Source organism: Phycodurus eques, chromosome 9, assembly GCF_024500275.1.
Source record: "Phycodurus eques isolate BA_2022a chromosome 9, UOR_Pequ_1.1, whole genome shotgun sequence".
Lineage (NCBI taxonomy): Eukaryota > Metazoa > Chordata > Actinopteri > Syngnathiformes > Syngnathidae > Phycodurus > Phycodurus eques.
The window spans coordinates 29815753-29937052 of NC_084533.1; the positions used below are offsets into that span (position 1 = coordinate 29815753).

Sequence of the window (121300 nt, forward strand, 5' to 3'; positions counted from 1 at the left end):
ATACAGTGAGTGGTGTGAGTGTCTGCTACGTGAGTGATTAAGAGGCATGGTTGCTGCAGGTCAAACCCCCCCCCAAACCAGGCGGGGATCAAAAACCCCACAGCAGATCCCACAGCCCGCAGGGGACCTCCCGGCACCCCCACGGGAAGAGGAAGAGGCGACCGCAGTGGGACGCAAGGAACGGAGAGAGGAGGAGGAAGCAGGCCTGAGGAGCGACAGGGGGGCCCCGCTGCCCCCACCAGCAGCCAGAGCGGGGGATCCAGGCAGGCGCCAGCCGGCTCTGCCCCAGCACCCACGGAACATGGGCGAGTCACCATCGCACCACCAATGCTCCCCGGAAGGTCAGCCCAGTGGTGCCCCCCTCCCCCCCCCCCCCCCCACACACACACACAGATGCCGGAACCGCAAACACAGGGACAAGAGAAGAAGATCCCCATTCTATGCATGTGTCCTCTCACCATGCAAACCGATCTAAAAAGAAAAAAAAACATACCGGTAAATAAATAGAATAGTAATAAAACAACAACAACAACCTCGACAACAAAGAATACAGAAGTCAAAAGTTTACTTTCACACTTACAAAAATAGTCTTGTTATTGTCAGATGGCACCCTACCCAGGCAAAGGAATCAAGAGTCTAGATTTAGCATGTTGAGGAAAGGTGACCAGCTATCTACGTATATATGTCATTGATTTTTTCGTTCTGCTGAGATATTTTCTAACGCAATATATTCGATGATTTAGCCAGTGGTTGATGTTAATAGCTTGTTTGTTTTTTCAGTTTAATAGAATTGTTTTCTGGGATGAGAATCAGCACCTTCAAATCAGAGACCATGGTCCTCAGTCGGAAAAGGGTGGCACGCCCTCTCCAGGTCGGGGACGAGATCCTGCCCCAAGTGGAGGAGTTCAAGTATCTTGGGGTCTTGTTCACGAGTGAGGGAAGAATGGAACGGGAGATCGACAGACGGATCGGTGCAGCGTCTGCAGTGATGCGGACTTTGTATCGGTCCGTTGTGGTAAAGAAGGAGCTAAGCCGAAAGGCGAAGCTCCTTAATGTGGCTATTCTTCCCACTAGTGATATAGGCAAGTTATTCCAGCTGAGATTTTTTTTCCAGAAGTGGTCATCCTTGTCTGGTTCCTCTTTGTAATGTAAAACTAATCCTACTTGTGGTGACTGTCGCTTTCGGCGAATTGTATAATGTTGCTATCCAATGCATAAATAACAAATGGTGCGTCAACTGCAAACGAGCAAAAGTGAAATTACATCCATCCATCCATTTTCTACCGCTTATCCGAGGTCGGGTCACGGGGGCAGTAGCTTTAGCAGGGATGCCCAGACTTCCCTCTCCCCAGCCACTTCATCCAGCTCTTCCGGGGGGATCCCGAGGCGTTCCCAGACCAGCCGAATGACGTAGTCTCTCCGGCGTGTCCCGGGTCGTCCCCGGGGTCTCCTCCCGGTGGTACGTGCCCGGAACACCTCACCGGTGAGGCGTCCGGGAGGCATCCGAATCAGATGCCCCAGCCACCTCATCTGCCTCCTCTCGATGTGGAGGAGCAGCGACTCTACTCTGAGATCCTCCCGGATGACCGAGTTTCTCACCCTATCTCTAAGGGAGAGCCCGGACACCCTGCGGAGGAAACCCATTTCGGCCGCTCGTATCCGGAATCTCGTTCTTTCGGTCACGACCCACAGCTCGTGACCATAGGTAAGGGTAGGAACGTAGATCGACCGGTAAATCGAGAGCTTCGCCTTTCGGCTTAGCTCCTTCTTTACTACAACGGACCGATACAAAGTCAGCAACACTGCAGACGCTGCACCGATCCGCCTGTCGATCTCCCGTTCCATTCTTCCCTCACTAGTGAACAAGACCCCAAGATACTTGAACTCCTCCACTTGGGGCAGGATCTCATCCCCGACCCGGAGAGGGCACGCCACCCTTTTCTGACTGAGGACCACGGTCTCAGATTTGGAGGTGCCGATTCTCATCCCAGCCGCTTCACACTCGGCTGCGAACTGGTCCAGTGAGAGTTGTAGGTCACGGCTTGATGAAGCCAACAGAACTACATCATCTGCAAAAAGAAGAGATGCAATACTGAGGCCACCAAACCGGACCCCCTCTGCACCTCGGCTGCGCCGAGAAATTCTGTCCATAAAAGTCATGAACAGAATCGGTGACAAAGGGCAGCTTTGGCGGAGTCAAACCCTCACCGGAAACGAGTCCGACTTACTGCCGGCAAAGCGGACCAAACTCTGACTCCGGTCGTACAGGGACCGAACAGCCCGTATCAGGGGGTTCGGTACCCCATACTCCCGAAGCACACCCCACAGGACCCCCCCCAGGGACACAGTCGAACGCCCTCTCCAAGTCCAAAAAACACATGTAGACTGGTTGGGCGAACTCCCATGCACCCTCGAGGACCCTCCCAAGGGTGTAGAGCTGGTCCACTGTTCCACGACCAGGACGAAAACCACATTGCTCCTCGTGAATCTGAGATTCGACTTCCCGATGGACCCTCCTCTCCAGCACCCCTGAATAGACCTTACCAGGGAGGCTGAGGAGTGTGATCCCCTGTAGTTGGAACACACCCTCCGGTCCCCCTTCCTAAAAAGGGGGACCACCACCCCAGTCTGCCAATCCAGAGGCACTGTCCCCGATGTCCACGCAATGTTGCAGAGGCGTGTTAACCAGCACAGCCCTACAACATCCAGAGCCTTGAGGAACTCAGGGCGAATCTCATCTACCCCTGGGGCCTTGCCACCGAGGAGCTTTTTAACCACCTTGGTGACCTCAACCCCAGAGATAGGAGAGCCCGCCTCAGAGAACCCGGGCTTTGCTCCCTCATGGGAAGGCGTGTCGGTGGAATTGAGGAGGTCTTCGAAATATTTTTCCCACCGGCTTACAACGTCCCGAGTCGAGGTCAGCAGCGCCCCATCCCCACTGTACACAGTGTTGATGGTGCTTCCCTCTCCTGAGACACCGGATGGTGGACAGGAATTTCCTCGAAGCCATCCGGAAGGCTTTCTCCATGGCCTCACTGAACTCCTCCAATGCCCGAGTTTTTGTTTCAGCGACCACCAAAGCTGCATTCCGCTTGGCCAGCCGGTACCCATCATCTGCCTCAGGAGTCCCACAGGTCAAAAAGGCCCGATAGGACTCCTTCTTCAGCTTGACGGCATCCCTCACCGTTGGTGTCCACCAACGGGTTCGGGTATTGCCGCCACGACATGCACCGACCACCTTACGGCCACAGCTCCGGTCGGTCGCTGAAGCAATGGAGGCGCGGAACATGGTCCACTCGGACATCCTCCTCCAGAACATGAGCAAAGTTCTGTCGGAGGTGGGAGTTGAAACTCCTTCTGACAGGGGATTCCGCTAGACGTTCCCAGCAGACCCTCACAATACGTTTGGGCCTGCCACGTCGGAACGGCATCTTTCCCCACCATCGGAGCCAACTCACCACCAGGTGGTGATCAGTTGACAGCTCCGGCCCCTCTCTTCACCCGAGTGTCCAAGACATGTGGCCGTAAGTCCGATGACACGACCACAAAGTCGATCATCGAACTGCGACCTAGGGTGTCCTGGTGCCAAGTGCACGTGTGGACACCATTGTGCTTGAACATGGTGTTTGTTATGCCGTGATGAGCACAGAAGTCCAATAACTGAACACCGTTTGGGTTCTTATCGGGTGTGGGGGGGGGGGGGGGGGCGTTCCTCCCAATCACGCCCTTCCAGGTCTCACTGTCATTGCCGACGTGAGCATTGAAGTCCCCCAGCAGAACGATGCAGTCCCCAGCAGGAGCGCTCTCCAGCACCCCCTCCAAGGACTCCAAAAAGGGTGGGTACTCTGAACTGCTGTTTGGTGCATAGGCACAAACAACAGTCAGGACCCGTCCCCCCACCCGAAGGTGGAGGGAGGCTACCCTCTCGTCCACCGGGGTGAACTCCAACGTACAGGCGATAAGTATACCCACACCTGCTTGCCGCCTCTCACCGTGGGCAACTCCAGAGTGGAAGAGAGTCCAAACCCTCTTCGAGAGGACCGATACCAGAGCCCAAGCTGTGTGTGGAGGCGTGTGGTGAGCCCATGGGAAGGGGGACCCACGTTATCCTTTCGGGCTGTGCCTGGCCGGGCCTGCACCCATGGGGCCCGGCCACCAGGCGCTCGCCTACGAGCCCCACCTCCAGGGCTGGATCCAGAGGGGGGCCCCGGTGACTTGCCTCCGGGCAAGGGAAACCTGAGTCCATTTTTTGTCGTCATCATAAGGGCTCTTTGAGCCGTGCTTTGTCTGGTCCCTCATCTAGGACCTGTTTGCCATGGGCGACCCTGCCAGGGGCATAAAGCCCCAGACAACTTAGCTCCTAGGATCACTGGGACACACAAACTCCTCCACCGCGATAAGGTGACGGCTCAAGGAGAGGGTGAAATTACAGATGAAACAAAAAGCTTCGCTTGGCGTGTGCGATCCTGCTTCCATGTGTCTTACTGCTTCAATCTGAAAACGGACCAGTGTCATGTGACCAATGAAACGTCCTCACATGGAGGTTTAGAAATATCACAATTTAGTATCACGTGTTCTATACAGGTTATTAACAACACAAACATTTCCAAGTGAACTGTGTGTGAGACAGATTTCATTGTGTTTTTACATTTGCTTCCCATGTTGTAGAAACACAATATAAATTTAAATTCATCAAGTATTTAAAAAGGTTGACAAATAGGAATACAAATACATGACAACCAAATAAGAAACTGTTAGACAATGCAGACACGGGTTTGGGACCATTCCCCAAAATTCACGTGCTTGTAATTTGCGAGTGTTTGTGACGACTCGATTTTTGACTCGCTGAACCCGAGTCACGACTCGACTTGACTTACTTGAAATTTTGTTAGATTTTTGTTGCCACTGAAACTTCAGCACTTGCTTGAAATTTGAAGGGTCAAACTTCCTCGCGACTCCACTTCGACAAACTTGCGGACTGTAAACGAGCACCTTCCTATCGTCACGCAAGTGAGAAACAATACGTATAGATAAGAAAAAACTTTTCAAAACAAAACAAACAGGCATGCAGTGTTCAGGGTTTCCTTTCAGAGCACCTTATCAACAAAGTGCATGTACAAAAATGAATCTCTTGACACTGATTTTTTTTTTAGGGAAGTGCAGCATCAATAGTTTGTCTTCTTTTTAGGAAAGGAAGGCTGCACATCAAAGCAAAACAAAATTGAAAACAGTTCACTGAAAACAGCAAATACGGCGCTCAGTGAGCGACTGTCTTGTCATTCTTACACCATTTGTAACCTCCAAATGTCGTATGTCAGTACCATCCTAAACCAGAGACCACGGGAAGATTTCACCGCCTGTCCACGACCCATCCGAAATTCTTCCTTGACCTACCAGTTGACAACCACTCGCACATTTCCTCAATGCTCTGGCTGACGATTTTCTGTGGTGTCAACATTTACAACACCCAAAATGCACTGCGGCATCCAGGCTTAGCCAGCGTGTGTTTGTGTGTTTGTGTGTGTTATGGCTTGAGGGGGTCCAGGGCAGGGGGGGTCTCCGGGCTGTTTTTGAGAGCAATAACTTGAATTGGTGGCAACAAAAGAAGCGGTGAAAAGGAGACGACGAGCTGCGAGTCTTGACTTGACAAAGCTGCAAAAACTTTCTTTCAGCCTAATGAAGCTGTTGTCTGGGGGCAGCGATGGGGGCGGGGGAGAAACGGGGCGGGGGGCGCACGGTGAAGGGCCGATGGGCGGGTGGGTGTCCTCGGACGTGATTTGTCATACAATCAGAATCTTTAGCAGCCCGCGACACCTCCTCTCCATATGTCTGCTTAGTTTGCATCTGAAAGGGGGTGGGGGGGCACAGTGTGTGAGTGTGTGTGTGTGTGTGTGTTTGTGTGTGTGGGGGGGGGGCTCTTCTTTATAGCTGCACGGTTTTAACTCTAACAAAAAGGACTAAGACAACACACACACACAATAAAACTCATAACATCAATAAAAGATCAATAAAAGATTGACCCTCAAAGAACTTTTGATGCATGTGGATGTGTAAGTTGTTGTGTAACCATAGCAATACCATAGTTTCGTCGCAACATCGCAATACACCCAAACGAGCTCAAACATCATGCCCATAATGATGAAGATGATGAAGACAATGATGAAAATAATGATGACATAGATGAAGTTGATGTGATGATGATGATGTGATGATGACGTTAATGATGATGGTGATGATGATGATGAAGATGATGGTGATGATGATGATGGTGATAATGATGTGATGATGATGCAATGATGATGATGATGATGATGATGATGGTGATGATGATGATGAGGATGATGGTGATGATGATGATGAGGATGAGGATGATGGTGATGATGATGGTGATGGTGTTGATGATGATGATGGTGGTGGTGATGATGATGATGATGATGATGGTGATGGTGATGGTGAGGATGATGGTGATGATGATGATGATGATGGTGATGATGGTGATGGTGATGATGGTGATGATGATGGTGGTGATGATGATGATGGTGATGATGTTAATGATGATGTGATAGGATGGTGATGGTGTGGTGTGGATGATGTTGTTGGTGATGATGGTGATGATGATGATGATGATGGTGATGATGATGTTAATGATGATGGTGATGATGATGATGATGATGGTGATGATGATGTTAATGATGATAGGTGATGATGATGATACAGATGATGATGATGATGATGATGATGGTGATGGTGATGATGATAAAGATTACAAAGATGATGATGAGGATAAAAAGACATTGTTGATGAAGATGATGGTGATGTTATTTGTAGACATTCTAAGACATTCTCAACCAATTAGCTTTCTGCAGATTGTCAGCCTGCGTGCGTGTGTGTGTGTGTGTGTGTGTGTGTGTGTGTGTGATTCTTCAGTACATGCCTTAAAGAATACCGAGATTATGTCATTTAAGTACAAAATTTATATAATTGAAATCCATTACATTACTGGAAGAAAATGTGTAATTAAATTACAGTTGCTTTTTTAAATTTCCATGATTACAATTTGTTATAGTTGAAAAATACTTGTTTTCTTATTAGTCTCAAACATGACATATTTTTCCAAATATGGCCTTGAAGCGCCACCTTGTGGTGCAATCTATTAGTTGTCTGAAATTTTGAAACCGTTCGACTCAGCGTTACACTTTTAAACAATCTTTATTTCTATTTGATTGTGTCAATTGCACATTTGTCATGAGGTCAACATGGTATCATGTTTTGATGTGTGCTGCCTCTTTTGTAATTACATTTCATCTATCCATCCGTTTTCCGTAGCGGGGAACGGGTCGCGGGTGTGCTGGCGCCTATCTCAGTTGACTCTGGGCGAGAGGCGGTGTGCACCCTGAACTGGTCGCCGGCTCATACAGACAAACAACCTACAGACAATTTACAGTCTTCATCACCTGCCACCGTGGGGGACCTGGGTTCAAGACCCCGACCGGACCACATCCAAACGGCTGTGGTGTCCTCGAGCAAGACGCTGATGCCCGGGGGCTTCAGCCGCCCCCTGCTCCAGTGTGTTCCGCTAACATGTGTATGTGTTCACCGTGATGGGTAAAATGCAGAGAACCAATTTCGTGTGCATGCATGCATGTTCATGACAATAAAGGTGATTCGTCTTCTTCGTCTTCTTCTTCTTCTTCGAGGAAACATCCAAGGGTCATGTTGATGCATTCATTCAAAATTAAGAAAACTCATCAAATGAACTCAAATGTAATTAGTTGTATTACTTTGAGAAAGTAATTGAAATAGTTATCCTACTACATTTTCAATAGGGTAACTGAATTGGAACAAACTCCAATACCAATACTGGCTATAAATATAATACAAAAATATGTACACGTTGTTGGTGTAGCACTACTTTGAAGTCATAAATTAAGTTTCAAATCTATTTTATTGTGAAATGGCTCCATGTAAGCATACTATTATTTTGATACTCCAGAGCGGACGTTCCAAGTTTAGGATGTGGGCGGGACAGAACTGACGCACAGAAAAAAATTCAGCAAGGCGACAAGTGAAACAAGAAAGTCGGAGACGCGACAAGAAAAAGAAGAAGAAGAAGAAGTCTTCAAGAAAAAGTAGACGAGCACAAGGACATGACAGGAACTAAACGCCAAGAAGTCAACTTCCTTCTTTCCTTCCTTGTGAGTCTTGTGCAGCTGTCAATCAAACAGAATCCTTTACCCAGGTGTGTTTGGGCCACGCCCCCCGGTGAGTTCACAGCAGCTTTCTCTGAAACCTTAATGTCCACTCCAAGCGGACTACACCAGTAACCAATTGTACTACAGTACTCAACATGTGTACTACTGCATGTACTTGCGCACTACTAACAGACAGAGTCCTCACTGAGTGTATTTGAGTACTCACTAACCGTACTCGAGTAGTCAGTAAGTATTCTAGAGTGCTCATTATGTGTACTATCATCTTCATCATCATCGTCATCGTAAGTGTATTACAGTACTAAGTGTACTTGTATACTAACTAAGTGCACTTTAAGTAATAAGGTCATATTTTTTTATTGTAGCTTCATTTTCAGTTGAAAGTTTTTCTTTGTTTTGAGAGGGACTGATGTTCTTGTGAGGGACTTCCTGTGAAGAAGTTGCTCAAAGGGCTCTGATGTTGGTGCCCGAGTTCTTGTGAGAGACTTCCTGTGAAGAAGTTGCTCATCGGGCTCTGACGTTGCTGTCCGTGTTTTTTCGAAGTGCTTCCTGTCAAGAAGTTGCTCAGTGGGTTCTGATGTTGGCGTTCCACCTCAAACAAATTGTTTGTCTTCTTTTCAGGATGGATGCGAAGCACTTAACATGAAATGACATCACCGCCTCGTCTGGCTCACTTACTGACGAGCTCAAATAGCATCAACAGGCTGTGATGTCATCGTCGAACCACCACGACCAAGTCTGTCGGTCTGCGTCGCGACAGACTCCCCCAGAGACCTCCCACAGTACTCTAGAGACACAAAAGACCAATCATACTCCGGCAGAGGCACCCCAGACTCCACCAGACAGTCTCCATAGTCCTCCGTACATACAAGAGACCCACCAGAATCCTACAAAAACCCAGCACAGTTCTGCAGGGACCTATCAGAGTCCTTCAGATGACAACCAGAGTCCTGCAAAGACCAGAGAAATTCAGCATAGTACTGGAGAAAGAACTCCACCATCTTCTTAAACATCATCCAGATTATCAAACCGTAAACCAGAAAAGCAAAGGTTTCCCACCAAAACGAGGCCAAGAAAATGATTCACATCCGTGCTCACAATCTTTTTGTCCGGGAACTGGACTTGAAACTGACTCACCTTTTGTAGAACAGGTAATGAACCAGGACGAAGACCACCAACACCAGAAGGCTACAATGAGGCTAACTTCAACCACACCTCAGGCTCCTCGCCCTGCTCACCTAGACCCTCATCAGACACCTAATTCTGCTCACCTGGACCCCCACCAGGCTCCTCTGCCTGCTCACCTGGACTCCCATCAGACTCCTACCCCTGCTAACCTGCATCCCCAGCTTCCTGCTCACCTGGACTCCCATCATTCTCCACTCCATGCTCACCTAGACCCCTATCAGACTCCTACCTCTGCTCACCTGGTCCCCCATCAGGCCCCTAACTCTGCCCACCTGGAACCCCAGCTTCCTGCTCACTCGGACTTCCATCCAGCACCTACCCCTGCTAACCTGGATCCCCAGCTTCCTGCTCACCGGGACTCCCATCAGGTTCCACTCCCTGCTCACTTAGACCCCCATCAGACTACTCCCTCTGCTCAGGTGATGAACCAGGACAAAGACCACCAGAGTCACCAGAAGACTACAATGAGACTCACTTCAACCACACCTCAGGCTCCTTTCCCTGCTCACCTAGACCCTCATCAGACACCTAATTCTGCTCACCTGGACGGCTATCAGGCTCCTAACTCTGCCCACCTAGACCCCCAGCTTCCTGCTCACCTGGACTCTTATCAGGCACCTCTTCCTGCTCACCTAGAAAGCCATCAGACTCCTCTACCTCCTCACCTGGATGGGCATCAGACTCCTCCACCTGCTCACCTGCCTTCCCATCAGACCGCTACCCCTGCTCGCCTGGATCCCCAGCTTCCTGCTCACCTGGATCACCATCAAACTCCTATCGCTGCTCACCTGGATTGCCTTCAGACTGCTTCTGTTCACCTGGACCCACATCTTCATGTTCCTCTGAACACCCATCAGACTCCTCTTTCTGCTCACCTAGTCATCCATCAAGCTCCTCCCCCTGCTCACCTGGACCCCTATCAGACTCCTCCCCCTGCTCACCTGGATCCCCAGCTTCCTGCTCACCTGGACCCACATCAGACTCCTCCTTTTGTCCACCTGAACTCCCATCAGACGCTTCTTTTTGCTCAGCTGGACCCCCATCAGTCTCCTACACCTGCTCACCTGGACTTCCATCAAGCTCCGTCCACTGCTCATCTGGACCCCGTTCAGACTCATTCATCTGTTCACCTAGACACTCATCAGATTCCTCCGTCTACTTACATGGACCCCCATCAGACTCCTACCACTGCTCACCTGGATCACCAGCATCCTACTCACCGAAACTCCCATCAGGCTTCTCCTCCTCCTCACCTGGACCTCCATCAGACTCCTTCCCCTGATTACCTGGGCCCCCTTCGGTCGCCTCCGGCAGCTCATCTGGACCCCTGTCAGACAAGTGCACCTGTTCACCTTGACCGCGATCAGGCACCTCCACCTGCTCACCTGGACCCACATCAGACTCCTCTTTCTGTTCATTTGGAGGGCCAGGACACCTGCAACTTTCTGGGTAGTTCAGGTGAGCCCAAACTTTGCGGCTTTCTGGAGAAGCAGGGCGGCCCTCTACGGGCCTGGAAGCGGCGCTGGTTCACCTACGAGGAGAAGCAGAACCAGATGTACTACTACCGCACCCCACAGGATGTGACTCCGCTGGGCCGGGTGGACCTCACCTCCGCCACCTTCTCCTACCTACTCAAGGGCGAGATGGGCACCTTCCACATTGAGACCCCCGGGCGTATCTACACCCTAAAAGTAGGACTTAAACAACACAGACCTGACTCAGACCTGTTCCCCATTTTACTAGACCCATGTTCTGCTCTGCCCCCCAGGCGGTGACTCAGGACCTGATGCTTTATTGGTTGCAGCAGCTGCAGCTCAAACGCTGGCATCACCAACAGAACCAAAAGACGAGTGCCTTCCCCAACGCCGCTGACAACATTGCAGGTGCACCTGTATCATACTGCTTAACTTAGTCTTAATCTGTTTCCGCTAGTCTGATACTGGTTCACTGGGCTCAACTTTTTTTTTCTCTGAATCTTTTTTTCCTGGTTTGAATCCGTTTTGTTCTGGTCCAAAACAGGTTTTAACTGATCTGGTTAGCTTTTCACTGGTCTGAAACAGGTGTAACTAGCCTGAATCGGTTTCACCTGATCTGATATAGGTTTCACCAAACTGAATCGTTTTTTTCTGATCTGATACTGGTTTAACTCGTCTGAATCTGTTGGAACTGGTCTGACAAGTGGGAATATTGTTCAACTTGTCTGTCTGGTAGAGGTTTCATTGGTCAGAATCTGTTTTAACTGTTCTGAAACAGGCTTTAGTGGTTTGGAAGCGGCTTCCCAGAGCGCCACTTGTCAGTGATGTCATAGCAATGAGTTCTGGTCACGTGACCCCTCAAACCAACCTGCAGACTTCAACGTGTTCCCAAATGAAGTCACTCTGGCTCAGTCGTGTTTACACTAGCCTCGAGTCCTTACTCTCAAGTGTTTTTAGTATAGTGAGCAGCGAAGGTCAGCTGGTCTGGAGAAGGAATGTTGCGAAGCTGGGCAGGGTGGCAGGAAAGTAGGAAGTGACTTTCGCGAGCTTCCTGTTTTTGCTGCGCTCTTTCTGATGATGGGTTCTCTCTCAAGCCTTCAGTGACATCATCAGTAGAATCAAACACATCCTGACTGCAGATCCATCTTTGTTCATGTGTATGTTTGTGTGTAGGTGTATGCATGTGGGGTGTGCGTTTGTATTTATGCGTGACCATGTGTGGTGTGTATGTTTGTGTGTTTTGCCCTTGCAGCAGCTGACTTGTTCATCAGGAATTCTGGTCCCGTCGTAACTTGTTCAAGCGCAGAAAAGTTTCGACGTCCTGTCTGACAGCCGTCTGAGTTGGGGAAGCAGAGTGGCTGTCGTCCATTTCGGAATGTTCGGATTTTGTCTTTATGTTCTCTCCTTGCTTGCCTGGGTTTTCTTTGGGTACTCCGGCTTCATCCTACATTCCAGAAACATCTTAGTGTCATTGAAGATGGAGAAATTGCCCATTGGTGTAAATGTGAGTGGGAATGGGTTATATTCATATAATTTGGTCAACAACGGTAAAGGCTAAAAAAATAAATACATTTAAAAGTAGCTATTTTTGGTTTTCTCTGGGTAAATGTCTCCCACGCCAACACAGCCACACTTATATTCCTATTATCCAAAAAGTTATGAATGATTTCCAATTGTAGGCATTCATAGTGAAGGCAATCCTTCTTGACAGAGCAGATGGTGACGGCTCATTGAAACACGTTTTATATAACCGTGGAGACAAAAGTGCCTGACGGTAAAGACATAAACAGCGTCATCAAAATTGTGTGATTCTCTTCGAACTCTGCGGACAAAAGTGCATCAATGATCCCAACTACTCGTTAAAGCTATTACACGCTTGTCTTGCTATGCAAAGGTTGCGACACTTTCACAAATTCATACATACAGTATGCATTCATTTCTCAGAAATAACACCATTAGAACACTGAACGTTATTTTGCTGTCTGCTATTGTGCGAATGCAAAATGGCTGCCTCATCACAGATCCCTGTGGTGTATGGCAACAACGTACAGCAAGTGGGATTAACGTTAAAGACGGCTGGAGTGACATTTGTAAAAAAGGAGCACACACAAAAAAAGGAACTCTTGACAGTAAGATGCATTTGTGTTAGTTTTCATACAAAAGAGGATAAAAATCCCAAAATGTCATTGGCATCTTCACAAAGCATGTTGCAAATCATGAAACTTCATCTTGGACACCTAATGGTAAAGACATTTTGTCATTCAAAGTTTGAAAAATATGCCTCCAGAATGATTTTTTTTTTTTTTTTTTTTTTGATGGATAACAACTGGCAATAAATCAAATCCTCATCAGTCAAATGATTTGATTCCAGTGGGAAATTCAGTGGGCCATTTCTTTACCGTTATTGATAAAGTTGTACGAAAATGACCCAAATGCGCATTTGTCTGTACTGCCGTTGACTGCTGACCAGTCCGTTGTTGTCAAAATGTGACCCGACATGGGTGACCAGTCGAGGGTGTATCCCGCTTCTCGCCCGTCGTCAGCGGAGTCGGACTCCAGCTCACCGCGACCCGACCCGCATGAGGTCAAGTGCTCTAGAAAAAGAAATGGATGGATGGATGCTGAAGGGCATTACCAGCGCCCCCTGGTGCTGGCTAAACAAAATTGCAGGACTTTGGGAAGGAGAACTCTCGTCACGAGCGCGTTAGATGTCGTAAAGGTCTAAAAAGATATACGTTTGGATCATTGAAATAGCTGTCAAGGAACAAGCAAGGGCAGCATTTTAAAGTACATGAAAGTCCAAGTGAGCAATGGCGGCGTTTGTGCATCCTGTCGCTGCAGACAACTTCCTGCCGCTGTTGAAGAGTCCCGCGGGGCTGGTGGGGGAGGAGGCCGCCAACGAGGCGCCTCAAAGGACGTCGCTCGGCAACGTGTCCATCAAACATCCGTTCATCCAGATCCAGTGAGTCCCTTTTGGCTGCCAAATGTCCCAAAACTGAAGGACGGAGAAAAGGAAGCGTGTTTCCCAGCAGCTTTCTGCGTACCATGACAGGAACACAGTCCACAGTCTTCGTAAGAGGTCATCTCAGGAGTGGGCGCAAAGTGTCTTCCACGTGCAAGTTCCAGCCGGAGTCCAAGTGGACACCAATGCCGGCGGCCCCAGTAGGTACCAAGTTCACTGACACTGCGGTACCAATGCGTAGCATTTGACACACACGACAGTACTAGTGTGTACCAGTCCTCTGCCACTGCAGTAGCAACATCAACCATTAGAACAACACCGCATTTCCAAAGTGTACTACTAGATCCACACCGCAGTACCACTGCGTACCAGTCCCCGTTTTTGTGCTCAGCTCAAAGCTACTGTATGTCTAATATAAAAGTATTGCTTTGATGCCATCTTGTAGCTACAAACATGCCGGGCTGGCATTTGAACCGATTGTTTAGATTTTTTATAATCACTGTATGTTGACTGCTGACCAGTCAGTTGTTGTCAAAATGTGACCCGGCATGGGACACAGCTGCCCCCTGCTCCAGTGTGTTCCACTAACATGCGTATGTGTTCACTGTGATGGGTTAAATGCGGAGAACCAATTTCATGTGCATGCATGCATGCATGTTCATGACAATAAGAAGTGATTCTTCTTCTTGAAGTGAGCTGAGGAGCCTTATTTCGCCAGGCCATAGGCTTGTTAAATAGAACAAAGTGCTTGGCTGCCATCTTGTGGCATCTTTAGGCAATTACGAACTTACGTTGGGTTAGGTTCCTTTAAGTGTCCAATCCTGGGGTATTTTGTAAGTATGAGCGTTGAACGTGTTGGTGATGTGCTCTTGACTTCTGGATCTGGTTCTCGTCTTGTTTTTTTTTTTTTTCAAGCCTCCATGACGGCGCCTCCTGCTGGGCCGGTCGGACGAGCTGCGGTGGGCGGTGCGAGACGCGCTCCGCCGGACACTCAGCGGAGGAAGAAGAATTTGATCTCCTCGAGCGGGACGATGGCCGCGTCCTCGCAGTCTATGTCCCGCCTCCAGCGTGACAACGAGATGCTGATGGAGGAAGTTAAAGCTCAGAAGGTCAGGACACTCACATTGTGTTGGAATCGATCCATGACCACTATATTGTGCGCTGTGTGGCAATAGGTTTTGCATCTTGAAACGTAGCGAACAATGATGGTCACTAAAAATACAAATACAGTGGCGCCTCGATAAGACGGACCCCGATATAACGGATGGTAGATAAAACGGACCGTCGGGACTGAACAATGTGTCCAAAAATAGTTTCCATTTGTCACTTAAACTGCCGTCGACAAGGTCTTTTAGTTCCAGAATTAGCCACTGTGTTTACTGGCGCTGTGGCACAATGCAGGCAGAGAATGGGACTGACATATTTCCAGGTCACAGATATTACTAGATCCAATTCCAAAAGATGTGCCTACGTGGCGGCCATGTGATGATGGTGATATCTGTTGCCTATTCTACATAGAGAGAGAGTGGAGAGAGGGTGGTAATAGTCAATAATCCCCCCAGATTATTGATTGAGGAGTACAAAAAAACAAATCTCTGGAGTCTGGAACATGCTAGGTTTGGTACAGTAACAGTTTTTTTCTCAAGCCGTTTGCCTTTGGCAACAGATTTGGAGCTAGGAAGCACACTAATTCCTCACGGCTCATGAAAGCGACTCGCCTATGATGATTACTGTACGTCAACAAGGTCACCATGACCAAGCAGACGGGCGTGGTACGTTTGGATAAAATTTCAAACTTTACAAACATTTTCAAGCTTTTTTGTATTTATTTACAATAACAGTGCAGTATATGAAAATCCTGTCGCTGCGTTCTGAATCATTCACGCATTCCCTTCAGCCTAAATTGAGATTTTAGGTGGACAATTTAGGAACTATCTTGGTCCCCTATATCAAAATCCCTGTACAGTGAACCACCGCATATTCGCAATTCGGCATTCGTGAATGTATCTATTTGTGGATTTTTCTTGGAACCTATGATTCCTAAAACAGCCTTAGACTGGTCCAGTCCATCTGGTCCCTGTGTCATAAAGAAGACTTGAGCTGATGTCTGGATGACGCGTGTGCCCCCTGCAGGAGCTCGTGTGGCTGCTCCACAAAACCTTGGAGGTGGCCCAGCGGGAAAAGCAAACATGCGCTGACTTCGTGGCGCCAGAAGGCGAACGGCAACGATTGGAACTGCTGCGGTACCGCGAACGCCAAGGGGCCGACCTGCTCGGACAGTCGGAACGAGCGCAGGCGCGGGCGGAAGTGGCCGGGCGTGATTTGGACCAGAGGGACCTGCAGGTGGCGCAACTGCGTGAGCGGGTCAGGGAGCTGACAGAAAAAAACCACGCCGAGCGGGAGGTCAACTTCACACGCCAGGCCACACGGCAACTTCTCATTGTGTACACTCACACGGCCTTCTTAGAGTCCAACCTTCTGGCTCTAACTTCCTGTCTTAAACTTCTTGGGGCCATCCTTTTGTGTCCAACTTTGTGTGTCCAAGTGCCACTGTCCAACTTCCTGTATCTAACCTCCTGTGTTCAACTTCCTATTTCCAAGTGCTTGTGTCAAACTTCCTGTGCCCAACTGCCTGTGTTCTTCTCCCTGTATCCAACTTACTCTGTCCAACATTTTGTGTCAAACTTCCTCTGCCCAAATTCCTTAGTACAACTTCCTGTATCCACCTTCCGGCGTCCATATTCCTGTATCCGCCTTCCAGTGTCCTACTTCCTGTCTCCAACTTTGTCCAACGCCTTGTATCCAACTTCTTCTGCCCAAATTCCGTCATACAACTTCCTGTGTTCAATTTACTGTGTCCAACTTCCAGCATCCATATTCCTGTATTGAACGTCCAGTGTCCTACTCCCTGTGTCCGACTTCCCGTATCCAATTTCCAGTGTCCTGCTTCCCGTATCCAACTTGCGGAATCCTACTTCCAGTGTCATATTTCCCGTATCCAACTTTCAGTTCTTTTCCTGAACATTTTGAAGATTGGTTGGGAGGTTGTGACTGGTCCTTGTCTCCTTCCCGCTCAGGTGATCCTCAAGCTGTCTGATCACATCGCTGCATGCGTGTCCAGCCCGCCAAGTTCCGCCTCATCCATTCCAGACTCGCTCAGACAACTGCAGCAGCGTGTCGAGGACCTGAGGGTAAAGAAAAAGTCCTCTAGGGGGCGCCAATACATTGAGCCACTCGCAATTTGTTTGCGTCTCCTTCAGGATGACATCGAAGCTTACAAGACGCAGAACAAGTTTCTGAACTCTGAGATCTTCCAGCTGACTAAACTGTGGAGGAAGAGCTCGGAGCAGGAGCGCAGTCTGATGGTCAAGGTAGGTTGGCCCAAGAAGGCCAGTCCCGGAACCATCGGGCTCGCTTCTTGTGTGTATTTGCTGAACGTCCGTTTTTTTCCCCCCAGTGCGCTTACCTGGAGGCATGGCACTGCCAGGCCGAGAGTCGCTACCTCGGAGTCCTGCGGAAGCTGCAGGAGAACAGAAGTCTGGATCCAGACCAGCGGTGGACTATTCAAAAGATGGTAGAGGATGCTCTGCAGGGGCAGGCAAAGAACGTCAAAGCCACCACAAGCAGCCTTCACGACGAGTATGGCTTCAAGATCATTCCCGACTACGAGGTGGAAGATGTGAAGCTTCTGGCCAAGATCCAAGCGCTGGAGATCCGCTCGCACAACCTCCTCCAACAGGTCTGACCTGACGCCATCTACAACCCCAATTCCAATGAAGTTGGGACGTTGTGTTAAACATAAATAAAAACAGAATACAATAATTTGCAAATCCTGTTCAACCTATATTTAATTGAATACACTGCAAAGACAAGATAATTTCATGTTCAAACTGATTAACTTTGTTTTCAGCAAATATTCATTAACTTATAATTTCATTCCAAAAAAGCTGGGACAGGGTCATGTTTACCACTGTGTTACATCACCTTTTCTTTTAACAACATTCTATGAACGTTTGGGAACTGAGGACACTAATTGTTGAAGCTTTGCAGGTGGAATTCTTTCCCATTCTCGCTCGATGTACAGCTTCAGCCGTTCAACAGTCCCGGGTCTCTGTATTTTACGCTTCATAATGCGCCACACATGTTCAATGGGAGACAGGTCTGGACTGCAGGCAGGCCAGTCTAGTACCCACACTCTTTTACTACGCAGCCAGGCTGTTGTATCACATGCTGAATGTGGTTTGGCATCGTCTTGCTGAAATAAGCAGGGGCGTCCGTGAAAAAGACGTCGCTTGGATGGCAGCATATGTTTCTCCAAAACCTGTATGTACATTTCAGCATGAATGGTGCCTTCACAGATGTGCAAGTTACCCATGCCATTGGAACTAACACAGCCCCATACCATCACAGATGCTGGCTTTTGAACTTTGCGTCCATAACAGTCCGGATGGTTCTTTTCCTCTTTGGCCCGGAGGATACGACGTCCACAATTTCCCAAAACAATTTGAAATATGGACTCGTCGGACCGCAGAACACTTTTCCACTTTGCGTCGGTCCATCTTAGATGAGCTCGGGCCCAAAGAACCCGGCGGGGTTTCTGGGTGTTGTTGATAAATGGCTTTTTCTTCGCATAGTAGAGTTTCAAGTTGCACTTACGGATATAGCGCAAACTGACATTGGTTTTCTGAAGTGTCCTGAACCCATGCGCTGATATCCTTTACACATTGATGTCAGTTTTTGATGCAGTGCCGCGTGAGGGATCGAAGGTCACGGGCATTCAATGTTGGTTTTCGGCCTTGCCGCTTACATGCGGTTATTTCTCCAGATTCTCTGTACACCGTAGATGATGAAATCCCTAAATTCCTTGCGATTGTACGTTGAGGAACATTGTCCTTAAACTGTTGGACTATTTTCTCACACACTTGTTCACAAAGAGGTGCACCTCGCCCCAGCTTTGCGTGTGAATGACTGAGCAATTCAGGGAAGCAATCGTGGCACCCACCTGTTCCCAATGAGCCTGTTCCCCTGTGGGATGTTGCAAACAGGTGTTTGATGAACATTCCTCAACTTTCTCAGTCATTTTTGCCACCTGTCCCAGCATTTCTGGAACATGTTGCAGCCATAAAATTCTAAGTTCATGATTATTTGCTAAAAACAATCAAGTTGATCAGTTTGAACATGAAATATCTTGTCTTTGTAGTGTATTCAATTCAATATAGGTTGAACATGATTTGCAAATCATTGTATTGTTTTTATTTATGTTTAACACAACGTCCCAACTTCATTGGAATTGGGGTTGTACTTACTTGGTCTTTGTTGCAGGATGGTCGAGAGCGCCCCCTGTTGAGTCGCTGGGCTCAGTACCTCGCCGGCAGGTCAGATGACGACTTTTGCCATTCGCCGGAACTCAAAGGCCTGCTGCGGGCCGGCGTACCTCAAGAGTACCGGCAGAGCGTCTGGCGCTCCCTAGTCCAGGCAAAGACCAGGACCGCCAGAGCGCGCCACCCGCAGCGATACCAGCAGGTAGGTCCAGTGCATTACTGACCTGTCACTTTCAGGTCAGGTCTGATGGCAAGTCACTTGACAGACCTTTTATAGTCATGTTGGGTCAAATGCTGTGTGTCACACTCGGGTTGGGTCTAGTAGCGAGTCACCCGACTGGCATATCACAGTCACATCATGTCTGGTGGTGATTCACCGGACAGACCTGTCACAGTCCTGTCAGGTCCTGACGGACCTATCACAGTCATTTCGGATCTGGTGTCTTTAATGGTCACATCTGGTGTGGTGGCCAGTCACCTGACGGACCTTTCCTAGTATTCGGACCTGACAAGTCACAGGACATACAGTACCTCAAGAAACTACTCTTTAAGATACCTCAAGAGCGCAATAAAACAGAGCTCCGTAAGGGCGGAGATGTTCCGGGTGGATGACTGCTACAGCTCCCAGTCCCCTGAAGTGTGAAAGTCATTTGTGCATCAACCTGGATGCCACCCTCTCCTTCCAGTCACAAATTAAATCCGTCACCAAATCTGCCTTTCTCCATCTTAAAAACATCACCCAACACCGTCCCTCATCCATGCATTCATTATCCGCTGTCTGGATTATGGCAATGGAGTCCTTTACCTGGCCCTATTGCCTGGGTACCCCGAACAGGACTTCACAGACACCAGTACGTCCAGAACTCGGGTGCCAGGGTTCTCACCCACATCAAGCCTTGGCAGCACATCACCCCCACGCTCATCCGCCGTCACTGGCTTCCTGTGAAATCCCGGATCTCCAACAAATCCCTCCACTTCCTGGCCCCCCAGTAACCTATCAGACCCCCTCCACCAACATGCTCCATCTCGCAGCCTGCGAGCCTTCAGTATACCATTGCCAGCACTAGCCAATCCACCTTTGGGGACAGAACCTTAAATCCTTAAAACCCCCCACCCTCTGGTAGTCCCTTCCTCCTCCTTGGCAGCTGCTGAAAGTAACTGAAAAAGTTACTTGTAATCTAACTCATATTTGCCAAGTATGTCCAAAACACACAAGGAACTCTTGAAATCAAGTAATCAGTAAAGTAACTAAGTTACTTTTTCAAGGTAACTGGCAACACTGCCCACACCAATGGGCAATTTAGAGTCTTCAATTAACCTAGCATGCATGTTTTTGCGATGTGGGAGGAAACTGGAGTACCCGGAGAAAACCCACGCAGACATGTGGAGAAAATGCAAACTCCACACAGCCGAAGCCGGATTTGAACCCGCAACCTCACTGTGAGGCAGATGTGCTAAGTTTCCCAACGTGCCGCGATATGAATCTCATTCATTATCCATTGTGTGTACGGCTTTATCCTCACAGGGGTGTGCTGGAGCCTATCCCAGCTATTCATTTATTATGATTAGTATTATTATTAGTAGTAGTAGTAGTATAGGTCCATCATGTTGGGGCTGATGGCAAAAGACCTGACAGACCGATCTGACTCACCTCCCGCTCGTGTGTCTCCAGTTGTGTGACAAGAGTCGCACGTGTCCTCATCCCGCCTCCAGACAGATCCAATTGGACCTTCACCGAACTCTAACCAGCAACCGCAATTTCTCCTCGCCGTCCAGCCCCGCCCACCAGCAGCTGCAGCGCATTCTATTGGCCTTCTCCTGGCAGAACCCCTCCATTGGCTACTGCCAGGGACTCAACAGGTACACGCACTCCTTCCAAATACTACACGGTAAATACAGCGCGACCTTGACTTGGCAGTTGAACTCGTTCCGTGATAAAGCCAAACTACTCGTACGTTCTGTATATTTATATCGTATATCAATTTACCCAGAACTGAAATACCTTGAATCCTTTCCAGCTCCCCCCAAAACAAGACATATTGCTTGGTGTTTTTAATTCAGAAAAATAGCCCTGTATTGCATAAAAACATAAATCAAAAATGATGTAAAGAAACAAAGCGCGCATCCATTTCTGAGCAGCATACTCGTCAAATGCTGCTTCACCATGTTTGCTTCAAACTCTGGGCTCCACTATCTGACCATAGTCTGTATCTTTCAGAGCTCTACTGGCTTTATATTCCATTAGCATTTCTTTCATTTATTCTGGACCTAAACCATTTGCTCTACTAACCAGTAGATCTTTCAAGTCTATTCGTAAGTCAAGGTACCGCTGCGTTAGAAACTAGTAGAGCAAAGGTGAAAAGTGTGCGGTGCGACCTGTGTCCCAGGTTGGCGGCCATTGCTCTTGTGGTTCTCCAAAGTGAAGAGGACGCGTTTTGGTGCGTGGCGGCCGTGGTTGATGCCATCATGCCTCAGGACTACTACACCAAGAACCTGCTGGCTGCGCAGGTCCACAACCGGTTTTGGCTTTGTAGACCCACCACAAGGACTCAGTTGATTGATTGACATCCTGATTGACAGGCGGACCAGTACGTTCTGAAGGACTTTCTAATAGAGAAGCTTCCTCGGCTGGCGGCGCACTTTGACCTTTACGGAATCGACGTGTCTCTGGTTACCTTTAATTGGTTCCTGGTGGTTTTTGTGGAGAGTCTGCCCAGCGACATCTTGCTGCCTCTGTGGGACGCCTTTTTGTATGAGGGCACCAAGGTACACTCGCACACGCACGCTCATGCGCACACGCAAGCTGACGTGTCTTGTGCTTCAGGTGATGTTCAGGTACGCATTGGCTTTGTTCAAATACAAAGAAGATGACATCCTGAAGATCCGTGGCAGCGTTGACATCTACCAATACCTACGTTTCTTCACCAAGACCATCACCGACACCAGGTACCAGGACCAGCTGTACCGCAATCACACCTGATATCGACACAAACACACACGATATTAACATCTGATATGAACACAATCACACATTGGTTCTTCGTCTTGTTGGAGGTACTGAACCCTGCAAGTTTCATACACGCATTCACCAAAAATGGTCTTTTCTCATTCAAAACAGGCGCAATATACTGTATATTCTATTCGTGTGCAAATTGAACCACACTGCAAAAATGAGTTTTCCAAGAACAAAACCAACAAAAGATTAATTTCTCACAAAAAAACAAAAACATAACTACTTTTGCTGTTACCTTACAGGGATAGGGTTAGAAATACACGGCTTCACCTTAGCAAGTGCCACTCATTATTTTTGCAACAAAGGCTCGTCCTTTTCTTTGTTTTAATGTCGGTCATGCTTGAAAAGGATTGCTCGCAAAAATTTCAAGGGCGTTCTTAGCAATTCGAGGCTACGCTACCATTTGGTGACACCAAAAGCTTGAGAGCGTTCTTGTTGTTGTAAAGACACACGCACGCAACGCGTTTATGTGGTTTGACATCCGATGAGCCCCGGAGGCCGACTCACCAAACCCCTGGGGTTCGGTCGAACCCTGGTTCAGAAGCACAATCATACCTGATATTAATGGGATGAATGTGTAACACAAGCATAGTCGATATGAGCGCAGTCATGTCTGATATCACCACAATCGCTTGCGGTGAACACAAACACGTGGGATTTCCGTCGGTCTGACGGAATCGTGCTTGCGCGTGTGTCCGTGCAGGAAGTTGATGAGAATGGCCTTCGTCGACATGAACCCGTTTCCCGGCCGCCTCCTTAGAAACCGGCGAGCGCTTCATCTGGAGCGCCTGCTGGGGGAGCTGCGAGAACTGGAGGAGCAGCAGAAGGTGTTTGCAGCGCTCAGCGGCGACTGCTCGCAACGGCGCCCCGACAACCCGATGAACAACGAGGCCAGCGAAGACGAGGAGGAGACGAGCTGAATTCCGTCGCTGGAATCTCTGCCGGACGTCCGCCACTTTCCGCCGATTTCACCAAAAACATTTCGATTCAAGGATTCCTTTGTTTTTTTTTTTGTTTTTTTTTTTTTAAAAGTAAAAAGCGAATGGTATCAATCAAGGTTTGCAACTCAAAGACACAACAACTACGACATCTACCGTAACGTCAATTGTCACCACTGTATAAAACCGCCAAAGACAGGTAAACTGTTGCAAATCCCCAATGTGGGACTAATAAAGGTTATCTAATGTAATCTACATTGACTTCAGTTTAGCTCACCGATAGCTGGTCAAACTTGAACTAAACTTCATGTCGGTTCATCGTTTCATTTAGAAGACAAAGTCTAGTAGTACGGCTAACTAACGCAAGAACAAATGCTGAGTGCAAAGTGGCGAATGTGTAAATATGTTGTGACTGAGCAAAATTGGATAACTTCATTGGGAACTTGCTGAAGTCAAGTCAAGATTGGACTTGCTTGAAATTTGGCGAGGACTCGTATCCACTTGACTCACTTGTGACTTCCTCCCACGTCTGCAAGTTGAATTCCGTCGACAAGCCACTGGAATCTCTGCCCGACCTGCACTTTTGTCGATATTTTAAGCTGATTTTACGTGCTGCTGTGATGTCAAATGAGGAACGCTCAACCACGTTCCCCATGCGTTTCACGTGCTAAACTTAGCCGGCTAGCATCAATGTGGTGTCTTTCTGTCAACAAGGTGGAATATAAAAGAGCAAACTGATGATTAGAGGAAAACCAATTCATCGATTAATTGACAACTCATCGTTTATCAAATTAATGGGCAACTTTTGCAGAGATTGGGGGGGAGTCCACTCGAGTTGCCAGTTTTATTAATTGCGACTTGCTTGCCAAATACTTAGACTTGACTTGAGACTTGAAGTACGATTTGACAAGTCATCTCGTTTAGAGTTGGTAATCTGCATTTTTATTGAGACAGTTTTAGTTTTTTTTTTTATATTAAATTGTGCCAACCTGCGTTGTTGCGCACTTGCCAGTGTGACGTAGCCACCTGCATGAACAACGATGGAAGCTCGGAGCGCCAAAGAAAATACAATTTGGATTCCGGGAGTTTATGTTGTCGATGAAGTCTGCAAAAAGAGGATGGCAACCTGCATGGCTTGCAACTGGCGCATGAAAGACACGACGACGACGTCGAGCTTTACCCGTCACTCACAAACTCACAAAGACAGGTAAGCTAGCTGGACAGACGAAGTTTCATAAATACAAAAAAAATGATGTGATTGCGAGCGTTTTAGTCCAACTAAGTCACACGACGAGGGCCGCGACGGTTTATGATAAGTGACCGAACCTTTCGTTTCGCTTGACATCGGCACGCAAAAGTTTCTCGCTTTCTCATGCACCGAAGAGCAGAAAGTCGAGCCGAAGATAGAAAGCAGAAAAAGGGACGCGGTGTTGCTCGCGTTGTGGAGATGTCCAAAAAATTGGAGACGTTTGCGTTCTACTGGAGGGGATCACTTTGAATTAGGATCACGGTGATAAAAGTGTGTTCCACTATTAGTAAGTACAGTTGAAATTGTGAGTAGCATTTTCACACGACTAAAGTGTCGATTGAAGGCTTTGGCAGGTGGATTGTGGGAAATTTGGGGTCGACAGGGTTTGTTGGCCGTCACGGAATAGAGAAGCGTTGACCCCCTTTATCCTGCCACAGTTTCACCATTCAAATGTCTGCACTGTTTTTTCAATTTGAGACCACAGCAAATGAGACACAACCTTGAATCTAATGACAATGGTCAATTGTCCAGAGTCAGTGCTTCGAAATAAATGAACAAACCCGAATGGGTGATTTCATTCAAGTGGACACAGGAGGAATGCCGATTTTGTTTACATTACTTTTTTTTTTTTTTTTTTGAAGGATGGCAACATTTTGATGTCATGTACTATTCCCTTAATTCGGAATCTCTTTCGTTTTCCATTAGTCTCTTCGGTATACATCTGATTATATTTGACCAACAGAAAACAGTCTTGGTTTTTGCTGAATTGTGTTCTCTTAAGAACCATAGGAGTTACAAGGCTATCGCCGCATAGTTTGTTCAGAAATAAAATTGAGTTTGAAATCCAACTTTAAAACAATTCAGTGCAATTAATTCAATCAATGATAATCTCAGTTGCTGCTCATTTAACTTTTATAAGATGTGAATACTTTTTTTTAGTTATGATTTATGGGGGGAAACATTTTGTGAAAAAACATTGACTTACCACTCCAATGTATGTTGTGACTGGCGCAAGATTGCATGACTTAACTTGTGGACTTGCTTAAACCAAGTAATAACTTGACTTGCCTGAAATTTTAGTGGCAATTCGACTTGACTTGCTTGATTTTTTTGTTTTGTTTTTTTGTTTCGACTTGCTTGCAACTTGCACATATGTGACATTCCCACCTCTGCTGTTTTGATAATCAGTTGATTGTCGAGAGACCTTGTCCTTCTTTTCCTTTGGGCTTGTCCCGTTAGGGGTCGCCACAGCGCGTCATCCTTTTCCACGTCAGCCTATCTCCTGCATCCTCCTCTCTAACACCAACGGCCATCATGTCTTCCCTCACGACATCCATCAACCTTCTCTTTGGTCTTCCTCTTCGCTCTCTTGCCTGGCAGCTCCATCCTCATCATCCTCAGAATCAGAATCAGAATCATCTTTATTTGAAAAGTATGTCCAAAACACACAAGGAATTTGTCTCCGGTAGTTGGAGCCGCTCTAGTACAACAAACAGTCAATTTACAGAACACTTTGGGGACATAAAGACATTGACAAAAAACAATTGTGCAAAAAGATGCAGAGTCCTCTAGCACTTAGAGCAGTTCGAACGACTAATATTGCAATAGTCCGGTGCAATGACCATTGTGCAAAGGGCGCTGAGACTTCAAGGAGTGTATGCGGTTTAAAGTGACGAGTAGTGCGATCATCTGGGACAATGTCGGTTGTGCAAATGTTACAGATACTCCTCAATCAGTGTGCAAATGGAGCAGATGCTACTCTGGCATGAGTGGCCAGTATATGCAAATAGTGCAGCATGGCGAGACAACTACAGTGAGTGCACGAGTCATACATAATTGGCCCCACAGAAATGTGACAACGAACTCAAGTCAAAAAATTGCCAGCTTGTTGTAATGGAATTATAGGTCAGGTGTTTAAGAAGTTGATCGCAAGAGGGAAGAAGCTGTCGGAATGTCTACTAGTTCGAGTTTGCGTCGATCGGTAGCGCCTACCTGAGGGAAGGAGCCGGAAGAGCCGGTGACCGGGGTGCGGACGGTCCGAGAGGATTTTGCACGCCCTTGTCTTAGTTCTGGCAGCGTGCGAGTCCTCAATGGTGGGTAGGGGGGTACCGACAATCCTTTCAGCAGTTTTGATTGTCCGTTGCAGTCGGAGTTTGTCCTTTTTTGTAGCAGCACCAAACCAGACTGTGATGGAAGAACACAGGACCGATTCGATGACCGCTGTGTAGAACCGTCTCAGCAGCTCCGGTGGCAGGCCGTGCTTTCTCAGAAGCCGCAGGAAGTACATCCTCTGCTGGGCCTTTTTGAGGACGGAGTTGATGTTGTTCGCCCACTTCAGGTCCTGAGAGATTGTAATTCCCAGGAACTTGAAGGTCTCGACGGTTGACACAAGGCAGCTGGACAACGTGAGGGGCAGCTGTGGCGAAGGATGCCTCCTGAAGTCCACGATCATCTCTACCGTCTTGAGCGTGTTCAGCTCCAGGTTGTGTCGCCCGCACCACAGCTCCAGCCGCTCCGCTTCCTGTCGATATGCAGACTCGTCACCATCCTTGATGAGGCCGATGACAGTGGTGTCATCTGCAAACTTCAGGAGCTTGACAGTCGGGTTCGCTGAGGTGCAGGTCGTTCGTGTAGAGAGAGAAGAGCAGCAGAGAGAGGACACAACCTTGGGGCGCCCCAGTGCTGATGCTGCGTGTGGATGAGGTGGCCTCCCCCAGCCTGACCTGCTGTGTCCTGCCCGTCAGAAAGCTGTAAATCCACTGGCAGATGGCAGGTGAGACGCTGAGCTGGAGAAGCTTGGTTGAAAGGAGTTCAGGGATGATGGTGTTGAACGCTGAGCTGAAGTCCACGAACAGGATCCTCGCGTAGGTCCCTGCACTGTCGAGGTGTTCTAGGATGAAGTGCAGTCCCATGTTGACTGCATCATCCGCAGACCTGTTCGCTTGGTAGGCAAACTGCAGGGGGTCCAGCAGGGGACCTGTGACACTCTTGAGGTGGTCCAGCACGAGACGTTCAAAGGACTTCATGACCACAGATGTCAAAGCGACAGGCCTGTAGTCATTCAGACTAGAGATTGCAGGTTTCTTGGGGACTGGAATGATGGTGGAGCGTTTGAAGCAGGATGGAACTTTGCACATTTCCAAAGATCTGTTAAAGATCTGAGTGAAGACTGGAGCGAGCTGGTCCGCGCAGACTTTGAGGCAGGATGGGGACACATGGTCCGGTCCTGTTGCTTTGTTAATCTTCTGTTGTTTGAAGATGCGTCTCACATCCTGTTCATGGATGGTTAACGCAGAAGTCAGAGGTGTGGTTGTGGTCGCGGGTGCGGCCGGGTGGGTGTGTGGAGTGAAACTGTCCTTTTCAAATCTGCAATAGAAGGTATTCAAGTCGTCGGCTAGTGTGCTATTGTTCTCAGCTTGGGGGGATCGTCGCTTGTAATTAGTCAGCGATTGGAATGCACGCCAGACTGATTTCGAGTCGTTCGCGCTAAACTGTTTTTCCAACTTTGCTGCATAGATCCTCTTTGCAATGTTAATTTCTTTAGTAAACTGGTTTCTAGCTCGATTATACAGGGCCCTGTCCCCGCTCTGATATGCATCTTCCTTAGCTTGGCGAAGCTGCTTAAGTTTAGCAGTGAACCACGGCTTGTTGTTGTTGAATGTCCGAAATGATTTTGTTGGTACACAAACCTCTTCACAGAAACTGATATAGGATGTGACAGTGTCCGTATATTCATCCAGGCTGCCAGCTGAATTTTCAAAGACACTCCAGTCTGTGCAGTCTAAACAGCTTTGAAGTTCCATCTATGCTTCATTGGTCCACTTTTTGACTGTTTTCACTGTAGGCTTCGCACATTTAAGTTCTTGCTTGTACGTCGGTATTAAATGAATTAAGCAGTGATCAGACGAGCCCAGGGCTGCACGAGGTATAGCACGGTATGCGTTTTTTACCGTAGTGTAGCAGTGGTCTAAAGTATTATTTTCCCTGGTAGGACAGTCGATGTGCTGCTTGTATTTAGGGAGTTCGTGGTTGAGTTTAGCTTTGTTAAAGTCCCCGAGAATAATGAGGGGTGAGTCAGGGTGTTTTTTTTTCAATTTCGTTGACTTGTTCGGCGAGCGTTAGCAATGCGGCGCTCGTGTTAGCTTGCGGTGTAATATAGACTCCAGCCAGTATAAACGATGCAAACTCACGTGGCGAGTAAAATGGTTTACAGTTCAGAAACAGCGACTCCAAATGCGGGCTGCAGTGTGTGCTGAGCACCGTGACGTCCGTACACCATTTTTCGTTTATATGGAGGCATATCCCGCCGCCCTTCGTTTTTCCCGATGATTCCATGTCGCGGTCCGCTCGATGAATGTTGAAGCCGGGAAGCGTGACGGCGCCATCGGGTACGGCGTCGCAAAGCCAGGTCTCCGTGAAGCACATGGCCGCGGAACGTCCGACGTCTTTACTGGTCTTTAACAGAAGATGAAGCTCGTCCATTTTGTTGGGTAGGGAGCGTACATTCGCGAGGTGGATCGACGGGAACGCCAATCTGTGTCCTCTCTTGCGGAGTTTCACCTGAATGCCGGCTCGTTTTCCTCTGTGGCGCCGCTTCCGCATCCATGCGCCGAAAACCGCGGACGCCGCTCCGGTGAGTAACTCGGGGAAAAAACTGAGCGGATTTTCGAAAGTTGGTGACAGAAAGTCCGGAGTAGCCTCCTTGATGGTTAGCAGGTCTCCCCTTGTGTAAGTGAGTCGTGTAAGGTCTCCAAAGACGGACGAAAAACACAAAAACAAAGACAATACTAGAGAGCGCGTTACCGAGGCGGCCACACTGGTAGGCGCCATCTTGATCCTGCTACCAATATACTCACTCTCTCTCCTCTGGACGTGTCCAAACCATCCAAGTCTGCTCTCTGTAACTTTGCCTCTTAAACACCCCTCCACCCCTCACATTCATGCACATATATTCTGTCTTACTTGGGCTAATCTTCATTCCTCTCCTTTCCAGTGCACGCCTCCATCTTTCTAACTGTTCCGCCAGCTGCTCCCTGCTTTCACTGCAGATCACAATGTCATCTGCAAACATCACGGTCCACGGGGATTCCAGTCTAACCTCATCTGTCAGCCTATCCATCACCACTGCAAACAGGAAGGGGCTCAGGGCTGATCCCTGATGCAGTCCCACGTCCACCTTAAATTTGTCTGTCACACCTACAGCACACCTCACCGCTGTTCTGCTGCCCTCGTACATGTCCTGTATTCTTCTAACATACTTCTCTGCCACTCCAGAATTCCGCATGCAGTACCACAGTTCCACTCTGGGTACTCTCATAGGCTTTCTCTAGATCTACAAAGACAAAATGTAGCTCCTTCTGACCGTCTCTGTCAAGGCAAATAATGTGTGTGGTCCTCTTTCTAGGCATGAAACCATACTGTTGCTCGCAAATACTCACTTCTGTCCTGAGTCGAGCCTCCACTTCTCTTTCCCATAACTTCATTGTGTGGCTCAACTTTATTCCTCTATAGTTCCCACAGCTCTGCACATCAACCTTGTTCTTAAAAATGGGCACCAGCACACTTTCCCTCCATTCCTCAGGCATCTTCTCACCTGCTCGAATTCTGTTGAACCAGCTGGTCAGAAACTCCACAGCCACCTCTCCTAGATGCTTCCATACCTCCACAGGAATTTCATCAGGACCAACTGCCTTTCCATTTTGCATCCCCTTTAATGCCTTTCTAACTTACTAATAATTGCCAGTTCCTGGTCCACCACACTTGACTCTTCTACTCTCACTTCTCTCTCATTTTCCTCATTCATCAACTCCTCGAAGTATTCTTTCCATCTAGCTAGCACACTGCTGGCACCAGTCAACACATTTCCATCTCTATCCTGAATCACCCTAACCTGCTGCACATCCTTCCCATCTCTATCCCTCTGTCTGGCCAGCCTGTATAGATCCTTTTCTCCTTCCTTAGTGTCCAACCTGGCATACATGTCATCATATTCCTCTTGTTTGTTTGTTTGTTTGTTTTATTCAAAGCTCTTTGGGAAAAGTTGCTCAAATTATGAATGCCTGCCGATAATTATAAGTTATGTTTTTCTTGGGCTTTTATAGCGCTGTCTCTTGTTGTTGCTGGGAACGCTGGCATATAAAGGGGGTCCATAAAGTTTCTTCTTCTTCGTGAAGGTTTTTCTCCTGTGTTGTACTAGACTGTAGTATACGACTTTACTTCTCTACCAAATAAAAGTATTGAGTTTTTGATTAGCATTTCCACTACCGATCAGGGTTTGCTCTAGGATTTTTTGAAACTGTGGGGGAGGGCTTCAGTGTCGTGAAATTATTATTTTTTTCAAAATGTAAATTAAATAAATATCACTAGAATATGCACAAATCTGACTTCAATTTTACCTTATTGTTCACGTCTGTCCTTCTCGCTTCTCCAATGCTCGTCCACGTCGATGACTTCTTCTGCTTCTTGCTTTGACTTTATGCGCATCAGCTGGTCCAAATGTGCCACTTCGAGACCATTTCTGGATGCTGTTTTGATATGATTCATTCAAAATAAATCCTCTTTCTCAATCTGCACTGGAAGCTTGAAATGTAGCGCAATTATCCCCAAGATGTGAGATCTCCTTTAGCTCCTCACATCTAAGTGCTGCAGCAACCATATGTGAGAACGTGCTGATTGACCCCTGTTGAAGTTTTTGCTTCATTATGTACTTGAATCGAGCATATTGACTGTTAATGGCCGCCGTAGACTGCGGGTGGTGGAGAATGGCCACATACTTCTTTGCCAGTGTGGCAATGTCTGCTGATCCATAGTCAAAACTGATTTTTGAGCTCAATGCTTCAATGTCAAATGCAGACCACTCCTTGAATTCATCCTCTGGAAAACGAGCATCCATGTGATCACAGAGCTTAGTAATGAAAAGAGTCATCTCACCAGTATCCTTCTCCCACAAATATCGGGAACGCAACTTCTCAATCTTTGCTTTTGCAAAGCAGTGTCCTTCCATCACAGTCAGGTTGCGTCTTGGTAAAGTGAGGCCTCTAGAGTTGTGCCAGCTCACCCTAAACATCTCCCGGAGCAGTGACAGTAACCTTGAACTTTGAATCACTCAGCTTTTTGTAGCAGTACTTTGCCACTGGATCTCTGTTATCGGTGAATTCTTGAAGCACAGTGTAGTTCCTCAGAACAGCATTGACAGCTCGGTGCCGTGACAGCCATCGCACTTCGTTCAGAGGCCTGCATGACAGTGTATCTTCTTCACCAAGAATCTTTGCTAGGTCCTCCATTTTGCCCTTCTTCACAGTGGACCGAGAGAAAGTGGAATACACAGTTCTCAGAAGAGTTTCCACATCTCGCACCAACGATACATTTTTCCAGGCATCATCAATGCCCAAGTCCTCTCTATGAGCCACGCGATGTTGTTCAGTTAGGTGTGGCATTCGGCGCGTTAACAAAGCCGCAACTCCGTTGTGTTTTCCGGGCATGACTGAGGCACCGTCGGAGGGCAGCGTCACCGTTCTCTGCATGTCCCGTCCATGCTTGGAGTAAAACGGAGTTATTGCCTGCACAATATCGTGAGCAGTGCAAGCTGTCAGTTGGATGATGCCACCAAACACACTTTTATGGTTAACATCATTTTCTTCCCTGTATTTAATATATAGGACGAGCATTTTGTGTATTGATATATTGTCTGTGCTCTCATCTCCTATCAGGGCATGCCAGGGTGCATCTTTAACACTGCACTATTTCATTGATTGAGTTCACAAATTGAAAGGCGTAGTTTTTACTCCGCCAGCTTTCTGGTATACTTACATACTTGGCCATGGGATCGTTGACGGCATTGATGCATTCATTTTGATAGCAAGTAAAATATTGTCAATGAGAAGTTTAACTTGCTCGGGGTCCGATTTTGCTTTGTGTGACAGCTCGTTCTCTTTTGCGCTCTCCCGCAATAATGCAGCGATCCCCTGTCCCATCTTGAGCCTTCGTACAATTCCAACAGCTTGCAAATGAAAGGTTAGGGTTAGGTTGAGGTGGTCCAAGCTCCGTTCAGTCCACATCTTTCCCTCCGAACACTCACTTGCTACTTCGGCTTCGCTGCATGTTTTGCAGAGTACACCTTTCTCACTCGAAAAGGAAAAAACAAATCTCACCCAGTTTCATCGCTTGTTCTTCTATTTGCACGTACACCGACAGCCAGCCCATCTTAAAAGAACCGCATTTCTTTTTCACTTTGGCTTGATGAGCGGATGTGTCGCTGCCCGTTCGTTTCGCCACGACAAGAGGTTAGTGCGTCACGTCAAAACGTGCGTCACATGACGTCTTTGCCCCAGACGGCTCCGTTTATAAATACTTCGCCTTTTGTCGATATTGTAGTTAGTCGTTGTGTGCATTTTAGTTATGGATAGTTAAGAATATAGTGTTTCGTCTGTTTTATTAGTCCTTACTAAAACAAAGGCTGGAAATTGGTCAATACTTATGACACTATGACTGTGACTGAATCAAGTGTCTTGGTTATTGACTTGCCTCATGTTCCCAAGCACTGGAGTTTTCTAATGATATATATACCAGTTGCCTGAGCATAAATAGCATATTTTAATATCAAAAGCATATTAACCTTTGGTCCTCGTGAACAATAAACTAACTATTGGCAGATATTCAAAGTAACTGTAATCTGACTAATATAAAAAGTAACGCGTTAGATTACTTATGATGTCACCGGACCACATTATTCGAGTAACACTGTAACGCGTTACCGGCATCACTGCTGGTGAAACCCCTTATACAAAAAAAATAAATAAATAACATCATCAGGTAGGATGTTTGTTTTTATTTACGGACGCTTTGTCGTTCCACAGTCAGATCGCTTCTTTGATTGGCTGCGTTCCGTTTCACATCACAATTCGCTGAGTCATGACTCTGGAGTCGTCAGTTTTTTGGTCGTAAATATTGAACATATTTAATACTTTGTCGACCCTGAACCGCGTGGGCTCTATTATTGGGACAAATCCACTCTTTCTGCACCTCAGACCACAGGATCATCTTAGAAGACAAAACGTACGTACACAACATAATATACGTTTGTCGTCCTTGGTCGGGAAGCTGCAAAATCGGGACATAACAGCCCGATTGTCGTAATGTGTGTACTAGGCCGAGTGTGGGCCAGCATGGCGTCAAAGTTGATTATTTTAAGGATTGGGCATGACAAAGGGGATGCAAGGGCACTTTTGTTCCTGCTTCCAGCTTTCATTATTATCATTATTAAAGTCAGAGCATTAAAATTCATTGGTGGTGATTTTTATTGGACGATTTTTCTAAAAAAAAAACACAACAAAAAACAACATAAGAAAGCATAAATATATATATATTAAAAAAAAAAAAAAAACCTCCAGGAAGAGATGAAAAAGTTCTCAAGCGAGTCAGTTGATTTTCACGACAGCCATGATGAAGACAATGCGCTGAGCTCTGAGATCGTGATGTTTGGAATGTTTCAGCGGCACCAGACCGGAAGTGACCTGCCGCATCAGTTGTGATGTCACAATAATGCTGATCAGCAGTTGGCATTTGATCACGTGCCCTTCGGTGGCGTTTCTCCTCTGCTTGATGATTGGTTGTCAAAGTGTTCAATGATCCTGGCGTCCAATGGGGTGACACTCGCTACAGGAAGTAGACGCTGTAAAAGATTCCAGCTTTTACAGGTCACATGATTCAAAGACGTTCACGGGAGTTGAGCTTTTGGATAAGATGCGATGCTTCTTCCGACCACCAGGGAGCGTCGTCATCGTCAGCTGAGCAATGACTGCACATCCTGTTTGAGAGGTTAGCGCTTCCCATGTGGAAGATGTTTTTATTGCCATGGCCTCCATCGCTCGTCACGTTTGCGTCGAGAGCGTCCTGCTCTGCGGAGTTGGGATCCACCAATCACAGACGGAGCCTCCAATGAGATCATCGTCATCATCATCCGGGTGGTTAGAAAGCGTCTTGTCCAAACAAACAAAAAAGGTCTTTGAAGTGAACATGTGTCATGTTTAAAAAAATAAAAATCAAAAAATCAAACCAAGCCAAAAAGAGCAGTGCTTCCATATAAAGTGCTTGTTACATCGTCTTATTGTTATTAAAATATTGTTTTCCTGGAGTGAAAAGACAGTAAACAAGTTACACGTCGCTAAAAAATAAATGTTCTTTTCTTTTAACAAGTCCCACTGGCTCGTTTTCGTCAAGCTGAACTTGTCCCGGGAGCCTGAAACAGGAAATGACAATCACGTGGTTAGACAGGAACATTGGGTGAGTGGCTAATCAGACTGGCTAGCTAGCGATTACGTGGCGTACCGTCAAGTGTTATGAGGAGGAGGATGACGACGATGATGATGATGAAAATGAGGCGGTGGTGGAAAACCACATGGAAAAATATGGCCAGAACAAAGTGATGATGATGATGATTAGGGATTGGGCGAGTGCGGTATTGGGCCGATTTCAAGGTATAGGGTACCCACGAAGGCTGCCGATACCAGCCACTGATACTTAAGGCAAAACAATCTGACATGGAGTTAGGCCTCCTCGCCAGTAGTTGGCGTTAGACTGTGGCGGTTTGACACATTGGCCAATCATCATGTGCCTCAGAAAGAAGGAAAGGAGAGAATGAGAGAAAGAAAGAAAGCGAGAGAAAAAAGTGACAAACAGAGAGAAAGAGAGAGGTCTTTGTCCACAATTATCCGTCATTGTGTTCATTGAAATTGGACGTATCATAAATACCGGTGGTATCGGTAATCCACGAATAATGACGATGATGATCACGACGACGCAGACGATAAGGCAGTAAGCACGAAGCGGTTCGCATGTAGCTGTTAGCACGTGCGCTTTGCGCGTCCGTCCATGAGCGCAAGCGTGCCCGCCGCTCTGCTTAGTGAGCAGAGCCAGGTGGTGTGGAAGGGGCGGAGCTTGGGGTGGAGCCCAGCAGGCGTACAAACAGGAAGAGGGTGGAGGTTGGCAGGTAGACGCACAGGAAGAGGAAGATGTCGTGGCTGAGGCACAACAGGAAGTCTGCGTGCGGCGTGAGCGCGCAGTCCAGGAAGACTGCCACCAGGAGGTAGTACACCTGGAACTCCTCCAGCTCCTCCCACTCCACACACACGCTGACGCCGGCCCCACCTGCGCCACTCACCATGGGTTTCATCTCCGCCCCCTCCGACGGCGCTTCCTTGACGCGGGTCCGCCCCCGGCCGGCCACCCGCTCCGAACGCCGGCTGCGCTCGACCAGCTCCTGCACACACGAGCGCACGAGCGGGCAACGGTATGTTGAAAAGTGTGCAGTGGACCCGTTACGCGCAGGTCTCGGTTTTTGGTAACATTGATGATCAATACAATAGTTCTGATTCAGTCTCTCTGTGCCGCCCGGCAGTTAGAGACTCCTGCACTTGGGTGACTGAGGAAGCTTTTATTTATATGGCACTTTTTAAAACATGGTTACAAAGCGCTTCACAAACATATACAAAACTGAGACAGTTAAAATGCACAAATGTAGACCAAGTAGACAAGGATGCAAACATGAGACCAAGAGAAATCAACTAGAGTATAAAATAATTCAAACCCCAATTTCGATGAAGTTGGGACCTTGTGTAAAATGTAAATAAAACCAATACAATGATTTGCAAATCCTTTTCAACCTTTATTCAATTTAATTCACTACAAAGACGAGATATTGTTCAAACTCATGAACATTCTTGTTTTTTGCAAATATCATTTTTGACTTTGATCTCTGGAACACGTTGTTAAATCTGGGCCAGGGGCATGTTTCCCACTGTGTTAAATCACCTCTCTTTTTAACAACACTCAACAAACGTTTACGAAGTGAGGACTCAAATTGGTGAAGCTTTTGAGGTGGAATTATTTTCCATTCTCACTTGATGTACAGCCTGAGTTGCTCAACATTCTGGGGTCTCTGTTGTGGTATTTTGCGCTTCATAATGCGCCTGCACACATTTTCAATGGGAGACAGGTCTGGACTGCTGGCAGGCCAGTCTAGTTCCCGGACTCTTTTAGTAGCAAGCCGAGTTGTTGTAACACTGCAGAATGTGACTTGGCATTGTCTTGCTGAAATAAGCAGGGACGGTCCTGAAAAAGACTTTGCTTGGATGGCAGCATGTACCTTTTAGCATTATGCTTTATTCACAGATGTTCAAGTTACCCATGCCATGGGCACTAACACACCCCCAGAACATCACAGATGCTGGCTTTTCAACATAGCGCAGGTACAAATCCATATGGTCTTTTTCCTCTTTGGCCTGGAGGACAAAATGTCTATGATTTCTAAAAACAATTTGAAATGCGGACTGGTCAGACCACAGCATACTTTTCCACTTTGCGTCTGCAGTCCATCTCATATGAGCTTGGGCCCAGGGAAGCCGGCCGGCGGATCTCTGGGTGTTGTTGATATTTGGCTTTGGGTTTGCATGGCAGAGTTTGAACTTGCATTTGTAAATGTAGCAAACGACAGTGTTAACTGACAATGGTTTTCTGAAGTGTTCCTGAGCCCACGCGCAGGCAATATCCTTTACACAATGATGTCGGTTTTCACTGCAGTGCCGCCAGAGGGATCGAAGGTCACGGGCATTCAATGTTGGTTTTCGGCCTTTCCGGTTATGTGCAGAGATTTCTCAAAATTCTCAGAATCATTTGATGATGATATGAGCAGTAGATGACGAACTCCCTAAATTCCTTGCAAATGTACGTTGAGAGACATCCTTAAACTGTTGGTCTATTTACTTCCACAGTTTTTGACAAAGTGGTGAACACTGCCCCGTTCTTGCGTGTGAGCAACTGAGCCTTTCGAGGATGCTCCTTTTATACCCAAATCAGGATACTCACCTGTTTCCAATTAACCTGTTCATCTGTGGAATGTTCCAAACAGGTGTTTTTTTTTCTTAGCATTCCTCAACTTTTCCAGTCTTTTGTTGCCCCTGTTCCAGCTTTTTTGGAACATGTCAGGCGTCAAATTCAAAATGAGAGAATATGCCAAAAAATGCCAAATATGCCAAAAAACAAAGTTCATCAGTTTGAACACTAAATGACTTTGTAGTGTATTCAATTGAATGTAGGTTGAAAAGAATTTGCAAATCATTGTATTCTGTTTTTATTTACGTTTAACACAATGTCCCAAAGCGGCAAGGTGGCCGACTGGTTAGAGAATGGATGGATGGATGGATGGATGGACAATGTCCCAACTTCATTGGAATTGGGGTTTGTACAGACAATAAAAACGACATGGGAACATAAAGGAGGTCTATGTAAAGGCTTCGTGATGCAAAAGAGCTTTAATGCCTTGTTTGAAACCGTCCAACTAGGATTCGGCTGATCTAATACATTGTGGAAGTTGGTTCTGGAGAGTTGGGGCTAAGAATGCAAATGCAAGATCACTTTTGGATTTGCGGGTTGTGCAAGGGAAGTCGTGTGTGGTGGTATGAGGACGGAGCTCAGGGATGTAGCTAGAGACGAGCTCACGTAGAGCTTTAGAAGTCATCATGATAATCTTATACTTGATTCTGAATTTTATTGGAAGCCAGCGGAGGGATGCAAGCACAGGAGTAATGTGGGACCTCTGGCTGGTTCTTATTTAGAAGTCTAGCAGCTGTATTTCGGATGAACTGTTAGCGTTTGATAGAAGAATGACTGAGGCAGGTGTAGACGGAGTGACAGTAATTCAACCACGAAAAGACAAATGTGTGGATTAATTGTTCAAGAACCGAAGTAGGCAGAGTAGGTGTTATTCTAGCAATATTTCTCAACCGGACAAGTTTACTAACATGATGGTCAAATGTCCTGTACCCAAAGATGATATCCAGATCTTAGCAGCAGCTTTAACATTCTGTTGAAGGTGGGCCAATAAACTGAGTAGCAGCATTGACAACGATTTCTGTATTCCCACAATAGCAATAAGATCCTGGGGGACTCACCATGAGAGCTTTGTCCATGAAGAACTCCTTTCCCGGCGTGCCGTCGTTGTACTTGGTGTCTATGGCGAAGCAAAGGAAGAGCACGTCCACCACCATCTCGAAAACGGACAGGAAACAGTGTGCCACCAAGAAGGCGAACAGACAAACGATGACCAGCGGCAGCAGCCACTCGGCATAATCTCGCCGCGCGTTGAGCAGCAGAACGCCGGCGAAAGCCGTCGTGGTAACGATCAGAATCTGGCAGAGGAAGAGGCCCCGGCGTTAGCCGAATCACCCGATCTGTACGGGAGCGTGCCTCCGAGCGCTCACCTTCCCTAGGAAGAGCACGAAATCTCCGATGGCATTGACGGTAGCGACACGCAGGGCGTTCTCCACCAGCAGGACGAAGGCGTCTCGCGCGGACGTGCAGAAACCCGTGCTGTTGATGGCCGTGGCCGCGTAAGCGTTCTGGGCGGGCGGGTGTGATCCCAGAATCATAAGAACTTTGATTTATATGGGCGACCCGATGAAAGAAGAACAAAAAGTCACCTGGTTGAGATAATTGAGGCACTTCTCTAAACACCACAGACAGCAAATGCAAGACTTGAGCACGCAGCGAGCGCACGCGTTCTCCTGAAACGCAAACACACAAATGCACATTAGCTGAGCTTATGACGGCGCCGCTGCCGCCGCAACCGCCGCCGCCATTACCTTCCCTTTGAGCTGCTTGTGCACGTAGATGAGGAGGAGTCTGGGCATCTTGACCAGCGTGATGATGAAGGAGCCTTTGGCCACCGTGCCCACGTGATACCGCAGCAGCCGCAACGCAGCACGCACTATCGGCCAGGCCGGAAGTCGCTTCTTGTCCCTGCGAACACGCCACCCCGCCGTCACTTAGAATGAGAATCATAATACTTACATACTACCGGTTATGAGTTTTTCGAGATACAAGCTGAAGATCGGCCGTTTTGGGTTTTTTTTTTTTTCTTTGACCTGCGAGCTTCGGTTTGAGAGTAGCTCCACTCGCTTCACAAGCGCCAGTTTGCCAGACGGAATCAGTAAATATTGTTCCAAAAGAGGCCTTAAGCTGTTTATTGCCAATCTCAGCTGAATGTTACTCTAAAACTAAACATAAAACAAAGAGACTTTGTGTATTTAAAGTAGACTTTACGTCGATCTGATCGGTGTGATCGGTATCGGCCGATAATTAGCATTTTATGCTGATCGGCTGATCGGCTTTCATGTCATAATTCGCCGATCCGATCAATGACGTCATCGATCGGCTCCGCACAAGACATTTAACTCTGCGTCGCTGTTGCATATGAATCCAAAAGCTAGTTTATTTTTAGACTTGTCACGAGTCTTGTGGCGCAATACTGTAACTATCTGACGGCCAATCAAGTTTTTTTCAATCTTGTCGGTTAAAAACACATCATCGGTGTGGGACTATTTTACGGCATCTCAGACAAAGTTATTTGCAGTCTGTGCACAACTGAAGTACGTTGTGGGGAACGTCATCTAAATGCTTCAACACAAATTTGATCGGGCACCTGAAGAATGTACACAAAGAGGAGGAGCATGCTGCGTTCAAGCAACGCAGCGTAGAAAAAATAAATAAAAAGGAAAAGCCTAACGGATGCAAACTCTGGACAACCCCCGTCCATATAGCCGAGAGAGTGAGAAAGTTAGAGTAAGCATGTCATTAACAGTATTTGTTAAAGTAATTTTATTACAGTAAGTTAGCACCCATTATTTCTGTCATGTTGTAATGTTGATCTGACCTGCACTTATGTCAGTGAGCAATCCTTGAATGCCCCCTAGAGGTCATTGATGTTTTAAATTTGTCAAAAATGCTCGAGAATAATTTTGAGCTGGGATGGGCTCCCACACGCCCACAACCCTAGTGAGAATAAGGGGTACAAAAAAATGGATGGATACAGTACTCAGTATACAGTACACAAGTATATACAATAAATGTCATGTAAATGGAGACATTTACATAGTGGATCAGAATTTCCTCGAAGGCATCCGGAAATATTTTTCCATGGCCTCACCGAACTCCTCCCATGCCCGAGATTTGGCTTCAGCGACCACCAAAGCTGCATTCTGCTTGGCCAGCCGGTACCCATCAGCTGCCTCAGGAGTCCCACCGGCCAAAAAAGCCGATAGGACTCCTTCTTCAGCTTGACGCCATCCCTCACCGTTGGTGTCCACCAACAGGTTTCGGGGATTGCCGCCACGGCAGGCACCGACCACCTTACGGCCACACGGACTCGATGTCCCCCGCCTCCCCCGGAACGTGAGAAAGGTTCTGTCGGAGGTGGGTGTTGAAATTCTGCCAGACGTTCCCAGCAGACCGTCACAATAGGTTTGGGCCTGCCACATCGGACCAGCATCTTCCCCCACCATCGGAGCCAACTCACGAACAGGTGATCAGTTGACACCTCCGCCCCTCTCTTCACCCGAGTGTCCAAGACATGCGGCCGCAAGTCCAACGACACGACCGCAAAGTCGATCATCGAACTGCGACCTAGGGTGTCCTGGTGCCAAGTGCACGTGTGGACACCCTTATGCTTGAACATGGTGTTCGATATGGACAATCCATGATGAGCGCAGAAGTCCAATAACAGAACACCGCTCAGGTTCTGATCGGGGGGCCCGTTCCTCCCAATCACGCCCTTCCAGGTCTCACTGTCATTGCCCACGTGAGCATTGAAGTCCCCCAGCAGAACGATGGAGTCCCCAGCGGGAGCGCTCTCCAGCACCCCCTCCAAGGACTCCAAAAAGGGTGGGTACTCTGAACTGCTGTCAAACAACAGTCAGGACCCGTGCCCCCCACCCGAAGGCGGAGGGAGGCTACCCTCTCGTCCACCGGGGTGAACCCCAATGTACAGGCGCCGAGCCGGGGGCCAAAAAGTATACCCACACCTGCTCGGTGCCTCTCACCGTGGGCAACTCCAGAGTGGAAGAGAGTCCAACCCATCTCAAGAGGAGTGGTACCAGAGCCCAAACTCTGTGTGGAGGCAAGCCCGACTATATCTAGTCGGAACTTCTCGACCTCGCACACCAGCTCGGGCTCCTTCCCTGCCAGAGAGGTGACATTCCACGTCCCTAGAGCCAGCTTTTGTAGCCGGGGATCGGATCGCCAAGGTCCCCGCCTTCGGCCACCGCCCAGCTCACACTGCACCCGACCCCTATGGCCCCTCCCACTGGTGGTGAGGCCACGGGAAGGGGGACCCACGTTACCCTTTCGTGCTGTGCCCGGCCACCAGGCGCTCTCCTTCAAGCCCCACCCCCGGGCCTGGCTCCAGAGGGGGTGACCCGCATCAAGGCAAGGGAAAACCTCTTCCTGAATTTTTCATCTTCATAGAGGTTTTTGGAGCTCTGCTTTGTCTGGTCCCTCACCTAGGACCTGTTTGCCAAGAGTGACCCTGCCAGGGGCATAAAGCCCCAGACAACTTCGCTCCTAGAATCATTGGGACACACAAACCCCTCCACCACGATAAGGTGACGACTTCACCTTTACGAGCCCACTCACTCCCTCAGGTCGGCCGGCCAGCTGCTCCCGACTGTCCCCGAAGTCAGGCCGAAGCTCGGAGGGTAGCGAACCTTTGCTGTTGCCGCTCCAAAACTTTGGAACTGACTGCCTCAGCACATTCTACAGGCATCCTCCTTAGCCGTTTTTCAATCTCTTCTCCTTCGCCTTTGACAGCCAGTGAGAGGTTGACTCTATTTTTATCCGTACTGTTTTTAAGACTGACATTTATATTTTTGTATTACATTTCTTTGCCCATTTTTGTGTTTTATATGAACCTCCCTGTCTCCGTGTTATGTATTTGTTCCTTTGCACAGCACTTTGTGCACTGTGCATGCTGTTATAAAGTCCTCAACAAACTTGGACAGCATTGGATAATGTCACGTTACGTCACCCTATTGATCCGTGCGGCGTGTCTGCTGACCTGGTGAAGTAGTAGGTGACCACGGCGCCAGCCACCGTCATCTGCTGGCAGGCCAGGATGAACTCTGTAATCCACAGCAGGCCCACGGCGTGGAACCAGGTCAGGTACTCCAGGCGACCGGTCAGACGGAACTCGGTCAGTCCCGCCTCCTCGTTGTGCACCGCCTCCCCTGGGGCGGCAACGCAGCCACAAGCTAACTCGGCAGCTAACCTGCTCACAGCGGCGAGTGCGGCCAATCGACAGCCACTCGTCTGTCACTTGACACGACCCACTGGCACTTCCTCCATTAGCCAATTAAGTTGTAAATACGAGAAGTGTGACAATGAATCGACAACTAATCGATTATTAAATTAATCGACAACTATTTGAGAAACGTTGAGGCACGTTGTTGAACTTAAATTGATCCAAATCCTCAGAATTTCAGCCTGTCAGTTGTAAATATTGCGATTTCTGTAGTCATCCGTGAAAGCAGACCGATGACCTTTGTGTTGATTCAAAATAAGACAATTGCAAACATCTGCTTTTACTTTGGAAAATGATCAAATCTTTCCCTATTTTCTGACATGTTACTGACCAAACCAAATCCTAATCGATGTATGGAAAAATTCATAGTGAGTTGAATCTATGAGGAAAGCAATGGTTATTTGCAGCTGTAGAATGAATAACGTGTACTGTAATTGACATGTTGCTGAACCTAAAGCAGCCTCACAAGTGGACATCAAACTAGTATCTCTCAGTTCAAAAAGGTTGCCGAGTACAACGTCGTGTCACCTGATATTGCTTCATTGTTGTTGATTTGGTTTTGATTTTCAATATCCATTGGCAAAGCTACACGACCACGGAGCACAATGTGAAATCCTGGTGCTGGTTTTTCGTAGAAGTTAGGATGTTAGCATTTGAGTTATTTAAAACACTGGTTTTTGGCATCATTAGGTTTATGTGTTATGAGCTGTGTTTTGGTTGAGTTTTTCTTTGTTATGTCATGTTTTTCCCTTTGTCCCCTTTTCATGTCTTGTCTGCTCGTTAGGTTTTCATATTCACCTGTTCTCGTCAGCCCTGCTCCTTGTGTCAACCAATGAGCTCCCTCCAGCCACTCGCGTCTTGTCCAGGTATGCCTCGTCATCTGTTTGCTTGCATTTAGTTCCCTGTTTTCTGTCAGTCTGTGTCTGTAAATCACGTTTCCTTTGTCATGGTAGGTTTTCTGTTGTGGTAAGGTTATCCCTCGTGTTTTTCTTTTCTTTTTTTGTTACTTTGAACCTTGCTTTATAAAAGCAAAGTTCAAATGAAAGTCATAATTAATGAAGTAATGATTATTCCACGTGCCTTTTTGCCTTCTTGATAATAAATCCATTTTTTTGGGAGACAAGTGCAGACTCGTGCCTTGCCTCCCTGCTTCCCTGCGCTTGGGTCCTCTACCACGAAAACCCTCAAACTCATTGTCACACTACAAGGAGTTTTGTCGTTTCCAACAAAATATGTCGGGCCCCATCGGAAAAGTCGGCGGCAATAGCAAATCGGGCCAATAACGGGGCTAAAAAAAATTGCATGTCACAATGAATGAGCCGTTGAATCTATTGATCCGCCCTTGTGTTCTCTATATCTCAGGTTTAGGGCTGCAGCTGTCGAATATTTTTCATTGCGTATTCCATCGATGAATTGAATAATCAGATACTAATTTATTTTGCATTAAAGTTAATTGCAAAATATTGTTTTCTGATTACTGTGTAACTGATTGTTGTTTAGTTTCTATTGTTTAATGATGAAACGAAACCAAATAAACAACAATGAAGCAATATCAGCTAAAAGGGCGTGACTTTGGACAACCTTTTTCAAACAGCGACTTCCTGTCTGCCGATTCACATTCCTGCAGGATTCTTTTTCATAATGTTTAGGATTGTGATTACGATACATATTGAACATTTTTGTCGGGGGGGAGATGCGTACCGCTGGTTCCCAGGAAGAGCAGGACGAGGATCCAATAGATCCAGAAGAGGAGCAGCACGAGGAAGGTGATGAACGGCTGCAGCGTGAGCAGCGGCAAATGGATGAAAACCTTTCCGGCCACGTGAAATAGAGCGATGGCCAATGCCACGCGCTTCCTCATGAACAGCATCAGCAGCAGCAGGATCACCTGAGAGAGCACACGAACCCGCCCGTGAGGGAGTAAGCGCGAGGGCACCAAAAGCGAAAATCGAGCAACAAAATCTTGAAGTCAACGAAGCACATGCGATATAAACAGTCAACAGAGCTTGGAGGAGTATTAAAGAGGATAGAGTAGCATTCAAAAATAAAAGTTATTGTATTCAAGGAACAAATATAGATATCTATTTTTTTTTACTAAAGCAGTTGCACATTTTACAAGACCTACAGTAATTATTCCATCCATCCATTTTCTGAGCCGCATCTCCTCACACGGGTCGCGGGCGTGCTGCAGCCCATCCCGGCTATCATCGGGCAGGAGGCGGGGTACACCCTGAACCGGTCGCCAGCCAATCGCAGGGCACATATCAACAAACAACCATTCGCACTCGCACCTACGGGCAATTTAGAGCCTTCAATCAACCTACCCTGCATGTTTTTGGGATGTGCGAGGAAACCGGAGCGTCCGGAGAAAACCCACGCAGGCGCGGGAAGAACATGCAAACTCCACACAGGCGGGGCCGGGGGTAATTATTCCATTTGTTTTCCATTTCTTGTCACCTTGATTCAGATACGTCTGTTCAGTTACACCATTAAGTATTTCCTTGATATTTAATTGTTTATTTCATAAAATGTACTTTTATTTTGATCAATTAAAGGCCTTGTACACACGTAAGGATTTTTCAAATCTTAAAAGATTTTTTTTATTGTTACACAGCCCACACATGAAGATAAAAAAAATCTGTTTTGCTCGTATTATGTGTGGTGTGCTCTGATAAGCTCAACATAGAGAACCACACACACAAAGATTCTGTGCCACCACTGATCTTGAAATCTCGCGTGATCAAACATGATCTAACAGAAACGAAGATGAGCAGACACTTCAGCATACGCGCCCATGTTTCCCGAGTGTTGCCGAAGGGACCGACCGGCGCGGGAGTGTCGTAAATGGCGACGTCATCCGAACGGCCTCGCTATGGAAAATACAAACTACTTAAACTTGTACAAACTACGACATCGGGTAGGACCTGATCATCTAAGAAGACATACGGGTCGGGTGGCGGGGCTAAATCGGAACAAAAACAGCCCGATTGTCTTGATGTGTGGACCAGGTCTAAAAGAGCTTGTTTGTTGTTACACTTAATATGTTGTTATTGCACTATCAATTATTTTTGCACTTTGCTGTTAGGGTTAAGAGGTCTAACTCAAAAGCCTGTTTTTTTAAACCAAAAATAATAAATCAGACGACATATTTACAATGAATACATAGTATACTGGTTTATTTCTGTTACTTTGAGAAGGGTGAGATGATATTCAGTATTGCACTTAGTGCTCGATCATTTGGAGTGTCGTGTAAATCAAGCCGGATCCGCTCTCGAGATGGAAAACGCGCACGGGGAAAAACGTCGGGCAGGCAATAGGATCACGGAAACAACACAGCCCGCTCTGGGATCCGTTTTTAGGAATGATCAATATTTGTCAAGTCAAAATGAAGTTCAACAGATTCAACTCTCAAAGGACTACAAAAATGGCAGATGAACTACAATATCTCTAAAAGGCGGAACTCATTCCAATCAAGCAGCAGACGGTGACGGCAGGACGACGATTCCCTCATTGTGCGAATACCGAGACTCACGCAAAACAAAACCATCTCCAAACGCCGGAGACGGTAAGAGACGGTGACCAGAGACTCGAGCAGTCGAATTGTTGTTTGTGTGAGCGCGACCGTCGAGCGGGTTGCCTAGTGACGTGTAGGTTGTTAACCATTTAGTTCCCATGTGTGCTAGTTGTTTGTTAACATCACGATTTATTGAAATGTGGTGAAATTATTATTTGGAAAATATGTGATTAGATTGTACTTGTATGTTGAGCACATTTGTGGGGTTTTTGTCTTTTGAGAAACTATGAAATGAACATTTATTGTTTAATCACAGGGTAAATTAAGCAACGTAAACATAGCGTGGAACTTCTCATAACTCAATGCAAACATTTAGTATCTTAGAAATGTTTGCACTTCATAATTTGTGTATAACTTTCCTTTTAAAATCTTAACAATAAAGCTACTAAGATTAAAAAGTAATATTAAGTAGTTTATGGTAGAATACAGTTAAAAATTCATGACAATTTATGTTACAAGGGATTAAAAATAGACTCAAAAGAATAAATAATAAAAAGTGAGATTGATACTTCCTTGACAAACAGGTTGAAAGAATTGACAGCAGCGGGTCACCGGATTTGCACTTAATTTTCAATTCAACGGAACAGGTCAGGTGTTTGTTTGCCTTGTATTTTGTATATAGCCATTGGAAATATGAATGACTATATGCAGAATTCCAATATATTTTTTTCATGTTTTTGTTTTATTTGAAGGTTTTGTTGTTTTTGGCTAATGGCTTGTAGAGATGTCCTAAAACTGCACACAAATAAAAGCTGCCTGGTCTTTTGAGTGAAATCCAGTGAGAACCTCTGGTTGACAGGTCAGGTCTATCTCTTTCAAGTGGGGATATTGCATGGCAAAATGTGAGGAGTTGACAATATTATCGGCAGAGCTCGAGGGCCCCGTAATCTCATTTTGAAGGCGCGTGTTGTGTTCGTGCGTGTTGGTACCGTGAAGACTGAGGCGGCAACGGCGTAGACCAGCAGCGTCCGGTCGCCGTCCCGACTCGGCTCGTCCTCTTTGGCCGCCTCGGTGTCCGTGTGGTTTCTGTGGAGACGGTGGTCCACGTAGAACCACCACAGAATGCCGGTGCCCGCTGGGACACGACACCTGTCACAGCGATGCTCTTATTTTGAAAACAAAGCCAATGGGAATTGAGCTCACCTAGAGACCCGAGCACCGCCAACGAGGTGAGGATCCACACCAGGACCGCCGAGATGTAGCGAATGATCACCGTCAGCACCATTGACAGCACTGACACACACACACACACACACACACACAATTACGTCTGGACCAGCTTTATGGGATTTTCACGATTCTAGTCTTCACATATCTGACAGAGCACTTTCAGTCACACTGGAAGAGTCAGCGAGAAAGTCGCGTCATACTAGTCACACACACGCCATTTACTAGGGGTGGAATCACAGACAAAGGGCTCAGAGATCTGACAAGTAATTGTTAAATCAAGGACATACGAGTCATAGAGCCGACCAAAATCCCATATATCTGTCGACGAGTCAAAGACAGCCAAGTCAGTAATTATTGAGTCTCAAACACACACGAGTCAGTGAAAAAAGGATCACAGATCTGACTAGTCTGATTTAGACCAGTCACAGACAAACACGTGAAAGGCAATTGATCTGAGTCAAAGACAGACGAGCCAGCGATTGCTGAGTCACAGACAAATGGGTCAGAGAGAGATGAGTCAGTGATTGTCAAGTGATGGAGCGAGGAGTCAAAGATAGACGAGTTGGAGATCGTCGGGTCACAGACGAGATGGGAGGTGAGACAGCGGGCGTTTGTGGACTGACCGAGCGCGAGGAGACAAAGCCCTACGATGACTTCTTTACTGGCCGCCACGCCGGCAATGACTCGATGCAGGAAGGAGTCGTCGCTAACGAAGGTCACCACGGCTTCGGCGAACTTGGAGTAACACGAGATGTCCACCGGCGTGCAGCGATTGAAGAGCGGCAAAGGCTTGCTGGCGACGAACAAACCGGTCGAACGTTAGAGGATCTTCAACAGGCTTCGCTTACGATTGGGATTCTTCTTCTTCTTTATTATTATGATAGTTGTTGTTATTCTTACCTGGGCGGGACAGGAAGTTTGGGACACTTGGAGAACCTCTCGGGAAGGCTGGGGTACTTGTGACCCGCTAACTCGTACGAACACAACTCAGAACCTGAAACGCATGCGCACACGTTTCATCATCATCATCATGTTTGTTGATATGAAATATGAATGACATCCTGTCGAAGGCCACAATAATGCGCTTCCCGCCAGACCAATGTGACAAGTGTACTGTACCACGCAATCATGTATCTTTGTGTTGTGCGACTTCGTGTGATAGCTTAGCGATTAGCATGGTGGTGTTCCATCTGTCTCTTCTTACCTGCCGGTCCTTCGTCCTTACGATACTTGTCTAAAGGTTTAGCTGATTCCGCGTTATGGAGGGGATGATTAGTGACCTGTGCTGCGCCGACAACGAAACCGAGGCGCACATTCGCCTCCGCGGCTCGGCATCATATTTAGCCACGTTAGCTTAGCTGTAGCTCGTAGATAGCTGGGGAGCCGCTAGCATGATGATGGAAAATCCATGCGGTTCCCATAATTCATTGTGACATGCAAATTTTAATTATTACAGTAAAGAAGACATGAAGTCATCTTTTGTTGTTAATGTGTGTTTATGTTACTAGTAGTTTGTTGAATGGATGTGTAGTTTAAGATTTACACATTTATGGTTGATTTATGGCAATATGTCATTATCAAACCGTGAGTGTAGAGTTTGTGTAATAAAGTGACCTTCCAGTCGATTCTGCTCGATAGCAATATTCTCTGGGGCATTCCCTGTAAATAGATAACCATTTGAAACTCTGCACGCGCTCTGGCTCCACGGCTGTCAGTGATCAACGTATGACATGTTATTTCGGTGAAAAAAGTATTTTGGTCCTATACCAAAAATGCAATTTTGGTAAACATTTTGGCGGGGCTTGAGTTTGGGCACTTCACTATTAAAAATAGCTTTGTGTGTACCCCACTTGGGTGGTGCTCACTGTGTCTTGAAATGTCTTAAGTGTGTGTTTTTCGGTGTGTGTGTGTGTGTGTTCATGTGTGTTTGTTTGTCCACGTGTCCGCTGTTGTCACCATTGAGCGTGGCGAAGGTCTTGAGGTCATGGTAGGTGTGGAGGGTGTGCGGGGGGCACAGGGACACGCAGAGAGCCACCGACTTCATCTTCCTCTGAACGATGTCGATGTTGCAAGGATCCAAAAAGAAGACGAACCTGAGAGGGCACCGCAGACGCAATGTTTGTCATCTCAGCAGCGCAACCACCCCCACCCGGCGCCAAATACGGGCGTGATCAAACACTGACTTCCTGTCCGTGTGGTCCAGGCCACTGAGCCGGACCCCGTCCAGGTGTTGGTTCCGGCGTCCGCAGGTGTTGCCGTAGCTGTCGTAGCCCAAGACCAGGCGGGCCGCGCCCCCCGACACCACCGTGAACGCACAAACGCTGCCCTGAGGGACAACACAACATTAACCACAACAATCTGCACTTGGAATGTGGAGCTCTTCAAGGACTTCAGCGTTTCCCAACTTTGATTGTGTCAGGATGCATATTTTGCATTTTTATTTCTATATATCTCACACACACTGCGGGGCGGTGGCCGACACATCTGCCTCACAGTTCTGAGGACCGGGGTTCAAATCCCGATCCCGCCTGTGTGGAGTTAGCATGTTCTCACCGTGTCTGCGTGGGTTTTCTCCGGGCACTGTTTTCCTCCCACATCCCCAAAACATGCATGGTAGGTTGATTGAAGACTCTAAATTGCCCTTAGGTGTAAATGTGTGCGTGGATGGTTGTTTGTTTCTATGTGCCCTGCGAGTGGCTGGCGACCAGTTCAGGGTGTATCCCACCTCTCGCCCGAAGTTAGCTGGGATAGGCTCCAGCACACCCGCGACCCTTGTGAGGATAGAGCGGTACAGAAAATGGATGGATGGATATCACACACACACAGTGCCTTGGAAAAAGTATTCTCAAATTCTTTTTGCATAGTTTCCCCACTTGTGTAAGATCTTCAAACAAATGTAAATAGCAAACAAATATGTGATATATAAAAGTGCTGCTTTTATGCTTTTAAATGGTGATTTCATTTATTAATTAATTAATCAATTTATTCATTAAAAAGATATTTTAACAAATTAATTAATCTGGAAGACTGAAGAGTACAATAAGGCAAAATAAACCCATGTTCTTCAAGCAGAAAAACATTTATTTACACTGCTCAAGGACATGTTTATGTACAAATTTAAGATTAAAATGAAATTTGCCTCATTTCTTTGCTTTTTTGTTTTGGCCTCCAACTTGAGCCAGGCCCATCTCCGCCTGCACCCGATGCCAGCTTCAAGCTGTGCCACATGAATAGAATCCTCCTCTTTAAGCGCTCTCATTCTGGAAAAGAATTGACGACAATCATTGTCTGTTTCACTTAATTTTTCACTATTACCAACTTCAAAGGCTAATCCCAAATGCATCCGCCAGGAAAATATTAAGTTCACTATTTTTCTGTTTTTATTGGCCATTTCTGAATTTGAAGTGAGTTCATTCTGCGTTGTGACATAATCCTTAACATCGCTCTGTCGCTTAACACATTTAACATTAACATCCGTAAACTAATTAGATAATTGTAGCCGCGTTTCCTAATTAATACAAGATGTAGTAGCGGATCGACTCTTGTCGCCGATGTTACGTGTCCTTGGCGGTTCCGCTGGAACCGCAACCGGGGCCGCGACCCGCAGCACCTCAACGCGAAAATACAAAAGACCAGTGCAACAAATGCAACACTGGCTGATCTGATGAGAAAAAAAAATGTTGCTTCAACGTCAGAGTAGCAAGAGAGGATGCCCGCTCCAGAGGCGGGTAGAGTAGCCAAATATTGTATTCCAGTAAGAATACTGTTACTCGACAATAATCTGATTCAAGTAAAAGTAAAAAATCGCCCTCCAAAAATTTACTTGAGTAAAAAGTACAAAGTGAAATTATTACTCAAGTACTGAGTAAATAGTGAGTAACTTCTGATATTTTTAACCACAGCATGAACATCAATTTAAAAAAAAAAAAAAAAAATTTCAAAATAAAAAGCAAATTCTGATGTTGCTGTGAGTGGGCGTGTGTGTATGCACAGTCAAAACTACAGCAAAACATCTGCAATTTACTGCACGGCGTTTCCTCAAGTTATAAGCGAGCTGAAATATCCACGTTTGGGCAGACAGTGCCAGACAAATACGACAATACATGAAAGCCGTTGTTTTTGTTCATCTAAATGTAAACACGAGTAGCGTGCCGTTGCCTTCACGGTAACGACGGCCTTCCCAACATGACCGCCCCCACGTAAGCATGACGATCAGCGGGTTGGCTTATCTAGTGTGAATATCAATGTCCGGGAAGCCCGATGGAGGATATTGTGTGAGGTCATGTGATTTTCTTGTGTCTTGTGAAAAAATGGAAGAGTGGTGAACCTTCCCAGGAGTGGCCGGCCTACAAAGAATTACCCCAAGAGAACAGCAATGACTCACATCCATGAGGACGACTTCAGGACAACCTGCAGGCCTCTTTTGCCTCAGTTAAGGTCAGTGTTCATGATAGAACTACACCGTACTAGAGCGGCTCCAACTACCGGAGACAAATTCCTTGTGAGTTTTTTGGACATACTTGGCAAATAAAGATGATTCTGATTCTGAGAATATTATATGTGCTTTGTGGACTTAGACAAGGCATTTAACAGTCTCGTTTCATCTGGTGTAAATGCAGCACGGCATTTCGGTGGTAGTAGTGTGACGGTCTTGGGCTGCTTTGTTCCTTCAGGACCTGGACAACTTGCCGTGATTGATGGAACAATGAATTCTGCTCTTAAACAGAAAATCCTGAAGAAGAATGTTCCACCATCAGTTTGTGACCTCCAGCTGAAGCGTACTTAGGTTCTGCAGCAGGATAACAATCCAAAACACACCAGCAAGTCAACTTCTGAATGGCTAAAAACAAAATAATAATAAAATGAAGCTTGTGGGATCGACAGGCGATTCGGTGCAGCGTCTGCAGTAATGCTGACTTTGTATCGGTCCGTTGTGGTGAAGAAGGAGCTACGTTCCTACCCTCACCTATGGTCACGAGCTGTGGGTCGTGACCGAAAGAACAAGATCCCGGATACAAGCGGCCAAAATGAGTTTCCTCCGCAGGGTGTCCGGGCTCTCCCTTAGAGATAGGGTGAGAAGCTCGGTCATCCGGGAGGGGCTCAGAGTAGAGCCGCTGCTCCTCCGCATTGAGAGGAGCCAGATGAGGTGGCTGGGGCATCTGTTTAGGATGCCTCCCGGACGCCTCCCTGGTGAGGTGTTCCGGGCACGTCCCACCGGGAGGAGACCCCGGGGACGACCCAGGATATGCTGGAGAGACTACGTCTCTCGGCTGGCCTGGGAACACCTCGATATCCCCTCGGAAGAGCTGGAGGTAGTGGCTGGGAAGAGGGAAGTCTGGGCTTCCCTGCTAAAGCTACTGCCCCCGTGACCTGACCTCGGATAAGCAGAAGAAAATGGATGGATGGATGGATGGGTGGGTGGGTGGATGGATGGATGGATGGATGGATGGGTGGGATGGGTGGATGGATGGGTGGATGAAACTTTTGGAGTGGCCTACTCAAATTCCAGACTTGAATTGGACTGAAATGCAGTGGCAAGATCTTAAAAAGGCCGCTCATGCTCGAAAACCCTCCATTTTGGCTGACTTCAAACAATTCTGCAAGGCAAAGTGAGCCAAAATATCTCCACAGAAATGTGAAAGACTCATTGCCAGTTCTAGAAAACGCTTGAGTTCAGTTGTTTCTTCTGAGGATGACCCAACCAGTTCTTAGATTAGGGTTCCATTACTTTTTCACGCAGGGCCAGGTAACTGAATAGTTTTTTTTTTCCTTACTAAATGAAATCACCATTTAAAAACAGCATTTTAAGTTCACTTAATATTACGGCGTTATATTTGTCTATTTACATTTGTTTGATGATCGTCATCATTTAAGTGAGGAAACTATGCAAATATATAAGAATTTGAGAAGTGGTCCGATACTTATTCACAGCACTAAAATATATCTATCTATATGTTTTCCATGGGAAAACACTGAAGAAAGGGCACTTTGCTAGTGTAGACTGTTTAGAGCTTGTATAACTGTCAAGTTATTGTCCTTTCAAAATAACTCAACACACAGCCTTTAATTGTCCTAACCACTGGCAACAAAAGTGAGTAAACCCCTGAGGGAAAATGTTCATTGGAGCAAAATGTTATTTCTTCGGTGTTGTCCCATGAAGAGATATGAGAAAATATTTACAAAAGCCACTCGTGGACGAGCATTCACTCCAAATGTTCTGCCTGTCACCATATGTCACTGGCATACGTAGATTATTTCTAGTGAATAAATCATCATTTGGTAGCAATTAAATAGACTTGGATCGTTTCCCGACACACTAATGTGTTTGGGAATCATTGTTCTAGGTTAACGTGATCTACGATGATGATGATGATGATGAGGTTGTGTTACCATGCCGACACAGAAGATGATGAAGAGCAGGAACCAGGGCAGGTCAGTGCAGCTTCGCTCCTCCAGTGGTCTCCATTCTCTCTTTGTCCTCTGCAACACACACACACACACACACACACACACGTTCACGAGCACGTATACAATGCACAACATTTTCGCACACACATGCATACACAGGCGCTGTTAGCAGGCCCAGTGACCGTGTGGCGGCTAATTGGATGAAGAGCGAACAGTATTCTTGGATTATGGAATGGATTCTTGTAATCACACATCGACGCTGCAGACAAGATCCGACAAGAACCGGGCAGAACCGAGCCGAGCTCACCTCAGCGCTACCGCAGCATCCCATCTCATCCGGGTGGGGGCGTGCGCGCAATGGGACGGAGCTCGAGCCGAGCGGCACCGACGGCCGGAGCCGGGGGGGTGTTAGGGCTTGGGCTTGGGGGGCGGCTCGGAACGCACGGCCCCGCAGACGCAGGAGGCTCGCATGAAAGGCCCAAGTCGGAACCGGACCCGACGCTCGCAGTCCGAGCCGATGGCGTCCAAACGTCTGTCAGATTGGTCGTCCGCCTCACTTCCTGGTGGCCTGGCAGCGCAGCGGCCATTCATGTCATTGCGCATGCGCAATGGCAAAACAACAACGCCCGCTCGGGCGCCAGTTGACGACGCGGTACTCGACGCTACCGCGGGGGGGCTCTCGGCAAACAAGAACGGCCATAGATATGAATGGATAGCTACGCCAGCGCAATGAAACAGCCTTGCTAACCGACGTGCCTATGTAGCGGCCATGATGGGGAGGTCGACGTTCCCATAGAAAGTACTAAAATTAAGTCGTAACTTCCTTATTTTTTTCTCAATCGATTTTCATGAGGGTTACTTTTTTGTCAACGCCAAAGTGTATGCTATCAATAAGCAGCAAAGATTATATTTAAATATGATAGCTGGGATAGGCTCCAGCACGCCCGCGACCCTAGTGAGGAGAAGCGGCTCAGAAAATGTTTTTTTCAAAATGTTTTCATGTGAAAGAGACTCACAACAGTATGAAGCACAATGTACCGGCATTGTTGGTCTTTTAGTTTTCTTGCCGTACACACACGAAACTCGCTGACGACTTTGACCTCCTTAGCTTAACGTCGCTGTCGGCACGGAGTTGAAAATGCGCGTGTGGTATCTATCTTTGAAGAAAATCAACTGTTCTCATCATTTTTTCATTTTGGGCTGAGCACTTTGTATGAAGGCAACGATCATGTGACAATCATCCACACTGCTCCTCCTGAATCTGAGATTCCACTTCCGGACGGACTCTCCTCTCTAGCACCACCGAATAGACCTTACCAGGGAGGTTTTGGAGTGTGATCCTCTTATAGTTAGAACTCACCCCTTTTTAAGAAGGAGGACCACCACCCCGGTCTTCCATCCCAGAGGGACTGTCCCCGATGTCCATGCGATGTTGCAGAGGCGTGTCAGCCAGGAAAGCCCCACAACATCCATCCATTGTCAACACTGCTTATCCTGGTTAGGGTCGCGGGGCGCCGGAGCCTATCCCAGCTGACTTCGGGCGAAAGGCGGACTACACCCTGAACTGGTCGCCAGTCAGTCGCAGGGCACATATAGACACGGACAACCATTCGCACTCACATTCACACCGTCACTGAGTGGGAACTGATCCCACGCTGCCCACACCAAAGTCAGGCGAGTGCACCACTACACCATCAGTGACGCCCCACAACATAAAGAGCCTTTAGGAAGTCCGGGGGTCTTGCCATAGAGGAGATTTTTGACCACCTTGTTGACTTCAACCCCAGAGATATGAGAACCCGCCTCAGAATGCCCAGACTATACTTCCTCATAGGAAGGCATGCCACTGGAATTGGAAATGGTCCTCTAAGTATTCAGCCCACCAACTCACAACATCCCAAGTCGAGGTCAACAGCGCCCCATCCCCACAATACACAATGTCGATGGTGCACTGCTTCCCCCTCTTGAGACGGTGGATGCTGGACCAGAATTTCCTCGAAGTTGTCAGGAATTCGTTCTCCATGGCCTCACCGAACTCCTCCCATGCTGGGGTTTTTGTCTCAGCGACCACCAAAGCCGTATTCCGCTTGGCCAGTCGGTACCCATCAGCTGCCTCCAGAGTCCCACAGGCCAACAAGGCCTGATATGACTCCTTCTTCAGCTTGACAACCAACGGGTTCGGGGATTGCCGCCACGACAGGCACCGACCACCTTACAGCCAAAACTCTGGTCGGCCGCCTCAACAATGGAAGCGCGAAACATGTTCTGCTGGAGGTAGGAGTTGAAACTACTTCTGACAGGCGACTCTGCCAGATGTTCCCAGCAGACCCTCACAATACGTTGGGTTTCTGATCATGGGGGCCGTTCTTCCCAATCATGCCCTTCCAGGTCCCACTATCATAGCCCACGTGAGCGTTGAAGTCCCCCAGCAGAATGAGGGTGTACCCAGCGGGAGAGCTCTCCAGCAACCCCTCCAAGGACTCCAAAAAGGGTGGGTACTTTGGGCTGCTATTTGGTGCATGGATACAAACCACAGTCAGGACCCGTGCCCCCACCCTAAGGCGGAGGGAGGCCACCCTCTTGCCCACCGAGGTGAACTCCAATGTACAGGCACCAAGGCGTGAGGCTATAATTATGCCTGCGCCTGATCGGCACCTTTCACCGTGGGCAACTCCAGAGTGGAAGAGAGTCCAACCCCTCTCAAGAGGACTGGTACCAGAGCCCAAGCTGTGTGGTGAGCAAGATTATAATTCGTCAAAATTTCTCAAACTCGCACATCAACTCTGGCTTCTTCCCTGCCAGAGAGGTGACGTTCCACGTTCCAAGAGCCAGTTTCTGTAGCCGGGGATTGGACAACCACGGTTCCCGCCTTCGGCCTCCACCCAGGTCTTTGCGCACCCGACCCCCTTGGCCCCTCTCACAGGTGGTGAGCCCATGGGAAGGGGGACTGATGTTATCTCTTCGGGCTGTGCCTAGGCGGGCCCTATGGGTGCAGGCCCGGGCACCGGGCGCTCGCCATCGAGCACCACCTGGCTCCAGATGGGGGCCCGGGTGACCCGCATCCGGGCGAGAGAAAACGTCTTCCAATGTTTGGAATCATCATGGGGCATCTTTGAGTCATGCTTTATCTGGTCCCTCACCTTGGACCTGTTTGCCATGGGTGACCCCGCCAGGGGCATAAAGCCTCAGACAACTTTGCTCCTACGATCGTTGGGACACGCAGACCCCTCCATCACGATAAGGAGACAGCTCAGGGAGGGGATGAATGATATTCATAAATCATAATCAATGATGGTTATCATGTAGACTGAGCTGTATAAGCTGTAATACTCGCGTGGCCGCCAACGCCCGCATTGCATCACGTGTCCGACAAATTGGCCCGCACGGCCCGTCTGCGTAGCTTGACGCGCACACGGCAAAAATTGTTGCTGTGCATAGAACGCCGCGGAGATGATCTCTCGTGATTGGTCTGTTTTAGTCACATGCTGTGATGACGTACTCTGCGTGCCCCTTGGTTCTACAACCCCAATTCCAATGAAGTTGGGACGTTGTGTTAAACATAAAAACAGAATACAATGATTTGCAAATCATGTTCAACCTATATTTCATTGAATACACTCCAAATATATTTGTCCACATTTCTAATTGTTTTTGGAAATTGTGGACATCGTATCCTCCGGGCCAGAGGAAAAGAACCATCCGGACTGTTATGGACGCAAAGTTCAAAAGCCAGCATCTGTGATGATATGGGGCTCTGTTAGTGCCAATGGCATGGGTAACTTACACATCTGTGAAGGCACCATTAATGCTGAAAGGTACATACAGGTTTTGGAGAAACATACGCTGCCATCCAAGCGACGTCTTTTTCACCGACGCCCCTGCTTATTTCAGCAAGACAATGCCAAACCACATTCTGCACGTGTTACAACAGCGTGGAGTCGTAGTAAAAGAGAGCGGGTACTAGACTGGCGTGTCTGCAGTCCAGACCTGTCTCCCATTGAAAATGTGTGGTGCATTATGAAGCGTAAAATACGACAACGGAGGCCCCGGACTGTTGAACGGCTGAAGCTGTACATCGAGCGAGAATGGGAAAGAATTCCACCTGCAAAGCTTCAACAATTAGTGTCCTCAGTTCTCAAACATTTATGGAATCACAGTGTAAACATGATCCTGTCCCAGCTTTTTTGGAACATGATGCAGCCATAAAATTCGAAGTTAATGATTATTTGCTAAAAATAAAGTTGATCAGTTTGAACATTAAATATCTTCTTTGTATTCAAATATAGGTCGAACATGATTTGATTATCCCAATTTCTGCCCAATGTCTTGGGCAGCCGTGGCCCAATGGTTAAGATCGTCGCCTGCCACCGTGGGGGAACAAGTTCAAGACACCGACTGGACCATCCACCAACATCCCCCGGACTCACGGCTGTGGTGTTCTTGAGCAAGACATTGATACCCCAAAATGCTCCCCAGGTGCTTCAGTTGCTCCCTGCTCCAGTGTGGTCCACTAACATGTGTTCACTGTGATGGGTTAAATGCCAAGAACAAATGTCATGTGCATACATGCATGTTCATGACAATAAAAGGTGATTCTTCTTTTCGTCTTCTTCTTCTTTCTTCTTTCATTGGAATTGGGGTTGTACATACCATCTACGCGGCCGCCTTCTTGATCGATTTTGCAGCATCATTAAACGTATCATCTGGTCCACGGTCGCCATTGTTGTTGCTTTGTTCCTTGTTACTGAAAGGAAAGTAAAAACGGCTACCGGATATGGCCAAAAAAATGCAGAGGAAACTCCACCCTGTGGCCTCCTAGCCAATACCAGCCGTAGCAACACCCCCGACCTGGAGGTGAACCGCGCGACTATAAAGAAACCTTAAGTCGTTTTCATTTTCAGACAGTTGATATGACTCATGAAAATTATATCAATGTGTCAAACTCAATTTATGTTAAGAAGGGATTGGATAAGATCATATTTGTAAGAAGTGAAGAAAGATCGCAATCTTGGGACACATTTACTGCCCTAATGAAAGGAACACATCAATTTAGTTGGGAGCTTGAAGTAGACTCACTTTCTTTGCTGGGGTGGGCCACCAAAAAAAGGCGTGATGGGCCCACACATCATGACTCAAACAACCGTTATGTGTAAAAAAAAAAAAATTATGTCATCATATGACTGTGTGACATTGCTGTCGGGCAGAACCTTATTCGTTCGACTTTGGTCAATTTCATATATTTTCACAGATCAATAATGCTATTGGTCAGTCCCAACCTGGTTCTGTTTTTTAAACAATTTATTAACAATCTAAAGTGTTGAAAATCGCGAGCTCTCTTTAACCATACAATCTTTTTTTTTTTTTTTATTTGCTGATAAAATGCTTTTCGATATGCTCGGATTCTGCCCGACAACAACGATACAATATGATGTTGAAGATGAACATTAAAAAATCACAAACAGGAAGTGAAGGTGATGGTGAAGCTAAATATCTCCTCATCTTTGCAATGATATTTTCTCTAGGTGAATATTTTCTACCTTCAACCTGAAGTGGAGTTGGTGCTCAGGACGTCTGGACTCCATGTTGACTGATTGGCCTGGAGACACTTGGAATGTCCTGGAAGGTCTTGGAAGGTCCCGGTGATACATGGAAGGAAGTTTTTGGAGGTCTCGGATGGTCTTTGAAGGTTTGGGAGAGATTTGGAAGGTCCTGGTGTGACTTGGAAGGTGGTGGACAGACGTGTAAGGTTTTGGAGGATCCTGAACGGTCTTGAAGGGCCTCGGAGGCTCTCGGGGTTGTCACTGTGTGAATAAGGTCTGCGCTGATGCGCTTGGGATCACTCACAGAGATCTTTTGTCCTTTTGTTTACTGTTGTACCAGGCCGTGTGTGTGTGTGTGTCTGTGAGTGAGTGTGAGAGAGAGACAAACAGTTGATTCATTTATTTGAGGAGCAGACTTTATCTTTTAAATGTAATTGGAAGAATCCATCCATCCATTTTCTGTACCACTTTATCCTCACACGGGTCGCGGCCGTGCTGGAGCCTATCCCAGCTATCTTCGGGCGAGAGGCGGGATACACCCTGAACCGGTCGCCAGCCAATCACAGGGCACATAGAAACACACAACCATTTGTGCACACATTCACACCTGAGGGCAATTTAGAGTCTTCAATCAACCTACCACGCATGTTTTTGGGATGTGGGAGGAAACCGGAATGCCCGGCGAAAACCCACGCAGGCACGGGGAGAACATGCAAACTCCACACAGGGGGGGCCGGGATTTGAATCCCGGTCCCCAGAACTGTGAGGCAGAGGTGCTCACCAGTTGTCCATCGTGCTACCTAATAACAATCAATACATTGAATTACAAACAAACATATGGCAAACAGGTCCTAGGTGAGGGACCAGACAAACCACGGCTCCAAAAACCCCTATGAAGAAAGAGACGCGGATCACCGGGGGCCCCCTCTGGAGCCACGCCTGGAGGTGGGGCTCGAAGGCGAGATGATGTGGTTCTGTTGGCTTCTTCAAGCCGTGATCTCCAACTGTGGTTCTGTTGGCTTCTTCAAGCCGTGATCTCCAACTCTCACTGGAGCAGTTCGCAGCCGAAGCGGCTGGGATGACAATCAGCACCTCCAAATCCGAGACCATGGTCCTCAGTCGGAAAAGGGTGGCGTGCACTCTCCGGGTCGGGGATGAGATCCTGCCCCAAGTGGAGGAGTTCAAGTATCTCGGGGTCTTGTTCACAACTGTGGGAAAAATGGAACAGGAGATCGACAGGCAGATCGGTGCAGCGTCTGCAGTGAAGCGGACTTTGTATCGGTCCGTTGTGGTAAAGAAGGAGCTAAACCGAAAGGCGAAGGTCTCGATTTACCGGTCGATCTACGTTCCTACCCTCACCTATGGTCAAGAGCTGTGGGTTGTGACCGAAAGAACAAGATCCCGGATACAAAATGAGTCACGAAATGAGTTTCCTCCGCAGGGTCTCCGGGCTCTCCCTTAGAGATAGGATGAGAAGCTCGGTTATCCGGGAGGATCTCAGACTAGAGCCGCTGCTCCTCCGCATCGAGAGGAGCCAGATGAGGTGGCTGGGGCATCTGATTCAGATGCCTCCCGGACGCCTACCCGGTGAGATGTTTCGGGCACATCCCACCGGGTGGAGATCCCGGGGACAACCCAGGACACGCCGGAGAGACTACGTCTTTCCGCTGCCCTGGTAACGCCTCGGGATCCCCCCGGAAGAGCTGGATGAAGTGGCTGGGGAGAGGGAAGTCTCGGCGTCCCTCCTAAAGCTACTGCCCCCGCGACCCGACCTCAGATAAGCGGTAGAAAATGGATGGATGGTCATTGAATTAATTGGTGATTCTTTTCAGCAATAAATTCATGAATGGGAGAAAGAAAGATTCGGCCATGGAGTACTCTTGAAGTAGTGACGCAATAGTGATGTTATAGGTGGACGTTCCATTTTTTTTGTCCAATCAGATTTCAACTTCTGCGTGTTGCCATGTGAATGTAATGTAGATGTCCAAAGTACTAGTATTCAGTACTTCAGTAAAAGTAGTTATACTTGTCCAAAGAAGTAAAAGTACTGAAGCCACTCTGTTATTTCAGTAAAAGTACAAAAGTACACACTTATAAATGTACTTAAGTAAAAAAGTAAAAAGACATTTTCAACCCTGTAATAAAATACATATAGTGACATTTTGTGGGGGGGGGGCTGCTACTGCTGGCTAGCTGGACTTTAACAAGCAAGCTTTCTAAAAACTAACATGGTTCACTCAAAGCATTGCAGCACTTTTGGGGGAAAAAAAAAAAGAGCCAAAAAATATTCTTATCTATGAGAGACTATTGCTAGTTCGGAGTTCCTTTGTTGTGATTGTACGACAGGTGTGCACAATGTGCAGGCATTGTTGTTATATTGGTTTCCGACCGTGTCGTCTGTCCAAAAACATGAAGTGCGCCGACACTTAGCCCCCCCTAGCTTAGTGTCGCCGTAGGCACGCGGCTCAAAGTATTAACTATGTCTATGGTCAATGCGCTTGACTCACTTACGTCTGGTTTCCGGTTCTTCGGCGTTCTGTAGTGATGGGCACGGCAGTTCTTTTGAGTGTACTGCATCATTCGAATCAGTTCTTTAAAAAGATTCGTTCACCGAATCGTTGAGTTCTTTTTCACAAAATCATTCAAATGTTTCCTCATTCAGTTAATGATCCATCCCTGAGGTTCACGTTCACGCAACACGTTCACCGAAGGACTATGCGTTGTTGTTGTCACTTATTGTAAACGAGGAAAGGCGGGAAGATTAAAAAATCTATAAATACTTCAGCTAAATGATCGCCTACCTTCCTACTTCTCTCTCAGCAAGATCTCGAACACCCGGCTTCGGTTGCGACTCGTGAACATGCGTGCAAGCGAGCTCAGCTAGCGAACATTATTCCGCGTCCCGTGACGTCCAGCTCGGCTCTCGCCGGCCGGCGTGACTTTTGCATTAGTTTAATGTGTTATTATTATTACGAAATAAAAGCTTTAATAATCACATTAGAGACACAGAGGGAATGATATGTATGTGTACTAAAGGAAAATCTCCTATTACTCCCGTGGTTCCCAGCGTGCTCGTTTTCGTGAAAGAACTACGTTCACAACAATGTATAAAAAGCAACCAATTTATTCCTGACAGAGGAGTCTATACATTTTGCAGAGCTCTGGGTTCGTAACTACCCCTATCTTATTCTTAGCAGAAAAAGTAGTCGAACAAAGATTCTATGATCTGATTCTACCCCAGACTTATACAATGTTTCAAACGGGCCAGTATGGAATCGCTGTCGTCTGATTGGTCCGTGGTCTAATCTGACGTCATCGTTGTTCTGCAGAATGATGACCATTTGAGCTGGCTCCAGGTGTCGCCTCCAAACGGCGTCCCACATTCCTGAATTCAATGCCTATAGTGGCTCCCTGCGGTCCTCTTCTTCCTTGACATCTGTTCTTTATTGCCTCCAGACTAGTTTTTTTTTCCCTGCAATAAACTCCTACCCCCTTATCTGATTATACTGCAATACACATCCTTGCTTACCTTCCAAACTAGTTACACCATGAAACTCTATATTATATTCTATTACATATAGAATTGCATATTAGAATGTAAAGTATTCTATATTCCCTTCAGTATGTATGTACATTTATTATTGATTTACATTCATTTTAAACGTCTGCTTGTTTTTGTGTGCTTGACTGACTCAACATTAGCTGTTAGCTTGAGGAAATGGCTGCTAGTGAAAGCGATCCCCGCGAGGACGTCAGGACTTGCGGTTAAAATCACTCTTGAGTACGTTCACTGCGTAGTACGTCGTTCCTCGCGCAAACGAATCACTCATCGTACAAGTACATCGCTCCTTGGGCAGCCGTGGCCCAATGCTTAAGATCATCGCCCGCCACCGTGGGGGACCTCGGTTCAAGACCCCGACCGGACCCTCCGCCAACATCCCCCGGACTCACGGCTGTGGTTTCCTTGAGCAAGACAACGATACCCCGAAATGCTCCCCGGGCGCATCAGCAACCCCCTGCTCCAGTGTGTTCCACTAACATGTGTATGTGTTCACTGTGATGGGTAAAATGCAGAGAACCAATTTCGTGTGCATGCATGCATCTTCATGACTATAAAAGGTGATTCTTCTTCTTCGCGCATTATAAATAAAGAAGTTCAACGAACGAATCACTCGTGCCTAACGGATCGCGAACGATAAGTTCAATGAACGAATCACTCTTCAGTTCCTCAGTACACAGTTCTTCAACTGCTCGTAGGCTGTTTGGGCGATTGATTTGATACGACTGCTGCAAGTCAGATCTCGAGTCAGATTTTTTAAAAAGTCACTCTCTTTAAAAACCACAGACCAAGGTTTTTAAAGAGAGTAACTCCAGGTATTTACGACCAGCAATCCTCTCTACTTTGCTGCCAAAAACAATTACTTCAGTTTTGTTGTGGTTTAATTCAAGGAAATTTTGCTTGATCCAGATTCCAGTTATTTATTTATTCTGCAAAGTGAGACAGCACGTCTATTGAACTGCATGGTCATCTGGGGACAGTGCTTGACCTTGTGTGTCATCTGCAAAGCTATGATAGTCAACAATAAAATCGGTTGAACAAAAAGGGGTTCAAGAACCGACCCTTGAGGGTCCCCATATGTCATTGTCATTCGGTCCGATTTAAAACGTCCAGTGGTCACGAAATAACTACTTTCCTCCAAGTAGGACCTGAACAATTTCAGGACTGTTTCACCGAGTCCTACCGAAGTTTCCAAACTGAATTTCTTGTCATGTTAATAGATGAATATTGATTGTGTACTGCTCCAATTGATGTACTTGACACAGTTGAGTGCTCTTATGTTGCCTTTTTGAACGAATTTGAGGGCTTGTATAATTGGCGGTGCTTCCGGTAAGTCGTGTAAGTTCTTACTGAGGCCCACGTACCAAATGTAGCCACCCGTCCCCACTATGTAGTAGCCGTGTTTTCATGAAGTTGTCACGTGTTGAGGGTATTGGTGCCGTCTTCTCCTTGGTCTCAAGCTGCCATGGTGATGAAGCGCTGTCATATTAGTCTCTGTTACTTATCTTTTCTAATCCATCTTATCTTTATCCATCCATCCATTTTCTGAGCCGCTTCTCCTCCATTGGGTCGCGGGCGTGCCGGAGCCTATCCCAGCTATCATCGGGCAGGAGGCGGGGTACACCCTGAACTGGTTGCCAGCCAATCGCAGGGCACATAAAAACAAACAACCATTCGCACTCACATTCACACCTACGGGCAATTTATAGTTGTCGATGAATGCATGTTTTTGGGATGCGGGAGGAAACCGGAGTGCCCGGAGAAAACCCACGCAGGCACGGGGAGAACATGCAAACTCCACACAGGCGGGGCCGGGGATTGAACCCCGGTCCTCAGAACTGTGAGGCTGAGGCTTTTAACAACTAACGACCACCGTGCCGCCTCTTATCTTTATATCTTTAACTTTGTCAAATGTTTCACAGTTTGTCTAATTGTACTTTGAGCAGTTGGAGAATCAATATAGTCATTGTGTGGTTTAGATGTTGTTTGTGTTGTTGTAGTGTTTCGTGTAGTTATGTTTGTCTATCCCGGAAATGCGTTTCCTTTCTGCTGTTGCTCTTATTCTGAAGGAGACAGCTGCTCAGCTATGCGTGACCGGAAGTACAGCGAGCGAGATGGATCTTACAAAATAATGGCAACTGTTTCTTGGACGTTATTTGGCTTCACGAGTTAAAAACCAAGTCACCAACATTGGAATTGTGTATTTGTGTGTTTATTTGTTGACAAATGTTTTATTCTTAAAAGTGAAACAAAACTTGAATGGGCGACGAGGAGGGCCAAAGCCGTATCAAAGAAAGTCTCGACAGCGACAGGAGAGGGCGCCAATGCAACTCTACAATTTCCAAAATGTAGCATAAGAGATATTTTAACCTCTCTCTCTCTCTCTCTCTCTCTCTCTCTCTCTCTCTCTCTCCAACCATCCATCCATTTTCTGAGCCGCTTCTCCTCACTAGGGTCGCGGGCGTGCTGGAGCCTATCCCAGCTGTCATCGGGCAGGAGGCGGGGTACACCCTGAACTGGTCGCCAGCTAATGGCAGGGCACATACAAACAAACAACCATTCGCACTCACATTCACACCTACGGGCAATTTAGAGTTGCCAATTAACCTACCATGCATGTTTTTGGGATGTGGGAGGAAACCGGAGTGCCCGGAGAAAAGCCACGCAGGCACGGGGGGAACAGGCAAACTCCACACAGGCGGGGCCGGGATTTGAACCCCGCACCTCAGAACTGTGAGGCAGTCGTCCACCGTGCCTCTCTCTCTCTCTCTCTCTCTCTCTCTCTCTCTCTCTCTCTCTCTCTCTCTCTCTCTCTCTCTCTCTCTCTCTATATATATATATATATATATATACACACACACACACAGTATTTTTTTTTGGGGGGGGGGCAGCACAGTGGAGGACTGTTTAGCACATCTACCTCACAGTTCTGACGACCCGAGTTCAAATCCGCCTCCTTGTTTGCATGTTCTCCGGGCACTCCGGTTTCCTCCCACATTCCAAAAACATGCAAGGTAGGTAAATTGAAGACTCTAAATTGCCCACAGGTGTGAATGTGAGTGCGAATGTTCGTTTGTTTATTTGTGCCCTGCGATTGCCTGGCGACCAGTTCAGGGTGTATCCCGCCTCTCGCTTGAAGTCAGCTGGGATAGGCTCCAGTACGCCCTCGACCCGTCAGGAGGATAAGCCGACACACACACGCGGTACATATGCAGATGAAGATCAACATTATTGCCTTATGTTTTCCCTCTGGAGCCAGGCCTGGAGGAGGTGTGTGATGGCAAGCGCCTTGTGGCCAGGCCTCCATCCATGGGACCTGGCCAGTCACAGCCTGAAAAGGCAACACGGGTTCCCATTCCCTCACCACCTGTGAGAGGGCCCGATGCACCAAACAACAGCTCAGAGTACCCACCCTTTTTGGAGTCCTTAAAGGGGGTGCTGGAGAGCGCTCCCACTGGGGATACCCTCATTCTGCTGGGGGACTTTAACGCTCGCATGGGCAATGACAGTGAGACCTGGAAGGGTGTGATTGGAAAGAACGGCCCTCCCTCAACAGAATCTGAGCGGTGTTCTGTAATTGAATTTCTGTGCTCGTCACGGACTGTCCATAACGAACACCATGTTCAGATGTAAGGGTGTCCACACATGCACTTGGCACCAGGACACCCTAGGCGGCAGTTCGACGATCGACTTTGTGGTCGGGTGATGAGAGCGGGGCGGAACTGTCAACCGATCGCCACCTGGTGGTGAGTCGGCTCCGTGAGTTGGCGAGATGCCGGTCCGACCTGGCAGACCCAAACGTATTGTGAGGGTCTGCTGGGAACATCTGTCAGGCCCCTGTCAGAAGTAGTTTCAACTCCTACCTCCAGCAGAACTTTGCCCACGTCCCAGGGAAGGCAGAGGACATTGAGTCCAAGGGCACCATGTGCCGTGCCTCCATTGTTGAGGTGGTTGATCCGAGCTGTGGCTGTCAGGTGGTCGGTGCCTGTTGTGGCGCAAACCCCAAACCCCTTGGTGGACACCAACGGTAAGGAATAGCGTCAAGTTGAAGGGCCTTTTTAGCCTCTGGGACTTCGGAGGCAGCTGATGGGTACCGGCTGGCCAAGCGGAATGCAGCTTTGGTGGTCGCTGAGGCAAAAACTCGGACATGGGAGGAGTTCAGTGAGGTCATGGAGAACGACTTCCAGATGGCTTTGGGGAAATTCTGTTCCATCATCCGGCGTCTCAGGAGGTCAGCACTGTGCATAGTTGGGATGGGGTGCTGCTGACCTCAACATGGGACGTTGTGAGTCGGTGGGCCGAGGGAGGAACCAATCTGGGCACTCTGAGGTGGGCTCTCTTATCTCTGGGGTTGAAGTCACCACAGTGGTTAAAAAGCTCCTTGGTGGCTGGGCCCCAGGGGTGGATGAGATCTGCCCAGAGTTCCTAAAGGCTCTGGATGTTATAGGGGTGTCCTAGTTGACACGCCACTGCAACATTGCATGGACATGGTTCTCCCCGTGCCTGCGTGGGTTTTCTCCGGGCACTCCCACATCCCAAAAACAGGCATGGTAGGTTAATTGGCAACTCTAAATTGCCCGTAGGTGTGAATGTGAGTGCGAATGCTTGTTTGTTTGTATGCGCCCTGCGATTGGCTGGCAACCGGTTCAGGGTGTACCCCGCCTCCTGCCCGATGACAGCTGGGATAGGCTCCAGCGCGCCCGCAAACCTCGTGATGAGAAGCGGCTCAGGAAATGGATGGATGGATGGAAGCAATTGAATGCGCGCAAAACTCGACAGCGACGAGCTATTATTTACCTTCAAATACAATTTGCCTCAAATAGTCACTTTAGATTGGTTTGAAACAGAATAAGAAGTCTTTGTGGCTTTCTTGGGAAACGACGCATTCGAATCGAACAGTCTACAGCCACACACACAACAAAACATTTGGACAAATATCCGCGTCCAAATTGGCAAAAACTGGGCAAAGCCACCGTATTTAAGCGCACGCCTATGTGGGAAATCAAGACGCTTGTAAAAACATGGCGCTCGTAAACCATGTGACGTCGACTCAACCAATGACGGAGCAGTGCACCGAGTTCACAGTGTCTCGTCTTTGTATCTATCCAGCTTAGAGGGGCGCATTGGCTTTTATTTTGAAGATCCTGGCGGAAGCAGCGCGTGACTTTACTACTGTTCATTGACGCCGGTACTTCAGCGGCCGAAGAACACAAACTACACCGACGAACTCGCAAGAAGAAGAAGAAGGAGAAAAAGAAGAAGGAGAAGGAGAAGGAGAAGGAGGAGGTGGTAAGTTCACGTTTTATGACGTCTATTTGCCAGCGACCCCTCGAAGTCCTCAGGTGGGGTTTTTCTCCAACAAGTCACCTCAAGTTTGTTGTACAAAAGTTCGCCAGAGCCCCAAATGACAACGAAATGGGAGAAAAGCAAGTTTGATGGAGTTGATCGACAAGACCATACAATCAATCGATCAATCAGATGCTCATCATAATACTGTTGATTTCTTTTTGATTGCTCACTTAGTAATTTCCAAGTTGGTTCGTGAAAACTTTGACCAAAAACAAAATGCTCCAATGACATCTGTGAATGGTTGCCAACCTCCTGATTGATGAGATTGTGTTTGACTTCCAAAGAGGTTTATTAGTTGAACTGATTGATCATCAAGCAAGGTGAGTCATGGCTCCTGCATCGCGGGGTTCGGTTCCAGACCACCCCCGCAAAAGACGAAATCCGCGAAGCAGCGACCACTCCAGACTCTGATTAATCTTCCCTTACACTCCAACTAAACTCGACCATATTCTTAGAAACACTTTCTATACGACCTTTTCAACTCTTAAACATACAGTAATGCAGAGTAATAGTGTACACTCTGTACATTTTATTTCTAGTAACGTTTTATTTACAAACATGCATACATACAATTCAACCCAAAGTGCTTTTGGTGTGTGTGTGTGTGTGTGTGTGTGTGTGTGTGTGTGTGTGTCCCGCGGCCGTGTTTGCGAGCAGGGCAAAAGTTTGCCGAGGATCCAGAGATGCTCCCGCCCCTCCTAACGTGAAGAGCGGGCAATGTTGCCCCTTTCGTCCCCGTTTATTCTCGTTCCGGCTTCTGGCCTGAAGGACATAATATTAGGAACACTCGTCAGGTCAACACTGGTTATTGATTAGCGATCAGTGGGAGATAATCAGGTGTTCCTAATAAAGCGAGCAGCCCGGGAGATGATAGCGTGCGTGGAAGCGGTGTGATCAGCACCTTCGCTATCTGACGCCGTGTTCGTTGACCTTTCCCCTTTGAGACGTGCGTCGAGAGTCGCCGAGGGTCGTCGTTCCCGCCTGTGCCGGGCGCTCGCGTCGCCATGTCCAAGCGGACGCAGTTGAGTCTGCTGCTGTGGAAGAACTTCACGTACAGACGTAGGCAGAAGGTGAGAGGTCGTTGTCTCACCTGTTCACATACTGTATGCGTCATTTAGGGCTGCAGCTAAACATTTTCATCATCAATCAATCTGATTATTATTATTTATTTATTTTTTCAAATGAGAATATTTTTCTATTCCCATCCCTTCATTCAAAAACAGGACGCTGTTTCAAAGTGACAGTGCAGAAAATGCCCAAACGTCACCATAAACAAATCGATTCGGATTCAGTTTCTGGTTTGGGCCATAACATCCATCAGAAAATCGTCAAAAATGTTGATGATTGTTTTCCAAAGTAAAAGCAGACGTCTTATTTTGAAGAAAAAAAAAATCTGTCTCCTGTGATTGGCCGTCAGGAGGAAAACCCATACGCAAACGGATGGATGGAAAATCGGTCTCATTACACGGAGGACCACCGAAATCGGAGAATTTTTACTGTTGAGAGACTGAAATTTCGACAAATTAACATTAAATAAGGTCTCGAAACGATTAATCGATTGTCAAAATAGTTTAATAGACTAATTTGATAATCAATTAGTTGTCGATGATTTGTCGCCGCTCCGCTTTACAGGTCAACTGCATTCGAGCTTCTCGAAACTGTTGCATGTTTTCGCTAATTTTACACACGGTGTCTGAGCCATGAAAAGTTCCAAGGACGTCCCCTTGTGTGCCTTTCTGTGGCTCCTCCAGTCTCTCACGGCACTCTGTGACATTTGACTCCCTGAAGTTGGGAATATTCGGCTTCAAACGGTGGGGGGCGTGAGGGGCGTGGGCACTGAGTTTATAGTGTCATCTGCAGGTCGCGACAGATACTGGAGTAGTCACAGAAAGGCACACAAGGTTTTGAGCTTTTCATCTGTTGTGAATTTTATCGTTCACCTTACAAGTTGAAGCTTTCCACGGTTGGACACTGAAAAGTTGATCCAAGGTCAAATGTAGTTGACCTGTTTAGGTCAAAGGACATTTTAGCTTAATTTGGAAATTTCACCCAAAAGATCAAAAGTGAAACTATTTGGGAGTCGTTGAAAATGTTTACTCTACAAAATCACGTAATAAGATCGACGACGAGTTAACGTTTCTTAATCATGCATGTCATCGATGAGTTAACAACACACACACACACACACACATTGTTTTGTGTTGTTGACTTGTTGTGTTGTGGTTACTTGTGTTGTGTTGACTTGTGTTGTGTTGTGTGGTTTGTTGTGTTGTGGTGACTTGTGTTGTTTTGTGACGTGTCCTTTTGTGTCGTATTGTTTTGCGTTGCATTGACTTGTGTTGTGCTGTGTGTAGCTGCAGCTGCTGGTGGAGATCGTGTGGCCGCTGTTCATCTTCGTCATCCTCATCGCCGTGCGCCTCAGCTACCCGCCGTACGAGCAGCACCAATGTGAGTCCGCTTGCTTCGCCTTCCTTTTTTCTTGACCGCTCGCCGGCCGATTTCAACACGCTCGTGTCGGCGTCTTGTTCCGCATGCGCTTTCGCGTCGACGTCCGTCGGTCCGTCCGTTCACGTCGCGTCTGGCGGCCCCTTTGAACTTTGAACTTTGAAAGGGTCGGCACAAAGCGGCTCCCCGCCCGTCGACTGAAACGACGAACGGACGGACTTTGACGCTCATGTCAACACGTCAGCTCGCGTGTGTGTGCGCGCGTGCGCACGTGTCCTGCCCTAAAGACGATTGGCCTGCTATCAGCGAGCGGAGCGCCTGACCGATGAACAATTGATAAGCTCGACCTCCTCGTACTCAATTATCTTTTTCTTTTCTTTTTTTTTATGGACGTGATAATTGGATGACGTCAGTAGCTGAAGGTCACCTTCATTGTGGGCATGCAGCCAAGAGGATGCTGGGAGTTTGTCCTTTTTAAAAAAATATTTTTTGGGGGTTGAATTTGTCGAAAAGAGACGACGACGAGGATCCGCCGTTTGGGCCAAGTTGTGGTGATCCTGTCGTGACCCGTACTGGCCACGCCCCTATTTTCACTATATAGTGGGGGTCCACACTATTGGCGGCGGGTAGCGACTTGGCTGGACTGCAGATTGTGAAAATCCGTTCACAACAATTGCATTGAAATTTCTTTCTTTATTTATGAATTAATCTATTTTCCATCCATCCATTTTCCGTACCGCTAATCCTCACAAGGGCCGCGGACGTGCTGGAGCCTATCGCAATTATCTTCAAGCAAGAGGCGGGGTACACCCTGAACTGTTCGCCAGCCAATCGCAAGGCACATAGAAACAAACAACCATTCGCACTCACCCCTCCTGGAAGCCGTCACCCTATCTTGGTGGAGGGGTTTGTGTGTCCCAATGATCCTAGGAGCTAAGTTGTCTGGGACTTCACGCCCCTGGTAGGGTCACGCATGGTAAACAGGTCCGAGGTGAGGGACCAGACAAAGCACGGCTAAAAGACCCCTATGATGAAAAATATGAATGGATCTAGGTTTCCATTGCCCGGACGTGGGTCACCGGGGCCCCCCTCTGGAGCCAGGCCTGAAGGTGGGGCTCGAAGGGGAGCGCCTGGTGGCCAGGCCTGCACCCAAGGGGCCGGGGTGTTTTTAGGGTAACGTGGGTCCCCTTTCCCGTGGGCTCACCACCTGTGGGAGGGACCATAGGGATCGGGTGCAGTGCGAGCTGGGCGGTGTCCGAAGACAGGGACCTTGGCGATCCGATCCCCGGCTACAGAAGCTGGCTGTAGGGACGTGGAATGTCACGTCTCTGGCAGGGAAGGAGCCTGAGCTGGTGTGTGAGAAGTTCCAACTAGATATAGTCTGACCCGCCTCCACACACAGCTTGGGCTCTGGTGCCAGTCCTCTCGAGAGGGGTTGGACTCTCTTCCACTCTGGAGTTGCCCACGTTGAGAGGTGCCGAGCAGGTGTGGGTGTACTTATTGCCCCCCGGCTCGGCGCCTGTACGTTGGGGTTCACCCCGGTGGACGAGAGGGTAGCCTCCCTCCGCCTTCGGGTGGGGCGACGGGTCCTGACTGTTGTTTGTGCCTATGCACCAAACAGCAGTTCAGAGTACCCACCATTCTTGGAGTCCTTGGAGGGGGTGCTGCAGAGCTGGGGACTCCACGTGGGCAACGACAGTGAGACCTGGAAGGGCGTGTTTGGGAGGAACGGACCCCCTGATCAGAACCCGAGTGGTCTTCTGTTATTTGACTTCTGTGTTCAAGCATAAGGGTGTCCACATGTGTACTTGGCACCAGGACACCCTAGGTCGGAGTTCAATGATCGCCTTTGTGGTTGTGTCATCGGACTTGCGGCCGCATGTCTTGGACACTCTGGTGAAGAGAGGGGCGGAGCGGTCAGCTGATCACCACTTGGTGGTGAGTCGGCTCCGATGGTGGGGGAAGATGCCAGTCCGACCTGGCAGGCCCAAACGTATTGTGAGGGTCTGTTGGGAATGTCTGGCAGAATCCCCTGTCAGAAGGAGTTTCAACTCCCATCTCCGACAGAACTTTGCTCATGTTCCGGGGGAGGCGGGGAATATTGAGTCCGAGTGGACCATGTTCCGTGCCTCCATTGCTGAGGCGGCTGACCGGAGCTGTGGCCATAAGGTAGTCTGTGCCTGTCATGGCGGCAATCCCCGCAACAGTTGGTGGACACCAACGGCGAGGGAGGCCGTCAAGCTGAAGGAGGAGTCCTATCGGGCCTTTTTGGATTGTGAGACTCCCGAGGCAGCTGATGGGTACCGGCTGGCCAAGCGGAATGTAGCTTTGGTGGTCGCTGAAGCAAAAACTCGGGTATGGGAGGAGTTCAGGTGAGGCCATGGAGAAAGCCTTCCGGACGGCTTCGAGGAAATTCCTGTCCACCATCTGGCGTCTCAGGAGAGGGAAGCACCATCAACACTGTGTACAGTGGGGATGGGGCGCTGCTGACCTCGACTCGGGACGTTGTGAGTCGGTGGGGAGAATACTTCGAAGACCTCCTCAATTTCACCGACACGCCTTCCCATGAGGGAGCAGAGTCTGGGGTCTCTGAGGCGGGCTCTCCTATCTCTGGGGTTGAGGTCACCGAGGTGATTAAAAAGCTCCTCGGTGTCAAGGCCCCGGATGAGATGGATGAGATTCGCTCGGATTTCCTAAAAGCTCTGGATGTTATGAGGGTGTCCTGGTTGACACGCCTCTGCAACATCCCATGGACATCGGGGACAGTGCCTCTGGATTGGCAGACTGGGGTGATTGTCCCCTTTGGCCCAATGGTTAAGCTCATCGCCTGCCACCGTGGGGGACCTAGGTTCAAGACCCCGACTGGACCATCTGCCAACATCCCCCGGAGTCACAGCTGTGGTGTCCTCGAGACACTGATACCCCAAAATGCTCCCCCGGCGCTTCAGCTGCCCCCTGCTCCAGTGTGTTCCACTGACGTGTATGTGTTCACAGTGATGGGTTAAATGCAGAGAACAAATTTCGTGTGCATGCATGAATGTTCATGACAATAAAAGGTGATTCTTCATCTTCTTTTTCTTCTTAAGAAGGGGGACCGGAGGGTGTGTTCCAACTACAGGGGGATCACACTCCTCAGCCTCCGTGGTAAGGTCTATTCAGGGGTGCTGGAGAGGAGCGTCCGTCGGGAAGTCGAATATCAGATTCAGGAGGAGCGGTGTGGTTTTCGTCCTGGCCGTGGAACAGTGGACCAGCTCTACACCCTCGGCAGGGTCCTCGAGGGTGCATGGGAGTTCACCCAACCAGTCTACATGTGTTTTGTGGACGTGGAGAAGGCGTTCGACCGTGTCCCTCGGGGGTCCTGTGGGGGGTGCTTCGGGAGTACGGGGTACCGAACCCCCTGATACGGGCTGTTCGGACCCTGTACGACCGGAGTCAGAGTTTGGTCCGCATATCCGGCAGTGAGTCGGACTCGTTTCCGGTGAGGGTTGGACTCCGCCAAGACTGCCCTTTGTCACCGATTCTGTTCATGACTTTTATGAACAGAATTTCTAGGCGCAGCTGAGGTGTAGAGGGGGTCCGGTTTGGTGGCCTCAGTATTGCATCTCTGCTTTTTGCAGATGATGTGGTTCTGATGGCTTCATCAAGCCGTGATCTCCAACTCTCACTGGAGCAGTTCGCAGCAGAGTGTGAAGCGGCTGGAATAAGAATCAGCGCCTCCAAATCTGAGACCGTGGTCCTCAGTCGGCAGTGAATGTGTTTTAAGTGGATAAACTCTTATTTGGGTTAAAAAGCAAACAGAGTTACTGCATTCACAATCATTCATTGGTAGTTGGGAACTAACTAGGTCTGCTATAGCAAAATCTATTTCTAGTGACTGAGGAATAGGTCAATGGTTCTCAACACAGGCAATGCCTGTTTTTGCCAACCGCGTGTGCGTGCGTGTGCGTGCATGCGCGCACTGTTGTAGTCGTCTGAGGAATGTCTGCACAGTGATTCAGCGACTTGGGACTTTTGTAACTTGTCGTGACTTGTTGCCGCCAAGTCAGGCCGCACTCGAAAAATATTTGACTTCACAAGACGTGCTTTCGCGACATGTACGTATTATATATCGCGTACATTTTATGTCATGCATCATGTAATTCGTGTTGGGGAGTAACTAATTACATGTAACAACACGTAATTTGATTTAATTACAAAATGTATGTCATCGTAATTCATTACGTTACTGGGAGAAAATGTGTCATTAAGTTGCTTTTGGAAATTTCCATGATTCCAATTTTAGTTACATTTGAAAAATAGCCACAACAGATTGGCTCTCTCTGCTTATGTCCCATGTGCACATGTGCAGTGCAGTCATAGTTACACTTTTGAGCACATAAAAGAACATTGACTTTTGAACATTTGCCATTATCATTTTGGACTTGTTTTACGGAACATTCACTTATCTGGTTGTCATATAAAGCCATATTGTCTAAATTGTGCATTTGTCATGAGGTCAACATGGTATCATGTTTTCCCCATCCTGTACACATATAATGCTTTTTTAATGATGTATTTACATGTTTTGTTATGATTTATTATTTGTGTAAAGAAGAAATAATGTGGTTAATTAATTAAAATAATGATCTGTGGTTTGAATCCACTTTTTTTGTCATGCTGATGCATTCATTCAAATTTAGGAAAGGTCATCAAAATGTAATCAATTGCTTTGAGAAAGTCATTGAAATAGGAGTGTTCCTGTTACATTTTCAACAGGGTAACTTTTAATTGCAACCAGTTACATTTCCAAAGTCATCTTCCCAACACTGCATGTAATATCATGATAAACGGAGCTTACTTATATAACGCTTTCGCTACACCATACGGTGCCCAAAGTGCTTTACAGAGGCTAACTTTCACGCACCAAAAGGCAGCTGCTGCCATCCAAGCACTGCCAGGCCCACTGTGAGCAATTTAGGGTTCAGTGTCTTGCCCAAGGCCACTTTGGACGACCCGCTCTCCTAACTGATAGCGATAACTGATAATGAGTATAACAAATAAAAAAAAATACCGCTAGCACATCATATTTTCATGTTTGTTGAGGAGCACCCTCAGTTTCACATACCGTAAAAAATAAATGGAAAAAAAAAACAATAGACACACATGCACATACAACATACCTAGAAATAATACCTCAAATCCCACCTATACCAAATGCAGATGAGGTTTTATTCCAGTTGGTATTTTTGTTGTTGTTTTGAGTGGGAAGGGCATTCAGTTTTGAATATTAGGGCCTTGAAGATTAGGATTTGAGTAGTAGCCTCGCTTTTGGGGCTTGTCCAGTGAAAAACAACTTCAATCCGATGTGTTGGATGAATGAATGAAGATGGAGGACAAGGAGTTTCGTCAGCACCGCTGGCTTGTTGTTGTTTGTTATCTAATCAGACTTCATAAAAGGTTTCCGTTGTCTTCCGATTGCGCCGTCGTGCATCCGGGGTCAGGGGTCAAGGCCGAGCGACGTGCGGCCGCGCCCGTTGACTTCCAGTTTCCCGTCCGCAGGTCACTTCCCCAACAAGGCCATGCCCTCGGCAGGCACGTTGCCGTGGATACAGGGCATTCTGTGCAACGCCAACAACCCGTGCTTCCGCAGCCCCACACCAGGCGAGTCGCCGGGCATCGTCGGGAACTTCAACGACTCCATGTGAGACCTGCTTCGGTTCACTTCATTCAGTTCAGTTTGGCTTTCAAATTAGGACTTCCAGTTTCAAGCCTGGGTTAGGGTTTCTGATTAGGGTTTCAAACCAGCCTTAAGGTTTCCAAATAGGGTTTCAAGCCTGGGTCAGGGTTTCAAATTAGGATTTCAAGACAGGTTTGGGATTCCAATTCAGGTTTCAAGCCTCTGTTAAGGGTTTTAAATTTAGGTTAGGGTTTCAAATTAGGGTTTCCAATTTGGGTTTAAAGCCATGGTTAAGATTTTAAATTAGGGTTTCAAACCAGGGTTAGGTATTCCAATTAGTGTTCACTCCGGGGTTCGAATATTTAAGAAATGTAAGGGTTTCAAGCCAGGGTTATGCTTTCAAATTAGGGTTTGGGTTTCCAATTCAGGTTTCAAACCCGGGTTTCAGTTTTAAACATGATTTCAAATTTGGGTGTGAGATCTTAAGCCTGAGTTAGGTTTTTAGATTAGCATTTCAATACCAGTTTTAAACATTGGTTTGGGTTTAAATTAGGGTTTCCAATTTTGGTCTAAAGCCATGGTTAGGATTTCAAGCCTGGGTTAGGGTTTGCGATGAGGGTTTTGAAAACAAGGTTTGGGTTTCCAAGCCAGGGTTATGGTTTTAAATGTTGGTTAGGGTTTCAAATTAGTGTTCCTAATTTGGGTGTCAAGCCATAGTTAAGATTTCAAGCCTTGGTTGGGGTTTCCAATTAGGGTTTCAAACCAGGGTTAGGTTTTCAAATAAATCTATGGGCTTTGAAGGTAGGGTTTCAAGAGAGGTTTGCGTTTGCAATTGGGGTTTCAAAATAAGTTCGAGTTTTAAACAAGGGTTAGGATTTCCAATTAGGGTTTAAAGTCATGGGTAGGGTTTCAAGCTAAGTTTCGGGTTTCAAGTCAGGGTTGAATGGAATTCAATTGAATTGAATAGATAACGCAGCAATGGACAAGAGAAAACTCCTTCAGCTGGAGGTGAAAGTGTCGGTGTTGTCAGCAGCACCGCCTACTGGTGAAAAGGAGCAGACAGGGAATGTCATAGCAGTGTTGTTGTCTGCGACAGTGGACTGAAGATGTTTTGTGTGTGCAGAATCTCTCGTCTGTTTTCCGACGCCAAGAAGATTCTTCTGTACAGTCAGAATGACAAAAACCTGGACGGCTTTAAGGAGCTCGCCCGTGCCCTCAGAAAGCTCCAGAGCAGCAGAACAGGTACCGACCAAAACAAAACCATCACATCATTATTACGACCCGGTCAGCCTAAAAGCACGACACCTTCATTAGAACCTCGTCAAGTCAAAGTGGGTGGCCGGCCGTCCTCGACTCCTTGACCGGATACTGTCCTGAACGTAGTTTTATTACCGTCCTATATTGTTGCCACACACATCATCAACACAACACCATCCCCAAATCATGTTCAATCGTTAATTTAATACGCTACAAAAATGGCTAATTTATTACGCTGTCAGTGATTAAATGGTAGAATATGGTGCTAGCCTGCCGGCCTTTGCAGCTAGCCACACGATTGCCCGGTATGCTCGCGACTACCTTTCGTGTGTGGAATCACGTAAAAATGGTGGCCCCCGATGAGCTCTTATGAAAGTATTTTTTTTTAGAATAATTACATCATAGGTTTAAGTAAATGGCATAAGATAAAGAAGATATGCATCTTTATACTATAACAGGAAGTTTTGACATCGAGGGTTTAGTTCTCCTTTAACAGTAAATGCAGCTATTCTCCGATTTCTGTCGTCCTCCATCAAAGCAGACCGATTATCTTTGTTTTTGTTTTTTAAAATAAGACATTTGCAGGCTGTTGGTCTTACTTTGGAACATTTTTGCAGATTTTCTACGTAGCCGGGAACTGAATCATCATCAGTTTATATTTGTGCATTTTCTACTCTGTCAATTTTTGGGAATAAAGGGATGGAAATTAAAAGTTTTTGTTGTAAAAATCAGATTCATCGCTCAGTTGAGAAAATAATCGACAGTTTATTCTATTATTAATATAATTGTTAGTTTCAGCTAGAATTTACACGATCAGGATTTTTGGGGCCGATCAGCGAGTTTAAAAAACAGATAACCGATCAACGATCCGATCACAAGATGGATGAATGTGTCTATTTAAATGACTTGTTCATTTACTGTATATACTTATGTAATTGCTCCAAAAATACTTACAATATTTACAATAAATATTTATGCCAGTGAGGCATAGTGATAGACAGAACAAATGAATGGTCTTCTATTAGATGGCAGGAAGTAAATATCCACTTTTTGTGACATTTTTGTTTGCTGGTGTGCCGTGAGAGTTTTCAATTGTCAAATATGTTCCTTGGCTCCATAAAGGTTGGAAATCGCTGCTCTAGTCAGATCGTGTATTCTAATCGGCCAGGTCAAACCAACATTACAACATGACAGAAATAAGGCGTACTGACTTACTGTAATTAAATTACTTCACTCACACCGAAACTTTAGAGCATGGTTCGACAGAACTCCTGCATGTTCGCTTACAACCGTTAGTGCTAGCACTAGCTTGCTAGGCTACATAACGTTTTGTTGCCTGCTTGCAAGCCGTATCGTATTAAAAGTACGTGAACATACCTCAAGCCTTAAACGAAGTCTAGTTTAGTTTCTACCTAGTCTAGTTTCAGCCCTACAGTGATCCTTAACATACATTGTGGTTCCCATGGTAGCAGGAGTTGTCACGGTAGTGGGAGGTTGCTTTGGTGGCAGGATGTTGCCTTAATTGCATAAGCTGCCATGGTAAAGGAATGTTGCTATGGTAACTGGAGGTTGCGCAATACACTGTTGGCACAACAAGCTGCCTCTTTTTGTGACATGATCAAGATTTGACGTCCCAGAATAAGCCATCCCCTTGGAAACGCGCTTTTGACTGATGTGAGCCGACGGGCGTCTCTGCTGGAAATGCCGCTCGCTCGTTTGAATGATCTCGTCGTGGCAAGTCAACACGTTGGTCGGCCTGCGCCGACACACTTTCGACACGCCCGCCGGCCTTGCAAAACCTTTCGCAATCGCACACGTGCCTGTTTTTACTTGCAAGTCAAGACAAAGCCAGGGGAGGTGTGTCTGTGTGTGTGTGGTGGATTGTTTGAATTTAGTTGAGTTTATCAAAAAAGTAAACTGTCGCTGGTCCAGACATGTGACAACTTGAACATGTGACATCATCAAATAACCCCCACATCACCTGATGTGACTCAGGTGTGTGTGTGTGCGTGCGTGCATTTCAGGCTTCAAGTTGAAGCACTTCCTGCGGGATGAGGAGACTTTGTCCAGCTTCCTGTTGAGGAACGCCTCCTTGCCTGCGTTTGTCGTGGACCAGATCCTGGAGGCGGATGTGGACTTGGAGAAGGTCAACATCCCATAATCGATCGATCGATCGATGAGTGACAAGCGTGACCAAAGGGAAACGCGTGTGTTCAGGTCCTCCTGAGAGGCTTCGGGGTCCGCCTGCGGGACGCGTGTCCTCGCAGGTCGGGGGGCCGAGGCGTGCGGGACTTCGTGGACATCGCGGACCCCCTGGCCGCCGTGATGGTGCAGGAAGTGGTGTGTCGCGCGCCGCTCGTGTGGCTCGACCAGGCCGAGCTCAACTTCCTGGACAACGTGGACTTCCTCAAACCCATCCTGGTGAGACGGCCTGGAAAAGTTCCCAAAGACACACACACGCCTCAGTCAGCTCTCTTTCACCTGGAGGCGTGTGCGTGCGTGCGGGAGCTTGCAGGCGTGTCGGGGCGCGTCTCTTTTCTTTTCTTTTGTCGACGGTCTCACTTTGTGCTGCCTGAGGCTTCTTTTTTCCAACCCAGGAAACGGGAAGTGAGTGGCTGACGGAGCGTGCGAACCCGGACCGAGCGCCGCCGTCTCAATTGCTTGTTTCCATAGCAACGTGCCACAGCCAGCAAAACACTGACGGGAATCAAAAAGAAAAAAACTGGACTTTTCAGTTTTACGACCAGCCGGCACTTTATTTGTGTCCAAGTCGCACGAACAAAAAAACCTAAAGAAATCCAAAGAGAGGCTGTGCTGGGGATCCCTCACTAGTGTCCACGATATTCACTTGTGGCCTTTGTAGTGACTTGCATCCATTTTGAGGCGCTGTTGGAATGAGGGGGGTCAGCTCTGCCAGGGGGGGGTTCGCCAAGCGTCGATGCTTGAGGTCCACGTTTGAATTTTAAAAGGGACACCTGGGCCTTCAGTTATTGTAATAATAAATTGATAATTCATTGTCATTTTTAAAAGTTATTAGTCATAAGAAGTTATGAATAATTTGTCAAATATTTCAGATAATTAGATAAATGAAAAAAAACAACAATTTGAATTCACCTGCTGTTAGGAAAAGAACGGTCAAAATGAAGGTAGCAAATATAACAGGACTGTGTATAATATAAATGCTCGGTGGGTCGTACGTGACCCCCCTGCCTGGGTTCGCCCCAATATAGTGCCCTAAATACTTTGGGGGGGCGGGGGGTTCAGAGTTGTTGTAGTCAACGCTACGGTGATGATAGATGTATAGATAGAATAGATAGAATAGATGTCAACTAATCGATGACATCATTGATGTTTTTTGTCAGGCCCCCCTTCCCACTTGTTCAATCAACCGCATTCAGATACCTTCAAGGTACAGTCGGAATTTGTACAACTCTAACTCTCCAATTCTTGTAGCACAATTACAGGATCGCTACTTGCTACGGCATATATAAGAATACTATAAAGTTTTAAAAAAAATGAGGGATTGCTTTTGAATAATGAATTTTAGCAAACCTTTACATACGGTGGCCATGTTGGTCTTAAGGGCGCCTTGTGGGAAGCCCCGAGGTTGCACCCCTAGGCCCGTAGATGGCACCCCCCCTTCCTCTCGCCAAAACAACTGGTGAAAACAAGTGCTGCTCTTAATACTACGTGATCAGAAAATCTAAAGAACATTTCAATGCATGAGTCACCGGTGAGGGGTTGGCATGGCACCCTCTCCCCACAGTGCCAGCCTGTGTGTAGTGATACGCGTCGCACGTGCCAATTTCCGCCACTGATTATGTGGATTGTTGCATGAGTTTTCTAAGATCTGACTGTCTTTGAGACCCTAAAGGGCTCCAGGCACGCAAGTGTGACAGTAGAGAGGACAGATATGAAGAGGTAGATAGGACATGCCCCTTTTGAGATGCATGCCTACGGCGACACTAAGCTAGAAGGGTCAAAGTCGTCAGTACACTCCATGTGTGGATGGCAAAAAAAACTAAAAGACCAAAAGGATGCCGGCACGTTGTGCTGCATACGATTGTACACAGCTGCGTATAATTATGACAAGGAAACTGGGAATAACCTTTCCCAGGTTTAAAAAAAAAAAAAAAAAGCTTTTTTTCCCCCAAATGTTCTGTATTTATAGCATTTTTATTGACAAAAAAGTAAATCTCATGAAAAACTGTTGAGAAATTAGCAAGTTTTGACTTAATTTCAAAGTCCCTGCATTGCCTTTGAAGGGAACATTGCCCCCACCAACATGGCTGCCACGTAGTCACGTCGATTAGCCGGGGTGCCGCAGCATGCTGGCGTAGCAAGTCTTGACATCTGTGGTAGAGAGAAGCAAACTTCTCGAGCAGCGCGTTATTTTATTTTCCAAGAAGACGCACCATAGTTTTGTCCGTCTTTCGACTTTTCCAAGAAGGCCTTTGGTGAATTTGTGAGGTTTAAGGCTGCTCGTTATGTAGCGTTACGGACGTGCATAGCACTTGTGGATGTAAATGATTCACTCATTCCCTACTTCCGAATCACGACAAAGGAATTTTCAGTGGACGTTTTATGGAACGATCTAGGGCCACTATGTAAAAATATGCGTGCTTGTCTGTTTGTCTCTCAGAGGGACGTCCGATCGGACCCCGAATCCATCCAGGATGTTTCTATGGCAACCAACAAACTGCTGGACAGTCTTGGCTCCCTGGCCGTGGAGGTAAGACTCTCCCGGTGATATCACAGAAAGTGATGTCATCACACACGCATCAATCCATGCCGTCTTGACATGACTCCACGTCATGTGAACTCAGCCCGTAGTCCTGATTGTCATTTGATATCGAAGGACGCGTACGACTAACACGCCGCACGAAGTTGGATTCAGTTCAGAGGTCAGGAGTGTGTGTTGGAAGTGCACGTGAGTGTGAGTGTGGGTGGGTTCTGCCCGGAAAAAAACTGTGACAAAAAGTCATGTTAGGAACTTCACGGTCAGGACACCCGACGTCTCAGCTGAACAAAGAACCAGAACCAACAAACACACAGTGTGTGTGTGTGTGTGTGTGTGTGTGTGTGTGTGTGTGTGTGCGCGCGCGCGTAGTGTCTCCGTCCACCAGCTGTCCCGGCCTCGTTGACTTGTGCAGTCCACGGAAACATCTGGATGCAACACACATCGGTCTTCATAAACTCATTGACTGCGGCGGACTATTCGTTAACTGGAAGATTAAGACATACTGACTTTATCTTGGAAAAATACAACTTTATTCTTGGCAAATTACGACCTTATTCTAGTTAAATTATGGTTTATTACGACTTTATCTTGGAAAAATACGACTTTATTCTGGTAAAATGACTGTTTATTACAGATTATGATATTATTTTATTGTCACAGACCACAATATTGTGTGATTCTTCGATGATCAGTCCACTTGCTCAAGTGTCTGGCCGTCAATGGGTTAATAGCATTACAATACATCCATACATCGTCTCCTTTTGGGTCTCAACATGTCCCATTGAGTTGGACTATGTCACGTTTTGTCCTTTCGTATCTCACAATGTCCTCTATTGCGTCTCACACGCACATCACCACGTTTGTGGACGGGAGTGGAGCCCCTTCATAAAAAATTCAACTTGATTTGCTCTTTGTCAATCTTGGGATGAATAAAGAGAACTTGTCAAGTTTTTTTTTAGCTTGATGCTGATGTGACTGAAGTTCCAGTTGTACAAAGTTTGAATCAGAATCTGAATAATCTTTTTGGGCCAAGTATGAATTGACACAAGGAATTTGTCTCTGGTACATGGAGCCCCTCTAGTCCAAAAGCAAACAAGCCACGAGAGCAAAATATACATTTAGGAAATAAAAACACAAGCACAGATAGTAAGGGTACTATTCATGTGGTAATACTGATTCATTGACAATTGTGCAAATGATCCATAGTCGTCAAGCAATTTAAAGTGTCCAGTAGTGTGGAAATGCATAGTTGACCCCCGCATCCTCGCGGTTCGGCACCCACCTATGTGGTCTTTTTTTCTTCTTTTTTTTTTTTCCCAGTTGAAAAAAATAATCATTCTATTTTTTTTTTTTTTCTTGTTTTATTTCTTTTTTAGGGAACCAACCCCGAAAATACTTACTGTCAATTTATCTCCACTTATTCAATAATTTTGTGTGTTAAAATAAATAAATAAGAAGTAAATGCAATTATAATGGCCGACAGTTATCCGCGGATTTTCGCTATTCACAGTCCGGCCCGGTCCCTATCCCCCGCCAATAGCAGGAGTCCACTGTACTGATCAAGAACCGTTATGCAAATAACACAGAGTGAATTTGGTTATAATGTCATTTTGTAAGTCAATAATGGTCATAATTGTAAGTTAAGTCTTTAAGAAGTTAAAAGCTGTTGGAATGTCTGCTGGGGTTTTCGATAGCGCCTACCTGAGGGAAGGAGCTGGAAAAGGTGTTGAGCAGGATGGGGAGGGTCCAAGAGAATTTTGCCCGCCTTTGTCTTTCAAGTCCTGGAGAGCGTGTAGGGGGGCACCGACGATCCTCTCGGCAGTCCTGACTGTCCGTGGCTTTTGTCTTTCGTGGTAGCGGCACTGAACCGGACTGTGATGGATGAACACGGGACCGATTTCGTTTGTGTGACTTTGTGTGGCGTGTGCCGCAGCTGGCCGGCATGAAGAGCTGGATGGACCTGAGGAAGGAGATCGTCTTCCTGACGCACAACGCCACGTCCTCGCCCAGTGCCATGTACCAGGCCGTGTCTCGTATCGTGTGCGGCCACCCGGAGGGCGGCGGCCTGCAGATCAAATCTCTCAACTGGTACGAGGACAGCAACTACAAGGCGCTCTTTGGGAACCACAACAGCAGCGAGGACGACGCCGCGCAGCACTACGACAACTCCTCCAGTCAGTGGGCAAACCGCTTCCTGTCTCCATCCCGTTGCTTCCTGTCTGGTCCGTGTGACGTCTCTTCCTGCCCTGTCTTGCCGCTTCCTGTCCGCATCACACCACTTCCTGTCGGTGTTGCGTTACTTCCTGTCTGCGTCACGCCGCTTCCTCTGTGCATAGCGCTGCTTCCTTACCACATCACACCACTTCCTGTCTGCTTTAGCGCAGCTTCCTGTCTGCATCCCGCCGCTTTACGTCCGTGTCACTCCACTTCCTGTCTACATCACGTCGATTCCTAGCTGCATACCACTGCTTCCTGTCCTGGCCGCGTGAGACTCCACTTTCTATATAGTCCCCATCACGGAGCCTCTTGTCCAGTCCGTATCGCGCCACTTCCCGTCTGCTCCGTGTCGCTTCCTGGCTCGTCCGCATCACGCCGGGTCGCTGTCCGAGGTGTTCGTCAAAGAGTAGTTGACTGACTTCCTGTGGAGGCCATCTTGGCGTGTTGTAAAAGTCAAACTCAGGTTCCTCTCGAACAGACATCTTGAAAACGGCCAGATGGAAGCCCCGCGATTCATTAATTCATTCATTCATCTTCCATTCCGCTTATCCTCACTAGGGTGGCGGGCGTGCTGGAGCTTATCCCAGCAATCCTCGGGCGAGAGGCGGGGTACACCCTGAACTGGTCGCCAGTCAATCGCAGGGCACAGAGAAACAAAGAACCATTCGCGCACACATTCACACCTATGGGCAATTTAGAGTCGTCAATCAACCTACCATGCATGTATTTGGGATGTGGGAGCAAACCGGAGTGCCCGGAGAAAAGCCCACGCAGGCACGGGGAGAACATGCAAACTCCACACAGACGGGGCCGGGATTTGAACCCCGTCCTCAGAACTGTGAGGCAGGTGTGCTAACCAGTCGCCCACCGTGCCGCCAGCCCCGGGATGTTTGATTTAATTTGTCGTCAAAATGTTTCATAGTGCGACATCCCTTGTGAAAAATGCTGTGTGTGTGTGTGTGTGTTTGCGTATGTGCGTGCCTGCCCGTGTGCCTACATGCATGCATGTACGTGTGTAGCTCCTTACTGCAACAGTCTGGTGAGGAACATGGATTCCAATCCCATGTCCAGGATGATATGGGAAGCTGTGAAGCCACTGCTGATGGGGAAAATCCTCTACACTCCCGACACTCCTGCCACACAGAGGGTCATCCGTGAGGTGATGATGTCACATCCTGCTTGCCCACCTCCAGTCTGCTGCACAACGTGCGCTCGAACGGTGTGCGTTTGTTTGCGGTGCCTTCAGGTGAACCGGACGTTCCAGGAGCTAGGCGTGTTCAGGGACTTGGAAGGAATGTGGAAGGAGATGAGACCCAAAGTTTGGAACTTCCTGGAGAACAGTGAACAGATGAACCTGATCCGGGTAACCCGTCGTTTTGACTTCATATTCCATCGAACGATGAAAACTGATTTGATGAACCTCATGATTCTTTTTCATTTGGTGGCGATGAAAGACAAGATAAGTCAAAGCACTTGTGTGCGTTCCAGTCCCTGCTGAAAATCAACGTGACCGCCACCTACTTCCACGCTCAATTGGCCGACACCGACTGGACCGTGGCCGACGTCTCCAACTTCCTGTCCAGGCATGCCGACCAGCAGCCACTGACGAGCGGGGCCCTCACCTGGAGAGACGTCTTCAACGAGACCGACCAGGCCGTAACCAGCATCTCTCGCTTCATGGAGGTGAGCTTCCAAACGCCGGTGACGAGCGTACGTAATAACACGTTAGCGACCAGTGAACGCTTGTGCCAACACCGTGAGCTTGGTCTTGACTTGAGACTGGCTTTTGAGGGTCACGTGACCATGACATGTTTCAGTGTGTGAATCTGGACAAACTGGAGCCCGTCTCTACTGAGGAGCGCATGATCAATGAGTCAATGGTTCTGCTGGAGGACAGGAAGTTCTGGGCCGGGATTGTCTTCCCAGATGTCGCTGCCAATGCCACAGAGCTTCCCCCCAACATGAGCTACAAAATCCGCATGGACATCGACAACGTGGAACGGACTAATAAGATCAAAGACGCGTAAGGACACACGTGGGCTACTATGAGAAGAACTAAAAAGTATATGTTTGTATTCAAGGGTGGGGTGTGATGCAAAGCGGCCGCTGAACCTCAATGAGATTTTGTTCAATCTGCTGCACCTGCACTGTTGAGAGACTGTGGTTTGCCTGGTTCTCTTCAGTTACTGGGACCCGGGTCCTCGCGCTGACCCTTTTGAAGACATGCGGTACATCTGGGGAGGGTTCTCCTACCTGCAAGATGTCATCGAGCACGCCCTTGTCCGAGCCATGACTGGCACCAAAGAGAAGATGGGTGTCTACATCCAGCAGATGCCGTACCCGTGCTACGTGGACGACATGTATGCCACAGTCACAGATAGTTGAGTCCGCTCACCGGAGAGTCAGGTCACTTGTCTTGTTCTTTCTTGGCATCCTCAGCTTCCTGCGGGTAATGAGCCGCTCCATGCCGCTCTTCATGACTCTGGCCTGGATGTTCTCCGTGTCCATCATTCTGAAGAGCGTGGTGTACGAGAAGGAGGCACGTCTGAAGGAGACCATGAGGATCATGGGATTAGACAACGGCATCCTGTGGTTCAGCTGGTTCATCAGCAGTCTGATTCCTCTGCTCATCAGCGCTGGACTCCTGGTGCTGATGCTCAAGGTCAGTTTATTTGTCAAGCTTTTTGTTTTGTGTCAGTGTCAACATGTAGAGCACATAAGATTCAAGTGTGCTTCCTAGAGTTTGTGTGCTTGTTTGTGGTCTGGTTGATTGTTGTCCAGTTGCGGTTGACTTTTTCATCGGGGTCAGGTTATCTGATTGATTGAGGTCTGCAACCCCAATTCCAATGAAGTTGGGACATTGTGTTAAACATAAATAAAAACAGAATACAATGATTTGCAAATCATGTTCAACCTATATTTAATTGAATACACTGCAAAGACAAGATAATTTCATGTTCAAACTGATAAACTTGATTGTTTTTAGCAAATAATCATTAACTTAGAATTTTATGGCTGCAACACGTTCCAGAAAAGCTGGGACAGGGGGCAAAAAAGACTGAGAAAGTTGAGGAATGCTCATCAAACACCTGTTTGGGTAATCCCACAGGTGAACAGGCTAATTGGGAATAGGTGGGTGCCATGATTGGGTAGAAAAGGAGCTTCCCTGAATTGCTCAGTCATTCACAAACAAAGATGGGGCGAGGTTCACCTCTTTGTGAACAAGTGCGTGTGAAAATAGTCGAACAATTTAAGGACAATGTTCCTCAACGTACAATTGCAAGGAATTTAGGGGTTTCATCATCTACGGTCCATAATATCATCAAAAGGTTCAGAGAATCTGAAGAAATCACTGCATGTAAGCGGCGAGGCCGAAAACCAACATTGAATGACCGTGACCTTCGATCCCTCAGGCGGCACTGCATCAAAAGCCGACATCGATGTGTAAAGGATATCATCGCATGGGCTCAGGAACACTTCAGAAAACCAATGTCAGTAAATAAAGTTTTGCGCTACATCCGTAAGTGCAACTTGAAACTCTACTATGCAAAGCAAAAGCCATTTATCAACAACACCCAGAAACGCCGCCGGCTTCTCTGGACCCGAGTTCATCAAAGATGGACCGACGCAAAGTGGAAAAGTGTTCTACGGTCCGACGAGTCCACATTTCAAATTGTTTTGGGAAATTGTGGACGTCGTGTCCTCCGGGCCAAAGAGGAAAAGAACCATCCCGACTGTTATGGACGCAAAGTTCAAAAACCAGCATCTGTGATGGTATGGGGCTGTGTTAGTGCCAATGGCATGGGTAACTTACACATCTGTGAAGGCACCATTAATGCTGAAAGGTACATACAGGTTTTGGAGAAGCATATGCTGCCATCCAAGCGACGTCTTTTTCACGGACGCCCCTGCTTATTTCCGCAAGACAATGCCAAACCACATTCTGCACGTGTTACAACAGCGTGGCTTCGTAGTAAAAGAGTGCGGGTACTAGACTGGCCTGCCTGCTAGTCCAGACCGGTCTCCCATTGAAAATGTGTGGCGCATTATGAAGCGTAAAATACGACAACGGAAACCCCGGACTGTTGAACGGCTGAAGCTGTACATCGAGCAAGAATGGGAAAGAATTCCACCTCCATACACCTCAGTTCCCAAACGTTTATTGAATGTTGTTCAAAGAAAAGGTGATGGAACACAGTGGCAAACATGACCCCGTCCCAGCTTTTTGGGAACGTGTTGCAGCCATCAAATTCTAAGTTACTGATTATTTGGTAAAAACAATAGTTTATCAGTTTGAACATTAAATGTCTTGTCTTTGTAGTGTATTCAATTAAATATAGGTTGAACATGATTTGCAATTGTATTCTGTTTTTATTTGTTTAACACAACTTACCAACTTCATTGGAATTAGGGTTATAGTTACCTGGTTGATTGTGGTCTTGTCGTCCGATTGATTGTTGTCTGATTGGTTGATTTTGGTCCAATTACGGTTTTATGGTTAATTATCATCTGTTTGATTTTGGTCTGTTTTAGGCCTGATTTTCTGGTTGATTTTGGACTGGTTATCTAATTGATTGTGGCCTGTTTGTGGTCTTGCTGTCTGGACGATTGTGGTCTGTGTGACAATATTTCCCTCCCCAATCTGATTCTCTGGCTCTCAGAAAGGAAACTTGCTGCCGTACAGCGACACCGGTGTGGTCTTCCTCTTCCTGGCATCTTTTGCCGTGGTGACCATCATGCAGTGCTTTCTCCTCAGTACGGTATTTGCTCGAGCGAATTTGGCTGCTGCCTGTGGAGGAATCATCTACTTCACACTGTACTTGCCCTACGTACTCTGCGTGGCCTGGCAGGACCACATCGGGTTTGGCACCAAAGTCTTCGCAGTACGAACGCACAAGAGCGACAGTTTGTGAGATATGAAGTTACTATTTGACAGCTCAAGTCATGAGTCTGACACCCTAACTCCTACAGAGCCTCCTGTCCCCTGTGGCTTTTGGGTTCGGCTGCGAGTACTTTGCTCTGTTTGAAGAGCAGGGCGTCGGCATCCAATGGAAGAACCTGGTGGCGAGTCCCCTGGAGGAAGACGACTTCAGCCTCCGTACTGCCATTATCATCATGTACTTTGACTCCTTCCTGTACGGGCTCCTCACCTGGTACATCGAAGCCGTCTTTCCAGGTGGGAGACCTCAGAGTGTGTCGTGAAACATTTTCAAAAATTATACAGTGTGTGTGTGTGTGTGTGTGTATATATATATATGTGTGTGTAAATATATGTATGTATGTATATATGTATGTGTATATGTATATATATACATTACAACAAAGCAAAATAAACTACAACGAACTAACACTGGCAAATGGTGGAAAGTAGGCAATAGTGCGGCATTTTTGCTGCGCTCAAGAATCTAGCTGATTGTCATGGAGACCGACAAGTGTACGCAGGAGGCTCCGCCCGTCCACACTCGCCAGGTGACTGAGAAAACAAAAAACAAGACAGCAAGCAGACAGATGCTGGGATCACGACATCGTTTGGATTCAACAGAACCGAACGGGACTCCCGGTCCAGCATGTTAGGTCGTGACTTGTTTGTATGTCGCAGGTCAATACGGGATTCCTCGGCCGTGGTTCTTCCCCTTCACCAAGTCCTACTGGTTTGGAGACGAGGATAACAAGTCGAACAAAGTCCCTCTGAAACACAAAGGAAACCCCGGTGGTGAGAATGCAAAGACACGCCACAAAGACACTCAACAAATCTAAACGATGACTGTGAGTTTTATCGTGAAAGGGTGTGCAGGACTAAATTGTGTGTGTCCAGCGGTGTGCATGGAAGAGGAACCAGCTCATCTTGACCCTGGCGTCTACATCGAGAATCTGGTGAAGGTTTACCGGCACGGAAGGAAGCTGGCGGTGGACGGACTGACGCTTGGCTTCTACGAGGGACAGATCACCTCCTTCCTGGGACATAATGGCGCAGGAAAGACCACCACCATGTAAGCCCAGACCACATGCAGAGACTATTTCAGGAATTGAAACGAGTACCGACTCAACTGCCCGTCACCGCAGGTCCATCCTCACCGGTCTGTTCCCACCCACCTCCGGTACCGCCTACATTCTGGGTCGAGACATCCGCACGGAGCTGAGCGCCATCCGGCAGAGTCTGGGTGTCTGCCCTCAACACAACGTTCTCTTCAGCATGTGAGCGCTCTTCCGGTCCTGCTCAGGTGCTTTCTAACTTTTACTGTTGGCCAACGACAGTTAAGTGCATGTCGGGCGCCCCGCACAGGTTGACTGTGGAAGAGCACATCTGGTTCTACGCTCAACTCAAAGGCCTGTCGGAGGAGCAGGTGAAAGGCGAGATCGAGCAGATCCTCCACGACACTGGCCTGCCACACAAACGCAAGTCCAAGACCAGCACGTTGTCCGGCGGCATGCAGAGGAAGCTGTCTGTCGCTCTCGCCTTTGTCGGGGGTTCTAAGGTGGTAATCTTGGACGAGCCCACAGCCGGAGTCGATCCCTACGCTCGAAGAGGAATCTGGGATCTGCTGCTGAAGTACCGGCAGGGTGAGCTCGTCCCAGACTTTTACGTCAGTTCTTTCTTCTTGAGATGCGCTGTCTCGTTTTTGATGGGATCCTACGGTGTGTAGAAAGAATGAATAGTCACAAATAAGCAAGACCGTAGACAACACAAAGAAATAAAACAAGGCAACAACAACAAAAATTACAAATCAATCAAACAAAACAACGTTCTGTAAAGTCGTAATGTTCACGTTAGTGTTACTAGTTCATAGCACACATGCAGTTTGTTATATTCGAGGCTGTCAAGGTGTTGTGGGGAGTTATATTTGTCAAGAACACTGATTTCTTAGATCCATCCATCCATTTTCCGTACCGCTTATCCTCACGCGGGTCACGGGCGTGCTGAAGCCCATCGCAGCTATCTTCGGGCGAGAGGGGGGGTACACCCTGAACTAGACGCCAGCCAGTCGCAGGGCACATAGAAACAAGCAACCATTCACACTCACACCTACGGGCAATTTAGAGTCTTCAATCAATTTCCCACGCATGTTTTTGGGATGTGGGAGGAAACCAGAGTGCCCGGAGAATAGCCACGCAGGCACGGGGAGAACATGCAAACTCCACGCAGACGGGGCCAGATTTGAACGCGGGTCCTCAGAACGGTGACTGGACTGCTAACCAGTCAGGCACCGTGCCGCCACTGATTTCTAAGATTACATTATTTTTAAATCAATGGGATGACGCTATTGATTGGATATTTGCAGGTTAATTGTTCCAATCAGAATGATCCTGAACCTTGAAGGATTTCTTGGCACCAGACTTAACAAAAAAGAAAAGCTGAATTGAATGTCATAAATGATAACTGGTTGGGGAAGGGAATCAAGAACTGTTTGATTTAGAGTGAATGTATTTATAAATAAGATGTAACTCATGCACCTGTCTTACAATGATGACTTGTAAAAGGTGAACCACAAATACATCTGCCGAGTCTATCGTTAATTATATTTCGAAAAATTTTATAATAAAGAACACCAATAACCGATAAAGAACACCAAGAATAAAATAAACCTATAAAGAACACCAAGAATAAAATAAAGAACACCAAGAATAAAATTACATCCAGTATTTTAAAAGAAAGCTGTGAGTCTAAGCTCATATCAAGATTGAGCAGGCGTCCATCTTTTCTGAACCCTAACCCTAACTCAGGACGCACCATCATCCTGTCCACGCACCACATGGACGAGGCCGACATCCTAGGCGACCGCATCGCCATCATCTCGCACGGCAAGTTGTGCTGCGTCGGATCGTCGCTCTTCCTCAAAAACCAACTGGGGACGGGCTACTACCTGACCCTGGTCAAGAAGGACCCCGAACCCTCGCTCAGCTCCTACAGGAACTCGTCCAGCACCGTGTCCTTCACCAAGAAGGTCCCAGACCACCACGGTAGTTTTGATTAAAAAGTCGCTCGACCGACAATTCATCGGGACCCTGCTGGGTTCTATTGCAGGACGAGAGCGGTTCCGTCAGCAGCAGTGACGCCGGACTGGGCAGCGAACAGGAAAGTGATGCCGCCACCGTCGGTGAGCACCGTGTCGTCTTCTTCACCTTCTAAACTTTCTTCACTCTATTCACTTCCTTCACCTTGCTCTGGAACCACTTTCATCTTTGATCTGCATCCTTAGAAACCGGGAAGGCGGCATCGGCGTGCGACGTGCCCCTCCCACCGGTGGATACGTCCCAGGTGTCGGGCCTGATCCTGCGCCACATCCCCGCAGCCCGCATGGTGGAGGACCTCGGACACGAGCTGACCTTCGTCCTGCCGTACTCGGCCGCCAAGGACGGAGCATTTGTGGAGCTTTTCAGGGAAATGGACGAAAAGCTGAGCGACTTGAACATCTCCAGTTACGGCGTGTCCGACACCACCTTGGAGGAGGTGGGTCGCTAATGCTCCCCAACATGAATATTTAATCAGAGAGTACAATTCAAATTAGTGTCCTTAGAGAGAACGATCAATCAAAATCGAAACCTTTATTCAACTAGAAAATAAAAAATTCATTGAGACCGAGGTCTCTTTTTCAAGGGTGATCTGGCCGAGAAGACGGCGCACTGTATAGAACACAGTACAATTACAAACAGAAAACTACCATTGATAGAGTACCATCCACCCGGAATGGAGAAGAGTAAATACTGATCAAAGGTACAAAATGCAAGCACAACAAAACAGTATCAAAACACAATGAGGAGCACACTTAAAAGTCAGTGTGCGAAGAAAAGTGCGACTGGTCACAGCAGGAGCAACTGGTATCAAGAACTGCAGCAAAGAGTCGACTCTGAAAGTCATTTCAGGAGTGAAATAGTAGTACAATAGTAAAATGGGATTCTCTTATTGGCCTCGGTCCGCACGGACGGCACTTTCAAAACGCACCCAGGTGCTGGATCTGAGATTCGTGGAATTTCGATCATCGCAACATCTTTTTGGTTTCGACAGATTTTCCTGAAAGTGGCTGAAGATAATGGCGTGGACACAGATGTGCCCTCGGGTAACGTCCGATCTCCGACGCGCTCGACGCGTTCCTCGGTCCGACAGCTTAAACTCCGCCTCGTGTGTCGGTGTGTGTAGACGGCACGCTTCCCGTCCGGCGCCGACGACGGACTCATGCCTTCGGAGGAGGCGACCCTCAGAGTTGCCTGAGACCTTTGACGGACGAGCACGACGACGACGCGTCCGACGTCGATCCCGGTATACGCGCACACGTGATTACACGCGCACGTATGTTAACACGCACGCTGTTTGACGGATGCGTGGCGTTTCAGAGAGTCGTGAGACGGACCGGTTGAAGTGTGTCGGCGGGAAAGGGTCAGAGAAAGTGAGCGGCTGGAATCTGAGGAAACAACAATTTGTGGCGCTCATGTGGAAAAGATTTCTTTACGCCCGACGCTCCCGCAAAGGTTTCTTCGCCCAGGTCTCCCGTCGGCCGCACGGCATTTTTGTCACGAGCTCCGCATTCGTGATGACGTCGTTGTCGCGTCTCGCAGATCGTCCTTCCCGCCGTCTTCGTCTGCATCGCGCTCGTCTTCAGTCTCATCGTTCCTCCTTTCGGGAAATATCCAAATTTGGAGCTGCAGCCCTGGATGTACGAAGACCAAGTCACCTTCATCAGGTACTCCCGGCGTCTCGGTCACCGGCCATCTCCGTGACTCACTTTTGCGTTGCCAAATAGGAGACCTTTTAAAAAAGTGACGTTCTACTTGGTGTTGTGTGATAGTGACGACGCGCCAGGAGACGCCACCATGCAGAAATTGCTGACTTCGCTTTTGGACCCGCCGGGACTGGGGACACGTTGCATGCTGGGACATCCCGTCCCGTAAGATGACCGTTCCTCTCTCCTCTTCTGGCCTCTCGTCTATTGCCTCCCCTTTCGCCCCTCCCCGTTTTCCCGGGTTCTCACAAGCGGCCTCCGCTTCTCCTCGCCAGCGACGGGCCGTGCACGATGGGCGACGACGACTGGAGCGTCCCGGAGGTCCCGGAGAGTGTCCGACGAATGTTCGTCTCTGGAAACTGGACCATGGAGGACCCGTCTCCCGCCTGCTCGTGCAGCTGCGACGGCAGGAAGAAGATGCTGCCCGAGTGCCCCGCCGGAGCCGGAGGAATGCCCCCGCCCGAGGTAACCGTGACGCTGTGACACTGATGACGTCATAGCGGGGGCGGCGTCAGCGACCTGCGCTTTGTGTTCAGATGAAGGTGAGTTCTACAGACATGCTGCAGAACCTGACGGGGAGAAACATCTCCGACTACCTTGTCAAGACGTACGCTCAAATCATCGGCAAGAGGTCGGACACGATACGGAATACACACACAAAGTACACGCAGAGTGCACAAAATACACATCAACTTTAGGTTTGTGTCCTTCGCAGTTTGAAGAACAAAGTTTGGGTCAACGAGTTCAGGTGAGTTTGTGCGATCGCAGAGTATGTTTTCGATCAATAATTGATCATATGACCGACGGGCGGAAAGGTACGGAGGCTTCTCATTGGGCGCCAGGAGCACGCAGGTCCTCCCCCCGGCCCTCGAGATCGACGACGCCATCCGGCGCATCCGCAAAATCTTCGAACTGCAGAAGGTTCGGTTCCCCGAGTGATTATCGATGACTGTTGATTATCTTTATTTGGTTACTACTGGTCTCTTTCAACTTAACGTATGTTCATGTTTGGATTTAGACATGTCTTCGTTATGATACAATGGTGATCATGAATATGTGAATATTACTCACAACCTCACGGTGATGAAACGTTTGCCTATTGATCATTGAACAGGGAGCTGCAGCCGATCGATTTCTTGACAATTTGTCGGCTTTCATCAACGGTTTGGACACCAAAAACAACGTCAAGGTGAGCACACGCGCACGACCGTTCGATCGATCGATCGATTCACTGTCGGCCGGCCGTCCAGATCTGGTTCAACAACAAAGGCTGGCACAGCATGGGCTCGTTCATGAACGTGATGAGCAACGCCATCGTGAGGGCCAACCTTCCTCCCGGGAAGGACGCCGGCCGCTTCGGCATCCGAGCCTTCAATCACCCGCTCAACCTGACCAAGGAGCAACTGTCCCAGGTGGCGCTGTGAGTCACACGCGCACACACGTGCATGCGCGCGCACGTGTCGTCCCGCGCGTGAGCGTTTGCGCCGCTGCTCTCCAGGGTCACGACCTCGGTGGACGTGCTGGTGTCCATCTGCGTGATCTTCGCCATGTCCTTCGTTCCGGCCAGCTTTGTGGTTTTCCTCATCCAGGAGCGCGTCAGCAAAGCCAAGCACATGCACTTCATCAGCGGCGTGCACCCCCTCCTCTACTGGAGCGCCAACTTCATCTGGGACATGGTGCGACCGCGTGCGTCTCCCTGTGTGTGCGTGTCGGCTGACGCGTTGTGTTGCGTCTCCGCAGTGTAACTACGTCGTCCCGGCAACGCTGGTCATCATCATCTTCGTGTGTTTCCAACAAAAAGCTTACGTCTCCTCCACAAACCTTCCCGTGCTCGCTCTGCTACTCCTGCTCTATGGGTACACACGTGCACGCACACTACACTCTAAAAACAGTTGGGTTAATTTTAACCCGATTTGGGTTCATTTCATCCCGATTACCGGGTCTAAAAGGGACCGACCGCCACTCGGGTTATCCATTTGCCCGACTATTTGGATCAAATTAAAATAACCCAACATTGTAGTTTCATACGGTCTATACATTATGAAACACACAGACCAAAGTTACAAGTGGCGAAAGGATACTGTCGATACCAAAAGTAAAGTTACGTATATTGACTACAATGTGTAGGGTTACTGCAAAAATGAAATTGAACACAGACACACAAAGTTTGACCCTTGTCTAATTCATAATTTAATAGATTTACATTACTTCAATTTGTAAAATAAATCAAAACAAAACTGTTAACTAGAACATATAGAACTCTTCGGTTATTTTGGATCTAGTACAAGTGAAAGTTGAGTAAATCCAGATTCATATTTACTAGATTTGTTGTGTAAAATACCAAAATAGAAAAGACAAATGCACACTGCTATGACGTGTGCGTGTGCACTGACGCGTGCGTGCAGGTGGTCGATCACCCCGCTGATGTACCCGGCGTCGTTCGTGTTCGGCATCCCCAGCACGGCCTACGTGGTCCTCACCAGCTTCAACATCCTCATCGGCATCAACGGGAGCATCTCCACCTTCGTGATGGAGCTCTTCGGAGACCACGTGAGCGCACACGGCATGCCAGACTACTAATGTCGCTAATGTGCTAATGTGCTACTGTGGCTTCAGGAGATCGGCGGCATCAACGACATCCTGAAAAACGTCCTCCTCATCTTCCCGCACTTCTGTTTGGGCCGAGGCCTCATCGACATGGTCAAGAACCAGGCCATGGCCGACGCGCTGCAGAGATTTGGTAACGCGCCCTAGCGTGCGCACACACATCGGCGCCGTGTGAGACGTGACTTGTGTGTGTCTTGCGTGTTACAGGAGACAACAGGCTACGGTCTCCTCTGGAGTGGGACATGGTGGGCAAGAATCTGTTTGCAATGGCGCTCGAGGGTGTCGTCTTCTTCATCATCACCCTCCTCATACAGTACAGATTCTGCGTCAAACCCAGGTGAGAAACGCACGCAGGCGCACTCACTTACACCAAAGCACAAAATTGCATATTCAGTCCCAAAATGTGCTAAGTGCTTTACTCACACCTTCATTTCATTTGTGTGAATGTGTGTGTATGTTTTTCAGTTTTGACTTTGGTTTTTCAAACTCAGGTAGTTACAATTTTTGTTTTCAAAAAGACTTTGTTTTAGTTTAGTTTTTATTAGTTATAGTATTTGTTTTTTGTTTTTTTATAAATAGAGGGTACTTCTGGCAAGCACGGTGGACAACTGGTTAGTACATTTGCCTCACAGTTGTGTAAGACCGGGGTTCAAATCCCGGCCCCGCCTGTGTGGATTTTGCATGTTCTCCCCGTGCCTGCATGGGTTTTCTCCGGGTACTCCGCTTTCCTCCCACATCCCAAAAACATGAGTGGTAGGTTGATTGAAGACTCTAAATTGCCCGTAGGTGTGAAAATGAGTGTGAATTGTTGTTTGTTTCTATGTGCCCTGCGATTGGCTGGCGACCAGTCCAGGGTGCACCCCGCCTCTCGCCCGAAGATAGCTGGGATAGGCTCCAGCAACCCGCGACCCGCGTGAGGATAAGTGGTATGGAAAATGGATGGATGGAGTGTTTCTTGTGTGCAAGCTTAAAAACAGTATTGTGTAATAAAAACGATGTCATTTTAAAAACAAATCAAATACAGGTGCTGTATAACAGTTCTCAGACTTTGAAGTTCAATAAGTCAATGCATAAAACTGCTTCTAAGGTTAAAGTAGATGCATCACAACATATATAAAACCATTCTTGAAACACATCCTTTATGTTTAACCTCTAAATATCATTGTAAACAAAAAGAAATTCAAGTCATTCCAGTCATGTCAAATGCAGCCACGACACTCGCTTTCCTTCCCGTCCCTTGCTGCCAAATTTGAAAGTTGTGGCTGCTCTGTTTTCCCCTTGAAAAGGATTCCACACACAACTTTGCTATACATTTGCTATAACCATAGTTAGCTTTAGTTAATTTTGTAAATGTAAAACGTAGTGTCAGTTAACTTTTTTGGTTTTCTTTTTTTTTAACCACACTTTTTTTTGTAAATTTCTTTGACAAAAATGTTTTTTCAGTTTTAGTTTGAGTTATTTTGTTGTTTTTCATGAACTACAATAACGTTGGCGTGTGCGCGTACGACAGGCCAATCAGTCATGTGGCCAAACTGGGAGTTTTGGGAGAGGAAGACGAGGACGTCGCTCGCGAGAGGCAGCGGATCGTACACGGACTCGGACCCGGACACATCCTGGAACTCCGACAACTCACCAAGGTCCGCGACATCCGTCCGTGTGTGTGCACGCAACTGTGTTGTTTCAATCAAGTTGTGGTTGTCATCACTTCCTGCTTCCTGGCCTCCAGGTGTTCAAAAGGAAACAGAAACCAGCAGTCGATCGACTTTGCGTCGGAATTCCTCCTGGAGAGGTTTGTTGTGCACGCACACACGGACAACAGTTGTTTGTGTGTGTATATAAAGCGTGTAAGTGTGTGTGTGTGGTCAGTGTTTCGGCCTGCTGGGCGTGAACGGCGCAGGAAAGACGACAACCTTCAAAATGCTGACTGGCGACACCATGGTGACCAGCGGGGAGGCCTTTCTTGCTGGGAAGAGGTCAGGTCAAAGTTCATTGGTTAATGTCACGCCTCCGCTAACGTGCTAACCCTCACCAGCATCCTGCGGGAGCTGGACCAGGTCCACCAGAACATGGGCTACTGTCCGCAGTTCGACGCCGTCAACGAGCTGCTGACGGGCCGAGAACATCTGGAGCTCTACGCCATCCTCAGAGGCGTTCCCGGCAAGGAAGTGTGCGACGTGCGTGGCGAGCCCAGATCACCTTACGGGTTGATGATGATGATGATGATGATGAGGAGGAGGAGGATGACGACGGTGTGATTGACAGGTGGCCGAGTGGGGCATCAGGAGGTTGGGCCTGCTCAAGTACGCCGACAAAGCGACAGGAAGTTACAGCGGCGGCAATCTGCGCAAACTGTCCACCGCCATGGCGCTCATCGGAGCGCCGCCCGTCGTCTTTCTGGTGAGTGCGGCGGCCGGCACGGCGACGGCACGCTTTAGGTTAGCCAACCTTATCCGCGACGTTAGCGTACCTTCAGCAATATTAGCACAGCATTATTTACGACATGACATTATTAGTTACAGTAACCTAAGGCCCGGTCCACACATCAAGACAATTGGCCTGTTTTTGTCCCGATTTTGCTTCTTCCCGACTAACGCCAGACCAGACCTGTCTTATTAGAGGATCCTATAATATTATCCTTAGGTCTGAGGTGTACTTGTTAACGATCATGTGCAGTAATCCCTTGTTTGTCGCGGGGTTAGGTTCCGGACCACCCTCGCTCGAGGTGAAATCCGTAAAGTAGCTACCACATATTTTGGGGATTATATATTTTCATATTTTAAATACGTATGCACAAGCCATTGAAAACTGTAGGCCCGGATAAATGCAGAGGGTTGCGTCAGGAAGGGCATCCGTCTTAAAACTTTGCCAAAAAATATGAGCGGTCATCCAAAGAATTCCATACCGGATCGGTCTCCGCCCGGATTAACAACGTCCGCCACCAGCGCCGTTAAGCATCCCAGACAGACAGAGAGAGAGAGTTGTGATTGATGTAGATTGTAATGGACATGTTGGTGAAAAAGCGGGTGATCAAGAAGTGATGGGTAAGTTTGGCATCCAGGAAAGGAACTTAGAGGGACAGATGGTGGTCGACTTTGCAAAATGGATGGAAATGGCTGTAGTGAAGACTTTCTTCCAGAAGAGGCAGGAACATAGGGTGACCTACAAGAGTGGAGGTAGAAGCACACAGGTGGATTACATCTTGTGCAGACGACGTCTTACTGACTCTAAGGTCGTGGTAGGGGAGAGTGTGGCTAGGCAGCAAAGAAGATGACTCTGGTGTTTGGGGGGGAAGATTAGGAAGACAAAGGAGGAGCAGAGAACCATGTGGTGGAAGCTGAGAAAGGAAGAGTGTTGTGCGGCTTTTCGGGAAAAGGTTAGACAGGCTCTCGGTGGACAGGAAGAGCTTCCAGAAGACTGGACCACGACAGCCGAGGTGATCAGAGAGATGGGCAGGAGAGTACTTGGTGTGGAAAGGGGAGAAGGAGACTTGTACAGGAAGTACAGGAAACCATACAAGGAAAGAGGTTAGCTAAGAAGAAGTGGGACACTGAGAGGACCGAGGAGAGGAGAAAGGAATACATTGAGATGCGACGTAGGGCAAAGGTAGAGGTGGCAAAGGCCAAACAAGAGGCATATATATATATATATATATATATATATATATATATATATATATATATGACATGTATGCAAAAAAACAACAAAAGAGGGACTAAACGGAAAAGCGATAACAAAAATATTCAGCCATAGAGGAGAAGTAAGAGTAGAGTACCAAGGGGATAACGTTGAATAACACAAATGCAAAGACAAACTAAGACAAGAAAAATAAGAAAGGAATAGAACGTAAACCACACGTTTAGAACAAGAAATAGGTGGCATACGAATGTGCACTGCGCAAGAGTAGAAAGCAAAACTTCCAATAAGAAAAGCGCAATTACTTCCGTGTAGGGAAAGAGAAACTGGCCCAACGCGCAACGTGGCGGAGAAGAAGCAGACAATCGACTATGAGCACACAACAAGTCGACAAGCTCTCTCGCGTCTGTCCGGCATTTAAAAACCTCTCTATAATTCTGACGAAGAGCAGGTGCATGCTGGAGGCTCCTCGCATCCACCAATTTTGCACCAAACACAAGCTCTTCACAGCATTCAGACTGGTTTCGTCCCCATAATCAGGTTCCGAACGCCTCGGGCCAACAATCTTCAATATTGAACTTGTGCAATATTTACGGGCAAAAATCTGATGACGACTGAGTCACGACTTGGTGAATTGTGACGTGGTACGGAATTTAGCCAATCAGAAAGCGACCTGCCTGAGGAACCAGGAAGTGGCTTCACCAGACGGAAAGAAGTAAAGTCCACAGTCTTTTTTGATGAGATCACCATTCTGCAACACTCCCGCTTCCGGTCCCTTCGGCAACATTCGGGAAACATCGGCGCATATCCGGTTGTGTTTCTTCTTCTTCGGTTTTGTGAGATCACGTGTGATCACATACAATTTCGGTCTTGGAGGAATGGATTCAAGATCAGCGGCGGAACATAATCTTTACGTGCGTGGTGTTGAGATTATCGGAGAACACCACAAAATGTACGAGCAAAACTGATTTTTTTTTTTTGTGTGTGTGGGCTCTGAAGCAGATCAAAACAATTTTAGATTTGAAAAATCTTGTGTGTGTGGACCAGGCCTAGCTTCTACGTTAGCATTACATTAGCGCACTTTTGTCCCACTTTGAGGCTGATTTTGTGTCGCATTTTCTCAGTGTTTTGATGAACTTTGAGTCATGTGAGCAATGAAACGACAGCAACAAGCAGGCAATCAGATAGAGGTGTTTTTTTTAGGTTACACGAGAGATTAGCAGGCCCTCAGCCATTTCGGGCTCAGTTTTAAGTTACGAAATGCTGAGGATCTTAAAAGTCGGCGAGTGCCTTCAGGTCGGCGAGGACGGCGCTTCTCGTCGTCCTTGTGGCCTTCTCGCTCTGCTTCCTGTTGCACTTGCGGGCGGAGCTAACTGTGGCTGTCGCCGTGGCAACAGGACGAGCCCACCACGGGCATGGACCCCAAAGCCCGCCGAGCGCTCTGGAACTGCATCCTCTGTGTCATCAAGGAGGGACGCTCCGTCGTGCTCACCTCGCACAGGTGCCACAGACCGTTCCTTGTCACCTTGATGGCTTGACGCCTTGTCCCATGTCCTTTCACATGTCGCCTTGTCCTCCTTGTCGCTTTGTCCTTGTTACGGCTTAGTCTAGGGGTCGCTAGGCGCAGCATAAAACGGCGAGACACGGGTAATTGTGATGAACAAAAAGCGATTATCATGCACGCACAGAAACAGAACAATTCATACGCACAATATTTACACAAGAAAAATGAAGCCTTCCTTCGGGGTAAGCCAAGGCCAAAATAACAAACAAAACCGATCTAACTTTCACCAATTCACTTTCTAAACCCTATGTGAAATAAAAAGAAACCAAAATACATTCACTAAACCTAACATCCTACACGAAGCAAAAACAGGACAAAAGAGTTCCAAAGAAAATGGCAGCTTACCCTTACTGCTTCGCGCTCTATGGACAGGTGGTTAACAAAATCTCTCAATGCAGGGAAAAGACAAAACGCTAACCAACAATGGGAGGGAATACTGTCATGCTAACTTAACAAACAAACAAAACGATCTTACTAACGAGGCTTTACAGTTACGACAAACACACGAACCGAGGCAACGAGGAGCGACGTGACGGCTGTCGAACGGGCCTCCCGACTAGGGTTGGGCATGGTTTGAATTTGAGCGATTCCGGTCCCGATTCCTCATTTCGATTCCGGTTCCAAACGATTCTCGATGCCCAACCCCACTCCCGACCAACTGACAGCAGCGGGATTTGAACATCGGCGTCTCCTCACAGCAGACACCGGACCGTTGGACTCCTGGTAGAAGCCAATCAGCTGGGCCCGTTTCAGGGAGACAATTAGCCAATCGCCTGCTGAAAGGCTCAAAGGAATACGCACACAAAGGTCCTCCCAAGACGACGTCTCACTCCGTCTGATAAACAGCAGGAGCCGTAACAGTCCTCTTGTCCCTTTTGTCCCATCTCCTTCACTTGTCTCCTTGTCCCCTTTCTCTCCTCATTCTCTCACATGCCTCCTTGTCCTTCAATAGAATGTTTTAAACATATTTTTTAGAATGTTTTAAACGTATTTTTCGACTGCTTTAATCATATTTTTTTAGAATGTTTGAACAGATATTAGAATCTTTTAAAGATTTTGAGAATTTTTAAATGCATTTTTTGTTTTAAATGTTTAGATTTATTTTGGGGGGGTCGGCACGGTGGGCGACTGGTTAGCACATCCGCTTCACAGTTCTGAGGTCCTGGGTTCAAAGCCGGACTCACCTGTGTGGAGTTTGCATGTTCTCCCTGTGCCTGGATGGGTTTTCTCCGGGTACAACGCTTTCCTCCTACATCCCAAAAACATGGATGGTAGGTTCATTGAGGACTCTAAATTGCCCATAGGTGTGAATGGTTGTTTGTCTATATGTGCCCTGCGATTGGCTGGCGACCAGTTCAGGGTGTACCCCGCCTATCACCAGAAGATAGCTGGGATAGTTTCCACCGCGCCCGCGACCCGCATGAGGATAAGCCGTACGGAAAATGAATGAATGAATGTATTTTTTTTTAGAATTGTTTTTTTAGTTTTAAAAGTATTTTTAAAATGTTTTAATGGTATTGTTAAAAGGTTTTAATGGTATTTTTAAGAATGTTTAAACTTTTTTTTTATGTGTACATATTTTTAGAATATTTAAAAATGTTCATGTTTGTTATCATCTGTGTTTGCACGTGTGTGTGTGTGCGTGTGTGTCAGCATGGAGGAGTGTGAGGCGTTGTGCACCCGGATGGCCATCATGGTGAACGGCAGGTTCAAATGTCTCGGCAGCGTCCAACATTTGAAGAACAGGTACAACAGTACACACACAGGTGAGTTGTTGTGGAAGGAGCTAACGTCCTAATGTGGTCACACGGCAGGTTCGGCGACGGCTACACTATCATCCTGCGCGTGGCGGGGCCCGACCCCGATCTGGTTTCCGTCATGAAGTTCATCGAGAACGAGCTGAGCGGCAGCACGCTGAAGGAGAAACATGGAAACATGCTGCAGTACCAGCTGCCGTCCACACGGGGCTCACTCGCGCACATTTTCTCTACGCTAGCCAACAACAAACAGGCCCTCAACATCCAAGACTATTCCGTCACGCAGACCACCCTGGACCAGGTACACACACGCGCACAAACACACACACTAATGCACACAAACAAACGCACATGAGGTGGATTTTTTCGCCTGTGGTTCCGAGTCTGAGGTCACCCGGGAGAGCTGCGGCTTTCTGTCGGGCAGGGATGAATGAAGACTGCGAGACACTTGGCGTTTGGGCTAATTCGATTTATTGAACAAGCCTTAGTGTCATAACAGCTGCTTACATTGCCAGAACAACGAAAAAGACCCCGAAAACCCCTGGATCTCAATTTATCAAGGTTGAATTCTCTGGGCGTGGAATTAGCCCCTCCCTGGGTGCACCCGGAAGATGGCCGTTCCTCATGACCATGTTTGGAATCGCACCTGCCTGCTGGCTCCTCACATTCTAGCTACGCTCACACCCGGTACCCTTATCTTCTAAGATGCAAAACAATCCTCTTTGTAGACCGGGACGCCTGTTGTGCACCCAAGACATGTTCCTGTCTGGGCGGAGAATGAAAACCCGAATAAACGTACAAATGGTTGAAGGAAGTCCTTTGATGTAGAACTTCAAAGAAAAGATGGTTGTCTTGAATAGAGATCTCCAATCATTTGGCCCTTGCAAAGGAACTCTATTGTGGTACTATTGAAATATACTACACACGCACGCTTACTCACACACAAACACACACCCACAAACGCATACATATACCCACAGACTGACCCCCCCCCCCCCCCCCCCCCCCACGCGCACACACACACACAAATGTGTTCACGCGTATGTCATTGACATGCTTGTTTTGTGTGTGTGTGCAGGTGTTCGTGAACTTCGCCAAGGAACAAAGTGACGATTATCACTCCAAAGACATTCCCTCTTCCTCAACAAAACGGCGCCGGGGCAGACCTCCAGTCCGAGTGGACCTTCCTGAGGCGGACCAGCCCGAAGAAAGCATCATGTGACCGCGGCGTGTGACATTGTGCGACCGCATCGTGTGATCACATAACGGCGGGGTCACATCCGCGTGAGCGAAGATTTCCGGGGGGGCATGGCCTTCCCGCTCGGCAGAAGAAAAAAACTTGAAGCGGTGCTAGCGCATCACCGCCTTTTTTAATTTGTCGAACGGTCTCGCGCCGTCCGTGTTGATGAAGAGTCCAAACAATTTCAAATCAGTTTCCTTTGACTTTATTTATGGTTCTTCCACTGCGAATCAAAGTGTTGATTATTATTATTTTTTTTTTTAAGAAACAAAAATGTGTGAAAATACCTCACTGTTTTTCCTTTAAAAAAATAAATAAATAACTGCCACTGAAAACATTAAAATCAAACAAATCCACAGACCACTCTTACTTTGAACAAACCGCTCCAACCACATATAAAATAGTAACTACAAAATTCCCATGGAAATTTTGAATCGAAGCGGCACGCTGGACGACTGGTTAGAGCGTCTGCCTCACAGTTCTGAGGTCCGGGGTTCAATCCCCGGTCCCGCCTGCGTGGCGTCTGCATGTTCTCCCCGTGCCTGCGTGGGTTTTCTCCGGGCACTCTGGTTTCCTCCCACATCCCAAAAACATGCATGGTAGGTTAATTGACGACTCTAAATTGCCCGTAGGTGTGAATGTAAGTGCGAATGGTTGTTTGTTTGTATGTGCCCTACGATTGGCTGCCAACCAGTTGAGGGTGTATCCCGCCTCCTGCCCGATAATAGCTGGGATAGGCTCCGGCACGCCCGCGACCCTAGTGGGGAGAAGCGGCTCAGAAAATGGATGGATGGATGGATGGATGGACGGATGAATTTTGAATCGGCCTGCTGAATCTTGCAAACTGGATTTATGAAACTTTGCATGCACTTTGTTGATTTTGGGGCACTTTAGGTTCCATCCATCCATTTTCTGAGCCGCTTATCCTCACAAGGAGCGCTGGAGCCAATCCCAGCTATCATCGGGCAGGAGGCGGGGTACACCCTGAACTGGTTGCCAGCCAATCGCAGGGCACACATAAACAAACAACCATTCGCATTCACCTTCACACCAACTTTTTTTTAGCAGACTTGATTGTCCGTTGCAGTCGGAGTTTGTCCTTTTTTGTGGCAGCACCAAACCAGACTATGATGGATGAACACAGGACTGATTCGATGACTGCTGTGTAGAACTGTCTCAACAGCTACGGTGGCAGGCCGTGCTTCCTCAGAAGCCGCAGGAAGTACATCCTCTGCTGGGCCTTTTTGAGGATGGAGTTGATGCTGGTCTCCCACTTCAGGTGCTGAGAGACTGTAATTCCCAGGAACTTAAAAGCTTTCGACGGTTGGCACAAGGCAGTTGGACAGCGTGAGGGGCAGCTGTGGCGAAGGATGCTTCCTAAAGTCCACAATCATCTCTACAGTCTTGCGCGTGTTCAGCTCCAGGTTGTGTCGGCCGCACCGCAGCTCCAGCCGCTCAACTTCCTGTCGATATGCAGACTCGTCACCGTCTTTGATGAGGCCGATGACGTTGGTGTCTTCTGCAAACTTCAGGAGTTTGACAGCCGGGTGTGTTGAGGTGCAGTCGTTTGTGTAGAGAGAGAAGAGCAGCGGTGAGAGGACACATCCTGTGGCGCCCCGGTGCTGATGGTGCGTGTGGATGAGGTGGTGTCCCTCAGCCTCACCTGCTGTGTCCTCCCCGTCAGGAAGCTGTAAATCCACTGGCAGATGGCAGGTGAGACGCTGAGCTAGAGAAGCTCGGAGATGATGATGGTGTTGAAAGCAGAGCTGAAGTCCACGAACGGTGTTCTAGGATGAAGTGCAGTCCCATGTTGACCGCGTCATCCGCAGACCTGTTTGCTCGGTAGGCAAAGTGCAGGGGGTCCAGCGGGGGTGCCGTGACGCACTTGAGATGGTCCAGCACGAGGCGTTCAAAGGACTTCGTAACCAGAGATGTCAGGGCGACAGGCCTGTAGTCATTCAGACCTCTGATTGCAGGTTTCTTGGGGACTGGGATGATGGTGGAGTATTTGAAACAGGGTGGTACTTCACACAGTTCCAGAGATTTATTGAAGATCTGCGTGAAGACTGGGGCGAGCTGGTCCGCGCAGACTTTGAGGCAGGATGGGGACACAAGGTCTAGGCCTGCCCCTTTGTTGATCTTTTGTTGTTTGAAGATGCGTCTCACATCCTGTTCGTGGATGGTCCACGCAGGGAGGGGAGTCAGAGGTGTGATGGTGGTCAGTGGTGCGGCTGGGTGGGTGTGGAAGTGTACTTTTCAAATCTGCAGTAGGTGTTCAAGTTGTCAGAACCCTAACCCTAACTGCTTAATATTGTAAATGTTGTGGGTATTTTAACGTGTGAAAAATGTGTAATTTTGGTACGTGTCAAATATTTTTTGTTTTGAATGGGTCAAGAAATGTTGACGAACAAGGTAGTAGTGTGGATAACGTATTAATTTGGGAATTTTATTTGTGAAAAATGACATTTTTGATATGAGGGAATTTTGAGACTGTTGAAAATGGTTCCCAAGGTGAACTTGAACGAGCTGAACATTTTGAATATCGAAGGAGATGCATCTATTGGTACCTCATTTGTGCGGATACCTTAAACAGTGCATGCGAAATTTGTGGAGGAAAACAAACGCAGAATTAGAAGGAAGTTGATATAATAATTACGAGCAATAGAATTATATGGGCTGTTAGTGGTAGTGCTTGGCTATGCAGCAGGCCCATAATAATAATCAATCCAATGTATACTGCACTCTTATTTTGAAGAAAGCCCAGAGAGAAACTAGTGATAGTGAAACTTTTGATACCAAGCAGCATGTAAAAAACAACTTGTTTCTCCAAGCACCACCATCATGAGCAACATGAAAATGGTAGCCTAGTAGGCCTGTATTCATAAAAAATTCAGTATTATTACTAAAAAGCATATTTGATATTTGTGTAAGTTACTGCACAAACATTGCGCACAGTTTGAACATTAGCACTGCACTTAAATACAGGAAAATAAAAAAAATGTACTTCAATGATTCATCCATCCATTGTCTGTACCGCTTTATCCTCCCAAGGGTCGCGGGGGGGTGGTGGAGCCTATCCGAGCTATCATTTAGAAGTTAAAATAAATGTTTAAATACAAACAGTTTTTCAAATTATGTGAATGTATTGAACTTCAAAGTTAAATACAACTGAACTGTACTTGGACCGTGACTCTTTGGCGTACCACTAATGTTACTGAGTCCGAGTATGCGAAACCCATTTGAGTTTTTGTGGTGGTTGCGACCAGTCCACATTTGTTGACGCATTTGAATGTTATTTACAACAAATGTCAACGCATACACAGACTTTGTTCCATAAGTTTATTTGGAAGCAAAACGTTTCTTTTCTGTCTCCATGGTGACAGAAAACAAGCTCCGCTCACCACCGCACGATTGGACGCCGCTGCTCAACGAAGACGAACCCGAAGCTGCGATTGGCTGACAGAAAATCACTTGAGTGGTGAGAAGGAACACGGGAACAGGACTTTGTTTTCGCGGGATTCCACATGGGCCAGACTGCGCAGGACTGAAGAACCGCACCACAATGATTTCATCGTTTAGTGTGATGTCATAGGGCGGGGCGGGGTCTCACCTGCGGCATCCCTTTCCGCTTGACTGCGCTCGTCGACGCTCTCGAACCACCAGAGGGCGTAAACTGACGAGCACAATCACATCACGTGTGTACAAACCAACACGCACGCACGTTTTGCTGACCTGTGTCCAGCTGGCCGACATAGCTGTAGAACGCGGCGACCAGGTGAGCGCGTCCGGGTGCCTCGTGGGAGGCGACAGCATCTCGGAGGGCAGCGCCCCAAAGTGCAGCGACGCCCGGACGCGTCCTGAATGAGGCCAGTTCAAACACGCCTGAAACGTGCACGGCATGCATATTGTCACATGTTAAAGCTTGTCTTGTAACATTACTGTGAAGAGGACTTGAGAAATGTACCCTGTTGAAAATGGAATAGCAGCGGACCTACAGTGGGGCAAAAAGGTATTTAGTCAGCCATCAATTGTGCAAGTCCTCCCACTTAAAAAGATGAGAGAGGCCTGTAATTTTCATCATAGGTGTACCTCAGGCAGCACGGTGGGCGACTGGTTAGCACATCTGCCTTCAAATCCCAGCACCGCCTGTGCGGAGTTGTTCTCCCATGCCTGCGTGGGGTTTCTCCGGGCACTCCGGTTTCCTCCCACATCCCAAAAACATGCGTGGTAGGTTGATTGAAGACTCTAAATTGCCCGTAAGTGTGAATGTGAGTGCGAATGGTTGTTTGTTTATATGTGCCCTGCGATTGGCTGGCGACCGGTTCAGGGTGTACTCCGCCTCTCTCCCGAAGATAGCTGGAATAGGCTCCGGCACGCCTGCGACCCGCGTGAGCATGAGTGGTACAGAAAATGGATGGATGGGTGAGAGACAAAATGAGGGGAAAAAAATCCAGAAAATCACATTGTCTCATTTTTAAAGAATTTATTAGCAAATTACTGCGATTGGCTGGCAACCAGTTCAGGGTGTACCCCACCTCCTGCCCAACGATAGCTGGGATAGGCTCCGGCGCTCCCGCGACCCTTGTGAGGCTAAGCGGCTCAGATAAGGGATGGATGGATGGATTAGCAAATTGGAAAATAAGTATTTGGTCAATAACAAAAGTTCATCTCAATACTTTGTTATATACCCTAGGCTGGCAATGACAAGGTCAAATGTTTTCTGTAAGTCTTCACAAACTGTTGCTGGTATTTTGGCCCATTCCTCCATGCAGATCTCTAGAGCAGTGATGTTTTGGGGCTGTCAACTCCCTCCAAAGATTTTCCATGGGGTTGAGATCTGGAGACTGGCTAGGCCACTCCAGGACCTTGAAGTGCTTCTTACGAAGCCATGTTTCATCTTCAATGCCCTTGCTGATGGAAGGAGGTTTTCACTCAAAATCTCACGATACATGGCCCCATTTGTCCTGATCCCTTTGCAGAAAAACAGCCCCAAAGCATAATGTTTCCACCCCCATGCTTCACAGTAGGTGTGGTGTTCTTTGGATGCAACTCAGCATTCTTTCTCCTCCAAATACAGCAAGTTGAGTTTTTACCAAAAAGTTCTATTTTGGTTTCATCTGACCATATGACATTCACCCAATCCTCTTCTGGATCATCCAAATGCTCTCTCGCAAACTTCAGAAGGGCCTGGACATGTACTGGCTTAAGCAGGGGTACACATCTGGCACTGGAGGATTTGAGTCCCTGGCGGCGTAGTGTGTTACTGATGGTAGCCTTTACTACTTTGGTCCCAGCTCTCTGCAGGCCATTCACTAGGTCCCCCCGTGTGGTTCTTGGATTTTTTCTCACCGTTCTTGTGATCATTTTGCCCCCACGGGGTGAGAGCTTGTGTGGAGCCCCAGATCGAAGGAGACTATCAGTGGTCTTGTATGTCTTACATTTTCTAATAATTGCTCCCACAGTTGATTTCTTCACACCAAGCTGCTTACCTATTGTAGATTCAGTCTTCCCAGCCTGGTGCAGTTCTACAATTTTGTAGGGCAGCTGTGCCTCAGTTGGTAGAGCAGGTCGTGCAGTGAAGGGTCAGTGGTTCGAATCCCGGCTATCCCTGTCTGCATGTGTCCTTGGGCAAGACACTGAACCCTAATTTGTTCCCAGTAGGCCTGGCAGCGCCTTGCATGCATTCATACACAAATAGCCATTTGTGTATGAATGTGTGTGAGTGGGTGAATATGAGGCTTTGTAAAGCGCTTTGGGAAATGTGATGGTGTTGATATAGCGCTATATACTGTAAGTGACTGCACTTACAGTGGTTACCATTTACCATTTCTGGTGTCCTTTGACAGCTCTATGGTCTTGACCATCGTGGAGTTTGGAGTGTGACTGTTTGAGGTCGTGGACAGGTCTCTTTTATACTGATAACGAGTTCAAACAGGTGCCATTAATACAGGTACCGAGTGCAAGACAGAAGAGGCTCTGAAAGAAGGTCTGTTACAGGTCTGTGAGAGCCAAAAATCTTGCTTGTTTGTAGGTGACCAAAGACTTATTTTCCACCATAATTTGCTAATAACTTCTTTAAAAATCAGACAATGTGATTTTCTGGATTTTTTTTCTTCTCATTTTGTCTCTCATAGGTGAGGTATACTGATGATGAAAATGACAGGCCTCTCTCATCTTTTTCAGTGGGAGAGTTTAAACAATTGGTGGCTGACTAAATACTGTTTTTTCCCCCACTGTATTTCAGTGAATTACATTTTGATGACTTTTCTTAATTTTGAACAATGCATCAACAGGACCCTTCCATGTTTCCTTGAAAAAAGTGGATTCAAACCATAGATCATTTGTTTTTTTTCAATTGTTAAGACACATTTTTGAAAGCATCCATCATTTTCTCTAAACTGTAAACACAAAACCCAATTTTTCTAAAATCAGATCCCGAGTCAATCAAAATTAGCTTTACCACTGAACAGTCATTACACACAACATGGAAAAAAGGAAAAGACAATGATCAGATGATAAAGCAGCAGGAATAATCTTTATTGTTCACAAAATGAATGCATTTTGCAAAACAAAACAAAAACCCTGCTGAGTAGTTGTAATAAAGGAAATAAATATATTAAAATCTACAAGCCCCGCAAGTAGAATGGAAAATTGAGGTATTGAAACACCTTTAAGTGTACAGCACTGTATAGTCATCCTGTAAACATGAACTGTACTGAATGATTTTTTAAAATGCATTATTCTTATTTTTTTTAAACCTGTTCTTCTCTCTGAATCTTCAGACTATGGTGGATTTAGTGAATCTGCTTTGGTTAGGCTGGACTTGCTGCATTCCCGCTTCCCTCATTGTCAAACCGAGGACAAAAACATGGTTTACGACATTTGCCCGTATTTTATCTGAAATACTGTGCGTAAATGTAATTTGTCTGATACATCCTCTCTCTCCTCTTCCTGCTTGACCACCTCTTGCTCTGCCTCTGCCTCTGTCGCTCTGGTTGTCTCTAGCCATAGTAAAACATAACAACAAGCCACCCTGAACTGCCTCATGTTGATTTCTTCACATAATGAGCCACAAGTGTGATACATTTTGAGTTGCATTGTTTATGTTAAGACACCTGTGCTTTAATTGAGTTTCACTTTTCCTACCTGTGCTTACCATGACACAACACAAGTGCTTCTTCTTTTCCTTTCGGAGTGGCCACAGCGCGTCATCCTTTTCCATGTAAGCCTATCTCCTGCATCCGCTTATCGAACACCAACTGCCCTCATGTCTTCTCATGACATCCATCAACCTTCTCTTTGGTCTTCCTCTCGCTCTCTTGCCTGGCAGCTCCGTCCTCATCACCCTTCTACCAATATACTCACTATCTCTCCTCTGGACATGTCCAAACCATCGAAGTCTGCTCTCTTGGTCTCCAAAACATCGAACCTTGGCCGTACCTCTGATGAGCTAATTTCTAATCCTATCCAACCTGCTCACTCCTAGAGAGAACTTCAACATCCTTATTTCCGCCACCTCCAGCTCTCCTTCCTGCCGTCTCTTCAGTGCCACTGTCTCTAATCTGTAAATCATGGCTGGCCTCACCACTGTCTTTTAAACTTTGCCCTTCATCCTAGCAGAGACTATTCTGTCCCACAACACACCCGACACCTTCCTCCACCCGTTCCAACCTGCTTGGACCCGTTACTTCACATCCTTACCACACTCCCCATTGCTCTTCTTGACCCCAAGTATTTCAAGTCCTCCACCCTCACTATCACGTCTCCCTGTAGCCTCACTCTTTGTCTAGAAACGCGTATCGGTATTACAGGCCCAGGACTCTCTTGGTTTAGAGTTTATCTCTCAGATAGGACACTCCGTCTAATCCATGGTAATGTGACCTCTGACTATTACAATTCCATTTGTGGAGTCCTGCAGGGATCAGTACTCGGCCCTCTTTTGTTCAGTATTTATAAGATCCTGCTTGGCGATATCATACGCAAATATAAGATTAGCTTTCACTGTTTCACTGGTGATGATACTCAGCTATACATGCCATTAAAACTAAAGAGCCCATGCAATTGGTCTAATCTTGAGTCCTTTCTCGGTGAAATTAAACAGTAGATGCCCTGTAATTCTTTGCTCCTTAACCCTGAGAAAATTGAGCTGTTGATTATTGGCACTGCTAAACATAGCCACTTCTCTAAGGACACCACTCTGAGTTTTGACAAAAGCACCATTACCCAAAATGAGTCAGCAAAAAATCTCGGCGTCATATTTTGACTCAACTCTTTCCTTTCAAAAGCACATTAAGAATATTACCAAAACTGCATTTTTAATCTTGGCAATATCGCTAAAATACGGCCCGTTCTATCCGCTAGTGACGCAGAGATCATAATCCACACATTTGTTACGTCTCACGTTGACGATTGTAACGTGCTGCTTTCTGGTCTTCCCATGTCTAGTATTAAAAGCCTGCAGTTTGTAAAAAACGCTGCAGCAAAACCTTTGACGAGGATGAGAAAGTTCGATCATATTATCCCAATATTGGCAAACTTGCATTGGCTCCCGGTCCACTTGAGTTGCGATTTTAAGATCCTGTTACTTAATCATTAAATGTTACACGGGTTAGCTCCCTCTTACCTTGCCGACTTAGTTGTACCGTATGTTCTGTCTCGAATCCAGCGCTCACAAAACGCTGGTCTTTTGGTGACTCCGAGAGACAGAAAGAAGTCCGCAGGCTCTCGAGCATTTTGTGTTAGAGTTGCTACCTCTTTAGAAATGTTTAAATCACGACTTAAGACTTACTTCTACTCATTGGCATTTAGTGAAAATACATGTAGTCCTGTTTTACTGATGCTTGTCCTATCTCCTCCCCCTTCATCTCCTGCTCGGAGAGAGGGCCAGGTGACGTTGAGCGAATCTGAAGCTGTTGCTGTTTGGGTTCTGCACTGACCAAGTGGGACAAGACCTGAGGTTCCTCTCTGGGTACTCAGTCATTGGCTTTCTCTAGATCAGGGGTGCCCAAACCTTTTTGCCCCAAGATCTACTTTTCAAGCAGCCAACCTCCCGCGATCGACCTTTTTTTGGTGGGCTGGGGGCCGCGACCATGTCTCCAGTTTGAGAGCGCAGAGCGCTACCTTTGAGCTAAAATTCTGGGCCGCCGACACAGCTCAGCACCAATGTATGTTGATGTACCTTGCATCACCGCATGAGCCAATCTTGCACAACACAACACAATTAACAATGTACATTTTTTTTGTCATTACCTGAGTTTACGCCAATGACTTGCACTGAAGTGAATCAGCCAGGGATGCGTAGTTAGTGTCGTATTTTCCATGCACAGTCCTAAAATGCCGCTCCACATTTCCATTCTTTGGTAATGCGATGGAAGACTGGCAGATGAGGCATACGCGTTTCGAAAATGTCATCGTGAAAAAATACTCCTCGTCCCATTCCGTATGAAAGTGGTAAGTTTTTGTCTTCTTATTTGGTCCAGCTCCCCCACTCATTTTTATACCATTTCTTAAGTTTAAGAGAAAACACCGAGAGATAAAAATTTAGCAGCGTTGTTTGCGCATGTGCGTGACCTAAGTGTCAGAAAAATTCCGATATCATCGATTATATATGTATATCAATCAAGCAACGGGATGGATGATAGGCTGATGTCTTTTTTTTTTTTTTTTTTATGTCATGCGATGTCATGCGATCTACCAATACTACCCTCGCGGTCGGTCGACCGCGATCGACGCATTGAGCACCCCTGTTCTAGATCTACAAAGATACAATGTAGCTCCTTCTGACCTTCTCTGTACTTCTCCATCAACACCCTCAAGGCAAATAATGCATCTGCGGGACTCTTCCTATGCATGAAACCACTCTGTTGCTCGCAAATACTCACTTCTGTCCTGGGTCTAGGTCCACTACTCTTTCCTATAACTTCATTGTGTGGCTCATCAACTTTATTCCTCTATAGTTCCCGTAGCTTTGCACATCACCCTTGGTCTTAAAAATAGGCACAGGCACACTTTTCCTCCATTCCTCAGGGATCTTCTCACCCGTTAGAATTCTGTTAAACAACCTGTTCAAAAACTCCACAGCCGCCTCTCCTAGATGCTTCCATACCTCCACAGGTATGTTATCAGGACCAACTGCCTTTCCATTTTTCATCCTCTTAAGTGCCTAAAAGATATACAGTATTTCTATGCTGCTGCTTACAAGACACTAGGACACACACACTAGCTTTTGTTTGTTAAAACTGACACATGCACCACAGGCATCCTGATAACATTCAGACTGAGAACAGGCAAGAACCGCTGAGGGAACAGGAACTGTTATCTGTTATCTGTTAACTGTTATCTCAAAAGGAGGCTCACTCTGCTTTCGGTTCCTACGAGAGAAGGGAGAGAGTCCAGCGCGGGGTACGCTTCCATTCGACCAAAGCTTTTGTAATTCATAAATACTCAAAGACAAGTCTAGAGTATCAATATTCTTATTTGGGGACAAGATCACAAACCAAAACATTAACAGAACCGGGAAGAAGGACTTCCATCCCAGGCCTCGTTGAGAATTCCTGACATGACTTTCTAACTTCCCCCTTACTAATCACTCCGACTTCCTGGTCAACCACACTTGCCTCTCCTACTTTTCTCTCTCATTTTCCTTATTCATCAACTCCTCAAAGTATTCTTTCCATCTGTCCAGCACACTACTAACACCAGTCAACACATTTCCATCTCTATCCTTAGCCACCCTAACCTGCTGCACCATCTCTATCCCTCTGTCTGGCCAACCTGTAAAGATCTTTTTTTCCTCCTTCTTTAGTGTTCAAGAAGAAGAAGAATCACCTTTTATTGTCATGAACACTCATGCATGCACACGAAATTTGTTCGCTGCATTTTACCCATCACAGTGAACACATACCTATGTTAGTGGAACACACTGCAGCAGGGGGCAGCTGAAGCGCCCTAGGAGTATTTCGGGGTATCAGTGTCTTGCTCAAGGACACCACAGCTGTGAGTCCGGGGGATGGTCCAGTCGGGGTCTTGAACCTAGGTCCCCCACGGTGGCAGGCGACGATCTTAACCATTGGACTGCCCAATGGTTAAGATCAACCATGTGTTTCAACCTGACATACATGTCATCATATGCCGCCACCTACCTTCACCCAACATCGCATCTACATGTACACTCATTCATTCACATTCTCCTCTCCTCCGTCCTCTCAAGTGTCCCACTTCTTCTGAGCTAACCTCATTCCTTGTATGATTTCCTGCACTTTGAGGTTCCACCACCAAGTCTCCTTCTCCCCTTTCCTACCAGAAGATACACCAGGTACTCTCCTGCCTGTCTCTTTGATCACCTTGGCTGTAGTGGTCCAGTCTTCTGGAAGTTTCTCCTGTCAACTGAGAGCCGGTCTTCTGGAAAAGCCGCACAACACTCTTCCTTGGTCCCATGGTTTTCTGCTCTGCCTTTGGCTTCTTAACCTTCCTCCCCACCACCAGAGTCATCTTACACACCACCGGATGCCCTTCATGATGCAACCCTCTGCATTTATCCGGGGTTGGGACTGGCCTACAGTTTGCACTGGCTTGTGCCACCCATAGGGCTGCATTATACAACACAAGTGCATCAGAGTGCAAAATGTGTTTTAGTGGGTGAAAATGTGTTTGCAAGTTGTGTCTAACGAGATGAAAAGTGTTTAAAGGTCTACCAAAACGGAGACCAATTCAATAACTCGGTTCATGACACTAGCATTTGGTTCAGACAATAGGGTTTTGTGTTTTAGTAATTGCAAAATATTTTAGAATTAACCACATATGATGTGGTGTGATGTGACTTGACTTGGCGTGGCGTGGCATGAAGTGACGAGATGGGGTGTGACGGGGCATGCCGTGACATGTGACGTGACGTGATGTGGCATGACTGGTCTGACCTCCGTGGTGCGGTGGTGTGCTGATACGGCTCCAGGGCATCAGGGCGGCGACCTGGTTGTCCTGGCGCGTGAGCATGGCGATGGCGTGGCTCACATACTCATTGATCCAGCGCTCATCCTGGGCTAGCGCCGCACGCACCGCCGCGCGCTGGCTGAACGACTCTAGTGGAAGGAAGGGGCAGAACTTAGTCACACTTCCTAGAGGGGCGGGACCACGACAGACGGATGGACAGATTTGTGACGGAAAAATCCCTCACCGTACTTCCAAATGTGAAAGACCTGATTGAGGGCGCCATACTCGACGCTCCAGTAGCCAATGAGCTCTGAGTGGGCGGTCCTGAGGTGAATCTTCTCATTGGTCAGCTTCAGGAAGGCGGAGCATCGGTCTGGATGGATTTGGTAGGTGCGGAACTCGTACAAGGGTCCGCCTCCTTGTTGGGGTACCGCTGAGAGGCCCGCCGCAGGCTGACAACATATACACACGCACGCACAAACATACGTCCACGTATTCTAAATATTAGGGTTGGGAATCGAGAACCGATTGGAACCGGGACTAATGTTCCGGTTCTCCCGGAACCGTTCAAATTTAAACATTTTCGCACCACGAAGAAGCAGCGAAAACCAACGAAAAGAACGCGCACAAAGACGTGCTTGTGCCCAACGGCTGCGGCGGCTAACAAAAGTGTGTCTTAACTTTGTTCAAATGAATGACGAGTCGCCTCAGTGCAACACTTGGAATAAGATTATATTGTGCAAAGGAGGCTTTCACGATGTGTAGCGTCTGACACGCTCTGAGCCTCAGCCTAGACCGCGCGGAGCGACAGTGAAGTCAACGCTCAGTTAATTGGGTGAGTGAAACAATAAAATACGTCTCTGCCAACATTGAGACAGGTCACAAGATAAACGGTTGCTTGCACTTTTGCACTGATGGTTTTTAGCGTTTATCTTAGTCTTCAAAGCGCCGATGACAAAAACAAAAACAAAAAAAGCTTAACATTCGGCTAAAACTTCACCATAGCAACTTTACATCACAATGAATTGGGACAAAATTCACATAAATGTTGTCTCACGATATCACAAACACTAACCTTGTAGGTTTATAGCATTTTGATCCAACCATTTAAAAAAAAATAAAAATACAAAATCACTGGTGCCGTGTGAAGTTACTTTCCGTGCCAAAATGCTGAGTTCCAGTGCGTACCCTTCAAAATAAAAGGCTCCAAGCTTAAAACAGGAAGTCAAGTTAAAACTTGCACATATAAACCATTTGACGTGATGAAACAGTCCCAAATAACAATTTTAACAATGCTATATTTAACTTTTAGCTGAAACATTAATTAATGAATATTAAGTCAAATGGGTTAGTTCCACACACATTGCCTTATAGTTCATAGGTTTGATATTGATACTGGTTATAAAGAATCTTGAGTCAAATGTTCATTTTAGTCTATGCTGTGGGCTACTAAGAAAATTTATGTTCATAATTTTGACACCATTTATTTAAACCATGCAAACTAAAAGAATCTTAATCGTGAATCGTTTGGAACCGGAATCGAAATAAGGAACCGGAATCGGAATCGCTCAAATTCAAACGATGCCCAACCCTACTAAACAAAATGTGTTCTTTACGTGTCCTTAAAGGACCACTTCTATCAAAATCCACATTTTCACACTGTTTTATGCATACCATCAGTCAAAATGAGTCTGAATCGACGCGGTTTGTCGATTGAATGCAAAAGGAAATAAAAGGCATAAGGCTTGCAAAACAGGCGGATTTAAAATCACTGTCAGTGTGACGTAGTTTTGTCAATTAATATTCAAGTACGTGCCCACTTGGTGGTTGGTACGCACCCGTTCAACTCAGCTGAACACGGCATTTCAGGGTTTGAACTCAGCGAGTCTCAGCCATACAAATACACTCTATAAAGTATCCATATGCTGTGTTTTCCAACAATACTTAACTATTTTCATAATTTATGCTGTAACAGTGGATGAAATAGAGACGCTTCCAGTCATTGTGGTTCAATTCACATGAATGGCAGCAGATGACGAGCTCAAAATATCCCCGCTTTTAATTTTCACCCACGTCCCCTTTCAGATCGCGTCCCCGTTAGCGGGCCAACAATCCAACGCTCAGCCAATTGTGCTTCCCAACAATCGGAAGACAAAGAACGCGTGGCCGCCCTGAGCTTCCACACGTCATGCTTGTAGATGTTACAATATGGACCAATCAGAGCCAAGCTGTTTTCTATATTAAAATTGGGGAAGATGAGCAATCCAGTCAGAGCGAAGCTTATTTACACCGTCTCAAATGCCAGGTGGAAAAAAACAACGAGAATACCTTGAAAAAGGAAATTTTGAGCATTTCCAACACAAATGATCTTGCAAACCCAATAAAAGGACATCAGAGATTCGGAAAAAAAAACTGATGGAAGGGGACCTTTAATGCCTTGATCAGACGACAGGATTTGAGCTACGTTATTGGCCCAATTTGCTATAGCGGGCAATTTCCCAGATCGGGCCTCACAAAACTCCTTGTAGGGTGACATAATCCACGACCAATGATTTGGTCCTACAACGCCAAAATGAAAAGTCTAGCATGTTTGATTTTTTGGGGATCTTCTGTGTGGTGTGGCATATCAACAAGAATCCTGCAACATAGGACCTTGACGTCCACCAATAGGATTGCATCTCGAAATGGCGTGTTGCCTCTCTTGCTCACCGTTCTCAAGATTTATTTGGAGACATTTAGACAACGAATCGACAGAACGGCGAGATGTTTACATACAATATTAATGCTAGCCCTAGCTAGCTACCTAGCTCGCTACATAAGATCATGTTGCTTGTTTGCTAGCGGTATTAAAAGTACACGAACATGACCTCAAGCTTTCATTGAAGAACAGACAGTCCAAAACATCCTCTACAGAACACCCAGGGATGAACGTGCACACGTTTTTTCTTCTTTTTTTTCAGCAGAAAACATTGCCGCAATCAAAGCTAAAACCTCTTCCTTCCCCAATGATTATAAAATATGGGATACGCTGATATGATAGTATAGGTATATGGTGTGGTGTTGCCAGTGTTCTGACCGGGACACAGCAGGCTTTGATGGCAGTAGTCCGATGTAGCGCCATCGTGAGCGATCATATTTGTCTTGTAGTCTTATCCGGGCAGAACATGTCTATGGCGTGTTGTTGACAGCCAAAAAATACATTGATTTTTGATCTTGTCGTGTTGACGTCATCCTTAATTGTCTTTTTTTTGTGGTTTATTGTGTGAAAAGGAAAACAAACACATCGATAAAAACATTTATTTGTTAGTTAGTGAAGGCTGGCAAACGTGGTGACTTGGTTAATTTTCAACTTGAAATATTTCACAGTTCACTCCGGCCTGTCCAAAGAGCAACTCCGTTTTTGTGTTTGTGTGCTCGTGTGTTAGTGTGTGTAAAGCAGTTACGTCCCGAACTGGTCTGGAGTCCGTTTTTTGTCAGAATAAAATGTTACAATTTGATTGATGGTTTCCAAAGCAGACACACGTGCAGGTTTTTTTTTTTTTTTTTTTTTTTTAAATATTGATTTTCTTTTTTAAATATTTCAATTCAGATGTTTTTGTTTTTTTGGGATGGGGTAGGGGGTTCAAATTGTTATCCATCACGTTCACAGATCACTCATGACATGTGTCGTAATATGTCATGCTATGAGACTACATAAGTATTTGATAAAGATTAAATTTGTAGTTGTCAGAGTCCTGACATATGTCACTAATCAGGTTCGGTTGGGTTAGGGTCCACTCACGTGAGCCTGAAGAACATCCGGCGAGAAGCGGAAGCGGTCCAAAAGGCGCGTGCAGCGTGACGTGAAGTGGATCATCTCGAAAGACAAGAAAAAAACTGAAGAAAAACAAAAGTTGAAGAGACGCGAGTATGTACTCAAAGATCCTCTAAAATTTAGAGGGCTCACTCTACCATTAAAAAAAGTTGTTTTGGATGAACGTGTTTACAAATGATTTTAACGCATCTCTTTTCTAGTTACTATTGATATTATTGAATGTGGCGTCATGTAAAGTGAAAATGATCAAATAAATTTGGAGCTATTGGTGGCTTGTTACTTACAGTTCTGAGGACTCTCAAATCTATCTTCGCCTGTGTGGCGTTTGCATGTTCTCCCCGTGCCTGCGTGGCTTTTCTCCGGGTAATGCGGTTTCCTTCCACATCCAAAAACATGCCTGGTAGGTTTATTGAAGACTCTAAAATGAAAACTCAGAAAATGGATGGATGGTGGGTTATTATTTTTTTTCACCAAAGTGTAGCAAGAGTGAGACCTCCTTTTTCAAATTTAGACCTCTTTTTATTTATTCCATCCATCCATTTTCCGTACTGCTTCCCATTTTATTTTTGTACAAACTTGAGTCGTTTTTCTTGTTTGACAGAGTGAGACAACTGTCTGAGATTTTATCTTGTGACGTAATCA

General features: G+C 47.2%; 4 protein-coding genes across 9 annotated transcripts; 2 read left to right on the forward strand and 2 right to left on the reverse strand.

Moving 5' to 3' along the window:
- Window positions 1–8031: 8031 nt before the first annotated feature.
- On the forward strand, window positions 8032–23451 carry tbc1d2 (TBC1 domain family, member 2). 2 transcript variants are annotated; one of them, XM_061686087.1, is made up of 16 exons: window positions 8032–8262; window positions 8832–11089; window positions 11167–11281; window positions 13715–13835; window positions 13926–14035; window positions 14751–14944; window positions 15969–16238; window positions 16913–17026; window positions 17096–17206; window positions 17293–17574; window positions 19158–19358; window positions 20829–21016; window positions 21544–21664; window positions 21737–21922; window positions 21981–22102; window positions 22873–23451. In XM_061686087.1, exons 2-16 carry the CDS (start codon window positions 9146–9148, stop codon window positions 23087–23089), a joined length of 4296 nt encoding a protein of 1431 aa, XP_061542071.1. In that variant the 5' UTR covers window positions 8032–8262; window positions 8832–9145; the 3' UTR covers window positions 23090–23451. The 2 variants fall into 2 exon arrangements, with proteins under 2 accessions (XP_061542071.1, XP_061542072.1); XM_061686088.1 differs by having other exon boundaries at window positions 8032–8239.
- Window positions 23452–33744: 10293 nt separating this feature from the next.
- On the reverse strand, window positions 33745–58369 carry slc44a1b (solute carrier family 44 member 1b). 5 transcript variants are annotated; one of them, XM_061685492.1, is made up of 17 exons: window positions 54996–58369; window positions 53943–54203; window positions 53618–53707; window positions 49411–49553; window positions 49184–49320; window positions 48128–48221; window positions 47851–48020; window positions 47201–47290; window positions 46987–47132; window positions 44185–44371; window positions 42241–42409; window positions 38993–39149; window positions 38831–38914; window positions 38612–38749; window positions 38303–38539; window positions 35515–35613; window positions 33745–34333 (listed from the first exon to the last, which is right to left on the reverse strand). In XM_061685492.1, the coding sequence occupies exons 2-17, from the start codon at window positions 53964–53966 to the stop codon at window positions 34226–34228; spliced, it is 2073 nt and encodes a 690-aa protein (XP_061541476.1). In that variant the 5' UTR covers window positions 53967–54203; window positions 54996–58369; the 3' UTR covers window positions 33745–34225. The 5 variants fall into 5 exon arrangements, 3 of the variants coding, with proteins under 3 accessions (XP_061541476.1, XP_061541477.1, XP_061541475.1); XM_061685493.1 differs by lacking the exon at window positions 33745–34333 and adding an exon at window positions 34468–34593; XR_009769175.1 differs by lacking the exon at window positions 33745–34333 and adding an exon at window positions 34510–34593 and having other exon boundaries at window positions 34683–35613.
- Window positions 58370–67911: 9542 nt separating this feature from the next.
- Window positions 67912–105559, forward strand: LOC133407458 (phospholipid-transporting ATPase ABCA1-like). The gene is made up of 49 exons (XM_061685393.1): window positions 67912–68023; window positions 69028–69153; window positions 70438–70531; window positions 76067–76208; window positions 77308–77426; window positions 79466–79587; window positions 79659–79862; window positions 82084–82173; window positions 84116–84356; window positions 85419–85558; window positions 85646–85762; window positions 85888–86082; window positions 86217–86422; window positions 86583–86759; window positions 86839–87061; window positions 89061–89282; window positions 89371–89575; window positions 89999–90112; window positions 90215–90389; window positions 90463–90594; window positions 90683–90960; window positions 92122–92342; window positions 92423–92495; window positions 92598–92848; window positions 93404–93455; window positions 93536–93655; window positions 93730–93878; window positions 93952–94076; window positions 94182–94280; window positions 94391–94580; window positions 94652–94746; window positions 94831–94863; window positions 94931–95036; window positions 95230–95304; window positions 95366–95535; window positions 95614–95791; window positions 95856–95971; window positions 96521–96665; window positions 96732–96855; window positions 96930–97059; window positions 98233–98359; window positions 98449–98511; window positions 98589–98695; window positions 98755–98896; window positions 98985–99119; window positions 101753–101856; window positions 103573–103665; window positions 103734–103977; window positions 104755–105559. The coding sequence occupies exons 2-49, from the start codon at window positions 69088–69090 to the stop codon at window positions 104896–104898; spliced, it is 6873 nt and encodes a 2290-aa protein (XP_061541377.1). The 5' UTR covers window positions 67912–68023; window positions 69028–69087; the 3' UTR covers window positions 104899–105559.
- Window positions 105560–108236: 2677 nt separating this feature from the next.
- nipsnap3a (nipsnap homolog 3A (C. elegans)) lies at window positions 108237–120756 on the reverse strand. The gene is made up of 6 exons (XM_061686363.1): window positions 120626–120756; window positions 117089–117296; window positions 116832–116993; window positions 108649–108798; window positions 108527–108589; window positions 108237–108460 (listed from the first exon to the last, which is right to left on the reverse strand). Exons 1-6 carry the CDS (start codon window positions 120698–120700, stop codon window positions 108384–108386), a joined length of 735 nt encoding a protein of 244 aa, XP_061542347.1. The 5' UTR covers window positions 120701–120756; the 3' UTR covers window positions 108237–108383.
- Window positions 120757–121300: the final 544 nt, after the last annotated feature.

Bases quoted from the DNA above. Each gene is read 5' to 3' on its own strand.
- tbc1d2 (XM_061686087.1), top strand. From the start codon at position 9,146: ATGACAACCAGAGTCCTGCAAAGACCAGAGAAATTCAGCATAGTACTG. The intron at 11,090-11,166 runs GTAGGACTTAAA...TCTGCCCCCCAG, and splicing joins GGCGTATCTACACCCTAAAA to GCGGTGACTCAGGACCTGAT. The intron at 17,027-17,095 runs GTAAAGAAAAAG...CGTCTCCTTCAG, and splicing joins AGCGTGTCGAGGACCTGAGG to GATGACATCGAAGCTTACAA.
- slc44a1b (XM_061685491.1), bottom strand. From the start codon at position 53,966: ATGGGATGCTGCGGTAGCGCTGAG. The intron at 47,291-47,850 runs GTCAGTCCACAA...TGTGTGTGTCAG, and splicing joins GCTTTGTCTCCTCGCGCTCG to TGCTGTCAATGGTGCTGACG. The intron at 35,614-38,302 runs GTGAGTCCCCCA...TCGTGTGTGCAG, and splicing joins TCATGGACAAAGCTCTCATG to GAGCTGGTCGAGCGCAGCCG.
- LOC133407458 (XM_061685393.1), top strand. From the start codon at position 69,088: ATGTCCAAGCGGACGCAGTTGAGTCTGCTGCTGTGGAAGAACTTCACG. The intron at 96,856-96,929 runs GTAACGCGCCCT...TGCGTGTTACAG, and splicing joins CGACGCGCTGCAGAGATTTG to GAGACAACAGGCTACGGTCT. The intron at 99,120-101,752 runs GTGAGTGCGGCG...CCGTGGCAACAG, and splicing joins CGCCGCCCGTCGTCTTTCTG to GACGAGCCCACCACGGGCAT.
- nipsnap3a (XM_061686363.1), bottom strand. From the start codon at position 120,700: ATGATCCACTTCACGTCACGCTGCACGCGCCTTTTGGACCGCTTCCGC. The intron at 117,297-120,625 runs GTGAGTGGACCC...ATATGTTGTCAG, and splicing joins CGGATGTTCTTCAGGCTCAC to CCTGCGGCGGGCCTCTCAGC. The intron at 108,461-108,526 runs GTGAGACCCCGC...GCGGTTCTTCAG, and splicing joins AGCGGAAAGGGATGCCGCAG to TCCTGCGCAGTCTGGCCCAT.